This window comes from Plecotus auritus, assembly GCF_963455305.1.
Source record: "Plecotus auritus genome assembly, chromosome: 1".
NCBI lineage: Eukaryota > Metazoa > Chordata > Mammalia > Chiroptera > Vespertilionidae > Plecotus > Plecotus auritus.
In genome coordinates, this window is record NC_137770.1 from 214718456 (window position 1) to 214862634 (window position 144179).

Genomic DNA, 144179 nt, shown 5'->3' on the forward strand with positions numbered 1-144179 from the left:
GAGTGTTTGTGTGAACTAATATAAATTCAAAGTAAAGGAGCGGAGGGGAGAGCAAGAGAACCGGATAGAACAGCCGGATCCGGCCTGTGGGCCGTAGTTTGCCCACGGCTGTGCCCCTGCCTCACCCCAGGCCTTCACCACACTATTGTCTGTGTCCATTGGTTATGCATATCCTATCTAATAAAAGAGAAACATGCAAATTGACTGTACCTCCACTACACCCACAAGCCACGCCCACCAGCCAATCAGGAACGAGTATGCAAATTAACCCAACAAATATGGTGGTGGCCTCAGAGCTGGAGCAAGCAGGAGGCTTGGGTTGCCCCCAGCGATGGAGGAAGCCAAGCTTCCCGCCTCCCCTGGCTGGCCCGGGCCTCCGCTCAAGGCTACAAAGTTTCAATTATAGAAGATAAATAAATCCCAGTTACCAGGGCCTCCGCTTGGGTCGACGGGGGGTGTGGCAGCCTGCAAACCACCACAGGCCCCTCTCCCAGGCTGCCCCATGCCCCAAGGGAACCCCCACCCTGATCCGGGACACCCTTCAGGGCAAACCAACCGGCCCCCACCCGTGCACCAGGCCTCTATCCTATCTAATAAGAGTAATATACAAATTGACCATCACTCCAACACACAAGATGGCTGCCCCCATGTGGTCAAAGATGGCTGCCCCCATATGGACACAAGATGGCCAGCAGGGGGCGGGGGGAGTTGGGAGGGACCAGGCCTGCAGGGGAGGGCAGTTGGGAGGGACCAGGCCTGCAGGGGAGAGCAGTTGGGGGGGACCAGGCCTGCAGGGGAGGGCAGTTAGGGTTGACCAGGCCTGCAGGGGAGGGCAGTTAGGGGCAATCAGGCTGGCAGGGGAGCAGTTAGGCATCAATCAGGCTGGCAGGAGAGTGGTTAGGGGGTGATCAGGCTGGCAGGCAGAAGTGGTTATGGGTAATCAGGAAGGCAGGCAGGCGAGCAGTTGGGAGCCAGCAGTCCTGGATTATGAGAGGGATGTCCGACTGCCCGTTTAGGCCCGATTCAGGTAGGATCAGGCCTAAACGGGCAGTCGGACATCCCTTGAGGGGTCCCAGATTGGAGAGGGTGCAGGCTGGGCTAAGGGACACCCTCCCCGCCACACCCGTGCACGAATTTCGTGCACTGGGCCTCTAGTATGTATATAAATTCTTTGGTTAATCCCTCTGTCTTTTCTTTAACTTAGTCTCAGGAATTCAGGTCTTTTCTTTTTTTATTCCCTCATTCCATAAGTGTGTGCCCAAGGCAGAACGCTTCATGTGTCCTCTTGAGATGAATCACTATATATATATTTAATCACAGTTGGAGTCCGCAGTATGTTCCAGGGACAATCATGAACATGACTCAGGCTTTCTTCTGCCTGCTGGCCAATATGTTGTCAGTCTCTATTTTATTTCCTGGCTATTCTGGGTCCACCAGCACCCTCTCTTGGCAACTATGTATACAAAAGAGCCAAGGACCTTCCTGGCAAGTTTTCCAAGCGTAATCCCTAGGCCAGTGGTTGGCAAACTGATTAGTAAACAGAGCCAAATATCAACAGTACAACGATTGAAATTTCTTTTGAGAGCCAAATTTTTTAAACTTAAACTTCTTCTAACACCACTTCTTCAAAATAGACTTGCCCAGGCCATGGTATTTTGTGGAAGAGGCACACTCAAGGGGCCAAAGAGCTGCATGTGGTTCGCGAGCCGCAGTTTGCCGACCACGGCCCTAGGCCAATACACACTGTAACCTAGGCACTCATGCTTCCCTTCAGATCCCCCATCCTCACGCTCTGAAGCCTGTACCCGTTCTTCCCTTGCCTTTGCCATCCTCGGTTACTTAAAACTACCACAGTATGCCTCTTGCTGGAACTGTCCTCGTTCCTCTTGTTTCCATTTCTGTTTCTTTAAAGCTTTGCTCACTCTACATCCCTAGAACCCCAAAGTCAATTAGCTTTCATTTAGTTTTTTTAATAAACCTCACTGGGCTACTACTTATGAATATTTTAATGAATGTTCAACTTTGAAAAGTAACATGCAGCAAAAATGGGTACCTGCGATAATGAATATATCTGGGGAAGAAAACCATGCTTGCAGTCTCATTGGGCCCTGGCTGCACACCTGTTCTTCCTACAGTCCATCACTGTCATTTCAACCTTTGTTAATTCCTTGAGGGAAGAAGTATGCCTTTAATCTCTACTCCTTGTACCAAGCACCTGAGTGTGGTAGGTACTCAGAGCCTGTTTAAAGAAGGATGGAAGGACGAGAGACGGACAAGAGAAAGGGGAGGGATGGTCTTAAATTTATACAGAATTCTATTTCCTTAGTACATGGTCTAGAAGCTAAGTTGTCTGACATGGTAGCTACTAGTCACGTGGCTATTAAAATTAAATGAAACTTAAAATTCAGTTTATCACCACTACTCATATTTCAAGTACCCAAAAGCCACATATGGCTTGTGGCTACCATATTATCCAAAGCAGATCTAGAACATCTCCATCATCGCAAAAAAATTCTATTGAACAGATTCTAGAAACCTGCTAAATGTCCATAAGTGTTTTGTTTGGGGGAATAGGGACATAGTTGGTGGTTGTTTTGCTAAAGAATGTGATAAAAAAGTGAAGACTCCAATTCTTAGACCCTGAATATAGTGTAGGCAATTCTACTGGTATGTCTTTGAGATCAGATGAAAAAGCAAAATGAGAGATGCTTCGTTTATCAGAATTTAAGAAGGTAAAATAATCTTATGATTTCATGGACCTGTAACAAATCTGAAAGAAATGTAACAAAAAAAATCCCTTGCTGATTAATTATTTCTACGATTCTTAACCTTAATTTATATTTAAGCATCACGACCCTGCCTTGGGGATCACATCAATTAGGTAAGTGAAGTGGGCAAGTCCTGTGACACCAAGGGACATCTTCATCATTGACTGTAATCCACTAACACAGACTTCGTGAAATTACATTTTTTTGAATGTACCAATTTCGTTAGTAATGTGGAAACTCTTAAGGGAAGTCTCTTTTCAGGCTATTCTTTAAAAGTATTTTAGCAATTACGTGCACACTTTATATTTTTTTTACACTGATTAAAGTGTATTCCAGAAGGACTCTGCTTAAAGAATTTTTATTAACTTGGTTCTTGCTGTTGTATTTTCTTAAAAGAAATAAGTACAAATTCTTTAACTCAGAATTTTTATTAATTTAAAATCAGGGCTTCTCCTCTCTTTCTGGACTCCTCTCCCTTGTCACCTCCACTCTAAAACAGATTTTACTGTCTTCCCAGACGCTGAGAGATCTGCTCACTCAATTAGAAAACAGTAAAGAGGACCTTCCATGAAAGTTTAGGAAGAGAGGGACAAATATAAAGCAACAAACACATCCCCTGCAGAATGGCAAGAATCTCTGTGACGAGGAAATCAAGAGAACAGTCTGAGCAACATATTCCAAACTTCCTGAGGTTGTTTATATCTTCAGACAGACGAGAAGTTTCTATATATAGCGGTGCTTTAGCAAAATACTTTTCAGCTCGGGTTACAGCCAAGAATTATAGGTAAAGCACAATGGTATGTTTGCAACCACAGAGAATTTTTTTTTTAGTTTTATATATCAGATATGCAAGATATTCAAGTGCCAAGTTCTTCTCCAAACAATGCCATCTCTTTGCAGGGGGTAAAACCAAACATTGAATAATTAAAGCCAATGTACAATAGTAAATTATTCAAGATTGAATCAAAGCTGTGAAGATCAGAGGCTCAACTTTAGCCCATTGCTTTGGTTCTAACAATTCAGAGATAGCCTGGTGACCTCACCTAACAGAAAGAATACCAAGTAACCACTAACCCTCATTGACATAAGGTACCATTAACCCTAAGTCTCAAACCTAAGAACACATGACTTCCTAGAATAAATCTATGACCTCAAGGTCCTCTGACCCCTTGACAATGCTTCCTTTCCCTGTCGTCACTATAACACCATTAATACCTTAATGATCTTAATCATTAACACCTTTCTGCCTTTTCTAGAATTAAATAAGCAATTAGTGACACATATACTTCACTCCAGTCCAGACCTCTCATGTGAACCCCCGATGGCCCTGCCCTCAAACTTGTTTCACCAATGTTCTTCCCCATCTCAGTCAACAGCAGCTCCATCCTTCCTGTTGCTCAGTTCAAACACCTTTGGGGTCATAATGGACTACATCAAACTAAAATTTTTTGTACAGTGAAAGAAACCATCAATAAAATGAAAAGACAACTTATTGAATAGGAAAAGATATTCACAAATGATTTATCATAAGGAGTTAATATATAAAATATATAAGGAACTTATACAACTTAACACTCAAAAACCAAACAACCAATTTAAACATGGGCAAAGGCCACAATTTACTCCTATATAAGAATTTCATGATCAGATTGGGAACCTTAGAAAATGTACAAAATCCTGCCCCCATTTGACAAAAGAAAGAAAGCCAGTTAAAGCCAGGTAAGCCTTTGGTTTTTATATTGCTTGCATCTTCTTGCCCTCAATTAAAATACATATATATATATGTATTTTATATATATATATGTATTTTATATATATATGTATTTTATATATATATATATATATATATATATATATATATATATGTATGTATTTTTTATATATATTTTAGTTCCCAAAAATATAAAATAAAAATGGCAAAGGACTTGAATAGGCATTTCTCTAAAGGACATACAAGTGGCCAACAGATATATAAAAAGGTGGTCAACATCACTAATCATCAGGGAAATGCAAATTAAAACCACAATGAGATACCACCTCACACCTGTCAGAATGGCTCTCAGCAATAAAGCAACAGCCCGGCCAGTGTTGCTTAGTGGTTGAGCGTCCTCCTATGAACCAGGAAGTCACAGTTCAATTCCCGGTCAAGGCACATGCTCTGGTTGTGGGCTCGAGCCCCAGTGGGGAGTATGCAGGAGACAGCCAATCAATGATTCTCTCTCATCATTGGTGTTTCTGTCTCTCTCTTCCTCTTCCTTCCTCTCTGAACTCAATAAAAATTTATTAAAGAGGGCATGTACGGGAGTGGGGTGGGGGGGGCAATAGGGGATATGGACACATATGTAATACCTTAATCAACAAAAAAATCCATTAAAAATAAGTAAATAAATAAATAAATAAAGCAGCAAACAACAAGTGCTGGCGAGGTTTCAGAGAAAAGGGAACCCTCGTGCACTCTTGGTGGGAAGGCAGACTGGTGCAGCCACTGTGGAAAACTGTATGGAGTTACCTCAAAAAATTAAAAATGGAACTGCCTTATGACCCAGCAATTCCATTTCTGGGAATATATCCAAAGAAACCCAAAGCACTAACTGTAAAGAATATATGCACCCCTATGTTCACTGCAGTGTTACTTACCATAGCCAAGCTCCGGAAGCAGCAACTGCTCAGAGATTGGCAGGAGTCAATGAGGAAGGGAACTTACCTTTGCGGCCGCGGGCTTCAAGAGGAGTAGAGCTCCGCACCTGCCTTCCAAAATCTTAAAAGTTTGTGTAGAGGCCTTAGCGGGGTTCAGTCACGCATTCAGTCCAGAGGGTCTCCACAGCACCTGTTCTCGCAGGGCTGTGTCCTTGGCTATGGCTCAGGCTGTGATTGTGCCGACGTTTATTCCAAGGGCAGGAGGAGGTGGGGAACCTCATATTGCCCCAACCAGCTCTCGGTCAACCAGGGGTCACGTCCTCTTAATGAGATCCTCTGACAACTCTCCCCACCTGTCTGCATGGCCAACTTCACTTCTCCAGTGTTTGCTGAAATGTTACATTCTCAGGGAGGCCAACACTGACCCACCCACTGCAATATCACAGCCACAACCCCTCCTGGCACTCCCTGTGTTCCTTCCTGTTTTCTTGTTCCCATTACATTTATCACATTCTAATTTGCTTTTTACTTTACTAATTTATTTGGTTAATTGTCTGCCTCCCTCTATTAGTATGTAAGCTCTGTGAGAGCAAGGGTTTTTGTTTGTTTTGCTCCCACTCTATTCCCAGGACTAGAACAGTCCCTGGAATGCAGAAAGCTTTCCATAAAGATTTGTTGAATCAATAAATAAAGGACAGAAAGAGAAAAAGAGAGAAAGGAGGGCCCACTTCTTTCCCCCCAGGTCCCACTTCTTCCCTTGTCCAAAATATTGACATACATACTTAATAGTATTATTTTTTTTTCTCAAACAGGTGCAGTGAGGAATTAGGTTACTGTTAATTAGGAAGATCCCTTCCACTGTTGCATTAAATAACCGGAAGGAAGGAAGGAAGGAAGGAAGGAAGGAAGGAAGGAAGGAAGGAAGGAAGGAAGGAAGGAAGGGAGGGGAAGGGGAAGCGAAAGGGGAAGGGAAGGGAAGGAGGAGGGAGGGAGGGAGGGAATACCTGTTCACTAGAATAAATTAGAATATACAAATAGGCAAAATAAGAAAATTAAAATCATCTGTGATCCCACCATCTTGAATTTAACTACCATGAACATGGTGTTGTGTATCTTTTCAGATGTCCCTCTGTCTCTTTGAGCACATGTGCATTTTAAGCCAAAAACCACGGACTGTGGGAATCAGAGCTTGAATCCCAGGTTTGCAGTGACCGTGAGCAAGCAACTTAGTCCATTCAGGCTTTGCTAGCAGAACACCACAGACTGGGAGGCTTGAACAACAGGCATTTATTTCTCATAGTTCTTAGGCGGGAAAGCCCAAGACCAAGGCTCTGGTGAGAGACCCCTTCTTGGTTCCTAGATGTCTTTTGCTATGTTCTCACCTGGTAGGAGGGTCGAGGGAGTTCTCTGGGGTCTTATAAGGACACAAGATGCTCTCTTTTAGAAGGGCTCTGCCCTCATGATCTAATTGCCTCCCCCCCGCCCCCGCCTGCCGCCCGCCCCCGCAAAAGCCCTATCTCCAAATACCATCACATTGAGGATTAGGTTTCAACATGTGAATTTGGGGGGACACAAATATTCAGTCTGTAGCAGCAAGTAACTTAATTTCCTCAAGCCTCAACGTTCTCATCTCAAAAGTGAGAAATATAGCTCACTGGTGTACTATAAGGATTCTTTAGGGTAATGCCAGAAAAGCACCTAGCATGTTGCCTGGCACACAGGGAGCCCTTGATAGATGGTGGCTTTCATTATTATTATACTGTGAGTGCTGTTCTGCGTCTTCCTTTTTTTTCATTTAGTATTTCTGAGCATATCTCTATGTCCTAAAGATAATCCTATGATTTTTTTAAAATATATTTTTATTGATTTTAGAGAGGAAAGGAGAGGGGGAGAGAGAAATAGAAACATCAATGATGAGAGAGGATCATTGATTGGCCGCCTCCTACACACCCCCCACTGGGGATTGAGCTCACAACCCAGCATGTGCCCTTGACTGGAATTGAACCTGGGACCTGGGACCCTTTAGTCCGCAGGCCAACACTTTATCCACCGAGCCAAACCAGCTAGGACCTATGATGTTTTTAATAGCTCCACAATATTCCACCATACAGATCCATCATAACTTATTTAGCTAACTCCCTATTGATGGATAACTAGCTTGATTCTGATTTTTTTTCTCTATCAATATTGAGATAAATACTCTAGCTATAATCTTTTCCCAGATCCTTACTTATGTCCTCGGGGTAGAAATACTGGTTCAAATATTTAAGGCTTTTGCTATTCACTTATGATGATATTTTTATGATGCCCGAATGGAAAGCAGTTAAGAAATGACATGAGCTTTAAAGTCTTGGCATTTGAGAATGTAAACCTCCACTCGGAGTAAATCATCTCATGAAAGACACCAATAGTGACCAACTGAGAGCTTCATTATAATAGAAGAGGCTAATTTAGGTCAGCGGCAGAAATCCTCACCAATGACACAGTGCTGAGGTGCTCAGGGTTCAATGTTACACACTATCAGACTTGTTAGTCTTCCCCATCCAACCCACCCCACCATACTCCTAGATCCCTAGTTCCCAGACCCCAGTCATTTGGCTGTTGGAGTCACCACTCACCCTGCCTCAACCATCTTGCACAGGAGAGATAAAAGTCAAATGGTGAGAGAAACAAAGGGGAATGGAGAAGGGACCCCCTTTAATACGCTTCTTCCATTATAGATCACTAGAGACCATGTGTGAAGCTGGATGCCCTGGAAATGGACAACTACAGGGGCAGGGGTACCCACTCCCCCCTTCACCCACTGCTCTTGGCTCAGACACGTTTAAGACACTCCCAAAGGTGTGTGTGCTGCCAGCATGGCTCTTTAGCTGTCTCCATCAATAATGTAAAATGAAACATTTACATTTTCATAAACCTATCTCTCCACCATTTGCATCCCCTCTTAGGATCATTACATTTCTTTGAGTTCCTTCAAAATGGCACTAAAGGTCCTAGTGTGCATGTGTGGAGCTGCTGGGAAATTAGGGAGATCCCTATAAATGTGGCCATCCTCGGGCAAGTTGTATGGAACACCCGATAATAACTTTAAATGCTTGATAACCCTCCCTCCCGCTGTTGCATTAGATAACTAGGAAGAAAAGGATCCCATATACGCTGCTAGGCAGTTATTGACATCTTCCTCAGAGATATTCCCTGGACTAGTTAACAACCAAATAAAACAGAGTGAGCTGAGGTAGATACACAGTAGCATTTCAAGCAATCATTTAATTATAAATAATGAGACTAGATTAACCTGCTCATCAGCGGGAGTTTGAGTGAACAAATGAAGAAGGCATCTGCATTGCTGGCCCTCCCCTCAGACTCAGGCAGCCTGAATTCTCCTCCAGGAGCAAGAAATGGAAAAAGGGCAAGAAACTGAACTCCTCCCTGCCTCTGGTTTTTCAGACCACAGTGGTAGAATGCTTCTTCTCAGGATTTGCTACCTGAAGGGCAACCAACCAGTTTTCTGAGGCCGCTTAGGACACCCCTAAACCCTAGGGCCTAGGGGGCCAGTTCTGAGCCTTCTCTCAGGGAAGCTGTCTGGGTCTCTCTAGATTTTGGGGTGACGGATCCCAGAGGGCCCACTTCTTTCCTCCCAGGTCCCACTTCTTCCCTTGTCCAAAATATTGACATACATACTTAATAGTATTATTTTTTTTCTCAAACAGGTGTAGTGAGGAATCAGGTTACTGTCACTATTAATATTATTGCTCATAATAACAATAGCTAACATCTTTGAGCTCTCACTAAGGGCCAGGCCTTACCCTAAAAATAAAGATTCACTTAATCCTTACACCAGCCCTATGAGATTGGAACTCTGTGGTGAATTTTGAGGAGGCCCAATAACCAACATCCCAGCTTCCCATTGGAGTTGAGAACTAATTGATAGATTCATGGGTATCTGGAAAATGGAGATCAAAATGTTCTCTGTTATAATATAGCTGACAAGGGAGAACAAGGCTTAGGGCTCAGGTTTCCTAATGCTGCATTGGAATTAAACTCACCACCCTGCCCCAAGCAGCACCAACCATTACAGAATCACATCAGGAGGCCTGGCCCCATCAAACTCAGAGCAGCATTGACTGTGAGCAACCAGATATGAAAAATGTCTGTGTGGGCGGGGAGGGGAAGAAGCAATCGGGGGCAGAAAGAGGCCGGATTACCTCCTTCTTGGAAACTAGAAGCCAGAGCAAAAAAGACCTCAACATTATTATTATCCCTAGGATCATGTATCGGATACACTAAATACAATGCACTCTCTTCTTCCTGAGCCATGAGGGGAGTCTCACCCTGAGCTGAGTGAGAGAGGAACTAGAGTTGCTGCACCCCCACTCCCACCCACCTAGTTGTCAGAAGCCCAGTGAGACACACTGTGTGCCTGTCCCCAAACTGTGCAATCCACAAACACTAAATACCTACTGTGAGCCTGGAATTGTGCTGCTAGACATTTCAGGATCATGTGAGTAAATTTGTGAATGAACAGATGAATAAATCTAATGGAATGCATCATTTCCATCCCCTCAGTTTTTTCTCATTTATTTCAGCACATTCTGTGACAAATCTGGTTATAATCCAGACAGTCTTGGTCACAGAATGTGTTGAGAATTCCAGGGCCTGCTCAAGATGGAAATGAGAAAAGAGCAGCTGAGACAGTAGAGGGCAAACCTTTCCAGAGAAGGCTCAGCAGCCCAGCTCCAGGGCCAGGGCCATGGTGAACTCCAGTCCAGAGCAGTGCTAGGACTCCAGGGTCTGAGCCAAGCATGTGGGGCATGGAGTGGGCTTCTTCATAGACATTTGAGTGTGTCACATCTGGCGTAGGTCAGAGAAGGATAGAAAGAGAAGGATAAAGATGGGAAAGACAAGGTCCCAGCTGATTGGGGATCTGGGGAAGCTTCTAGTCCCAGAGAAACTTGGAATGGGACCTAGGAAGTGAAGGTAGGCTGAAGGCTAGATACGTGGACAAACCAAATACACTTCAAGGACAGGGAAGGAGACAAGCTGCAGGCTATTGAGTAGGAGAGGCTGTCCCTCCCCAGCCCCCCAACTGCCCATCTCTCCTGTGCTAATGGGAAGGAGGAGCTCCCAACATTCCACATCCTGGACATTGGCTCAGGACAGAGGCAGACACAGAACCCACGTGTTCTTAATGTTAGTGTGGGGGTGGGGGTGGTCACAGCTATTTTCTAAGGGTAGTATGACCAATCAATTCATTATCCAAAGTAGAACTCTTTTTAAAGTAAACGTGTCATTAACATTTACTTAAACTAATAACTAAAAATACGGACCCTTCTTATAATCTAAAAATATTTGCCAAGCCTGCCTCAAAGAATCAGACTGACCCCAGGAACAGATGTTTATAAATGGAAAACAATATTTCGTGCCACCTTTCTCTCCCAATCCAGGAAGCTGGATGTAGCAGCCCCCCCAACACTGGCCCAGCCCTACTTCCCACACCTGCAGCTGGGTAGATAGCTTCTTACCTCGGGTGCCTGCCACTCTCTGCTATTCTACCTGTGGGCTTTCTCACACTATGCAGCTTGAAATTATGCCAGAATCAACCCAAGAGTGTGGGTAAATGAACTCCCCTGGAAGGCAGCCTTCACCCAACAGGAAACAGGAGTTGGTGGATTTGTCCCAGTCTCCCTGTGATGGCTCCATGTGCTGATCAGGGGCCCTCAGCTGCACTGAGCTGACTTGCCCACAGCAGTAACTCATGCCTTTTGCTCTTGCTTCTCTTACTTTCTCTACACCCTCACTTCCGCTTCTTAGAATCACCGCCCAAATAAAATACCTGTACCCAAGTCTTGTCTCAAGGTCTGCTTTGAGAAGAATCCAATTTCCTGCGTAGCAAAGGACACCTCATTCAAATATATCTTTACTGAGGCTCTATTTGTGCTGGACCCTGGGGATAAAAAGGTAAGTAAACCAAAGTCCTTGCTTTTAAGAGAAAAAGGAGGTGGTTGAATCAACATAGGCACTGAGACCAAGTCACCAATGCAAGGTCTTATAGATTATAGATATAGATATAGATGTAGATATAGATATAGATATAGATATAGATATAGATTTATTTATTCAGAGAAATTGGCTTACATGATTATGGAGACTGAGAAGTTGCACAATCTGCCAACAGCAAGCTGCAGACCCAAGGAAGTCAGTGGTATAATTCCAGTCCAAGTCAGAGGGCTGAGAACCAGGAAACCCACGGTGTAAATCCCAGTCCCAGGGCAGGCGAAGACCAATCTGGCTTGTGAATGAGTTTGCCCAATGGGAGATATAGCAAAAGATTGAAGGCTTTGAACTGTGCCTTCACACAGTTCTAACTTACCCTCATGAGCTGTCCTTACCCTCATGAGGATCAAATAACACTTATCCATAGAAGTTCAGAAGGCACCTACTGTGTGCAAGACACTGCAGTGACCAGGAAGGGAAATAAGAATCAGGCCCCATCCTTGGTCAGCTTACAGGCCTATTGATATGTGTGAACTTGCTTTATAAACTAGAGTGGCCAGCAAATGTGAGAAGTTACCCAAAGAACACTGTTCTGTAGTGCCATTGCTAACTGCCTCTTCTATTGTATCTCCTGCATTGCCTAGAGCAGTCGTCGGCAAACTCATTAGTCAACAGAGCCAAATATCAACAGTACAACGATTGAAATTTCTTTTGAGAGCCAAATTTTTAAAACTTAAACTTCTTCTAACGCCACTACTTCAAAATAAACTTACCCAGGCCATGGTATTTTGTGGAAGAGCCACACTCAAGGGGCCAAAGAGCCACATGTGGCTCGCGAGCTGCAGTTTGCCGACCATGGGCCTAGAGTCATTGTGGTGCACAAAGGCATTCCAATAACATTTCATCACTGATTCCATACACTGTAATTACCAATCAGAATCAGTTAGAAGATACCATTCTTCTGGCGAGCATGTTGTTTCTGATTCCTGCTGAACATCTCAGACTTTCTCTGCCTGGCTCAGGTCAAGGCAAGCTTTGAACAAGTATACATTAACTTATCCCATGAATATTTAATTTAATCTATTATGAGCCCAGATCACAGCAGTGAACAGGACAGCAAAATCTTTGCCCTCAGAAAGGTTTCATTTTAGCGGTGGAGCCAGCTAACGAGAAGAGTCAGCCACTCTGGGAAATTCCCAGCATGAAGTGACTCTGGGAAGTTGCAGAGGCAAAATCATCCATATTGTTTGTCGACACCACCCACCTGCACCTGGCTAGTTGCTCTGCTCTCTACTTCGTTTATTTTAGCTGTGAAGCTTTACCTAAATGCTCTGGGTTTCCTCTGTCTTGAATATCCCTTTAATCAGATCCCAGCTCCTCCTCACCTCCTTGATCTTGCTTCTCAAACATAGTCACTAATGATGTGTGCATGTGCCAGACTTGAACAAATGTTGAGGGGTAAACTGTTCAGTGTCTGTTAATTTCATCCTCAACCCAAGCGGGGATCCTTGAGTTAGAGCAGATGCTCCATCCCCGGGGCTTTCGCGCCCATCGATCAGGTTTGCTGATGAGGGAAGAAAGGAAAGTTTCCTCTGTGACTGCCATTTGAATATAATTTATCGCCTTCTGAAAGAAAAATGGGAAGAAGAAAAGGTACTGAGAGGTGATAACACAAATGAATGGTGACAGATGACAGTCAGATTTCAGTTTCAAAGGAGCATGCTTTTAAGCCAATAAATGCTTGCAAGGGTGAAGTGAAATTCTCCACAGCTGTGCCAAGAGGGCTCCTTCTAAATGGCCAAGGTACCTGTTGAAGTCCTGTGGGGACCCCGATGAATAATTATAATAAATGAAATAATAAATTGATCACATAGTGTTTAAGAGCAATGACACCATAAACAGAGGGCATGAATCTGAATCCCAGCTCCATCTTTGGGCAAGTTACTTAGCATTTCTTTCTGTGCAAATGAGGATAATAGTAACACCTTACTCTCAGAGTTATTGGGAAGTTTAAATGAGTTAATATAGAGAAAGTGATTAGAATAGTGCTTGGCACTTATGAAGTTCTAGATTGATGTCTGCCCTGTGTATTGTGATTAATAATGAATTTTTCTCTCTGCCTAAGTCTGTCTCTCTCCTCTCACCACCACCCATGCAATGACACCAAGATTGCCCTAAATTCTTTAGAGGAGGGAATGTCCATGCACTTATCTTCTAAATGCACTTGAATTTCTGACTTTGCCCTTCTCATTTAGGTTTTATATAAGTGTCTTATATTTGTTTATTCATTTGCATTTCCAATTGTTTTACCTAGAAATAAATACTCCAAACTGTTCAGAGTGGTTATCTTTATGTGATAGGATGATGAGGATCTGCTTTTCTTCCTTCTATTTATCTGTATTTTGCAATTAAAAAAATAATGGTGTGCATTTTTACAATGGACCATATAAAATGAATGGGTAAAAATGGAGGAAAAGTAGATTTAGTCCATTCTCCCTCTTCCTCAAATAACTTAATCCATCTTTGTGTCAGCTCATATTAGTAATAAGAAATCGGAACTTGAGGCCATAGAGGACAGGATGGCTGATGGTATTCTTGCTGTTTGCTGAAGGGCTGTATGCTTTACTGAGAAATACTACATCTAAAGTAAAGGTGTGTATATATATCCTAAATCATTTAAAATTCAAATGAAAATAAGTAACAGCAGCATCTCCCCCCTACACAAGACAATGAATTGCTTAAATTTCCGGTGGTTTTGTTTCTTGTGAATTGCGCACTTCCATTATCAGGGTGCTGGCTGGATTCTGAGGTTAATTACATGTTACCTTGCAGTTATAGAAACAATTTCTCCTTTAACAATACCACTTGAACTTTCATTTATTTTTTTTCCAGTCTCTGCATACTTGAAAATCTGTTGAGAAGAGATTATAGAATTGATAGATTGGATTAAAAAGGGAAAAATTAAATAAAGGCAGTCCCAGCTCACATTCATCCCATTAAAGAAAGCAGCATGAAAGCCCTAAGGTAGATTGTCTGAGCTCAAGCATGAATGGGGATCCGAAGTACTCCTCAGTCAAGTCTATAGTCTCCACAAGTCTTTGGCCTTTCATGAAGGATGGGTAATGATCCTGGAACAATGCATATGTCCCCATATACACACACACACACTCCAGATGTGCAATTTATTATTATTACAGAAAACCCAAGGGCAAAAAATTAGAATTATCCAAAATGTCAAAATGTGATAAAACTTTATATCAGTTAAAAACTACCAAAATAATGCTGTATAAGAAATCCCCACAATTTAGTGGCTGCAAATAGCAGCCATGTAGGATTTCTCAGCTAGGTGGTTTTGCTCACCAGGGCTGGCTCAGCTCATTTTGACTGGACTACCATATTTTTCCGTGTATAAATTATCCCCATGTATAAGACACCCCCCACTTTTCCAACCCAAGATTAAGAAATCAACATTTTAAACATTTTCCTGGTTTTCCTCTTAAGGCCTTCTTTTTTGGCATCTTAAGGAGTTGTTCTTCCTGTTTTCTCCACTGTCTGGTCATATGCTCAGTGGGAGGAGGTCCAAATTGTCTATCCGCAGCTCTATTTCCATGCTCTTTTGCATAGCTGATTACATCCAGTTTGAATTTTGCACAGTAAGGCAATCACTTACCGGTATTTATCTTTTTATTTTTTGATATCTTTATGGGCTCAGAACACTCTGGTCCCTGTTGCATCTGTGCACTCTCCACCTCCACCTCTAATTACAGCATCAGCTAACGTCAGGGACAATAAGGCTTGTGATTGGAGGAAGCCTGTTTGACAAGGTATGGGCAGCTCCACACCTGCGCAGCTCCCACTCGGCTGACTTCCTGACTTCCGTGTATGACATGCCCCTCGATTTTCAGTCTAACAATTTTAGAAAAAAAATAGTGTCTTATACATGGAAAAATATGGTAACTTGTGGACCTGTGGTCAACTCGTGTTTGACTCAGAGCTGGGCCTCTGTTTGGCTCATTTAGCATCCTCCAGCAGGCTAGCCCAGGCTAGTGCGGATGTGCACACAATCTCTGAGTCCCGAACTCAGAACTAACACACCATCAAATCTGCTGCATTCCATTGGCCAAAGCATAACAGGAGTCCAGCCCAGACCCTGGAGATGAGAGATAGATCCATTGATGGGAATACCTGCAGTCATGTCCCAAAGGGTATGGATACAGGTATGAAAAATTGGGACCACATTTGCAATTCATCTACAACAACCTTGAAACATGATGACATGTGAAATAAGTGAGACCAATTGTGAGTGACATTTCATTGTCGAAATTGCCCTGAGACAGTCATAAATCAAGGTTTTCATCAGAATAGAAGCCAAAAGATACTCAAAATTTTAATCAAGGACTATCTGAGAAGACATCAGCCACCACCACATCAGATCTTGCTCCTGACCCCCACCCCATGAAAAGGGCTCCCCCTGACCCCAAAAATATCTTCCAATTTCGGGGGTTTTCTAACACAATCAAGTTTTAGCAAAATGTAGAAATATAACTGGGGCAATTATTATGTATCTTAAAAACACTCTCTGTTAAATGCATTTCAAAAATCCATATTCAAAATTGTATACATATTATAATTACAACCATGCAAAGGACAAAGATGAATCGAGAATTTACAGGAAGGAAAGTGGTTATACTCAGATAATATGTTTGTGTTTTCTCACTTTTCAAAATGTTCTTTAATGCTGGGGTTATGCTGTCATACAATAAAAAAGGGAAGAGATGTAAATAAGTTGAAAACAAAGATTAATGAGCATTTATCTTCAATAGTATATATATATTGTCCAACAGCAAACACTCAGTATTGTCTTTTCATTGTATAATCTTCAAGGCTGATAATGAAATATTCAAATGCCAAGAAACACAAAAGCAGTTCAGAATCATACTTGAGGAAGAGTTATGCGATTCCACTATCATTACTTAATTCATACAAAGTGCATTAAGTGGTTTTATCTTTATCTTGTGATTTCTTTTATTTAGTAGATTTCTATGTATGTATCTAATGATGATGAGCCAGCAGGGCCCATGTGCTGAAGCATATCTAACAATACAATCACAGTAACTGGAAAAAATAACAAAAGAATAATTATGGCTATATATTCTCTGAGTGGTTTTAAATACAAATTTAAAATTTGGGGTAAATGTCACAATTAATATATATGAAGCCAAAAAAACTGGCTCGTAGGAAACATTTTTTTAAAATATATTTTATTGATTTTTTACAGAGAGGAAGGGAGAGGGATAGAGAGTTAGAAACATCGATGAGAGAGAAACATCGACCAGCTGCCTCCTGCACACCCCTTACTGGGGATGTGCCCACAACCAAGGTACGTGCCCTTAACCGGAATCGAACCTGGGACCTTTCAGTCCGCAGGCCGACGCTCTATCCACTGAGCCAAACCGGTTTCGGCAGGAAACATTTTAACTTAGATTATTAATAGTAAAGTTAACTTCATATAACAGCAAAGGAAATGTGTTTCATACCTTGTTTTCCAGAGTTGAGCACAATGCTTGTAATCTTAATCAGAAGCTTGATAAAAGGACGCAGTACTATTTGAATCAGAAAAGTAGTTTTTGCTCTTAAGACTATTTAGTAGCTTATGAGAGATGAATTGATGATTTTAGCCTATTCTTAGATCCCACCTCTGCCTCATACTTCCCTACTAAAAAAACAAAAACAAAAACAAAAAAACACAAAACAAAATTTAAAAAACACAATCTAAGAATTTTATATCTATGCCATGCTGATTCTTTTCAAATTATTTTTGCACACATTTTCTCATTTAATACTTTTCCAACCCAATGCACTAATTAGCACAGACATTATCATCCCCATCTATATATATAAAAGCCCAGCAACCAGAACGGCAGAATGACCAGAATGACCAGTGACTATGATGTGCACTGGGACAGCCAACCAGCCTGATCTGGACCCTGATCAGCCTAACCCCCTGGTCGGCCCAACCCCTGATCAACCCCCAACACCCTGATCGAGGGTGGAGCTGGTGGCCAACCACCCATGGCCCCTCCCCCGTGTTGGCCTGGCCCGATGGGTCTCCCCCTGGGGTGGGCCAGATGGACCCCACCTGCACACAGATTTGTGCACTGGGCCTCTAGTTTTACTAATAAAGAAACCAAGGCACAAAGAAATGTAAGTATCTAGAGGAGAAACCAATATGGCGGCATAGGTAAATACCTAAACTGCTGCCTCACACAACAATTTCAAAATTACAACTAAAAGACAAAACGGACATCATCCAGAACCACAGGAAGGCTGGCTGAGTGGAAATTCTACAACTAGAAGGAAAGAGAAAAGCACACTGAGACTCAGAGGAGCTGCAGGAGGTACTGAGACACACGCGCGGAAGGACTGGCAACTGAGTGTGCAGCTGGCTTTCTCAAGCGAGAGGGAGACCAAAGCTCCCGACTGCGCTGAACTCCAGTTCTGGGTGAGACTCTGGGGACCCAGACTCATACGGGGTGAAACTGGACTGTCAGGAAAGAGAAAAGCACACTGAGACTCAGAGGAACTGTGGAAGGCAGAGGTACCAAGGCACGTGCGCAGAGAGGGCAGGCAACTTAGTATGCGGCGGGCTTTCTCAAGCGGGAGGGAGACAAAAGCTCCTGACTGCACTGAACTCCAGTTCCAGGCGAGACTCTGGAGACCCAGACTCATTCGGGGAGAAACTGGACTGTCTGGCAGCAGGCGGAACTCGAGGGCGGCTTTCTCTCAGAGGTGCTCGCAGCGATTACTGCAGGACACTGAGACCCAGGGGCCTATTAGGGCAGGGCTGACGGGAAACCAATGCTGTCTGCTCTGCCCTGAGACTCCACCCCATTCAAGCTGAGCACAGAGGTTTTTTCAAGTCTTCTCCCATAAGGGTGTCTCCAGCACTGAAGTTCTCCCAGCGTAGACACAGCTGATCCTCACAGCCAATTGGCCTGGAGGTCAATTCCTCCCAGTGATACTAACAACAATCAAGGCTTAACTACAACAAGACTGTGCACACAGCCCACAAAGGGGTGCATCAAGAGTGTCCACCTCAGGTAACTGGGGAGGCTGAGCCACTGGGCCCTACAGGACACCTAGCACACAAAGCCACTCTATCAACTCAGGAAAGCAGCCAAAATGTGGAGACAAAGAAACAGATCACAAATGAAAGAAATGGAGGAAAGCAAATGACTGGATATAGAGTTCAAAACCACGGTTATGAGGTTTTTCAAGAATTTCCTAGAAAAGGCCGATAAATTTAGCGAGACCCTCGAGGATATGAAAAAGGACCAACTAGAGATTAAGCATACACTGACTGAAATAAAAAATATTATACAGAGATCTAACAGCAGACTAGAGGATCGCAAGAATCAAGTCAAAGATTTTAAATACAAAGAAGCAAAATTATTCAACCGGAAAAACAAAAAGAAAAAAGAATCCAAAAATATGAAGATAGTGTAAGGAGCCTCTGGGACAACTTCAAGCATACCAACATCAGAATTATGGGGGTACCAGAAGAAGAGAGAGAGCAAGATACTGAAAACCTATTGGAAGAAATAATGACAGAAAACTTTCCCCACCTGGTGAAAGAAATAGACTTACAAGTCCCAGGAAGTGCAGAGAACCCCAAACAAAAGGAACCCAAAGAGGACCACACCAAGACACATCATAATTAAAATGCCAAGAGCAAAAGACAAAGAGAGAATATTAAAAGCAGCAAGAGAAAAACAGTTAGTTACCTACAAAGGAGCACCCATATGACTGTCAGCTGATTTCTCAACAGAAACTATGCAGGCCAGACGGGAGTGGCAAGAAATATTCAAAGTGATGAAGAGCAAGAACCTACAACCAAGATTACTCTACCCAGCAAAGCTATCATTCAGAATTGAAGGGCAGATAAAGAGCTTCACAGATAAGAAAAAGCTAAAGGAGTTCATCACCACCAAACCAGTATTATATGAAATGCTGAAAGGTACTCTTTAAGAAGAGGAAGAAGAAAAATAAGGTAAAGATAAAAATATGAACAATAAATACATATCTATCAACAAGTGAATCTAAAAATCAAGTGAATAAAAAAATCTGATGAACAGAATAAACTGGTGAATAAAATAGAATCAGGGGCATAGAAAGGGAGTGGACTGACAATTCTCGGGGGAAAAGGGGTGTGGGGGGTGCGGGAAGAGACTGGACAAAAATCGTACACCTATGGATGAGGACAGTGGCGGGGGGCGGGGTAAGGGCAGAGGATGGGGTGGGAATCAGGTGGAGGGGAGCCATTGGGGATAAAAGAGGAACACTTGTAATAATCTGAACAATAAAGATTTATTAAATTTAAAAAAAACTACAGTAAAATATTTCAAAGAAAAAAAAAGAAATGTAAGTATCTAGTTCAAGGACATACAACTGATAAGTGTATGTCCTTTATACAGAGCAGAAAAGGAGGGCACTTGGAGATGACATCTATTACTAAGAAAAAAATATATTATTACACATTTGTTAGAGAGAAATGAAAACTGCAAAAGCAAGAGAAAAGAAAAGAAAAGAAATTTAATGCCCATATCAAAGAGCAACCCTTGTAGCATCTTGGAGTAGCTCCTCCCAAATATAATGATCTTCCTTTATATTTCACTAAGCAAGTTGAAATTTCTGCATTTCTACATTGAATTCCTACATTCTCTCCCACCAAGTCCACCAACCCCACACCTGTGCTCTCATGGTCTGCTTTCTCTGGTGCAAATGACGACCATCTGTGTCCCTGCCACCAGAGCCTTCATCCTGCACTCCATCCAACATTCTTTCACCTGCGCAAAGATTTGCCCTGCAATTAGCTTCTTATCAAGTGTTTCCCCCAAGCCAGATCACATCCACCAATAAGTAAACATACTATAATTTCTCCCACCCAGAACAAAAAGGCAAATAATGAACAAACCTGTGCAGCTTCCTGCCACATTTTCTCCCCTTCCAGCTCCATTTCTGTGCTCCCCTTTATATCACACTGTCTTAAAGGAGTTGTTTAGACTCTTTGCTGTCTTTTCAATACATTCCAAAGAGGCTTACATCACTTCCACTCCACTAAAACTGTTCTTGTCAAGACCAATGACCTTTACATTTCTAATCCAAAGGTCAGTCCTCATGGTTCTCTTTAACCCTGCAGCACTTGACACCATCGACTGCTCCTTGAAATACTTTCTTTCTTGGCTTCTAGGACACACTCTTGGTTTTACTCCTACTTCAATGGCCTCTTCTCACCTTTGCAGGTTCTTCATCTCCCCAACCTTAATGTTAATCTCTACACACTCTCACTTAGTAATCACATCAAGCCCACAACTCGAAATTACTATCTGTATGTGGGTAATTCCCACATCCTAATGCTAGCCCTGATCCACTCCTGAACTCCAGAATCATGTATTTCCTCTTGGACATCTAGTAGACGCTCACTAGCATGCTCTAATATGGTCTTACCATCTATATAGTAAAAGCCCAGCGACCATTACGGTGGAACGACCACAATGACATCATTATGATGCACACGGACCACTAAGGGGCAGACACTCAACGCAGGAGCTTCCCCCTCGTAGTCAGTGTGCTCCCACAGCTGGAGCACCGCTCAGCCAGAAGCTGGGCTCACTGCTGGTGAGCACAGCGACCGTGGCGGGAGCCTCTCCAACCTCTGTGACAGTGCTATGGAGTGGTGAGCCAAGCCATAAGGAGCGAGCAGGTGGGCAGTTAGAAGTGAGGGGTCCCAGATTGCAATTGGGATGTCCGGCAGGTGGACATCCCCCGAGGGGTCCCGGATTGCAAGAGGGTGCGGGCCGGCTGAGGGACACCCCTCACCCCCCACAAGAATTTTGTGCATTGGGCCTTTAGTTTGTTTACAAATGACATCAGATATGAATAGTTGAGAAACCTTTCTAATTGGCCAGTGTCTTTGGATACCAGTTGACACCTTTTAATATTATGCCTACTATGTAGGCATCTCAACTCTCAAATGGCCAATCTGAACTCATGATTCCTGCCTCCTAGTACTTGGTTCTCTCAAGTACTTCTCCATTTTAGTAAATGTCGCTGTGTTTGCTGTTTCCTCTGCCTGGAATTCTCTTCCCTCAGATACCTGTGTGGCTTGTTCCTTCATTCAAATCTCTGTTCAAGCATCAGCAGTGACCTCCTTCCTCAACACCATACTTAAACAGGAGACTCCACCTCTCTCCTATTGTTCTCTCTTCCCTTACCTATTCTGCTTTTTTGCATTGATTGCTTTTCTCATAAATGATTTTTGAGATGGTAGAATATGGAAGGATGTGATATATAATATGTCAAATCTGCTCATTCGTTAGTTTATGTTTAGTTTCTCTCCAGTGAAAATTAAGCCTCAGGCAAGCAGGGACATATATTAAACTTTGGGAGAAACCAAGATGGCAGCATAGGTAAGCACCTAAACTGCTGCCTTGCACAACAATTTCAAAACTACAACTAAAAGACAGAACGGACACCATCCAGAACCACAGGAAAGCTGGCTGAGTGAAAATTCTACAACTAGAAGGAAAGAGAAAAGCTCACAGAGAATTGGAGGTACGGCAAAGGGTCTTTGTGCGTGTAGAGAGGAAGGGTGGCTGAGAGCCCGGCTGACTTTCTCTGGCGGAAGGGGGAAGGAAGCCCCCGACCGCACTGAACCCCAGTTCTGACTGCACTGAACCCCAGTCCCGGGCGAAACCCAGTGGACCCAGGCTCATACAGGGGGAGTCTGGACTGTCAGGTAGAGAGAAAAGCACCCGGAGACTCGGAGACCCGGGGGAGACCAGGGGGAGCCCCGGCAGGCAGGGTTCTGGAGGCATGCGTGCCAGTGTGCAAAAAGGCTGCGGAGGTTGCCACAGGCTTTCCCTAGCAGAAGGGAGTCCGAAGCTCCTGACTGCACTGAACCCCAATTCTGACTGCACTGAACCCCAGTTCCAGGCAAGCCCCTGGGGACCCGCACTCTTACGGGGGGGAATCTGGACTCTCAGGCAGAGACTTGGGAGCCGGGGAAGGCAGAGGTCTGAAGGCGCGCAAGGGCAAGGCTGACAGGAAGCCAAGACTGTCTGCTCCGCCCTGAGACTCCACCCCATCCAAGCTGAGCACAGAGGCTATTGCAATTTGGCAAGTCTAATCCTATAAGGCTGTCTCCAGCACCCAACTTCTCCCAGCACAGACACAGCTGATCCTTACAGCCAACTGGCCTGGAGGTCAATTCCTCCCAGTGATACCAACAACAATCAAGACTTAACTACAACAAGGCTGTACACACAGTCCACAAAGGGGTGCACCAAGAGTGTCCACCTCAGGTTAACTGGGGAGGCCGACCCACTGGGCCATATAGGAAACCTAGCACACAAATCTACCCTACCAACTCAGGGAAGCAGTGGAAATGTGGCGTCAAAGAAACAGATCACAAAAAGAAGAAGTAAAGCTGTCCTTATTTGCAGATGACATGATATTGTACATAAAAAACCCGAAAGACTCTATCAAAAAACTAACAGACTTAATAAATGAATTCGGCAAGGTAGCAGGATACAAAATTAAGGCCAAGAAATCTATGGCATTTCTATACACCAACAGTGAACTTACAGAAAGAGAGACTAAAAAAGCAATCCCATTTTCCATCGCACCAAAAAAATTAAGATACTTAGGAATAAACCTAACCAAGGAGGTAAAAGACCTATATGCGGAAAACTACAGGACACTGAAAAAAGAGATAGAGGAAGATGTAAACAGATGGAAGAACATACCATGTTCATGGATTGGTAGAATCAACATCATCAAAATGTCCATACTACCCAAAGCAATCTATAGATTCAATGCACTCCCCATTAAAATACCAACAGCATATTTCACAGACCTAGAAAGAACTCTCCAAAAATTCATCTGGAATAAAAAAAGACCCCGAATAGCCACAGCAATCCTGAGAAAGAAGAATAAAGTAGGAGGGATCTCAATACCAGATTTCAAGCTGTATTACAAAGCCACTGTCCTCAAAACAGCCTGGTACTGGCACAAGAACAGACATATAGATCAATGGAATAGAATAGAGAATCCAGATATCGACCCAAACCAATATGCGCAATTAATATTTGACAAAGGAGGCATGAGCATACAATGGAGTCAAGACAGTCTCTTCAATAAATGGTGTTGGGAAAATTGGACAGATACATGCAAAAAAATGAAACTAGATCACCAACTTACACCATACACAAAAATAAACTCAAAATGGATACAGGACTTAAATATAAGACGGGAAACCATAAAAATACTAGAGGAATCCACAGGCAGCAAAATCTCAGACATATGCCAAAAGAACTTTTTCAGTGATACTGCCCCTAGGGCAATGGAAGCCAAAGAGAAAATAAACAAATGGGACTACATCAAAATAAAAAGCTTTTGCACAGCAAAAGAAACCATCAACAAAACAACAAGAAACCCCACTGTATGGGAGAACATATTTGCAAATGGTATCACTGATAAAGGTTTAATTTCCAACATCTACAGGCAGCTTATACAACTTAATAAAAGGAAGATAAATGATCCAATAAAAAAATGGGCAACGGACCTAAATAGAATCTTTTCGAAAGAAGACAGAAGGAAGGCCAAGAGACACATGAAAACATGCTCAAAGTCACTTATTATCCGAGAGATGCAAATCAAAACGACAATGCGATACCATCTCACACCTGTCAGAATGGCTATCATCAACAAATCAACAAACGACAAATGTTGGCAAGGATGCGGAGAAAAAGGAACCCTCGTGCACTGCTGGTGGGAATGCAGACTGGTGCAGCCACTGTGGAGAACAGTATGGAGTTTCCTCAAAAAACTGAAAACGGAACTCCCATTTGACCCAGTAATCCCACTCCTAGGAATATATCCTAAGAAACCAGAAACACCAATCAGAAAGGATATATGCACCCCTATGTTCATAGCAGCACAATTTACAATAGCTAAGATTTGGAAACAGCCTAGGTGCCCGTCAGCAGATGACTGGATCAGAAAACTATGGTACATCTACACAATGGAATACTATGCTGCCATAAAAAAGAAGGAATTACTACCATTTGTAGACACCTGGATGGAATTAGAGAACATTATGCTAAGTGAAATAAGCCAGTCAATGAAAGAAAAATACCACATGATCTCACTCATTTAGGGATAATGAAAAACATTATAAACTGATGAACCAAAAGATAGTTACAGAGGCAGTAAAGCATCAGAGTGTCTAATTACAGCGGTAAGGTTAGGGAGAGGTGGGGGAAATAAGAGATCAACTGAAGGACTTGTATGCATGCATATAAGAGTAACCAACGGATGCAAAACATTGGGGGGTGAGGGCAGGTATGGGAGTGGGGTGGGGGTGGAGGGCAATGGTAAGATATGTACATATATAATACCTTAATAAAAATTTGGAAAAAAAAAAAAAAGAAACAGATCACAAATGAAAGAAATGGAGGAAAATAAACGACTGGATATAGAATTCAAAACCACAGTTATAAGGCTCTTCAAGAATATCCTAGAAAAGGCCGATAAATATAACGAGACCCTCGAAGATATGAAAAAGGACCAACTAGAAATTAAACATACACTGACTGAAATAAAAAATATTATACAGAGACCCAACAGCAGACTAGAGGAACGCAAGAATCAAGTCAAAGATTTGAAATACAAAGAAGCAAAAAACACTCAACCGGAAAAGAAAAAAAAAAGAAAAAAAATCCAAAAAGTTGAAGATAGTGTAAGAAGCCTCTGGGACAACTTCAAGCATACCAACATCAGAATTATGGGGGTGCCAGAAGAAGAGAGCGAGCAAGATACTGAAAACCTATTTGAAGAAATAATGACAGAAAACTTCCCCGACCTGGTGAAAGAAATAGACTTACAAGTCCAGGAAGCACACAGAACCCCAAACAAAAGGAATCCAAAGAGGACCACACCAAGACACATCATAATTAAAATGCCAAGAGCAAAAGACAAAGAGAGAATATTAAAAGCAGCAAGAGAAAAACAGTTAATTACCTACAAGGGAGCACCCATACGATTGTCAGCTGATTTCTCAACAGAAACTATGCAGGCCAGACGGGAGTGGCAAGAAATTTTCAAAGTGATGAATAGCAAGAACCTACAACCAAGATTACTCTACCCAGCAAAGCTATTATTCAGAATTGAAGGGCAGATAAAGAGCTTCACAGATAAGAAAAAGCTAAAGGAGTTCATCACCACCAAACCAGTATTATATGAAATGCTGAAAGGTATTCTTAAAGAAGAGGAAGAAGAAAAAAGTAAAGATAAAAATTATGAACAACAAATACATATCTATCAACAAGTGAACCTAAAAATCAAGTGAATTAAAAACCTGAGGAGCCGAAACCGGTTTGGCTCAGTGGATAGAGCGTCAGCCTGCGGACTGAAAGGTCCCAGGTTCGATTCCGGTCAAGGGCACATACCTTGGTTGTGGGCACATCCCCAATAGGAGGTGTGCAGGAGGCAGCTGATCAATGTTTCTCTCTCATCGATGTTTCTAACTCTCTATCCCTCTCCCTTCCTCTCTGTAAAATATCAATAAAATATATTAAAAAAAAAAAAACCTGAGGAACAGAATAATCTGGTGAATATAATAGAATCAGGGGCATAGAAAGGGAGTGGACTGATAATTCTCAGGGGGAAAGGGGTATGGGGGGTTCAGGAAGAGACTGGACAAAAATCATACACCCATGGATGAGGACAGTGGGGGGGGGGAGGTAAGGGCAGAAGGTGGGGTGGGAACCGGGTGGAGGGGAGCTATGGGGGGGGAAAGGAGAAACAATTGTAATAATCTGAATAAAGATTTATTTAAAAAAAAAAAAAAAAAAAAAAAACTTTGGGTCAGTACTTTTTTATACCTAGGGCCTAGAATTATGTTTTACATGCAATAGATTTTCTGTCTTCTGGGGTTGGCATAAATTAAACAAATGGATGGTGAAATTAATCATGTCATAATCATGTAACTGAGTAATTTCTCTCCCTCCCTCTTTTTTTCCTTCCTTCCTTCCTTCCTTCCTTCCTTCCTTCCTTCTTTCCTTCCTTCCTTTCTTTTCTTGTGGACAACACTACAATGATCCTCCTCATGCATAATTATGGTCGTCTCTGTTTCCTTACAGAATTGTACAGTCATAGGAGAAGAATATTATTGAGGTTTTTGCTATACTTTGGAAAATTGACATTCATAAATACCAATTTATTCAGCCACTGTTATCCCTAGATTCCATTAATTTCAAGATTTGGGCCCATATCACATCTATATCAACAAGTGAAGGAAGAATGTGTGGTCCCTGTTGGACCACCATTGGCTCAGTGCTTAGTGTAAATGAGACCACACAATAAAAGCTCATTGAGCTCTCCTGATTGACCTGCACGCCTGTACAGGAGAAAATGTGCAGGCTTGGGAAGTACTGCAAGTGGGGAAGGAATCCTAGCAATTCCACTCATGAGCTGCATCACCTTGGTAAAGGAATTGAACTTCTTGGTCTCCTCATCTTTCATGGGGATGCCACCACCTACGTCACAGTTCTGTGGTAAGGTTTAGCTGAAATAATGTGTGTAAAGCACCTGACAAGAAGCTTGTCCTTAATCAATGCTAGTCCACCACCAACGACCCCACCAGATTCCCCTTCTCCAGGCTCCCCATGCCCCAGTGCCTTCATCTCATTCCCACCCCCCCTCCAAAAAAAAAAAACTGCACCAGTTGGTTCTCTAACAGTTTAGGATTCAGAGTTTAGGTGAATTACTTATACTAGTTTTGTTTGATTTAATGTCTAAAGTCTCTGGTTGCAGGTGAGCAGTTTTTAAAAACCAGGAAGAGTTCTTTCTGTGGTATTATTGCCAGCTCCTCTCTGGCTGACTGTGACTACACTAGTCCTCTGAGCGATAACCAAGCCGTTTGAGCCAACAGCCTCGCAAATGAAACTTCCCTCTGGTTTAAAAAGAACATCCCTTGGAAAAATGCCTACCTGACTCTGGTTTTCTGTGGTGAATATCTCTCAACAACAGTAGAATCAGTGCCAGGAAGGTTTTAGCCATTTACAAAGTCATCACTGTGGTGTATGTTCTATTCCTTTCCATTTGCAGCCATTTAATGTAAACATTCAAGATAAACTCATGACCAACACCATTTGAATTCATGGGTTATTTGGGGAGGGGAGGCAGATTTTATTCAGAATTAGATTATCCATTTGACAAGTGTTCCTTTATACTTACTGCACATCAGGTACTGAGAAAGGTGCTGCAAACCAGAGGTGAATAAGAAGAACATTGTCCCGTCCTCAAGAAGCTTACAGTCTATGCCAGGCACAGGCAATGCACAGTAGATGGTGAACAAAAACGCCACAGAAATCATTGTGTAATGTAAAATTATGATAAGAGCCACTTAGGAGGAGAGGTGGTACCTTGAGTGTTATCAGGGCACCCAATCTAGGGAGGTGGGTGAAATTTAAACCAGGCCCTAAATGATGACTAGTAAAAAAAAAAGAACAAGTAAATTGCTGTAGATTTTATTTTCCTAAAATGGTCAGGATGGTATGTCTATGCCAAATGCTCTTCCAGAACCTGCCATTCGTCTGTCAAGCAGTGGAGACCCTGCCCCCTCCCTTTGCCTGGGCAGGGCTTTGTGACCGCCTTCAACAATCCAGCACATTAGACACATGCTGTGTAACCTCTGAGGTAGGTCATAAAAGGCAATGCAGCTCCAGTTACTCTTCTCTTGGGACCTGGCCTTGGAAGGTAGACACAGGGGCGAGGCCCACACCTATGGGGGAGCCCCCCCGTGGAGAACTGAGGCCCCCAGCCCTGGCAGAGTGGACAGCAGCAGGTTGCCAGCGTGTGAGGGAAGTGCGGGTGCAGGGAGGGGATGTGGATTTGCTGGAGGGAGGAGGCTGGCATTCTCTTGGGTAGTATCTGTTTTCTCTGAGAAGTTTAAAGCTAGATTATTAGCCCAGAGGTAGGGGTTGGGGGGTGGGGGGAGGGTTGGAGGAATGGGGAGGTAAGATATTTGTGGAGCTGGGGAGAGTAAGCTGATTAAAAGGACACAATAAGATTACTGGGCAGCATTGAGATTATTGAATATTATCAAAGTGAACATATTTGAAGTGATACCAATCTGTGAGATTTTCTCCTGAGTCCCTCAGCAGTTAGGAAGCAGGCACAGAGAAGGCAGGTGGTGGGGGCTGGGTTTTTCCAGAATTGTGAGACAGGAAGGACAGAGGGGTGACGGAAGGAGTTGGCCGTATTTGCAAGAGAAGAGCTGGAAAGATGGATTAAGGGAAAGATAGGGGAAGTCTGATGGGATGGGAGGGTGTTGATGGATTGGAGGTGCAGCTGGGGTCAAGAACAGCTTCAATGCACCATACATGAGGCTAAAGAAAGCGGCAGAAAGACAGGAGGTTGTGGCGGGAGAGTGGGATTTGAAATAGAGAATCTAAGGGGGGAGGAATCGCTGCAATATCCACTAGCTCAGGTTTACAGCCTCATTTCAGCCTTAATCCATACATTTCCAGGGATTCTAAAGGTTGACATGTAGAAAACATGGAGCAGTGGAGAGGACTCTTCAGAGTCAGACAGCCCTGAGCTGGGAGTAGGGCCCCACTGCCCGCCACTGTGTGCCCTAGATGAGCTTTTTCACGTACCCACTTTCAGCCTCCAATTCCTTTTCTCCCCGTGAGAATTAAAACAACGTCATCAAAATAAAATAAAGTTGTATATATAGATAGAGGTATAGTCATATATTTTGATACATATTGGTGTACATTCAAATATATATCTGAAATATATATAGTTATATATCAAATATATTTGGTATATATTAAATGGATATATAAAATTGATATGCATCTTTATATAGATATGTTTATATTTATAGTATATTGATATATCTATATAGATATATATTTATATCTATATATTGATATTTATATATATTCACTTATATATCAATACATATCAATTTGTATATATCCATCTTATATATACTAAACAAAAGTAAATACCAGATATAACTAATACCTATATACAAATATATATTAATTTTTATATATTACAGACAGAAAGATCTCACCACATAGCAGACACTCCACAAATGTTAGGCCATCGTACTCTCATCACCAGCCTTTCACACTTAAGAAAATAAGAACCAGCTGATTCCGTTATAATCCACCCATGCTCACGCCTTAAGAATTGACACTTTCAGTCGCTGGGAAGCCCTCTCAGCCCCTTGGGGACAGAACCAGCAGTGTGAGGCTTTCCCAAGCAGATGCCCACAAACCTTTCATTCATGAAGCGCCTGAGCCCTGGGCTGGGGTAGCAGAGCAGACTGGAAATAACCAGGTCTTTCATGCACTTAAACACTGAATAGGATTTCTGTTGGTTTTCCCTCCCTCTGGGAAGGCTGCTGTTGACGTTGCAGCAATGAACAAACTTTTTTTAAAGGTAGTTTTCAATTTAGAAAATATCGGGGTACCCAGGTTTTACCGATGGATACAAAATTGGCCTCTGTCATTTACAAAAGACACCACTCCTGCGGCATGTGGGCAGGGCAGCTAGGAGGCCCGGTTTTCTGGGACCGGCACCTCCATTTCTGATACTCTTTCCCATCAGCCCCCCTATTTCAAATATCCTGTCAGGCCATGTATCAGGGTATGTGTCCTGGTTTGGTGCTTTGAAATTATGATTACCAGTTGGAGAAAGTAGGACATCCTTTTCTTCTCAAACTTAAAAGAAAATTATTTATAACAAAAACAACATCGTAGCAAGCAACATGACCAGAAATTTTACTGAAAGAAAAATTCACCCCTGAACCAAACATACCAGGAAATCAAAATGCTTTCTTTTTTGATGTGCCCTTCGCCATTCCTAATTTGTGAAATATTTGTGATCTAACATTAAAAAAAAAAAAAAAAAAAACAAGCAATGCCAAGGCTGTGTGAGCTCCCAGACCTGCACTCTCCCACCCTCTTGCCTGGCTCTTCTACTCAAATATATAGAAGCAAACCATGGGACGCCTTCTCCTCTGCCCAGCCCACCTGCAGATGGCCCAAATGAAACCCCCAAACTCTCAATCAATCAATGTTTCAAAGCATCACCTACTGCGTGTTCGATGCTCTTCTAGACAAAAAGGGGGATGGGAAGGAGGGGTGTAGGAAAGAAATAGAAGACCTGGCCCTAACTCCCAAGGGGCATTGCCATGGCAACAGGAAGGGGGGTAACAGAGGGGGTGGAAAAAGGGCACAATTACAGTGAGAGGCCAGGGCCCAACTGGGGTTCTTGCCCCATTTGGTGTGTGCAGGATGCAGCTGCCTTCTTTGTCCTTTGTGAATGAAGCCACTGATTGTAGTTTCTGGGGCAGTTTCCCAAAAGTGTGTCATGAGAAAGAGGCAAGATGTTAATATGCTAAGCAGAAAGAAACAATTCCATGGCCAGATGAGTTGGGACATGAAGGTTACAAAAAAACAAACAAGTTTCTGTGGGAGATCTCAGAGCGTTTTCTATAAGGGGCGGTGTGGAATTCAACAAGGGTGCTGAGCTCGCTGCATTTCCCAAGCTTGCGTGGACACAGAGAAGAACATCTTGAGGAACGAGCATCTAAGAAGCACACTTTGAAAAATGCAGCTCCAGCATATTCACGCTCCTGCCTACCCAGAGACTATATACCAGATTCTCCCAGATATTTCTGGGTCAGAGAAAGCCACCCCCTTGCCTTCCTTCCCATGCCTAGAAAAGAAGGAAAATGGATGGTAGACTGAAGTACTAGTGGATAAACAAGCTTTGTGCAGAGAGGCAAGAGGAGAGTGAGAAGGAAAAGAATACAGCAAGTGATATCATCTGCAGAGCACCTTCTCGGCTTCACTATACTTGCAAAGGGGTTACTGAGTCAAAGCTACTGTTGTAACCAAGATGATGGGAGCCCAAACAGAAGGTTCTACAATGCAGATCCCTGGCCACCTTCCTGAGCTGCTATAGAAATCCCAGCCTTTTCCCATTCCCTTCTCTTTCTGAATATTCTCTTCACGGTGTCTGTGGTAGCCTGGTGAATGACATCATCGGAGGTCCTGCAGTTCAACCTTCTATAACTACTTAGGCTATTCCAGGTCCCTCCTCCTTCCTCTAATGCTCCTCCTGAAACTCCTTGGGTCACTCCATTCTTCTATCCTCTAGTCCAAAAGGTCCCAACTTTGGCTGCACATTACAATCATCTGAAGTTTTATATATATATATATATATATATATATATATATATATATATATATATACACATACATATATATACACACACACATATATATATACATACATATATACACACACACGTATATATATATATATGTGTGTGTGTATATATATATATATGTATATGTGTGTGTGTGTATATATATATATATATATATATAGCCACTCCTCAGCCCAGACAAATGAAATCAGAATGTCTGGGAGGTGAAACTCAGGCATCAGTCATTTTAACAGCTCCTTGGTGATTCCACTTTGCACACAATGTTAAGAACCACTGACATAGTTCTAGGACAGAATCCTCTCTTTTAGCAAGCCTGGTCTGTGTGGAAGCAGGTTCCTTTCCATCTGAAGCCCAACCCATCCTTTTTTTGAGCTTAAAGTGTTCTCTCTAGGATACTAAAACTCTAATTTACTGGTGTCTCTCAATTAGGGCCAAAGAATTTTCTGGAACCATCATGTTCTCTGCTCTGGGGATTGAGCTTCACTTCAGTTCCTCTGAGCAGCTCTACAGCCCAATCAATACATCAGGGAGCACAGTTAGGCAGGCAAAGCAAAGTGCCCACTTCCAAAAGGCTAATCATTGCCTCTCAGTGATTCTCACCAATTCCCAAGTTCTATTACCAAGCCCAATTTCACCATCTTGGTGCCATTAATCCACATTCCTGCTAGGAGTGACTCCCCCAGACACTCATCTCCCACCATTTGTCTTCTCAGAGAAGCCTAAGTGCAGAACATTAGCTCCCCTGCAAGATTTTAGTCTATACTTAAAAGGCTGCAGTGAGCTGCCCCCTGGAATCTTGGGAAATGAACAGAAGATATCACCTTAGCTAAAATGGAAAGTAATAGAATCAATATAAAACAGATGAAGTAGCCCTTCTCTTGTCATCTAAATAACTTACATTAAGAAATGGGTTTGTAAAGGAAAAAAAAAAAGAAATGGGTTTGTAAGGCTGGTAAACCCAAATTGGTGTAAATCCAACTAAAAGATTAGATGATTAAAGTATAACTTTAGAACTGGGATGGAATTAATGTAAAAAAAAATAAAATTCTAAAACAATATTCTTTGGGGGAGAAACTAAGATGGCGGCATAGGTAAGCACCAAAAACTGCTGCCTCGCACAACAATTTCAAAACTACAACTAAAAGACAGAACGGACACCATCCAGAACCACAGGAAAGCTGGCTGAGTGAAAATTCTACAACTAGAAGGAAAGAGAAAAGTTCACAGAGAATTGGAGGTATGGCAAAGGGTCTTTGTGCGTGCAGAGAGGAAGGGCGGCTGAGAGCCTGGCTGACTTTCTCTGGCGGAAGGGGGAAGGAAGCCCCTGACCGCACTGAACCCCAGTTCTGACTGCACTGAACCCCAGTTCCGGGCGAGCCCCTGGGGACCCAGGCTCTTACGGGGGGAGTCTGGACTCTCAGGCGGAGACTCGGGAGCCGGGAAGGCAGAGGTCTGAAGGAGCGCGCGTGCCAGTGCGCACAAAGGCTGTGGAAGTTGCCACAGGCTTTCCCTAGCAGAAGGGAGTCAGAGGCTCCTGACTGCACTGAGCCCCAGTTCTGACTGCACTGAACCCCAGATCCAGGCGAGCCCCTGGGGACCCACGCTCTTGTGGGGGGAGTCTGGACTCTCGGGCGGAGACTCAGGAGCCAGGGGAGGCAGAGGTCTGTGCGTGTGCACAAGGGCAAGGCTGCTGGGAAGCCAAGACTGTCTGCTCCGCCCTGAGACTCCACCCCATCCAAGCCGAGCACAGAGGCTATTGCAATTTGCCAAGTCTAATCCTATAAGGCTGTCTCCAGCACCCAACTTCTCCCAGCATAGACGCAGCTGATCCTTACAGCCAACTGGCCTGGAGGTCAATTCCTCCCAGTGATACCAACAACAATCAAGACTTAATTACAACAAGGCTGTACACACAGTCCACAAAGGGGTGCACCAAGAGTGTCCACCTCAGGTTAACTGGGGAGGCCAACCCACTGGGCCATATAGGAAACCTAGCACACAAATCTACCCTACCAACTCAGGGAAGCAGTGAAAATGCGGCTTCAAAGAAACAGATCACAAACAAAAGAAATGGAGGAAAACAAAGGACTGGATATAGAATTCAAAACCACGGTTATAAGGCTTTTCAAGAATATCCTAGAAAAGGCCAATAAATATAACGAGACCCTCGAAGATATGAAAAAGGACCAACTAGAAATTAAACATACACTGACTGAAATAAAAAATATTATACAGAGACCCAACAACAGACTAGAGGAACACAAGAATCAAGTCAAAGAATTGAAATACAAAGAAGCAAAAAACACTCAACCGAAAAAGCAAAAGGCAAAAAAAAAAATCCAAAAAGTTGAAGATAGTGTAAGAAGACTCTGGGACAACTTCAAGCGTACCAACATCAGAATTATGGGGGTGCCAGAAGGAGAGAGAGAGCAAGATACTGAAAACCTATTTGAAGAAATAATGACCGAAAACTTCCCCCACCTGGTGAAAGAAATAGACTTACAAGTCCAGGAAGCGCACAGAACCCCAAACAAAAGGAATCCAAAGAGGACCACACCAAGACACACCATAATTAAAATGCCAAGAGCAAAAGACAAAGAGAGAATATTAAAAGTAGCAAGAGAAAAACAGTTAATTACCTATAAGGGAGCACCCATACGACTGTCAGCTGATTTCTCAACAGAAACTATGCAAGCCAGACGGGAGTGGCAAGAAATTTTCAATGTGATGAATAGCAAGAACCTACAACCAAGATTACTCTACCCAGCAAAGCTATCATTCAGAATTGAAGGGCAGATAAAGAGCTTCACAGATAAGAAAAAGCTAAAGGAGTTCATCACCACCAAACCAGTATTATATGAAATGCTAAAAGGTATTCTTAAAGAAGAGGAAGAAGAAAAAAGTAAAGAGAAAAATTATGAACAACAAATACATATCTCTCAACAAGTGAGCCTAAAAATCAAGTGAATTAAAAACCTGATGAACAGAATAATCTGGTGAATATAATAGAATCAGGGGCATAGAAAGGGAGTGGACTGATAACTCTCAGCGGGAAAGGGGTATGGGGGGTTCATGAAGAGACTGGACAAAAATCATACACCTATGGATGAGGACAGTGTGGGGAGGTAAGGGCAGAAGGTGGGGTGGGAACCGGGTGGAAGGGAGCTATGGGGGGGAAAAGGAGAAACGATTGTAACAATCTGAATAAAGATTTATTTTTTAAAAAAATAATAAAAAAATAAAAATAAAACATTCTTTAAGTGGGGAGGACAAGACAATTTGAGGTATAATAAAAAATCTTAACATTTCAATTTAGATTCAATTTAATTTAGAAAAATAAGTAAATCTTAATTTTAATGTACAAATTGATAATGGTACATGTATATAATTTATAAATAGATATATGTGGGGTTAACACTCAAAAGTTTTAATCATAGAGGTGCATAATTTTAAAAAGTTTGGATATTACTGTTCTAAGTAATTACAGGGTGGAACAAAAGTAGGTTTACAATTGTGAGTACATGAAACCCAGAGTTTATTGTATTATTATTTATTAATTACTGTATTATTTTCCATACAAACAACTGTAAACCTATTTTTCTCCCACCATGTATAATGAAAATTTCAGTGTATATAGAAAGCCAGTGATCAACCTGAAATGAAGAAGAAATGGTGAAAACAGCAAGAGTTGGTCAGTGTTTATCCAGAACTATATATTGAAATAACAGGTGTCCTGACTGGGAGAATGCTTATCCAACACATATCAAAGTTTGTTCAGCTATTATGGCTTAAATGTGAATTCCTTAAAGCTATCCAGCCCCACTCCCCATGCCTTCAGAAGGCCTCACGAGGCAACCTTCTGATGTAGATTCTCCTACATGAGATCATGTCTAAACCAACCAACTCCTGACCCCAGGTCTGTTTAGAGACATTTTAAAATCATAAATTAACTTCCTGACTTCTCAGGCAGTTTGGTGGTCTTGGTTAGGAATTCTAACAAGTTGGGTAAATGTGAGTCAGGTCTCCTGAGCCTGATCACCTCTGGGAGAATGTGAGACGTCTCTGAAGTTCTGTCCCAGACACCATCTTGACCCACCACTAAAGGACCTCTCCAAACCACTGGCCTCTCTCTCCGGCATCACCTCAACACATCTAGAACTTAACTTGTCTGAATCGCAGAATGACCAGGTCTGCTTAGTCCACCTACGTTTTCAGGAAAGGGAAGTAGGTCTCGTTGTTAGGTGCCTAGTAGAACTCCACACACTACAGAACACACAAAAGGAAGTATATGGGTAAACAGTTAAAATGTCCTTCGCCTGACAAATGGATAAACAAGATGTGGCATGTCAATAAAATGGAATACTATTTGATCATAAAAAGAAATGAAATTCTAATACATGCTACAACATAGATGAACCTTGAAAACATTATGACAAGTGAAAAAAGCCAGTCATAAAAGACCACATATTATAAGATTCCATAAATATAAAATATCCAGAACAGGGAAATCAATAGAGACAGAAAGGGGATCAGTGGTAACCAGGGATGAGGAAGAAAGGTTCTGGAAGGAAGAGGGATGATAGCTGAAGCATATGGGGCTTCTTTTTTGGGTGATGAAAAATGTTCTAAAATTAACTGTGGTGATGGCTGCACATAACTGTGAATATATTGATAACTATTGAATTGTACACTTGAAATGGGTGAGTTATATGGCATATCTCAGCTCTTTTTAAAAAACGAAGTTATCATATGAGAAGTTTATCAACAATTCCTGTGAGTCTCCTCATTGTGATCCCCCCCCCTCAACACACACACACACACACACACACACACACACACACACACACACACTGGTCACTGTTTTTCTTCCTTTAATTACTCTCTATGTACAAAGAAGAAAATCTGAAAGCTCATGAGACTCAGAGTTCTCATAGATGTCCACAGAAGTTATCTGCTGAGGCTGACAACCCATACCTCCATTCATGATAGAGAAGGGAGTTTGAGCAGAGGAATCCTGATCCCTACCTCACACCTCTCTGTAGTTCCTATAACTTCAATATGACAAATATTTTACAATCAGGAGAAAGTCAGAAAATCCCAGCAAAGGTGATAATCTGCATTTTTAAAATATCTATCCAATGTGCATAAGAAGATTTACAATTATAGAATTTCAGACCTGGAATAGCTCACACAATTTAAAGATTTAATTTTTATTGTATAGACAATGGATATTTGATGAGCTCCCTTCCCACAGAATAGGGGCTAGAAACTTTCTTTGTCCTCTCACCCCCAAAACTGCCTATAGAGTGTTCATTGCCCACCATCCCCTGGGCTCCTTTGCTTTGTCTTGCTCTCTTCTCTCCTTTCCTCCAAATTCCTCCACTTAGTTTAGAAAGTCTGCAGTTGCCTTCCTGTGTGGAGGAAATTGAATTTGTTACAGCCTACGTTCTTCTTTAGTTTATAAAAAAAATTTATGCTCAGTCCTCCAAGCTCTGGTACTGAATATTTAAAGAAAAGCTTTTGGAATTTGGAAAGATGTGAATTTTGTTTTTTTTCTCTTGACTGCCTGGCTCTTACAGTTCAATGGGTGGTTTTCCCAACTACTACTGCTGAAACAAGTACTGAGAGTCCATTTGGGCTGTCAAACGCTGAACTTGGACTCCTTACTTCTCTTTACATTCCAACTATAAAAATCCAGATTCTCCCTGAGGGAGCTGTGTGTCTGGCTGAATATTTGAAATAATGTAACCCCACCACAAAAAAAAAATAAAAATAAAATTTAAAAAAAGCATAGTACCATTTACATATCTAAAAACTAGCTGATAAGCAGAGCTTTCTATTTAAATGTTCTATGATTCTTTAACTTTAACCGAAGCAGCCCTGGCTCTTCAGTTCTCTCCCCATGGCAGTGGACCCCACCATCACCAATCATTCTTCCCATAAGCACCGCCTCCTCCTTTCTCCTTCCCCTTTTCATTAACTCCATGTGGTTGGGCAGTGGTCTTTTAAAACTATCTCTCAATATGTTGCCATTGGTAGGAGAAAATGGTCACATGGCCCCTGGGTTCTGCCTCACAGACTAAATCAAGCCTATAAATTATTTGAAATCACTTGTTTTATCTTGAAGATTCATGCATATGTTCCATTATCACCCAAAACTGAGCACTGCTTCTTTAAAAATACAAATAAGTTTTAAATTACATATCAAAAGCACTTAGCTTATTCTCTCAATCTCTGAATAAAATTGACCCTCCAGTATAAAGCACTATTTTAATCCTGTGACTGCCAATAAACCTTAACACATTGCTGAGTGCCTCTAGTGATAGGCACAACTTTCAAAAATGTGGGTAGGTGATTTGTCAATACCAAATCCATGTTGTCACCAGGTATTTTAAGGCACAGCACTGACCATAGCAAGGAGTTGAAACAATACCTGTGAAATAAATTAATTTGGAAGAGAAAATAAAGAACCAGCCAATTTAAGCATGGTTGAATACCCATTCAGAAAATGTTAAGACCTATTTAAAATAGTTTTTCTTGGAGAGGATCCAAGATGGTGGCGTAGGTAAACACCTAAACTGTTGCCTCACACAACAATTTCAAAACTACAACTAAAAGACAAAACGTCTATCACCCAGAACCATGGGAGAGCTGGCTGAGTGGAAGTTCTACAACTAGAAGGAAAGAGAAAACAGCATTGAGAAGTGCACAAGCGCTGAAAAGCTGAGGTACGGAGGCATCGGGCTGGCAACGGGCAACTGGGAGAGCTGCTTTTTTTCAACCCGAAGGGAGACAAGCTCCAATTACTCCAAACTCCAGTTTCTGGGGAGACTCGGGGGACCCAAACTCCTACGGGGAGAAGCTGGACTGTCTGCCGTGGGGTCGGAAAGTGAGGGAGGCTTGCTTGCAGGGCTGCGCGCAGGAATAATTGCTTACTGTGCTGGGGCAGGGGACTCAGAGATGCGGTCAGAGACACAGAACCAGTTTACTGGCAGCCATCGCTGTTTGCCACGCCCTAGCCTAGTGATGCCCTGAGACCCCGCCCTGCGCAACCTACAAACCCACCCAAGCTCCAAGCAGTGGCTTTAGCATATGAATGGCCTGCCCTATCACAGCTTAACCTAGCAAACTTGCAGCCCAGGTCAGACAGCTCCAAAACCTCCAAACCCCAAGCAAAGAGGAGAAAACTGTAGTTCTCACTGTAGCTCCTGCTAGGTGGCCTCAGACAGTAGCTGACCTGCACCCCATTGGAGATCCAAAAGCCAGTGTACCTAGTGGTCAGTGTGAGACACCAGATTTCAACTCCTCACATCCATAAGTGACACATTCAAGAGGCAGACTCAGTGAGCACCAAAGCCCCACTGAAACAAGTCCTGCACCATAAGCGTGTCTCCAGCGCAGCAGTTCTTCCATTATAGACACAGCGGGTCCTCACAGCCAATTGGCCTGGAAGTAAATTCCTTCCAGTGTACCAACAGCAATCAAGGCTTAACTACACCAAAACTTTGCACTCAGCCCACAAAGTGGTGTACCAAGAGCGTCCACCTCAGGTGATTGGGGAGGCTGAGCTACTGGCCCCTATAGGTCACCTACCACACAAAGCCACTCCATCAACACAGGGAAGCAGCAAAATGCCGAGACAAAGAAACATGTCATGAATGAAAGAAGTGGAGGAAAGCAAACTACTGGACAACATAGAGTTCAGAACCACATTTATAAGGTTACTCAAGAATCTTCTAAAAACCGCCGAGAAACTTGATGAGACTTTCAAGGACCTTAATGAGAATGCCAAAAAAATGGAAAAGGACCAGTCAGAAATTAAGCATACACTGTCTGAAATAAAGAATATACAGAAACTCAACTGTAGATCAACGTACCCCAAGAATCAAACCAAAGATCTGAAATATGAGAAAACAAAAAACACCCAACCAGAAAAACAAAAAGAAAAAAGAATCCAAAAATATGAAGATAGTGTAAAGGAGCCTCTGGGACAACTTTAAGTCTACCAACATCCGAATTTTTGGGGTGCCAGAAGAAGACAGAGAGCAAAATATTGAAAACCTATTAGAAGAAATAATGACTGAAAATTTTCCCTACCTGGTGAAAGAAATAGACTTACAAGTTCAGGAAGCGCACAGAACCCCGTACAAGAGGAATCCAAAGAGGACCACACCAAGACACATCATAATTAAAATGCCAAGGGTAAAAGACAAAGAGAGAATCTTGAAAGCAGCAAGAGAAAAATGGTTAGTTACCTTCAAGGGAGTACCCATATGACTGTCAGCGGATTTCTCAACAGAAACTATGCAGGCCAGACAGGGGTGGCAAGAAATATTCAAAGTGATGAACAGCAAGAACCTACAACCAAGATTACTCTACCCAGCAAAGCTATCATTCAGAGTTGAAGGTCAAAGAGCTTCACAGACAAGAAAAAGCTAAAGGAGTTCATCACCACCAAACTAGGATTACATGAAATGCTGAAGGGTACTCTTTAAGAAGAGGAAGAAGAAGAAAAAGGTAAAGATAAAAATTATGAACAACAAAATGACATCAAATACATACCTACCAACAAGTGAATCTAAAAATCAAGGGAATAAAAAAAATCTGAAGAACAGAATGGACTGGTGAATATAATAGAATCAGGGACATAGAAAGGGAGTGGACTGACAATTCTCAGGGGGAAGGGAGTGAGGGGTTCAGGAAGAGATTGGACAAAAATCTTACACCTATGGATGAAGACAGTGGCAGGGGGTAAGGGCATGGGGTGGGGTGGGGAATCAGGTGGAGGGGAGCTATGTGGGGAAAAAAAAAAGAGGAACACCTGTAATAATCTGAACAATAAAGATTTATTTAAAAAATAAATAAAATAGTTTTTCTCATTGTTCAGAAAAACCACCAGCATTTCAGCATTTACTGTAGTCATATATAATATTTGTATTTTTGCAGCATATAATGAGGATAATATTTGGGGAATGGTAAACCACCATATTAATCCTTGGTTATCTGCAGTTCCAAATTGGTTTTGAACATCCAGAGCAGGAGTCATTTCATATGTGGAGGTTTCAGATCACAGATTTCCTCAGAACTGTAGAGAAGAAAGTCCTTCCCAAGCAAAGTAAGGCCACAGGTCTGGCCGGGGGAGGACAAGCCTGCCTCCTCCTACGGAAGGATTGTAGAGAGGAGAACGGAGGAAGGCTTGAGAAGGACGGGAGATTAAAGGTGCTTTCCCTCCCTATCTTAGGGCCCTTCCTCTAAGGAAAGGCAATGTAATTGTGTTCTATACTGTGTAACAAACTACCACAAACTCTGTGGCTTAAAACAACATAAATTTATTATCTTACAATTTTTGTGTGTTAGCTGGGTCCTCAGCTCTGCCCCTCACAAGGCAGAAGCCAAGACTGATGGTATTTCTATCTGGATGATCAACTAGGAAAAGATCTGCTTCTTATTGTTAACAGAATTTTTTCCCTTGCAATTGTAGAACTGGGTTACCATTGTCTTGCTAGCTGTTACACAGATGACTCTCAGCAACTAACAGCTGCCCTCAGCTCCTTTTCTTGTGTCTCCTCCACAGGCTCAGGCTTCAGTCTCTGACTTCTCTGACTGACCTCCAGACCTGATTGAAGGGCTCGTGTGATTAAGTCTGGCTCGCTTGGGTAATCTCCCTTCTCCTGTTTTTAAAAAATAATTTTCAATTACAGTTGACATATACGTTTCAGATGTATAACATATCAATTAGATATTTATATAACTTGTAAAGAGATTACCCTGATAAGTCTAGTAGCCATCCAACACCATGCATCATTATTATAATAGGCATTCTCCCTCTCTTAAGGTCAACTGATCTGCAAAACCCCTCTCCAGCAGCACCTGGATTCGTGTTTCATTTAATACCAAGAAAAGGTGTGAGTACACAAGAGCTGGGAATCCTAGGATCATCTTAGAGTTCTGCCTACCACAGGCAGTCATAGTCAGATGTGAATGAAAAAGACTGGAAATGCCTGGGCTGGTACACACTTCCCCGGGCATATCCTGGGCGGGTGGCGGGGGCGGGGGGGAGTCCCATACCTGATGCTGCCACTTGTAAAATAACAAGTGCAGTGATAGATGTTGTGGTAGAGGTGGATAATCCAATGAGTCCAAGGCAGCACTGCCCATTCCCCAAGTCCTTCTCATGGGGAGCAGGAGACTCAGATGTGCCCAAGCCTGGAGAGAGGTCCTGAGGGCAAAGCTAAAGGGATGGAGTAGGTAGAGACTCTAAGATCAAAGGTGTTAAACAAGAGCCAGAGGGTCCAGCCATAGGTCCCAGTCTCTGAAGCTACCCTGTCCTCCTTGCCCAGTCTCCAAAGCTACCCTTAAGGGGGGCAGATAGGATCCAGAGAATTCCACAGGGATTTGAAGACCAGAGTTTCTTTTCACTGCTGAGTCAGGTGAGCACACCTTTCCTCCATTCACAAGGGTCTTTGTGGAGAACAGAGGAGAGCAGGGGAAAGCCTGAACAATGACCCCAAAGAGACTGAGGGGCATTCTGGGCATATGACCTTCAGTTTTAAAACTGGAAAAGTCCTAGCTAACCGAGATAGTTGACACCTAGCCTGAAGAGATGACGGTTTAAATCGTTAAAGTGAACTAGGGTTTAAATTAAGTAGCACTACATACACACACACACATACACACCTACACACTGCTCACCTCAGAAAGATCCCATTAGTACAGAGAAATACCAGCTGCATCTCCTTTGCTCGCACAGTTGCAGTGCCAGTAAATCTCCAATCCTACTTGATCATTTTTCTAAGAACTTTTGCCCAGATTCCATGGTTTCATGCTCCTACCAGCCCTGTCATATTGACAGGAGAGCTTATGGGGACCTTATAAAAGATGAGGCTGGCCAAAAAGCACATGACTAATGAGTGTGTGGCAAGACCAGCCTTGGAACCAGATTTTTTAACTCGGTGTTCAGCATATGACTATTCTTCTGAATCTAAGAATTTGCTACCTATACTTATCTTTTATTTTTTGCTTAATTTCACTAGTAAATTAAATGCTAAGTAGTCATCCGTGTCAATTACTATTCACTGAGTGTCCCTTGACTGCATGGTCATGTTAAAACCACAGGCAGGCATGGTCACAGCTGAACAACAGCTGCCTGCACTGGGTCTCACCTATCTTCCTTTTGTGGATGACAATAGAAAAGCCAGAACAAAGAGCAGGTTGGGCCAGAGCACTAGCTCTGTATGATGCTTCCCCCTTGTGGCCAACTTGCTGCTTTGGACAGGAAGTAAAGAATTCTCAAAGGTCTTCCTTGCTTAGGGATTAACCCACCTACTCAGGTAAAAAGCCTGGGCCTGGGTCTGAATGGACTCCCCCAGACCCCTGGCCAAAGATTTCACATGAAATCCTTACCTTGTGGATAAGTGAGGTGGAGGTTTGCCCTCAAGAAATCTGGGCGTCCAAAGATTAAGGACGACAAAATGAATCTCTGACTTCCGAATTGCAGCTGGAAACGTTATCGTTGTTCATGGGCTCTCTAAGACACTGAAGTGCCTGGCTGCCAGCAAATGCTCAGTCTTGAAGATGCCAGTAGGTGGTAAGCAATAGCTGAGGTCAAATGATGGCTGGTGGGGAGGAGAGTTAGGTGGTGGTTAACCACCCCATCATTTTCATCAGAGCTGTTCTGAAGCCCTCCTTGGTGTTCTTATTCTTTCATTATATACAGTCCTTCAATTTTATATAAACTTGAATCAAAGCACTTTTAGAAATTGCTTTTGTTATTTATCTTAGCAAGCAAAGAGAGCTTTAAGAGTAGTCCCCTAGAAGCCTCTGCCAGCTCCCTTGCCATCTCTAAGTCCCTCTTATTCATTATCCTAGGGCCATCACAGGCTACTAGCTCAACAGTGTTAAACAAGAGCCAGAGGGTCCAGCCATGGACCCTCAAGCTCAGAAGGACCACAACCTCACTCATCCATGTTGACCCAATTTTGGAGCCATGGGGATGGTGAATAGGGGGCAGGTTTCACTTGGTATATGGTGCCTTGTTCGACCCAGGTTTCAACAAGAGCAGAACAAGACTAAGGTGGCAGAGAGTCTGAGGGTAGAAAAATAGGCAGGAAAAAAAATGGTGGAGGGAGAGGCAGAGGAACTGGCAGCAGACAAATTCCTGGATCGCATTTCCACAATCAGAAGCTCCAAGAAGGCAGCATTATGCTAACTATTGGGTTAAAAATGTTTCAACTGAACTTGTCTCACACTAGGTTTATATTTGTTGGTCCAGTGTAAGGCTAGGGGTGGGGGTGCAGAGGAGGGTTAGAGTTGAGATGGCAAAAACATTCTTACTTGTGTCCTTGATAGAAAACTCACTTTCCATTCTTCTCCTCATCTTTTCAACACAAGGTCAGATCCCTCTTGTGCATACATTTGAAATGCCCTATCTTTTTACTTATAGCCTTGATCAAAACTCTTATGGAGTAAGTTTTGGGGTACTTATTTTACTAAGTCCTCACCATTGAACCACAAATGAAGACAGAGATGTGAACAAATGTTTTAAGTTAATGAGTAAATGAATGAAGGATTGAGTATATGAATATGTGCTGAGCTCTGTGCCAGGCAGAGGGGATACAGAAAGGAAAAAGACAGAGGGGGGGTTTCCTTCAAGGAACTTACAAATGAACAAATAATTCGAAGACTGATGAACACTTCAAAGGACAAATACAGTGAGCTTTGGGCGCCGACATGAATCTGGCATGGTTTGGGGTGCATGGATCTGATACCTCAAAGAATGCATGGAGAGTCACTCAATGAAGAGGTAGGATCTGAGTAAAGAGCATTCCTGGCAGCAAGAACTGCATGTGCCAAGGCCTGAAAAGAAAAAGAACTTAGTTCATTAGCGAGACCAGTGTGGCTGGGTCAGAGTGAAAGGGAGAGCGATCACTCGGGGCCTTTTAGTCCTTGTTATGGAGTTGGACTTTTTTCTAAGGGCAGTAAGAAGCCATAGGTTAGTAGAAAGTTATGGAGTGCCCTAACCTGGTTTATATTTTTTTAAATAATCATTTCTCTGGCTGCTGTGTGAAGCATGTGTTGGAAGGAGGTGAAAATGGAGAAAGCTGTCTAGGTGAGAGGTAATACAAAGTGCCAGGAGAAGGAGTCAGGGATGACATCCAGGTCTGGGGCTTCAGCAGCTGGAGCATGGACACTGAGGAGGAACAGGTTTCTGGGCTCAGTGGGGGGCCTCTTGAATTTGACGTCCTATATATACTCCACGAGGAGCTTTCAAGTCAATAATTGGCTATGTGAGTCTGGAGCCCAGGAGAGAGGACAGCACTGGACATAGACAGCATATAGATGGTAAATGAAGCTAGATGAGTTCAAGATAAGAGAGGCAGAGGGACTCCACCTTGCAACCACTGAGTAGATGGGCATTCAGGGACTGTAAGAAGACAATGCAGCAACTCTCTGTGCGACAGCTCCTTCTGCATTTTGTTTTTTACTCTCTGTATTCTCCTGGACATTAGACAATTGGATTATCTTATATGGTAGAAGCGGATAGGTGTCTACCCCATTTCATCCTCCCTTCTGCCTTAACAACAGACTCCTATATTGTTAAGAGTCTCAGTGTGTCCAGCTTTAAAAAAAACTACATTTCCCGGCATTCTTTGTAGATAAGGATGGCTAATGGGATACAAATGGAAGTTGTTGACTGAGACATCTAAATAAAAACACTCCTAAAGGGGCTGACTCGGCAAGGCATCACGTACCATTTTGCTTTTCTTTTTCTTTTTTTAATTTCAAAAGACAACTTTATCCAGATAGGAACCTCTCAAGCAACACAAGAAAAGTTAGGCAGTGATTATTAAAATACACTCTTAGCCAGATCACATCAGAATGACATGAACTGGGAGCACATGGGCACAGGACCTCCGCCAGCCACACCCCGCTTCCCAAATCCACCTACGCCCAGGTCCTCCCCATCATCCATGACCCTATTGTCCTAAGTGGGGTCACAGCCACTTCAGGCCCCATGAATAGGATGGGCCTGCGCCCCAAGGCGGGGTCCAGCAGGAGGAGTCACACAGGCAGGCAGCTACCTTAGGGAGGCCAGCAATGCCCAGGAAAAAAGCAGCCGGCAGGTGAACCTGTTGGGGCAGGTGCTCAGAAGCTACACAGATCCCATTCTCTGGCCCAAGCGAGATTTGGGGCTGCTGGCACTTCCTGCTGGGTGAGTGGGACCTTCGGGCTGGGCAAGAACCAGCACCCAAGGAAGGACCCCCGGGTGAGACCACACTGGTTGACGCCACCCCAGCAAGGGCACCTCGTCCGCAGGTGGCATGCAGAGCAAGGAGGCAGTGTGGACAGGGCAGCACGACCCAGGACCAGGCAGGCCGAGGGGCCGGGACCTACTGGGCCATCACCTGGGCTGCTATGCGGCCTGGTTTCCTGCTGCTGAGGGTCAGGAGGGATGGGAAAGGGGGGGGGCTAAGGGTCAGGAGGGATGGGGGGACTGAGGGTCAGGAGGGATGGGGGAGGGGGAGCCTAAGGGTCAGGAGGGATGGGGGGGCTGAGGGTCAGGAGGGATGGGGGGCTGCCACATTCAGAAAAGTGGGGTGCTGGGTCCTTGGTTGGCTGGCACCTGCTCTTGATGCCCCATAACAGTGGCCATGGGAAGGCCACTTGCTAAGACACACAGGCCCAGGTGGTTGCCAAAACAGTTTTGCTGCCAGAGGCACATGTCTGGGATCCAGGTTCAAGGCCAAACTGCAGGTCAGGCAGGTGCCCCGCCCCCTCCAACACCTCCAAGGCATCTTAGTGGAAGTCATTTTCAGCAGAAATGCAAACCGTGTCTCAGAACTTGTGGATCCCAGGGGCTGTCTCCTCATGGCCCTGCTTGCCCCTCATCCCGAGACACTGGGCGGCTTTCCCAGGAGAACCCAGTGTGCGCTCCGCCACCCCTTGGCCTGTGGATTGAGAACCCCCGTCACTGAAGCATTAACACAGTTAATGTACAAGTAAAACCCAAAGGCTGCTGAGGACCAACACAGAGCTGGCTCTAACCCGGGGCATCTCGGGTTAGACAAGAGCCGTTTGGCATCTGCAGGAGTCATGGAGTGTTTCCGGTGTCATTTGGCCCAAAAATACCTCTGAGGGCCTCAAATTATCTTTTCAAAAATGACCAGAAACATGAATTTGGACATTCCCCACCCCAGGTCCCTCCCGCTGCCTCGGTGCTTCCAGGAGCTCCAGTGATCCGTGACGATGCTCTGGTCTGGCCGGGGCCCAGGCGTCTCTGGAAGCCGCGGTTCTGATGGAACGACCGGGACCGCAGCAAGGGCGCCTCTGCGGACCACGGTCACATGGCTGCACAGCACGAATCTTGCTTCCGGGCTGTTTTGCAGAAGGCTTTAGAGAGAATTCCCAGCACTTCGGATTTGGACCCCAGGTCGTCTATCTTCTCGCCTCGTCCTAACAGGGACTCCACGGTGCTGTGCCGAATGATCTTGGTCTCATCAAGTCCAGCCTGCACTTTCCTCACCGGGTCAGCTTCTCGGGGATTCTGGTAGGTACTAAGGTAGCCATCCAGGGCTGTGTCGTGGACGGTAGCAGGGGATCCGACTGGCCCGCCGATCCTGTCCACCTGCTTGGAGAAGTCGTCCAGCACCTTCTCCGGCAGGTGAAAGCCACCCGGGACGCGTACTCGCTGTCAGCAATGACCACTCGGGCAAGACTGTTGTTCCGTGTCTTGTTCCTTGACGGAAGCTCTACTGCCTTTGGCCGAGAGCTCCACAATCACTGGCTGGGGAAGGTCATGAATTCCGGAACACTGGTCCTCCGGAAGAAGCTGCAGGACGACACGTCGTAGGCAGCGCTGAGCAGCACCGCCTTGGGGTCACCTTTGCAGAGGACGCTCAGGCTGAACAGCTTCATGGCACCACCAGGGCCGCCCACCCCTCAAGACCGCGGGCTGCTGACGGGTCCGACGCCGCCTGCTTTTCTATCTTCCTTTATTGTCTCCCTGGAACTTGGGCCTGACAGCTTGGGCTCCAGTGGCCATCTCTGACCACAAGGTAATCTTGAACATAGAAGCAAGATAGTTTCTGGGTCTCTGCTGATTGTGGAGCTACTGCCCAGGTAACTTGTAGGCTTCTTTAAAGTGAAATAAAAATGAACCTCAATATTGTAAAACTACTGATATTTGGATTTTGTGATTTATGCTGTCAAACTTAATCTAACTGATAGATCATTTGTGTGGTAATCAGACATGACAGTGAATCCAAGAAAGAGACTATAGGGGGGCACAGAATGAAGAAAGCAAGTTAGGCTGATGCATAAAGGAGCAAAATATTCTTTCATATATCACCAGGGAAAATGTCCATGTTTCTTGCAATGTCTTGAACTAGCAGTGCAGCAGCCAAAGTACATCATCTCAAGTGCCTCCCCTTGGGACTCTGTTAGCAATTGAGCATCTTTGAATCACAAGGGAACGTTAATCTCATGTACAAAAATAGTACTCATTGTGATTAAGATCTAACAACTGTAATTGAATAATTGCAAAGTTTAAAATAGTTCAGGCAATTAAGAAAGCACAAGTGTCTCAGCTACATGAGGTGCACACCCATTCTCTACAAAGTTCCCAGAAAAATAATTAAATATATATATATGAGCCTCATGTTATTCTCAGCTGCTACTAATTCTAGAATTCTGTCTCCAGGTTGCCTGACCACGGGCATAAATGAGGGCTGAGATCCAGCCTGAGTTTAGCTCCCAAACCCTACCCCAAACCAGGCCGGGTCAGCTTGGAAGCAGTGGCACATTTTGCAATTTGTTCACCTATAACATCCTTCAGCACTTGACACAGAGATGCTTGATCTGCTAGCTGGTTCCCTGGTAGGTCCCACCTTTTTCTTTTCCTTTGAAAACCATATTGATTTATATTGCGTTCAAGAAGTTGAGGAATAAGAAAGCATATTGGGAATCCCTCCAATCAGCAGAGAAGACAGATGAAGCACTTTGAGGGATTAGTATACAGAAAGTTATTACAAGCCGACAAATATGGGGTAACCCACAGCAAAGCCATAGCCACTAAGTAACTATAACCTCAAACGACAAAAAACACCTTACTTCCTACCAAACCTAAGAAAATGATGTATCCAAAAGCAGAAATTTTAAGAAGTTTCTTTAGTGCTTCTGTTGCTCTCTAGCAACCCCTTGTGGTACTTGAAACAATCTGCAGTCTGGTGCTGCTATTCCAGGCCCCCTCTTAGTTGCAACAGATTAGAACTATAAAAAACTGATACCTTGAATCTATTAGAAACCCTGTGCTAAACACAAGACTCTTATAGACCTTGCAAAAACTTTTTACCAAAATAAATATAGCAATGAGTTCATTTCCTGCACACCAGTGAAACTCAATTCTTTAAGACAACCAATTTGGTTAAAAAAAATTATATATATATATATATATATATATATATATATATATATATATATATATTATAAAAAATATATATATAATATAAAATATATATATAATCTCTCTCTCTCTCTCTCTCTCTCTCTCTCTCTCTCTCTCTCTCTCTCTTCATCCATCATTTAATAAGATTATGCTATGTGCCAGCCCTATGATTGTGGCTCAGGTAAATAGATGGACATAGTTTTGTAGGACAGACAACTAGAAGATAGGCAGGGGTCAAATCATTAAATATCTTTATATTCTGTTGAAAAATTTGAAGGAGGTAGGGAGGCATGAAACATATAAACAAGGAAGTGGTTTAATCAAATCTGTGTCATTTACCAAAAGTGATTCTGGAAACAGGGTGAAGGTGGGATGGGTGTGGGCATATGGCAGAATGATGGATTAGGAGACTGAGAATTCAGGTTAAGACAGGCTGACCCAAAGCAAGCAGGCATAAACGAAAAAGGTGCAAACTGAAGAGAAATTTGGGAGTAGATTTGAAAGACATAGTGCATGGGTCAGGTTTCTCCCTAAAGCAGCCAAGTGGCTGGTAGTGTCAATAGCTGGTGTGGCAAACACAGAAGGCTTGGAGTAAGTAAGCTGAGGGGTGTGAGGACTGGAAGAGGGTGGATTTGATTAGAAATTTAAATGGTCTTGTGGAAAGAGCTTTTCATCTGGAGTCAGGCTCATGCCCTGTTGCCACTTTGTTCTAACTGAATTTTATTAGACTACTAGAGGCCCGGTGCATGAAAATTCATGCACTGGAGGGGGGGTCCCTCAGCCTGGCCTGCCCCCTCTCACATTCTGGGAGACCTCAGGGGCGGGAGGCAACCCGGAGATCAGGGGAAGGCAACACCCCCATCACACCTCTGCTGCTGCCCCTGCTGGCAGTGCAAGCCTCGGCCGGCCCTGGTTACCTGGTTACCATCCGAGGCTTGCCTGCGCCTCGGGCCAGCCCTAGGCGGCTGGGCAGCTGCCATCCAAGGCTTGCCTATGTCTCTGGCCGACCCTGGGCGGCTGGGGGTGCTGGGGGTGCTGAGGGGACTGGGGGACTCCAGAGGCAGGTGTGGAGTGGCCAGATCCGCCTGGGGGCGGGCCCGGCTGTGCTGCACACCTGTTGCCCCAGCAGGGCTGAGGGGGCTCGGCACCACCATCTTGTGGCTGTGGACGCTGCCATCTTTTGTGAGGGTGTGATGGTCAATTAGCATATTCCCTTTTTATTAGATAGGATATTCATCTATTTGTATTCATTAATCACAGGGTCCAACTAATGTCCAAAGTTGTTTGCATCTTCCCTGCAATCAGCTTTCTCAGGTGTGCAAAAATCATATTACAAACTCCCCATGTGACCCTGAATGCCATGCCATGGTGTGCCCCCCTCTTCTCAGGAAATGTAAGTAACAAAAATCTCCTTTCATTGGCATTGACCTCTTCATGCTGTCACTCAGTCACCTTTATAAATTAAGAGCACCAGTCATACCTCCTCCTTTATAATTCTGAACATGTTACTGCTTTATGTTGCTCATCTAAATTATAAGAAAAAAAGAATAATAATAGGAGTTACTTCATGTGATTGTATGAGGCTTATTTAATATAACAGCCTTTGCACATTATAAGCATGTTTGTTATTATCATTAGCCCTGAAGAATCTAATCTGCCAACAAAATCAACTTCTAATTTTTTTTTGACAATATGGTCAATGAATCATATACATTGAGCATCATCCCTGTTCATAGTGCAGGTAAATTCATGTGATCTGACCAAAGCAAGAGATATAGAGCTACAAGGAGCTAGGTTAGTTGGTCTTATCTAATGCAATACCATATTTTTAAAAATCTGCATTTGAAAAAGAAAAATCAGTAAAAAGAACTCTCCTACAGTATCCTATCTAATAAAAGAGTAATATGCAAATTGACCATACCTCTGCTACACCCACAAGCCACACCCACCAGCCAATAAGGAGCAAGTATGCAAATTAACCCAACCAAGATGGCTGTGGCCATGGAGAGAGGAGGAGGCTTGGGTTTCCCCGGCAATGGAGGAAGCCAAGCTTTCCGCACACCCTGGCCTGCCTTGGCCTCCACTCAAGGCTACAATGTCTCAATTATAGAAGATAAATAAATCCCAACAAAAATGGTTGCGGCCATGGAGCGAGCAGGAGGCTTGGCTCCACTCAAGGCTACAAATTTTCAATTATAGAAGATAAATAAATCCCAGATACCAGGGCCTCTGCTTGGGTCGATGGGGGGCGTGGCCAGCCTGCAAACCACCACAGGCCCCTCACCCAGGCTGCCCCACACCCCAAGAGAACCCCCACCCTGATCCGGGACACCCTGCAGGGCAAGCCAGCTGGCCCCCCGTGCACCAGGCCTCTATCCTATCTAATCCTCCTATCTAATAAAAGAATAATATGCAAATTGACCATCACTCCAACACACAAGATGGCTGCCCCCATGTGGTCAAAGATGACTGACCCCATGTGGACACAAGATGGCCACCACAAGATGGCCATCAGAGAAGGGCAGTTGTGGGCGATCAGGCCAGCAGGGGAGGGCAGTTGGGAGGGACCAGGCCGGCAGAGGAGGGAAGTTGGGGGTGACCAGGCCTGCAGGGAAGGGCAGTTGGGGGGGACCCAGGCCTGCAGGGGAGAGCAGTTAAGGGTGACCAGGCCTGCAGGGGAGGGCAGTTAGGGGTGACCAGGCTGGCAGGGGAGCAGTTAGGCATCAATCAGGCTGTCAGGGTAGTGGTTAGGGGGTGATTGGGCTGGCAGGCAGAAGTGGTTAGGGGCAATCAGGAGGGCAGGCAGGCAAGCAGTTGGGAGTCAGCAATCCTGGATTGTGAGAGGGATGTCCGACTGCCCATTTAGGCCCGATCCTGGATCAGTCGGACATCCCTCGAGGGGTCCCAGATTGCAGAGGGTGCAGGCTGGGCTGAGGGACACACCCCTCTGTGCACGAATTTCATGCACCGGGTCTCTAGTTTAAAAATAACCTGCATTTATGATCATTCTAGCCAGAACTTTTCAGGAGTTCAACTAAACAAAACTTGATCATTAAGTTTTTTTGTGCGTTTTTGTGTTTTTGTTAGCCCTCACCAGAGGATATTTTCCCATTGATTTTTAGAGAGAGTGGAAAGAGGGGGTGAGACAGAGAAACATTGATTGGCTGCCTCTTGCATGTGTACTGACCAGGGCTGGGGATCAAGCCGCAATCATTATGTGCCCTTGACCAGAAATGAACCCGAGACCCTTCGGTCCGTGGTCTGATGCTCTATCCACTGAGCCAAACTGGCTAGGGCTTGACCATTAAGTTAAGTCCAGTTGCTAGTTTATAAAAATTTCCCACCAGATTCTTGTTTATTGTTCTAAACACAATGTTCTGGCAATAAAAATGGAATAAATGATGTTTTGGGAAGGAAAAGAAGACAATCTGGGGTGGGAGGGGATAGAAGACAAATGGCTTTTTCCAGCAGCAAAATGGTATTATTGTTATTCCAAGAAATAACAGTTTCCACAGAGAGCCCTCCATAGAGTCAAGATGCTAACAAGAAAAGGCTTGTCCAAAGCCAGTCAGAGTGTCAGAATCAAGATGGTGACTCTTTAAAGGAACTCCTGTGGAAAGAGCCTAGATTTCCTGGAGCATTTAATGCTAACTTCACTTGGTTCAGAGTAAGAGCAGGTGACAGCAGGACCATGATCAGGGTGAGGCAAGTGAGGTGCCTAGGGTATAAAATTTAAGGTGACAGAGACAGAGAAGCATAGATCAGACCATCAAACCTCAGAGGGAAGCTAGGGGAGGGTGGGGTAAGGGGGACAGATCAACCAAAGGACTTGTATGCATGCATATAAGCCTAACCAATGGACACAGACACCAGGGGGGTGAGGGCATGGGGGGGGGGGTGGAGGGGCAATGGGGAGATAAGGACACATATGTAATACCTTAATCAATAAAGAAAAAATTTAATAAAAAAATAAAAGAATAAAAATAAAATTTAAGGTGACATTCAGGATTCTCAACTCTATGCATATCCCCTGGTCCCCACCCTACAGTACAGCTACAGGGATAAAGAATGGGTAGTTACAGAGTAATCACAGGTATGTAAAATACAGCATAGGGAATACAGTCAGTAATATCGTCGTAATGATGTATGTGGCCAGGTGGGTACTTGAAATATTGAGGGGCGCACTCTGTAAAGTACATGATGGTCTAACCTATATGTTGTTCACCTCAAACTAATACAGAATAATTTTGAATGTAAACTGTGATTGAAAAATAAATACAAATTTAAAATAAAACATCACAACAATGATTTTTTTAAAAGAGCATTTCCATTCTAGCATCATTAACATAGAGAAGCGCTGTCAAGTGGCTCGCCCTCAGCTGCAGCATAATCATAATGCAGACTATTGTGAGCTGTTCTCCGCTCTGAAGCATGCCTCTGTGGATGGACTGGGTTCTTTGCCAAGTAGCCTCCATCCAAACCTAACCAGAGTTCTGAATTTGAAGAGGAATTGAGACTAAACAATGTTTGCTTATTCATACCAGAAGTGGAACAAATGCTCACTCTTAGTGAGGTAAAAGTATTTCTGAGAAGTTCACCTCAAGTTCGACAATTACACACGTGTATTTCACACAAAAATAGCCGCCACACAGGACCACCCATATTCTTAATTCCAATAGCGCTCAGGATCAGAAATTCCTTTTCCTCTGGCTCTTCCTCACTTTGCCTCATGCCAGGCTTGGACAGTTTGCTAGCAAAACTCTGTATTTTATTTAAAATAAGGAGTGAAATGCTTCCCATAAGTCTAAAAGAGATGTTATGATGGCAAATGAGTACATTCAACAGTGTTTGATTTTTCTAGATTCATGCGAGCTCTATTAAAACACTTTTCAGCAGTTTTCATACATGTCTCTGCTTAAAAAAAATAAATACAAATAAAAACTCCTGTAAATTCACTATTATGATAGTTGTCCCTTTTTTCACTAGAGAAGAGCATAGCTTTTATGTCATAGGCATTTTGGATTGACACACATAGGCAGGAGCTTGGGGTCAACATTGAGTCTGGCCTCAGATGTTGCTTTCTCAATTAGTCTGCTGTCCCCAAACCTCCCCCGCCCCCGCCAACTCCTTCTGTGTATGGGTAATTCATACAATTCTACAACAAATATTTACTGAGAACTTACTCTTATCCAGCCACTGTTCTAGGCACTAGGGATATATCATTGTCCAGAAATGGCAATGAGGCCAATGAAATAGGAATAGAATGAGCGAAGGGGAGAATGGAAGAAGGAGAAGTGACAGAGGCTGCATCTTGAAGGGCCATGAACGTTATTTTAAACACTTTATGTTTTACTCTAAGTAAATGGAGAGCCATTGCAGGATTTTAAGCAAAGGGGTGATCACGATCTGATTGCGTTTTCAAAGAATCACTCTGACTGCTGTATTGAAAATAGTCTGTTGTGGAGAAGGAAAGGAGCAAAACAAGGTAGACTTTTAGGAAGGTACTGAAGTAATTCAGGTAAAAGGTGATGATGGCTTGGTCCAGGGTGAGAGCAATGTAGGTACAGAGAAGTGGTCAGATTCTGAATATATTTGGGATATGCTTAAGTTGGAACCAAAGTCTTGCCGTATTACCTGCAGAGTGTGAAAGAGAGGAAGAGAACTGTCAAGGAGGACTCCAAGATATGTGGCATAAGCAATTGAAAGATTAGACTTACCATCAGCTGAGATGAGGAAGACTGAAGGTGGATTAAGTTAGAGTGGAAAAGTAGGAGTCAAGTCTTAAAGTTAAAAGGTCACAATTTGACATCCAAGTGAAGATATTGAGTCAGCATTTGGACATATCAATCTATAGTTCAGGAAAGAGGACTTGGATGGAAATACACATTTAGGAGTTGGCAGCATATAGATTGCATTTAAAGCCATCAGGTTAAATGAGAACAATCAAAAAATGAGGTTCAAAGACTTAGCCTTGGGCAACTCCAACAGAAATAGAAGTCAAAAGAAGAGAAGGATCCGCAAAGAGAGTGAGAAGAAGGAATCAGCAGTATCACTTAATGAATGCATTTGCAACAGCTGACACATACAAAAACATGAAACTAGTCAGTTAGATGCAGAGAGAGAGAGAGGAAATAAGTAGATAAGGGCTACTGCACATATGCAAGAATGTCATTAAGGAACTTGACTTTTTCTCCTCGACTATCATTTTTAGTTTGTGGTTTTTAATGCCATGGTCAAATATGGCTACTATGACTCCAGACAATGGCTTCAAGTTCCAGGTAGGAAGAAATGAGATGAACTAAGTAAGGAAGACAAAAACTTTCCCTCAAAGCTTTCCCTCTTTAATGCAATAGGGAAGCCCTTACCAGAAATTGCACCAATATCTCATTGGCCAGAATCATGTCACATGGCCAAATTCTAGCTGCAAGAGATTTTGAGTGTTTTGCTTTCCAACATTTGTACTAGAAAAAAAGTAATAAAATGATATTGAGAGAGGATGTTGAGTGGGCCAATCTATAATACCTGCTACAGAGAGTGAGGAATTATGCAGAGATAAAGATCTCATGGCTGTAGAAGTAGATGAGAAGTTGGAGCTCCTAAGGCAATTTCTCTCTGTTAAATGAATGTATCTTAATTAATGACCTTGTACCCATATCTAAGAATTATAACCAGACCACTGCCCCATTGCTTCTATTTGAACCTCATTTTACCTTTATTCCAGTCAATATCCAAGAAATTCACACATGGCCATCCTTTTTTTGATTCTCTATTGAACAAATACCATTCTCCTTTGAAATGGAATCAGCCAAGAGGTAGACTTCAAGAGCCAAACAACCTTTCAGCCCCGTCATCACATTTGGTTTATGGGAATGACTGGCTCTCCATAGGCTTTCAAAGAGATGTCCTATCTGTAGACTATAGTTATTAAATATTTATTAGCACACTTTATAAGGGAAAGGTCAATTCATGAATCCCGGCTTCTTGTTCTTTTGGCTTAGAATGCTCCTACCTTCTTCTCTGGCTGGAAAAAAAAATCCTTCAAATCCAGTTCAGATGCTCCTCTCCAATATCCCCTAGCTTGATTAAAAGATCTTTTCTCTGCACTCTGATAATACTTTGAATTATATAGCATACATTTATAGTATACAGCTAAAATTATGCTTAGAGGAAAACTTACAGCATTAAATTCTTATGTTAAAAAGTATTAAGGTCTCAAATAAATAATCTATGCTTCTACCTTAAGAAACTAGAAAAAAAGAATTAAACCTAAAGTAATCAGAAAAAAAGTAATAAAGATAAGAGTAGAAATCAACAAAATATATATGGGACAAACAATAGAGAATAGAAAAATAATAAAACCAAGAGCTGATCCTTTGAAACTATCACTAAAATTGATAGATCTGTGGTTAAAATCATCAGTAAAAAAGAGAAAACATACAAATTATCAATATCATGAATGAATGAGGAGACAACACTATAGATCTTACAATATTAAAAATAAGGAATGTTATCAACAACTATATTAATAAAGCCAATAAATTTTTTACTGATAAATTTATAACTCATATGTATAAATTCCTTCAAAAACACAAATTACCCAACTTACTCAGAAATAAATAGATAACCTGAAAAGACTTATTTCTATTGAGGACATTGAATTCATAATTTATAACTTTCCAACAAAGAAATTTCCAGGTTCAGGTGGCTTCAATTAGGTGAATTATATCAAACATTTAAGAAATAAATAATACTAATTCTATACAAACTCCTACAGAAAAGAGAAGAGGAGAAAACAAGCCCCAACTACTTCTACGAGGCCATTATACCCTGATACCAAACCAAGGGAAAGTCATGACAAGAATAGAAAATTATACAGGTGAATATTCATCATGAACATAGCTTTCAAAATCCTTTAAAAAAATTAGCTAGTTAAATCCACCAATATATAAAAAAGGATAATAAATCATAACTAAGATGATTTTAAGCTAGGCAATTACCTAGTTTTTTTAAATAAGTCAGTATATTTCACCATATTAACAAAAAAGCTATCTGATAATTTCAATAGATGTAGGAAAAGCTTTTTACAAAACCTAACATCTATTTCAGGTAAAAACTCTCACCAAAGTAGGAATAGAAGGAAACTTGCCTAATCTGTTAAAGGGTATCCATGAAAAACCTACAGCTAACATCATACTTCATGATGAAAGATTGAATATGTCCCTAAGATCAGGAACAAAGCAAAGATGTGACTTATACCATTTATATTTAGCTTTGTACTAGAATTCCTAGTCAGTGCAATAAGGTAACTTAAAAAAATAAAAGGCAACCTAATTGGGAAGGGAAAAGTAAAATTGCCTTTCATGTTCAGATAACATCATTGTCTATGTAAAAAAAAATCCTAAGCAATCAACAGGGTTGCAAAATATAAGGCCAATTGCATTTCCATATACTAACAACAAATATAAATGAAAGGATGCCATTTACAATAGCATAAAAAGTGAAATATTTAGAAATAAATTTTAAAAATATATGTAAGTACACTAAAATCTACAAAATATTACTGAGATAAAATAAAGAAGACCTAAGTAAATGAAGAGACATACCATGTCCATGGATTGAAAGACTCAATATTGTTAAGGTGTCCAGAGCATAAGTTCTGCAACATAAGAAAATTTCAAGTATCTACTGTATCACGTCTTATTAACATCCATTAGTCAAAGGGAATCACATGGCCAAATCCAATATCAATGGGTGAGAATGTCTGCTTACCATATAAAAATGAGGGAGAGGAATATGCTTCTGAAATATAATTCAATTTCTCACAAGGTTCATTGAACATTAGTTATATTAGTATCCCTAGAACTTAACATAATGCATGCAAATGGTTGTTGAATGATGACTAAATAAAAGTATTTTTTTAAAGTATGTCCAGTCCTAGCCTGTTTGGCTCAGACCTGCAGACTGAAGGGTCCCAGGTTTGATTCTGGTCAAGGGCATGTACCTCAGTTGCAGGCTCCTCCCTAGCCTGGGCCCTGTTCAGGGCTCACACAGAAGGCAGCCAATCAATGTGTTTCTCTCACATTGATATTTCTCTCTGTTTCCCTCTCTCTTCTACTCTCTAAAAGTCAATGGAAAAATATCCTCGGGTGAGGGTTTTTTAAAAAAAGTATGTCCAAACATCTCCTCATGTTTCAATTTGGAAAGATCTTTGTTTCAAAAATAACTGAAGTGTCACAATCTTACCCTATGATGATGATGTTACCTCAGTATCCACATCCCTGAGATTCTACAATAATTACAGTCTCGTGCTAGGAACAAAAGGAGTTATGATAGGAGTTCAAGGACAGCACCAAAATACTTACCAGTACATCATTCTTGCTAGAAGTGGAAAATTGCCATTTTTTTCTTTCTATTTCGTTGTAGAGTTGAGGTGTAATGTTAGATTGAACATATAAACAGTAGGAAATAACCTTAATTAATTATTGTCTCATAACTTCCGTTATATACCTACTCTGTAGAGTTCATTCTTCCTGACCTTTTTGATGAAATTTAGAATATACTCACTCACATTTCTTGCTTTGCATCAATAATAAAATGTTCACTATTTCCTCCAATATAGTAACTATAAACTCTGAACTTCATGTGAAATTTTAATTTCTATTTCCCCACCTTTGACCTATTGAAGAAGAAAAGGCTGCAGTTGTAAATATGGTCAATTTCTTCCCTATTTTCCACAACTATAGCTTTTTTCCCCTACTACTTTCCACTTAGTTTGTTGCCATTGGTCCCTCCAGGGTTAAGGGGGTGTGATATGGGGAAGAAGTAAAAAGATAAAAGACTTGACTGGTACTCTCTTGAGTTAATGTCAAGAACTGTTAAGGAACTGAGGATTTTTCCTACTTGTAAGGTAATGAGTTAGCCTGCCATAGGTTCATGGATGCTGTCAGAAGACACAATCTCCTGAGTCAGGAAGAAAGGACTTTACTACTCATGATACAGTGAAAGCATGATTTTATATTTATGTCAGTTCTCTCTGTCCCCTAAGCTCTGTGTGGGCCATGCAAAGTGGCCTGGGTGGAAGCTACACATACTCTGGGTCTGTGTCACAGCTGAAGAAACCTAAGTAAGGAGCCCCCATCTATCTATATATATAAAAGCCTAATATGCAAAGTATCCCCTGGGAAGTTTGACAGACCGGGAGTTCGATTGCTCACTATGACATGCGCTGACCACCAGGGGGTGGCATGGAATGAAGGAAGGCCCTGCCGGCAGCCAGCAGCTGCTAGGAAACCTACCCGTGCATGAATTTGGTGCACTGGGCCTCTAGTCTTCTATAATAGCCTACAAGCAAATCTGACCAACCTTTGTTTCAGAAGGAGACATTGTCTTTGTTACACTGGCCATCAACCAAATATGCCCTCTGCTCGAGAGAGAGACTGTCTCTATCCTCCATGATGTAGAGATCTTGCCTGTTGTTTTAATTTCTGAATATCAGAATCTAAAACAGTGTCTCACTAAAAAACGTTGAAATATAGAAGGATGGAAGTTGGGGAGAATGTACATGAAGGTGGCCATGGAAGTGTCTAGAATCAAGAAAGGACAGAGAGCCCAGGAAGCAGGACCACCAGGTCGGACTACCCCAGCCTTAGCTCCTCATTCTCAAACGTGTCCTCTAGTTGCAGAAAAGCATTAGTGTTATCAGGAGGCTCCCATAAGTTATACTCCATGTCCCACCCTTTTGACTTTTGTTGCTCCCAAGTCAGGACCGTGGCATCCTCCACCTACCACAATTTTTGCTCTATGCTGCTCTGCTCTGTGACGTAATGCTCCCTGCCGGTGATTAGCTGGCTGGAATCAACTCTGCCAGCTGCCTCATTTAGGCTCTAGCATTTTAGAGATCAAGTACACAAAGGAGAGGCTGTTCTCTAATAAATATTTGTTGAAGGAATTCATTAAAAAATGACTTTCTGTGGCGGGATCACTGCATCGTGTTCTCATGCATTTTCTCCATTTAGGAAACCAAACCCCAGCCTTCCAAGGGAGAAAGAGAGGATGTCTAATCATCTCAGGCTAATGAAAGATGCATCCACCCTGCAGTTGTCTTCAGGCAGCAGATATTACCTGCCGCCTCGCAGGATAGCAAGCTGAAGAAAATGAGAAATGTAATGGGATATTCAGGACGGGGAAGAAAACGGTTTTCTTCATTGCGAAGAGTTACTTAATTCCTAATCAAGTCTCCAACTTTGACCAACCAAACGTTGTGCAGCTTCAGCACCGCGCAGAGAATACTGGCTCCGGTTCTGCGTGGAGCAGTCAGCGTGAAATGTAATGCAATTCAAAATAGACAGGATACACATGCTCCAGAGGGAAGTCATTAATACCCATGAATAATGATAAAGCAAAATGCCATCTGCCAGGATAATGTGGCAAATCTTTTTAAAATTCCAATTAGCCTATAAACCACGAACAGCGAGCAACTATGCTCCCCCTGCCATGCGAGACAATGTGTCCTTGATGTCTCCATCGCTTCATATGGAGACGAAAACGTGAGTGATGGAAACATTACCCATGTGTGTATACATTTTGGAGGATGCATTCATTATTCTTCAGGACACAGGTGCTGGTTATGTAACCGGGTGGAACAGAATGTTACAATCTGCTAATTAAGGCCACATATGTATTTTCATATATATTTTAATTGCGGGGGGGTGAAAAAAATGTGTCTGTTATAAACACAGTATATTAATTTCACTGTAACAATGTGGTTCCTTTTCATTCTTTTATGTATTTGGAGTCAGAGATAATGAAGCATTTCTATCGCTCTGTTATCCCGGGGAAAATTGCCTGGCTTATGATGGATTCCAGGATTCAAGCCATTTTCCTGAACTGCATTTGACGAAGCACATAACTATTAAAATCATAATGTCCATTATTAGAACTGTTGTGGTATAGCCTGCAAAGAAATTGTCCTTATAACAAATGCATAAAATGGTTCTACAAGCCAACTAGTCCATCACTTGTCTCTTGAAATATCTCAAGAAGCAAAGCAACCTATTTCTGAGCACTGACATCTCCCACGAGCTCTTGCTTCTGCCTGGCTAAGCCTCGTACATAAAGAGCACTGTTTGGAGTTTCTGATCCCACTGCCCTCATTAGTCAGTCGCATGCTTTTCAGACATCACTTGGTTTCATCTATAAATATCTTCCCAGCTTCAAAGCGCTATTGTAAAAATCAAAATAAGTCCATGTGAAAAGTATCTTTGAAAAAGCTTTAAAACCCTCCCGTGGTAAAAGTCACTTTTTATTATCATGATGAGATAAAGGAGGCAGGATCATCCATATTATATTAAGTGGTAAAATTATACTTTAAAAAGAAGAACAAAAAGATCTCTCCCCAGGCTTGGAGCACAGATTTGATGCTAGATTAGGCCACTATTGTTTAAGCAGCAGGGCGATCTGTCTCCTTCCCAGGATAATGCGGCAAATCTTTAATAATAATAATGAGGCCAAGCCAGTACCCCGCCTTCTGCAGCTCCTTCCAGCTTTAACTCCAAGGAGATGCACTTGAATCCACAGGCTACTTGAACTTGGGTAACAGGAGTTAGGTTGGAATTGGGTGTTACATTCCAATTATTAACAACACTAGAGGCCCAATGCATGAAATCCGTGCAAGAGTAGGCCTTTGCAGCCCCAGCTTCGTCCAGAAGGTCGTCTGGAAGGTCATCCGGATGGTAGTTCTGCTGTTCGGCCGTTCAGTTGATTTGCATAATATGCTTTTATTATTATAGATAACCAATTTCCATTATCCAGATGTTGAAAAGGGTGAGTTTTTTTATTTTTTTAAAAAAAATCCTAAAGTCCTTTGATTCGGCATGCTTCAGAATGCAAAAACCCGCATGCTCCGGCACTTACCACATCACAGTGAGCAGTGTGAGGCAGGGAAGCCCAGAGCTGCCAGTGAGCTGCCGAGCAGGTGATTCCCGTGCAGACCGTCAAGAATTTACTGCACCGGTCACATCTGAAGACTTGGGCTCAGTAATTTATGTCTGCACACCCTTGGGCCTCGTGATTTTATTTCTAGGAACTATCCTAACAAAACACTACTCCAGCCCAGCAGGCATGGCTCAGTGGTTGAGTGTCAACCTATGAACCAGGATTCAGTTTGATTCCAGGTTGCAGACTTGATCCCCAGTGGGAGGCATGTAGGAGGCGACCGATCAATGATTCTCTCTCATCATTGATGTTTATCTCTCTCTCCCCCTCTCCCTTCCTCTCTAAAGTCAATAAAAATATATTTTTTAAAAGCACTACTCCATGTGCACTTTAATAGCAAAGAACTGGAAAATATAAATGCATTTAATAGAAACATGAGGGCATAAATTTACATAGTGGGATACTAAGCAGTGGGATACTATATATATATACACTATATATACTTCTCACAGAGACCTTTAAATATAGCATTAACATTACAAAGCACTGTGGACTCTGGAGATAATGATGACTTATCAATTGTAGCAAATGTGCCCCTCTGTAGGGGATAGTGAGAAGGGGGAGGCTGTGCCTGTGTGGAGGGCAGGGGCTGTGCCTTCCTCTCAATTTTGCTGTGAACCGAAAACTGCTCTAAAAAATAGTCTACAGTATCTTTAAAAAGAAAAGAAAACATATCACAAAGCGTTATCTAACGTACAATCCCATCTAGGTTAAATATAAAGCAAAAATAGCTTTATAACACTTCCCAGCTGTTGCATGTTTTACAAATTAAAGGGAAGACCTTACACCAGCAACAACAACAATAAAAAATTACAACTGACTTCATTGTGGCGGTTGGAACCGAACCCGCAGTGTCTCTGAGGAATGTGTGGGTGTGTGTATCAGCAGATGCACAAAAAGGGGGCTGCAAGGATACAAAAACACTCAGCAAGTGACACGGTCCTGGCTCTGGGAAACGGGACAGGGAAGATGTGGTGGAAAAAAACTTTAACTCTGTACTTTATGCATTTGTCATGTTTGAAGGCTGTCCACAGTGAATGCAGTCCTGTACTCTTTACATTGCACAGGAAAACATCACACACTCATGTGCTATAATACACACAGAACAGACTGGTGATTGCCAGAGGGGAGGGGACGGGGGGACTGGGTGAAAGAGGTGAGGGGATGGAGAAGTACAAATTGGTAGTCACAAAACAGTCATAGGATGTAAAACATAGCATGGAAAATATAGTCAATAATATCGTAATAAGTATGCATGGTGCCAGATGGGTACTGGAAATATCAGGGGGGGGACACTTTTAAAGTAATGATTGTCACCTGGCCGCCGTGGCTCAGTGATTGGGTGTCAATCTATGAACCTGGAGGTCACGGTTTGATTCCCCATCAGGGCACATGCCCAGGTTACGGGCTTGATCCCAGTGGGGGGCATGAGGAGGCAGTAGATCAATGATTCCCTCTTATCACTGATGTTTCTATCTTTCTCTCCCTCTCCCTTTCTCTCTGAAATCAATAAAAATATATTTTTTAAAAAAGGTATATGATTGTCTAACTACTATGCTGTAGACCTGAAATCAATACAAAATAATATTGACAGTAAACTGTAATTGAAAAATAAAAATAAAAAAATTTAAAAACAATAATATGCTATTATAACAAATAAACAAACAAAAATAGGCTCAAAAGCCCCAGCCGGTTTGGCTCAGTGGATAAAGCCTTGGCCTGCAGACTGAAGGTTCCAAGGTTTGATTCCGGTCAAAGGCACATGCCCAGGTTGCAGACTTGATCCCTAGGAGTGGGTGTGCAGGAGGCAGCCAATCAATGATTCTCTCTCATCATTGATGGTCTCTCTCTCTTTCCCTCTCCCATCCTCTCTGAAATCAATAAAAATATATTTTAAAAAAACAGGCTCAAAGATTAGCCAAGTGCCAATCATCTTAAAGTCAAATGCTGAGCCTGAGAACTGACTAGCTTACATAGTGTTTACATCTTAAATTTCCTATTGGTTTCATCAAAACCATAATACAGAGTCCTACTGGAATGTTGCTAAGAAAATAAATTGAATAGGATTGCTTTAATTTATATGATTAAACTGAAGACAACAATGTTGGAACCTTAGCAATACTTTAAATTGTATATATATATATCTCATTTATTGAAATATAAAGATCTTCATTTACATGTTTAAAAACAAAAAACATGAACAGGGACTTGCAATACATTTTGCATCTGTAGACCCTTCCTGTCGAGTTAGTTCTTCTCACACATTCACCACACCACTGTTTCGGGAACACTTACGTATTTTTCTCTTTATTATTTCTAAAATATAAATTTTGGACATTCAAAAGTGCAACAGTTAATGTGCCTGTGGGGAATATCACAGTTAAAAAAATATAAACAAAGGCAGTGATACAGCTTGTCATAAATGTTTTGGCAGTATTCTCCAAGTCTATATAGAAATACATATATACATATTGATGTATAACATCATTGTATCTTACGTCCCTCTTCACAAAAATAGGACCATTTTGTTACAGGTTGGCAGACCACATTTTAAGGACATCATAGATCATTTTAAAAGCCACAAGTTTTGTTTCTCAGGCCAGCTTTGATTGTCTTCATAAAAACAGAAAGCAGGAATGATTGGCAAATTTTCATCTGGGGACTTTGCAGTAGGCCATAAAGGAAACAAATCTTTGATACACTGAAAATGCTGTTTTTCACAAAACAAAAAACAAACAAAAAAATTGCAATTACACACAAACTCAGGTGAGAGCATTTGTTAGGGCTGGAACCTGCTGGTCTGAAAATCTTCTCCAGCCTGATGATGTCACTCAAGACTCAAAGGAACATCAAAATGCAAAGCACCAACAAAAGAAGGCTACACACAGGAGAGCGAGTGATAAACAGAATGCTTGAGCTGTGATTCTAGAAATACAAATATATTTCAAGTCTAATTGGCTCTACAGAACCTAGTTAGGTTTGCTTTTTTAATTGGCCAATCTGGCTCAGTCTTCACGCTATGAAAAAGGTGGATGAGAAAGTTGGAGCTTGCATTGAGATTACACCAGTAGGTAGTCAAGTACCTTGTTATTGCTTTTACATCTTTCAAAGCATCACCTGTCAGGAGCGTATACAGTGATTGCAGTAATCACAGCCCATGTTTCATTCATATGGTGTCAGAGATTAAGCGGTATTGCAAAGAATGCCAATGAACCCACGCCAACCAGTTTGACAGTTTAGATTGATGTGACAATTTGTCCTCCCATCTAACCCCAAAATATCAGAAAAACTTTTTTTTTCCCACCAAAATATTGGCCTGGTTCTAGAGACTTAGCACACTAAATTGCATCATTTTTGTACACGCATTTTGGGGCCTGGGGAAGAGGGAGTTCAGCTCCCCCAGGCTGTGGGAAGCAGGGCCTTTACTTTTAGAATACCTGCCAACCAAGTTTTAGCATGCTCAGTCTCAGCAAAGAGTGAAAAGTTAAATTAAGGATAGCAATTGCCAGACATGTGGCATTAAAGTGGCATTGACCAGAAGCCAAAGATTTCAACAGTAGCCCAGTTCCTAATTTCAAATTATTTTTTTTCCCCATGGCTGTTTCCTGTAACTTACCCTGGTATTTTCCAGACCCGGCTGATCAGAACGGCCAGGGTGTTTATAAAAATACAGGTTTCTGCTCCCCGCCACCCCCAGATTTAATCATTCAGAATCTCTGGGACGAGGACTTAGCATCGGGGGATTCTGGCTGCCAGTTCCGTTTGGGAACCAAAGATCCAGGTGAAGGCACACACAGCCTTCACTGGGCAATGCCTTTACGGGCTCAGAGTTTCACACTATTTCTCAATGGGGTAAGAGAAGAGAAAAAGGGCTCACGTTCAAGATATTCTTCTGACTCTTTTAGGGTTTGTAGAATTTTAAAAACATATATGTTGGGATCCACAAAGTTATCACCAGGCATGAATAAAATCTCTCTGCAAATGCCATCTTTTTGCTGATGATTGTATTTTCCATAAGAAGTCATGTTAGTCATAGGCTTATGCCTTTATATTAAGAATATTCAGGATTCAAGGGGTTTGCTTGTTTGTTTCCAATCCCATCACTTCCGAGGGTAGTTAGTTGTTTCTAGTACAACGGGGTTGGGGAACCTATTCTGTACATAGGTAAAAACTCTGACTTCCTGGAAGACACTACTTTTACTTTGTTCTCTATGTTCAACTAAATTTAATCCACTAAAGCTATTACCATATTTTATAGAGAAACATATGTTATTTAATATAAATGTCAAAAACTGTCAACCTACTTAGTAAGGATTTTTTTTTTAAATTGTGCTTTCTTTGTAGGGAAAACGTGTTACATATTACACATTTAGCGTTACTGGTAACAGTAGTATTATTATAAACATAGATTACAATATAAAAATGAGATGTTGGGCTTCTAAATGACCCAAATCTATGAAACAAGGTTGGTTAATCATTAGCTTTTATCTCTTTAACACTAAAAAAAAAAAAAAAAAAGTAAAATGCTATAGTACCAGTACCTTTTAAGGTTCAAAAGTGGTTTTGCATGAACTTCATTAGAAAGTTCAACAGCAGCTGATACCAGGTTTCAAGCAGGAAGTACATGGATGGGTTGAGTGGTCGGTCTCTTCAGAGGTCCAGAGCAGATAGTTAATACAAAACTAAACACATCCTTGGTTAGAGTTATTTACATAATTACAATGCTGGAGTTCTGTTGCAACAAAACTTGTGTATGTTGGAATCTCACCAATGCCTTGAAACACGAAGTTCGTCTTGTGTGGTCCATTATTTCCTTGTCCAACTACCTCCAAACTTCACATGCTGAGATGCTACTGAAGCATTGCAAGAGGCAACGCTGAAAAAGTTCATTTCAAAATGTCCCATTCAGTCACATGTAGAAGGCTCCCTGAGGCCCTGGGCTGGGAACTTCTCTTCACACATCATCCAAGTCCTCCTCTCAAACTTTGCATTGCAATAAAGTGGTTTTCTCAAAAGGATCCACGGTGGCTCCAGGAGTGGAAGGTACCCCTCGAATCCGCAAGTTAAAGGAAGCTGTCTTCCACCAGGTCTGAGGAGTCTATGCCAATGTCATCCATCATGTCGATGTCCTCAATGGTCTCGTCCTCTCTCTTGATGAAGGTGGAACTGCTGGAACCTGTCTCAATGGCACTCTCTTCAGAGGTCTGTGAGCTGGGGAGGGAAAGAAGAGGGAAGGTTACGGCCACGTACAGCCCAACCTGACCATGGTAGCATGTCTAGGGTGGCCCCCAAAGGCAAAGGAGCTCTTCTGACAAGACCCTTTGCATTCAAACTTGGGCTACCCAGTTGGGCAAGATTCTACCACCAAGCCAGGCAGCTACTCATCACCCATCACACTGCAGTGGGCCACCTGGAAAACCAGGGTCCGCAGGTCATCTCCACACCTCAGCTTTCCTTCTCTTCTGCTAAATCTTTCATCAAAGTTCCTAATAAGCTGAGACAACGTCTACTTTCCTAACTCAATACTCCTGGAAGAGAAAATAAGCAATGCCTGGTCAAAAGGCACGGGGAAGGAAAAGCAGAGGGATGGAATCAGGGGCAAACAAACTACATCCAGGCCAGTCCCTTGCTCTCCCTGAAACCTCCTGAATGACCAAACTGTGTTCTCAGGCTGTCACCCCACTGACCTGAATGCCCTTCTTCCCCTCCTCTTTCTTGAAGGCCCAGGTGAAGGCTCTTTACTTATAGAGTAGTGGCATAGAGGGGACATTCTAGAGTCAGAAAGTCTTAGGTCTGGAATGGTCCCTTAGTAGCTATGGGACTTGACATTAGTCACTTAACCCCATGAACTTGTTCCCTTGCCTGTAAAATGGAATGACAATGGTGCCTGACAATATTCCTGTTTGTTATGGTGATTAAATGAGGTAATAACCATAAAACACTGAGCACAGTGCCTAGAACATAGTAGGTGCTCAATAAATGTTAGCTATTATTATTATTGCTAGTATTCAAACCCTCACCTGAATTTGAATAGGGCCTAGATATTAGATGATATCAGGAAATAGTTTAATTTTCTTATGTGTAACCATGCTATTGTGGTTATGTAGGAGAGAATCCTTATTCTGAAGGGATGTGTGCTGGGGTTTCAAATGATTTGGTTTTAAATGATTTTGCAAGAATAAAAAAGTATGAGTATGTATGCATGTGAAACACACAACACCTATTAGAGAGATGATAGATAGATGATAGATAGATAGATAGATAGATAGATAGATAGATAGATAGATAGATAGACAATGTGGCCAAAATGTTGACAACTGCTAAATCTAAGTGGGAAATGTATTCTCTCAATTTTTCTGGACATTTAAAATTTTTCACAAAAATTTTTAAAAATAACCTTCCCTAAATCAGCCTGTCACGATTCCCTGTCTGTCCTTCCTTCTCTGAACTCTTAGTATTTTGTGGTTCTCCTGCCTTGTATTGCTAAATTTTTATGTCTTTTAGCTCTAAGCAGATTACCATCTGCTGACAGGCAGGAATGGTCTCTTCTCCTCATTGTGTGGCAGCAGCACCATGCTATACACGCAGCATCTAAACCACACTATAGCTAGTCAGCCGGGAGGAGGAGGCTCTCACACACACCACAGAGGGGCTCACCGGTCAGCTGTTTCCTGCCTGTCAGCCCAGCCTGATTCCTCAGCTCTGTCCCCTCCTCTCCATATCACTTCCAGGCAGAGAACTGAGCTTCGCCCAGTAGAAACCTCTGGGGAACAGTTTGCTGCCCTCCACCCCAAGACCGCTGTGGCCTGGCGAACACTTAAAATCAATGGGGCTACTGGATTGAAGTTTCCCTTCACAGCCCCACAGATGGGGCCCTTTCCTATGGTGAGCTTTTGCCTCGGTTACTACTTTATATTCCACCCCACGCCCCCACTTACACCCTGGTCCTGGAACCTCATTGGGAACCCCAGTCCACTTGGCTGATCTTGATAACCATCTAGTCCTGACATCCCCTCTTCCCTGGCAGGCCAGAGTGTTCCTGGGACTTGCCAATGACTAGGGGCCTGAATCACCCCTTGGCTATTGACCCAACTCAGCTGGGGCGTGCATTTATGACACTTTTTTAGATGCTGTGATTTGGCCCCCTCTTTGGTGGTGGTGGGGGGAGAGGGGGCGGGAATCTATTTCCCTGGAACTGGCCCTCCTGGGCCTGGCATGCTCCCCTCTCTGACAGGCCATCTCTCAGAGAGAAGGCAGAAGTGTGGGTACAAAAGCTAACTCCCACAGAAACTCAGCACCAGACCATCCCTGCTGCTCCCCAGGCTTCATGGCGGGTCCTAGAGCTGATGACTGGGATTACAGCTGGTTCCCAAGCCATAGTGCCCGTCTTACAGCCCAGGACCTGGCTCCCCATCGGCTCTGACCAGAATTCCTAAAATCTATACAGCAAGGCCCTGTCTTCCTCCTGCCCTCTCCCCTCCCGAGGCCAAGCATCCTGAGCCCGAGGAGGAGGTTCCTCAGGACCACCACGCTGACTCTGCCTGCCTAAACCCAGGGCATCCCAGCTCGGGGATCCCCTCTCTTTTACGGGCTGAATTGTGTCCCCCCCCCCGCCCCCACAATTCATATGTTGAATTTGAAATCTTAATATGACTGTACTGGGAGAGAGAACCTTTAAAGAGGTAATTAAAGTTAAATGAGGTTATGAAAGTAAGGCCTTACTCCAATAGAACTAGTGTTCTTATAAGAAGAGGACAAGACACCAGTAGTACTTGCACCCAGAAAAAGCCACAAGAAGCCCTGGCCGGTGTTGCTCAGTGGTTGGAGTGTTGGCTCGCACTGAAGGGTCTCGGGTTCAATTTCTGGTCAAGAGCACATACCTGGGTTGTGGGTTCTCTCCCTGCCCCCGGTTAGGGTGTATGTGGGAGGCAACCTGTCCATGAGTCTCTCTCGCATCGATGTTTCTCTCTTTCTCTCTCCCTCCCCTTCCACTCTCTCTGAAAAGCAATGGCAAGAAAATATCCTCAGGTTAGGATAAAAAAAAAAAAAAAAGAGAAAAAGGAAGAAAAAGACACAAGAAGAAGGTGGCCATGTGCAATCCAAGGTGAGAGGCCTCAGGAGGAACCAAGCCTGTCAACACTTTGGTCTTAAACTTCCAGCCTCCGGAACAGCGAGAAAGTAAATTTCTGTTGTTTCAGCCCCCAGTCTGTGGTATTGTGTTATGGCCACCTGAGCTGACACCATGCTCAGCCTGCCTGTCAGGACCAGAGTCTCATCAGACCTCGTGCACTCATTTGGGACTCAATTTGAGTGATTCAAAGAAGATCAAATGTCTCACCCTAAGCAGAAGTTCTCATTATCCAATGCGACCACTACCTAGCACCTAGAATTGTTCTCTCTGTCAGATATGTGTCAAGTTCTGCAGTCTAGCCTCCTCTATTCCTAGAAAAATTCTGGGGACACCTTTCTTATGTTCTTTGTCTCAATGTGACTTTCTAACTTTATTTAGATGCAGAATCCTTTTTACAACGGAAATATTATTCAGAGTCCCCAAGCACAAAAGAACCAAATAGATGACAGAGCTGGGAGTGTGCCAAGGCCCACTGCTCAGCCTTCCCCCACACCTGAAAGTTCTACCACAGAGCCCCAAACTTGGACAAACACTGCTTGCTAAAGGAATGTAAACACATTTTGTCCTGAGCAAAGGACGATTAGAACAGTAAGTCAGACAGACCACTTTGCCCCATCTCCAAATCTCATATAAACCACACATTCCAAAAAAACAACAACAACACAAAAACGTTCTTTTAAAATTACCTGGTGCACGCAAATAAACAAGGGTTGTCTAAACCTTATACAGTTGGCTGAGAGCAGTTACAATCATAAGCCTCCCAAATAATAATGCCTGTGCTTAAATAATTGTATGTAGTCAACTGAATGAGGGAGAAGGGACAACAATATTGCGAAGAAAGAGAGGAAAAAAGGAGACTCGTCGCAACTTGGACCTTGAACAAGGGGCCACTATCACCTTCTCCTGCCTCTGCTCAAAGGCTGTGCAGAGAGAATGTGAATTGGGGCATTCCACCTGGACTGTGTCAACCAACAGTTCTAGTCCGGGCTGTGCATTTACATCATCTTGGTAGTAAAATGATGGGTCTAGGGAAGGAGCACCAATGGCTGCTAGTGTCACAAAAAGGGCCACATCTGGACAGTAGGCACCTCCCGACGGAAGGACACAGCACCTTCTCTGAAGCATACTTGCTTCAAAATCTAACCTGAGTTAGATCAAGTCTCAAAGTGAGCTACCAATTTACAACAAAAATATGAGGCAGAAGCACATGGTAAAATACACCTCAGGATGCAATCAGCAAAATTTTGAATGTGAGAACTCTACAGGCAAATAAATGCTCTGGTTTCTTCACAAATAACATGCCAGGGGCCAAAGAGAGGGAGGACAAACTTAGAGACATGTCAACAAACTTAGAGACTTATCTACTGTGTGACTCTTATTTGGGTCTTGAATAAAACAAACCAAATGTAAAATAATATTTGTGAGGGGATCAAAGAAATGGGAATACTAACTTGCTATTAATTTACTAGAGGCCCGGTGCACAAAATTTGTGCATTGGGGTGGGGGTCCCCTCAGCCCAGCCTGCACCCTCTCCAATCCGGGACCCCTCAGGGGACAGGCAGTCGGACATCCCTCTCACAATCCGGGACCCCTGACTCCTAACTGCTCACCTGCCTGCCTGCCTGCCTGATGGCCCCTAACTGACCCCCTGCTGGCCTGGTTGCCCCTCACTGTCCCCCCTGCAGGCCTGGTCGCCCCACGCAGCCTGCTGTTCAGTCATTTGGTCGCCCCTCACTAACCCCCTGTCGGCCTTGTCGCCCACGCAGCCTGCTGTTCGGTTGTTACTGTGAGGGTATCCTGACCAATTTGCCTACTATCCTTTTATTAGTATAGATTGTCAATTTGGGGGGGGGGGGGTGGTGAGATAATGATATTATAGTTATTTTAATAACTGTAGTTATTTTTAGAGATAGAGCCTTTATCATTTAGAAATCCATACTGGAATATTTGTGGATGAAATGATATGATGTTTTGATGTGCTTCAAAATACTCCAGAGGGGGCAGAGGTGGAGGAATAATTACAGGTAGGCATGCAGACTGGCCATGAGGTCGTAAACATTGAAGGGAAGTGATGGATACCTGACAGTTCACAATACGATTTGAATTGTGCATCTTAGAACTCTTCCATAATACAAAGTTAAAAAGAACACACAAACCAGCCAGAGCACGCTGGAGCCCCACTCCCAGAGATTCTAAGTTTTAGGTCTGGGTGAGGCTTGTACACCAGTATTTTTAAAATCTTCCCAGGTGATTCCAACTTGCAGCTAGAGTTATAAAGCACTGATGTGGCATCAAATAGCCCAGTCTAGCCTCTCTCTCACCTTTCTAGATGACTAATTAAGGAAACAGCAAAAGAGACTTACAGTATCTCAATAATCTCAGTTGCTGTGTAAATTTGATCAAATTACCTGAGGATTTAGGTCAAATATTCTCCACCAGAGAAGCACATCCTTCCCTGCCCTACACCTCCCCCAGCCCCAGGGGAACATATTAGGATCAAATAGAAGTGTTTTCAAAACTGGGGGTTCTACCCATTGATCCCCTAAAACAGATTCACCGCCGAGAGCCTGGTCATCTGTGCAACAGCTCCTGTCTTCAGGTGTTCTGGGGCAGGGGCAGGAGCAGGGGCTGGGGCAGGGGCAGGGGCTGGGGCAGGGCAGCGCTGCTGGAAGCTGAGGCCACACCCATATCTACCTGTGTCTGTTCCTCTTGCCCAGGTCTTCCTCCTCAGGAATGGGGTCAATGTCAGGCAGAGGGATGATGTAGCCGCTGTCAGCACTCAGCCTCTGCTCGTCCAGGCCACCCTCCCAGTCCTTCAGCTTGTCCTCCTCGTTTTTGTAGGTGACGCCAATGTAGGCGTTGTCAGCATCCACTCGCATGCGCGCCACAGCAGGATGGTCGCTCTTCAGGAAATCCAGGTGAATCTTTTCATAACTCTGCAAACATTCATTGCACATCATTACTCAAGTGTTACTGACCAAATTGCAGATATGTATTTATTCATTTTAACTGTCCGTGTTTCCAAATTAGCTTACAGATGTGGGATTTAGACAACTGAAGGAGAGTCAGATGTCAACTGTCCCCAAAGATGAGGGACATGCAAAAAGGGCCACCACCTCCCATGACCACATCAAAATGACAACTAAATTATAGAACAATCAACTGGAGAAACATCTGAAGACTAGCTGAAAAGAGGTCCTATAACTAAGGATATAAAGAAGAAGCCGTGTAGGAAGGGCACAGATATCAAACAGGCTGGCCTCACACCCATATGGGGAGGTTAAAAAGCAGGAGGGATATCTCAGCTGTGGAGGACCCCCCCTGAGAAGCAAGGGGTCCCAGCCCAACACTGGGCTCCCCAGCCCAGAGCACCAGTGCTGGGAAGAGGAGCCCCCATAACATCTAGCATAAAAATCAGCAGGGATTTCATTTATCTGGGTGAGATGGAAGGCTTCTAGAAACCCAGGTGTCCTCTTAAAGGGCCCACACACTCACACAGACTTAGTTTCAGGGCTATGGAACCAGCATTGTTTTCAATAGCCAAGGTATGGAAGCAACCTAAGTGCCCCTCAACAATTGGATAAACGTGATATATATATGGGAAGATTACTTGGCTATAAAAAAAGAATGAGCTCTAGCCAGTATGGCTCAATGGATAGAGTGTCGGCCTGTGGACTGTAGGGTCCTGGGTTCAATTCTGGTCAGGGGCACATGCCTGGGTTGCGGGCTCAATCCCCAGTAGGGGGCATGCAGGAGGCAGCCGATGGGTGGTTCTCCCTCATCATTGATGTTTCTTGTCTCTCTCTCCCTCTCCTTTCCTCTCCTCTCTGAAATCAATAAAAATATATTATAAAAAAAAAAAAGAATGAAATCTTTCCATTGTGACACATGGGTGAACCTACAGGGTATTATGTTAAGTGAAATAAGTCAAACAAAAAAAGACAAATGCCATATGATTTCACTTATATGTGGAATCTAAAGAACAAATAAATGAACAAGCAAAACAGACTCATCGATACAGAGAACAAAAGGTGAAGTACAAATTGGCAGTTACAAAATAGTCCTGGGGATGTAAAGTACAGTATAGGGAAAACAGTCAATGTAATAACTATGTATGGTGCCAGATGGGTACTAGACTTATGGAGGGATCATTTCATAAATTATATAAATGTCTAGCCACTATGATATACACCTGAAACTAATATAAAATAATACTGAATGTCAACTGTAATTGAAAAAATTTAAGGGAAAATAAAGGGCCACCAATGGCAGAAATCTCCTGCTGGCAGGTCTGAAAGCCCCTTCTCTGAGTCAGTAGCTATGACTGTGTCTGTCCCCACAAACACCCCCTCTCCGGGACTAGCATGGGCACTCTGGCCTCATCACATCCACACTCTCCACGGCTTGAGTGGGTCCAGATAAGAGGTGACAAAGACTTCCACAGGGAGCGCCATACCTGAAGCCATCGCTAATCATTGAAGAAATCTAACTCAAAACTTAGGAACTTTGATCTAAAAACACCCTTATTTCAACACTAGTCCCAGTCTATTTCCACCAACCTATCTTTACCAACCAGAGCGTCTGTTCCCCAGTGCCTCACTTAAGGGACTTGCCATGGGCAGTGAGAAAAATCAACAGACAAAAGTATTTCACTTCCAGGTCAGTATGCAGCCTCCTATCACTGCCCCTCCTTGAGAAGGAGAAAGAGAAGCAAAAATGTATGGAAAGCCAATATGGTGACTAATCTGAATCTAAGAAATCCAGTTTATTATACACGTGTGTCTGGGTTTCCTTCTCCACATCTCAGCAGAAAGTTGTTTTGTTCATTAACATATCCTGCTTGGTTCCATGAAATCACATTTGTTCCTTTGAACAATGTTTCCTATTCCACAAAAAAACCAGCTGGAGCCACAGATAACAGCTGAGGTTGTTCCTTCCAGTCAGCTGGCAAAAGCCAATTTTGCATGGATTTCAGTGCATTCAAATTAGCAATGCAATGGCTGTGGATGCCCTGAAACTAACTGCACAGTAGCTTCAGATATCCAAACATCTGGAGAATAAAGTGCTTACAGGTGTTGCACCCTCAAGATGAAAGGGGAGCCCTGCGGGAAGAGGAGTGTTTTCATTCACCATGGCAACCAGGGCCCTGGGGAGCACTCCATAAAACCCCGGCCACTGGATCACATAATCTTTCTCCTCCTTTGAAAATGTTCCTCGCCGAAACCGGTTTGGCTCAGTGGATAGAGCGTCGGCCTGCAGACTCAAGGGTCCCAGGTTCGATTCCGGTCAGGGGCATGTACCGTGGTTGCGGGCACATCCCCAGTGGGAGGTGTGCAGGAGGCAGCTGATCGATGTTTCTCTCTCATCAATATTTCTAGCTCTCTATCCCTCTCCCTTCCTCTCTGTAAAATATCAATAAAATATATATTTAAAAAAAAGAGAAAATGTTCCTCTAAAACAGTGTTGAACAGTGCTGCTCGCTCACTCACTACCAGCTTTTGTCTTTTCCCTTTGCTCATTCCTTTCCACCCATCCTAAGGGGCCCAGACAAACCTTTCATTTTTTAAATAATTTTTTCTTTTTCAATTACAGTTGACATACAATATTACATTAGCTTCAGGTATACAACATGGTGATTAGACATTTATATAACTTATAAAGTGATCAACCCAATAAGGTTAGCACCCATGTGACACCATACATCGTTATTACAATATTCCCTATCCTGTACTCAACATCCCTGTGACCGTTTTTATACCTAGTAATTTGCACATCTTAATCCCTTCCCCTTTTGTACCCAGTCCTTCAACTGGCAACCATCAAAATGTTTTCTGAACTATGAGTTTACTTCTGTTTTTGTTTGTTTGTTTATTTTGTGTGGGGGTTTTTTTAATTCCACATACAAGTGAAACATATTTTTTTCTGTTATTTGTTTTTCTCTGTCTGACTTCTTTCACTTAGCATAGTACCCTCTAGGTGCATCCATGGTGTCCCACAGACAAACCTTCTTATACTGTCCAGGCAGCAGGTTCTCCACAATCTCTCTCAGATGGTAAAAGGAGGGTCTCTTCTCCGGCTCACTGTTCCAGCACTTCACCATGATCTCGTAGCTGGATGAGCACAGAACACATCATGAGCAAAGGGAGGAGCAGCAGGTACCCCTCCCCCCACACACACACCCACACACAGGCCCACTGGGCATGAACACAAGGCCCACAGGATGGGGAAAGGCTCACATTTCACTGGTGGCATGGTCAGGCTTGGCCATCCGGTACCCACTCTTGATCTTATTGTAGAAAGTAGAATCCACCATCATGCCAGGGTAGGGTGTGCCACCTGAAAGCCAAAAAAGGAAGCAACCAGGATTAACAAGTGTGTGGTATGTTTTTGAAACACTTGGGGTGACACAGCAGCTTTAGAAAACATTTGGGGATCCCCACCGTTAAGTGCTGGTTCTATCAAGAAAATGAAGTGTTATCTCCCTGCCCAAATCTTAAATTTTAGCAAGACTTCTAGGTTGGTCAAGTCCAGAACACCTAGGCAAAAATTCTACGTCTCTAGAAAAAGCTCAAAAGTGCTTTCCAATGGTTCTGACTACTGGATCTATATATACAAAGCAAAATAGAAAAGCAAAAGAATCACTAAGGCCACAAAAAGTCGTTTTCACCAGAAATGTTAAAAAAAAATGAAAGCAAAAGTCAAAACTGGGCCTTGAAATACTGAGATAATTCTCTGCTTTTAACGGACTACGCAACTGGGATGATCCACAGTGGCATCGCATCCAAGGAGGGAGAACTAAGAAAAAGGGGGCCAGTACTATCATAGCAGAGTAACAGTAAATTCTGAAACATTCACATGATTATGGCCAAGGCCAGGTCAAGTTTAGTCTTCTCTCTAAAGCCTTCCAAAACCACTCTAGGGCTCCTTGCTCCTTTCTCTGGACTTCCCATAGGATTTGAAATCAGGACCCAACAGTTTATCACTAAGTGTGTGAGTCTTAGCTCCCTGGATGAACTGTCTTGAGGTCAAGGTCGTGAATCATCCCTCTCTTAGAGCCCTCACCTGGCAGCAGTGGGCAGCAGTGTTGTTAAGGAGCTGGTGACTGACTGACTGACCAAGCAACTAGGTTTCTCTCCTCCACAATGATGACCAGGAAGGGGAGCCACGCCCTTTTCCTTGCCACACCACCTTTCACCTGAGCATCTAGCACCATGATGTGAGGGAGACAAATCTCCACTGGTGAACCCACTTAACCCAAAGTCCAAAGTGGAAAAGCAGCTGATGAGTGGGTGTCATCAGGAGCATTTCCACTGGGAGAAAGTCACTCTGCAGTAGCCCAAAGAAGAGGAGGGGGAAAGGCCAGGGGTGAGGGCACAGCTTCCCAAGACCACCATCTCATCCTGCACAGGCACACACCAGACGTCATATGTGCACAATGTGCCATATAAATCGGCTGCAGCGCGCTTGACTCACACCAGGTGTCTTAACAGTGATTACATCCCAGAGCCTGGAGAAACACAGCGTTTCCCCTCCAGTGTTGTTCTAAACAGCCCAAGCAAATAGAGATGTCAGGCACATACCGAGGGAAAAGATCTCCCAGAGCAGAATGCCGTAAGACCAGACATCGCTCAGCGTGGTGTAGAGGTTGTCAAAGATGCTCTCAGGAGCCATCCACTTCACAGGGAGGAAGGTCTGCAGGGAAGGAGAAAGGATATTAAACCCAGCGTATGCACCGATATCTACAGCAGCAGAAATAGGAAAAGGTTCTCTTTCTATTGGGCTAAGAATAACGTTGGCCCACATGAGTGTCTTCTGGGTGTGCTATTCACTGCTGTACTCCCAGCACTCAGAAGAGTGCCTGACACCTGGTGGGTGCTCAATAAAAATTTGACGAATGATGGATGGTCAGTTTTGCCTCCTACGTCCTTCCAAAGAATAAAATCCAAAAATTATTAATCCTGAATTTTTACACCAAAAGTGTGAGCCCTGAATGGACCTGTCCCCTATTTTCAAGTGTTCCTAGGAACAAAATTAAGAACAGACCCAGGGATCTGAGAGCCAATTACATTTTTGAACTTTAAGAAACACTACGAAGAGTCTGACAGAATGATAATTTTGCAGCCTCCTTTGTGAGGTTGTCCAACCTTCTGTGTAAATACCAAACTGGGCAGATGTATCTATCAAGTAGCCACACTAGCATCCTTCAGCCCTCTAAAATCGCTGGGGAGATCATAGACTCATAACCTTCTTGAACAGACCTTGACTCCACCAAAGTCCACTGGTTTCTTTCAAGGGGCCTGAAGCTACAGGTCATGATCACAGAGCACACATACATGCAGAGCCTGGACATAGCTGTGTCCTCCAGGTGGATTCCGCAGCCCCGTGAGCCGCCTCACAACCAGTGCTGTGGGGTGACTTGGATTTGTACCTACAGGTGGCAGACATATCCCCAGCTACTCCATCCACTTAGAGGTGCAAGGGATGGGCAGAAAGGTTCAAGTGTAAGATAGATGGACTCTCTTTAAGGAAATTGTGCCTCTAAGATATATCAACTCAAATGGTTTTAATAGTTTAGGAGTCATAGATGCCACTTGAAAATTTGAGAAAAGTTAGAGATGCTCTCCTTAGAACTGCATGCATGGACACACATGTGCACAATGTACACATTAATAGCTAACACTTACTAGGTGCTTGTATGTGCCAGACACTGTCCTAAGCATTTTACATGAATTTACTCTTTCAGTCCCCCTCAGCAACCAAGGAGATAGGTATTATTGTCATTTCCCTGCTACAGACAGGGAAACCGAGGCACAGAACAGTCAAGTAACTTGTCCCAAATGCCATGATAGGAAGTGCTGGATTTGGGGCTCATACCCAGGCCATTCTGAGCCCATTCATGGGACTTGTAGACTCCATGGTGAAATTGTGGGCACCCAAATGGCTAGAAGCAACAGTTGATTTCAGAGATGCAAGTGAGGGAGGGTGAGCATGCCAAATGGGGGCAATGGGGAGACACTTACGCTGCCTTTTGATACGTAGTTCGAGTCATGCATGATGTCTCTGGCCAGGCCAAAGTCACAGATCTTCACGATTTTCCCTTGTGCCAGGAGGACGTTGCGAGCGGCCAGGTCCCGGTGGACACACTGCACAGAGAGAAATGGTATCGGTGTCAACCCATCGCCCCTAGACAGCAGCACCCCTTCAAGACTGGCCATTTCAGGGTGGCGCGCGGAGGTGCACCTCGGAGAGGCTGTTCTGGCATAAAGAGCTCACCTCCAGGCTCCCATCCCAACCACTCCCAAGAGCAAGAAAGGTCTGGAGAAAAGCAGACACCTGGTGATGTCGGACTCCACACTCTGCTCTGGGGAAGAGAAGAGAGCAGCAGCCATTGCTACTGGTCTCTCCAAGACCTATCTTCCCGCTCACCTCACTCAGATCTGTGGCCTGGGTCCAAAAAGGCCCTGTCCCATGAACACACTTACGTTCTTTGAAGCCAAAAACTCCATTCCTCGAGCAACTTGATAGGTGAAGCTCAACAAATCCAACAAAGTCAGGCCTTCCGAGTTATCATCTGAAAGGAGGTTTTTGACTTCTGAGTCTGCAGAAAGGAATTGAGAGTGTTGGTGCTGGCAGAGGGCACGAAACTCCGCCCTCTGCTGCTGCCAGGCTTGTCCAAAGGACATCTAAAATGATTTTCTTTTTCTTCTGTTTTGGTTTTTTTTAAACATGTCAATTACAGTTTACATCCAATATTATTTTGTATTAATTTCAGACGTACAGCTTAGTGGTTAGATAATCATGTACTTTACAAAGTGTTCCTCCTGATATTTCCAGTACCCATCTGACACCTTACACAGTTATTACAATATTATTGACTATATTTCCTATGCTGTCCTTTATATCCTCATAAAAGGATTTTCTTACAGAGTTTCTGACCTTCCAGGTGGGTATCTAAATTATGCAAATTCTGGACAAAATACCTTGGAATTTAGGAATGAGCTTTTCGATGGAAGTGAACATCTGTTAGTAACTTGACTAACAGGACTAAACTAAAGCTATGAATACAGTCAGACATGATTGAAATATCTGGTACATATTTAAGGCTAATGACTAAAATGATATAATTGTAGATTTAAAACTAAAAATAAATACTAGGTAAAGGCTCTATCTTTAAAATCAAATATATCAACAGCAACACATATCTGGTTAAAAATATTATATCTGAGATATATATATATTCATAAGAGAACCAATCTAATAGGTTCTCACTCATATTTTGTTGTTTGCCTCCCAAACTTTTTATAACCTCAGCCACCAATAAAACAAACACACACACTAAAATCTTCCATGATGAATATACATGTGGGCCTTTTGAAAAAGTATCTTCTAGGAATTGCTTTTTTTTTTTTTCCTTTTTAAAGCCACCTTCACAGTACTTCATTTATTTGGTGAATAAAGCCAACCAGTCTGGCTAGAGGTAGCAATCTTAAAGATCAGTGCCAATGACTTCGCATTTAATTCCCTTTGTAACTTGTCCACTTTCCCTGGTTAGTCCCATCTGGACAGGTCCCAGGATTTTCGAGGAAGGAGGCAATCTAGGCCAACAGTTCTCAGTTCTCTCTGAAAATGCTCAGGCAAGTGAAGAGTAGCTGCAGCCATTCACATTTTTCCAGCCAGCTAGGGGCAGGCCAGGAAGCAGTGGCCTGCCTGCCAACAGGGCCTGGGCTGAGCATGAATCAGGTTCCCCTGACATCTGGAGCCAGGTCCAGCCTGGGAAGCAATGTAAACTATTTTTAACAATGCAGGAGTGGAGAGGAAGCACTGATTCCGACAGCCCTCACTGGCTCATCTTTAAAAAGGGCTTGGAAGTTTACCCATTTGGCAATGGGGGAATGAATGGAACTTGGAACTGCAGCAGTGGAAAATATCATTGTGTACTGAGTGAGCTTTGCAAAATGAGCACATTCTTTTCATAATGGATTGTACCTTTCACTTAAGAACTCTGAAAGCATTCAGAGCATGTTAGTGATTTTCAAAACAATTTCCATGGCAGTTCAATGTTTTGTTTTGTTTTCGCATTGACCAATGGGAGGGCTCAGACTCAATAATACAAGATCACAGGACAAGTCAACATCAGACCCATCTCGTAGCCTCCTCTGCATTGCAGGCCTGTGATTAGACTAGAACCCTGGAGGGGCCACCCCAGCAGATGTGAGGTGGTCCATCTGGTCTGGGCATGGCTAAGCTCCCTGGAGTTTATAAATCAATTCAACCCTGCCACGTGCCCATCTGCTTTGAAACAGACAGATCTTCCTTCAAACATTTAGCAGAAATACCCAATGCCCTTGTCAGAAAAATATAACCTCAAACTGTCCACTTATCAGTTTCTATCAAAAGTTGGATATTAGCAAAGCTAAAAGCAAGGGCTATTGAACCCATGGATATCAGAGACTTATATAATTAAATTTTTAAAATAATATTGGTAACCATGATAAGATTGCTAGCTTTTAATTTTGCCAAGTAGGGGCATTGGGGAAAAAAAAAGATCCATATCACCATACTTTTGTTAAGAGAGAGAAAGAGAGATGTTAACACCAAGAAAGATCATTATATCAGAATAAACAACGTCTTTAAAATGGTTATATTTAAAGTCTAGAAAAATTCATTACATTAGGTCTGTCTATTCTTTTTCTTCTTTTCAATGTCACAGGCCTACATTTAGGGACCATGTGGCCTGGCAGTTCTACTTACCAGGCCTGCTCACCTTCTTCCAAGTAGTTTAAATATCACATTAAACCCCTGGAAGAGCACAACACCAAAGAGTCAGCACAGACACTTTTACCTAACATAGACTTCTTCTTGTATGAGGCTGGGCGGTCATACAGTGATCTCTGGATGTCCGAGTATTTAGAAACCTCTTTCCTTTCCAGCATGGGGACGTACTGTGTGGTGTCAGCTTGCTTCATGTCCATGTAGTCACCATTGTTTTCAAAAGATAAAACAACATAACTGTCAAAACAGAAAAAAAAACTTTATCCAGATGGCACTCAAGAGTGAACATTCAACATTCAGTCATCGAAGTGCAGGTGCCTACAGTCTGCAAGGCAGTGTGGTGGGCATGGGAGCAGCAGGGGTGGGTAAAAGCAAACCCATCTGCACCCTCCACGTGGGGTAGTCTGGTCACGACAGGAGCATTAATCAATAATCACACAAATACACAAACCATCTCAACTCAGGTGTGCCTGTCTTTATGCTGTTTTTCACTCCACAGGTCATAGGCCTATGCTACATGACCATGTGGCTTGGGCAGACAATTCCCACTACTCAATAAATTTAGCACCAATTTGGTGTCAGTCGAGTAATTTAATATGAAGTGAACTCATTGTACCTCCTGATGTTACAAAACTTCGTATCTACAGAGACATTTATAGCCACTTATGGGTTTCTGCAGTGAGAATCACTGTCATTGGTTTGATTTATAGGCCCAGGTTCAGCAAGGACCAGTATCTTAAGCTTTGAAATCCTTGGTTTCTCTCAAAATGCGAGCCCTGAGGCATCCTTGGCAAGTGCTGCATCTGATAGGTGTTCAGTGGACCACATACAAACAGGAAAATGGCTCCCAGAACAATTCCAACTCCTGCTTTCATTCAAACCTATCAGCAAGGCTCCCCATATGACATCCTGATCCGAAACACCTGCAGATATCCTGTATCTATCCGCACTGTGTCTCGGGATGATGGGGCAGGGTGGCTGGGCTCTAAGTCTTGCTACCTCCTGGCACAGAGCCTGCAGACATGGAGTCTGTCAGGACATGGGTTCTCTCCATGGGTGAGGCTTCTAAAACAATGATTCACAGCAACTCACCTCCGTGTGCTTTCATCAGTAGGATTTAACCCAAAGATGTCCAGCTCTTTCTTTGGCTTCTCTGGGTGGTGGCTCAGGAAGCTGTCCCTATTCTTATGCAAGTAGTTGACCAAATCCCCATAGAAGCAGTACTCAGTGATGATGTAAATGGGGCCTGTGGGGACCAAAAATGGTTAGGAGATAGGTATAAAAATGAAGAACAGATAAGCCATGAATGGCTATGCTTGCACTGGCAAGAGATGCTTCTCAAAAACAATGAGCTTTCATCAATTCAGTGGAACCCACTCCACTCCATTCAAGGGATTTATACTCGCTGGCATGGTTGGAGATACAGAGTGTGGGTTTAGAAAGCTGGGTAGTTTTCACAACCAGAGGTGTTCTATGAAAACCCTCCCTCCCAGGCCAGGAAGCCTACCTGACTTGGTACAGGCGCCCAGCAGGTTGACAATGTTTAAATGCGGCCCTAGGTGGGTCATTATCTTCAGTTCAGACATGAGAGCTTGTTTTTCACTGGATCTGGCTGTGGCTGTTGAAGAGAAAAAAATCACATATCAGATCTGAGGAGCCTAATTCCCTGAAAAAGCCAAAAATGTGGCTCATCCTGTGCTTGGATATTACTTTGTTGACCAAGAGTCTAAGAGAGAGAGAGAGAGAGAGTGCCTTGGTCTAGATTCTAATACATGATCCCCATTCTTTGGGGTGGGGGGGGGGGGGTGCGGGGAACCGTTTTTCTGCCAAGGGCCATTTGGATATTTATAAACATCATTTTCAGGCCATACAAAAAACTATCAACTTAAAAATTAGCCTGCTATATTTGATCAAACATTTAATTAATTCAGCCTCATGCCTTGGCAGGGCCAAATCAAATGATTTTGCGGGCCTTATACAGCCAGAGAGCCGGACATTCCCCACCCCTGCTTTAGGGTAAAAAGAAGTCATTAAAAGTAACAACTCTTGATTTTCCCACACACAGACAAAAAAATAATGCACATAAATCTAATTGACAAAAGAGTCTACATACACATAAAGCCTAGAGTCCAAAGAACCAAGATCTAGTCCTAAATTTGGCATTTACTAGTTCTGTGATTTGGAGCAGGTCACTTAATATCTCCATGTTCAAAACAATCCCCAGGAAGGGACACTTACGTTTAAGCATCTTCACCGCTACTTTCATGACTGGTTGGGACCGGCTTAATCCGTAGGCAGTTCCTTCAACCACCTTCCCAAATGCACCAGATCCCAGTATACGACCTGTGGGCAACCAGAACCATTAACACACACAGATGTCAGGCGGCTCATCAGCTTTGTTTACCACACCCAGCGCCCGTGGGTGCAGAGCTGGGTGGTGTTTTCCCTGCAAAGAGTAAGCATAATGATTCCTCCAAGTCTTCATGTCAAGGCCAGAATTCAGCCCACAGGGAAGGAAATTAGTATAATTGCTTTTGTCAAATAACGTTTGCAAGGGAAAGGAAAACACAGATGGGAGAAAGGGGGGTGCAGCGCTCCCAGGTGGGAGCACTCTGTCTACCAGCTCCTGTGCTGAGCGAGACCGTGGGCTCCATTGCACTTGCTTTCTGTGGCTCTTACCCAAACCCCCGGGTCCTCTGCCCTTCTATTTTCCACATGCAAACCGAGGCATCTTTTGCATCAATAAGTCCTTACCCACTGGAAATACTTCCGTATTAAAGATGCCCCTGACTACTTGAGTAGCGAAGTGAACTATAGGCTGTCCGCTTGGCTGCCTGTTTGTCAGGAGGACCAGGAACCACACAGGTAAACCTGCGTGGGAGCCCAACACGTTGCTGCACGTTGGGAGACACGAAAAGAAATGCAAACTGTCACCCCCACTTTTAAAGAGCTCACAGTCTGAAAAGGATGCTTCCCAGAGTGGGTGGTCTCCGCACATACAGCCAAGCCTGGTTAAGACTCAGCTCTGGAAGGACACTGGCAGCCGACACTGCCTGTGACTGTGGGTCTGCGCTGCTGGAGACCTTGGGAGAGCACTGCGCACCAGCAGTGTGGGGACCCACAGGAGCAGAGGGGTACAGAAGTGCCCCTTGGCGCCTTAGCGGTGTTGCCTTCTACCCTATTATGTTATTGCTCTTTAAATTCCCTCAACTCCTTGTCTCTTTTTATAAAACAAGGGGAAATGTAAGTTTAAAAAGCTTAGTTCCAAGTGAAGTGCTTGGATTGGGAGTAGCTAGGATGTCTCGTTTGATTTCAAGCTGAATAATTCTCTAAGAAGACCTAACCTTGCCGTATTTTGGGATCAGACAAGTGGATAATTAAAACTACCTTTGACATCCTCCAAAGTACATTAGAATATTCCTGGTGACACAACTCTAGGTCTAACTTTCATTTATATGTCCTGTTTTCATTCATTCAGAATGCAACTTTTTTTTAATCCCCTGGAGTAGAGCTTCATGTATTTAGACCCACAGGGAAGGAAATTAGTATAACATTTGCAAGGGAAAGAAAAACACAGATGGGAGAAGGGAGGGTGCAACCCTCCCGGGTGAGAGCACAAAATGTGAATTAGAATATAAGGACAGGTAACTGGTGAATTACCAAAGTCTGAGTGCACCAAAGCTTAACTGTATTTAGTCACAGCCCAAGATTAAAATATGTGAAAAGCCAGTGATAAGTTAGCTTGATTTTTCTTACATGTTTCCCTTTAAGATGTACCAATAGTTTTATATTCTACTAGAGGCCCGGTGCTTGAAATTTGTGCATGGAAGGGGGTCCCTCAGCCCAGCCTGCACTCTCTTGCAATTCAGGACCCCTTGGGAGATGTCCGACTGCCGTCTCATAATCTGGGATTGCTGGCTCCTAACCGCTCGCCTACTTGCCTGCCTGATCGCCCCTAACCACTCCGCCTGCCTGCCTCATTGCCCCTAACCACTCTGCCTGCCTGCCTCATTGCCCCTAACCACTCTGCCTGCCTGCCTGATCACCCTAACCATTCTGCCTGCCTGCCTGATCGCCCCTAACTGCTCGCCTGCCTGCCAGATTGCCCCTTACCACTCTGCCTGCCTGCCTGATCGCCCCTAACTATTCTGCCTGCCTGCCTGATCACCCCTAACTGCTTGCCTATCTGCCTGATTGCCCCTAACTGCTCACCTGCCTGCCTTATCACCACTAACCACCTCTGCCTCAGCCCCGCTGCCGTGGCTTCGTCCAGAAAAACATCCGGAATGATGTCTGGAAGATTGTTCGGTTGTTTGGTCTAATTAGCATATTACACTTTTATTATTATAGATACTCTAAATATATATTCTAAGGGACTATCTAATACATCCTCAGAATGTAATGGATCAAAATATATTTTGTGGTTGTCCTCATTCATTTTTCATCTGTTCCTTTTTAGTCACAGAAACTCATCTGATCAGCAATTTGTGTCATTTCTAAAGAAAAACCATTTTGATGGGTATCTTTGGCAGATCTCCTCATATTCATTTATTTTTATAAAATGTTATTTAACCCTAGACAGTTTGGCTCAGTGGATACAGCGTCGGCACAGGTTCCATTCACGTCAAGGGCACATGCTTGGGTTGTAGGCTCAATCCCCAGTAGGGGCAATGCAGGAGGCAGCCACTCAATGATTCTCTCTCATCATTGATATTTCTATCTCTCTCTCTCCTTCTCCCTTCCTCTCTGAAATCAATAAAAAAATATATTTTTAAAAATGTTCTTTAACCATAATTTGCTATAAAATTAGCTTTTTTAAAAAATCACTGTAGTGACCCAAGTAACTCATTTTTAAGACAAAAAGTACTTCTGAAAGCCAATTTCTATTGCCTCACTGTTATTAAGCACAGCTCATATCCCTCATTCCTCATGGGCCTGTAAAGAACAAAACTATGGACAAATCAAAAGGGAGACTTGGGAGATCACCCCGGTGGGAGCTTACCCAGCACAAGTCCGTCTCTTGGAAACTCCCATCTCGAGTCATAAGGCAGCTGCATTGGGTCCACATAAATATATTCGTGTCCATCGGGGCTGATTGATTCAATGACCCTCCAGCGAATTTCATACCTTGGTTTCTATAAACGACCAGGACAGGTAACTGTTGAATTACCAAAGTCCAAATGCACCAAAGCTTAACAACAGCAGTAAAGTGGCTGGAAACAGTAACTCAACACACAACTACTGAGCTCCTTCTCTGTGCCACGTGCTAAAGTGGGTTGCTCTTCTTATTATTCTTACTGACTTCAAAGACATTCAGTTCATTGAGAAAAATACCTACCTGTTTCCAAATGACAACCAGGACAATCAGTGAGATGATCACAATCACCAATAGCACCAGGACTGCGGCTGCCACCGTGAGCTCAGAACGCAGAGCTAGAGGAGAAAGGGAGAGGCATGATGGGAAATGTGCACGAACACACAGGACGGCAGAAAGGCGGTGCAGTTGTGACTGGGACAGAATCCCTGACTCTGGTGGAGAAGCATGAGGGCTGCCAGCTCCTTTTCAGGATGGCCAATAGGACACTACTCCAACTCTTCCCTTAGAAAAAAAAGGGGCAAAATTCAATCAGGGGAATGCAATACTTTCTCTAAAGGTGCTTCAACATTAGCCTTCTGGACAGAATGTGAACTGGAATCTAAGGACTGATAAACGAACTTGAGAGCTACTATAAGCTCAGAAACTTAGGTTCAGTTTGTTTGGAAAGATTGCATTTTGTTTATATTGCTTTTGGCTTCATTAATTTTTTTCTTAAGGAATTCAACCTGTCTCAACTGTTGTAAGGAGCACAGGGCAGAGCTCCTTCTTGCCCCCTCCATTCCCACACTCCGACTAGACAGACTGGGTAGCTACACTGTTAGACAAGCAAGGGGCCTCTGCAAGGTGAAGTTTTGGAAGAAAGGACTCCCTACAGATGCCAGGAGAAGGCCCTGCATAAGCAATCAGAGCTGACTTTCTGCCTGGGGACCCCATCTTGGACTCAAAGTTCTGCCTCAGGGAGAAAGGGCTTGGCTGATGACTTAGACTTGTCCCCACTGATGAGCAACTCACTGGGAGCCACCAGCTTCAGTTCTCGGTTCTCAATGCCAAGGAGATTCTTAGCCAGACATCGAACCGCAATGGTCTCCTCCACTTTGGCGAACGTTACCCGGCCCTCCACTGTGCTCCTGTCCTGGCGGTAGACCTCCGTGATGATGTTTGAGATGTTGTTAGCCAAAATGGCCCATGAAGTCTCATTATTACATCTGGAAAGAAAAAGGACACAAATATAGAGACAAATACAATCAAATACAACTACCAATCCCAAGCCTTGAACAGGAGCAACAGAACAGTTTTTTACTTCAAGAATGTTTAACTATCCCACTTTCCTACCCCTTCAAAAACGCCCAGGGCCCTTCCTTCTCTCTATCTACACCGTGAAGAGCCTCCAAGGTGTCTAGGGTTGGAGCATCACCTGCCTGAGTTTTGAGACCTCGATTATAGCTCCAGTCAAGATCCAAATCTGGTCCCTTAGCCCTTAGAAGGGGGTAGGTCTCAGCCTTTAGGAGAAGGAATCGAGGCTTCTACACACAGCCAGTTGCCACAGGTGGAAATGTGAACATGTTGTTCATGTGCCCATTGGAGAAGGTTGATGAAGGAAGAACTGGTGAGTTAAATCCCATCAAATAGCAGGTAGGCAAATGAGGTAGTGAGCAGTTACACGGGCAGTATTTTCATTTATGTTCACATGCCAGTCTAGCTGCCAAATAAAGTTCACCATATAAGAAATGTGAGGTGAAAATGTGGCCCAGGGTAGCTAAAATCCTCTTGTAAGAGGAGCTCTTTAAATTAGTTTTCTTTTTAAATGAGAGATCCTTGGAGAATGTGATGAAAGCCATAGACTGTCTCTCACATAGTCATGAGCACACAGGTGTGCGCACACCCACACACACTCGTACATGCACACATAAGGACCACATTTAGAATCTTGTAGTTTATGAGACTTGGGCCAAATAAGAATCTCAAATACAAAAGAAATAAAATGCACTTGAGGTCCTTTGCATTAAGGAAGAAACATTCAGCCCACAAATGAAAAAGGAACATCTGGTCTCCATACTTCTTAATATCCTTGCAAACCATCCACTCGATTTCAGGCAGAGGTGTCCCTGCAGCTGTGCATCTCACGGTCTGTCCCCCCGTGGAGCCATGGTGGTCGTCAATCAAGTCCAGAATAGATGCGGGAACTGCAAGTGGTGGAAAGCAATCAGAATTGAATGATTCCTGACCCAAAACTTCTGGAAAATTACCACATGGAATATGAGCTCAGAACTTGCTCATGGGGCATTCGAACCTACAAATCAGGAAACCACCCCAGAGGAGGTTGTGTGCATAATAATACTCCAGTTTGCACAGACCCACTTGGTTAAGAGCACTTCCATAGTTTCTGTGTTTTGGGATTTGTGCCCCATCGTGTTTTAAATCTAAGACTGAAGAAAGCAAAAAGCCCTGTGGTTATTTGGCTTGAAAGGCAAAGAGGCTCTTACAATTAATGTAGCTTGGGATTCAACCAACGGATTCAGCTCAAGTGGAATCTAAGGCAGCATTTACCAAAGTACATTAGCAGAATATTATTAGGTTTTAAAGGTTTTTAAATCTGTGATCAAACAATTGAAAAATAAATATGCCACTGCTTGTACCATAGCTGTACTGTGAGGGTAAAATGAACCCACCTACGACAGTACATGGCACATGGTAGGAACTCAATGAACAGGTGCTAACCCTGAATATAGAAGGACTCGGGCACCCCTTTCTGGTAAGGGCCACTGGACCAGGTCTACAGGGAAGCTAAGTAAAAATGCCCAAAGGCTTTGGAACAATCTAAGGTCATCTAGACCAAAAAGTATCATTTCACTCTTCCCAGAACTGTAGGTGCCAGATTGAGAAGCCGGTGGTAAGGAAGCTGCTGGAGCTTAGGAATTTCCAATCAGACTGTCCCAGAGCAGTCTGAACCCTCCCAGAATTCCTGAATCCTTAAGTCCAACAAAGCTATGTGACATCTACAGCCTCTGCTTCTCCCCTAAATGAGCTTTTCCCTCCCCGACCTGGGAGAAAAGTACCAGGCTCTCCTCACAAGCAGTATCTCCAGACTGCCCTCAACATACCTTGAGTTAAGAGTTCAAAGGTGTAGCTCTTCATGTCATCTTCATTTTGAACTACAATAGTATAATGGCCACTGTCTTCTTCCTTAGCACGGATCAGCTTTAATCTACTTCGGTACCTTAAAAAGAAAGGACTTGGTTTGAGCAAGTGGCAGCCAAATACATCCCGATTGCTTTAGCAATTACCATGTTCAATTGAAATAACTTTCTTTTTCTTATCTGAATCATTTGGATTTCCAACACACTTTGTACCTATTAAAGGTCTGAGTTCTAGGTGCTTAATCCTTAAGCAGAAGATCAAACATTTTGAGATGAGCAATGGCTTGTGTGGCTCCAAGAGTAAATTAGTCCTGGCAAGGCCTGACTTCTGAGTGGGAATAAACATGTCCTACCAACTTTCCTTTAAAAAAAACACCCCTTGATTTTTACCTTTTTGTAGCCATTTAGGTGGTTTAGCCAAACAATGAAACACCAATGAAAAAAAGAATGAGGCTCTCTACATATTGATATGGAGAGCTTGTCAGGATATAATGTTCTTCTTGCTTGTATCTGCTTAAAAAACAAACAAACAAAAAACTCTGGAAGGTTTCATAAGAATCTAGCAAAAGTGTTTCCTGTGGGTGGGTGGAGGGGTACTGGGCAGGTGGGGACAGGAGTGGAAGGAGACTTCTTACAATGCACCCTCTTTATGTGCATGGCTTTAAAGCACAGGTCTCCATCACCTATTCAAAAAAGTCAACTAGAAAAATATATTTCTTCATACTTTATTAAAGCGAAGTTTCCTCAAAAGATTCTTACACATGTATATTATTAAATTTGGCCATGCACGTGTGTGTGTGTGTGTGTGTGTGTGTGTGCGCGCGCGCATCAACATAGCATTTGCCCATTTCTCCTTCTTTATAAAACATCACAGGATGGAAAAGCAAGTAGAGTGGAGAAGAGCACTGGCCAAGGTGAGCAGTTTAGGCTCCTCTTGACATTCTCATGGTGAGCAGACCTTGGGCATTATTGAAATTCTCATTATTGAAATGGCTGTTTCCATATGTATAGCATAGAAATATTGTATGCATAGCATGCAGTCCCTTAGAGAATTAATTAAATACAATTATATGCATAGAAGCATTTCATAGACTCAAAAGTGCCCTGCAAATTAGAGTCTTCTAACCCAAGATGCCGGGCACTAGGACCTTGATGAGAGCATATGGGGTTGGCTTTTCCTCAGCTGCACCCTACTGGACACGCTCCAAGACTGGATTTCCTTAGAGAGAATCCTTAGGCACTTCTGGCTGCTGATTACCAAAGGATCTTCTGTCCTTCATTTTCTATACTGTTCAGCCAAGAAGGCTAGTGGACCCACTAGTTCTGAGCTCCAGGAAGCCAGACACTCCATCCATCGTGTTCAACTCTGGCCCGTACTGGGAACCAGAAGAATATGTGCTGAAGGAACTCCGCATCAATTTCACCGGCAGTTTTGCTGAACCACTCAGTTGTCATTACTGTTGATTGTCGCTTAAAGATAGGGCCCAGACACGTGTCTGAAGTGCTGGCTGTGCTGGGGGGGTGGGGGGGAGGGTCTGTTCCTCCTGGCCTCACAGCCTCGTGCAAGGCGCAGCACCTCCCACCTCTTTGTACACTTTCATTTTGTGTCATCGGAAAGCCTCCCAGATTCAGTTTTCCACTTCTTTTTCCGTCATCATCTATACCAAGGTCATAAAATTTCATTTTCTCAGACACTGCTTCTCAATTACACGTGGAATTTAGTTCAGAAAGAAAAAAGCAAATCCTGAGGTTAAGTGAACTGATGAGGGAGGTTTTGTCTCCTCCTCCCTGGTGGCTTCAGGCTTTTGTCTCTGTGGATGGTTACTGACAAGGGCCTAGGGCTGGATTAGCTGGGTACCTTCTGCTCCTGGATTCTAATCAGAGCTTAAAACTGCAAGAGACCTCAAATATCATGATCCAGTTTCTTGCCTTGATGGACAGAAGGTATTATTAACCCTACATTATAGATAAGGAAACTGAGGCTGAGGTGTGACTCACCCAAAACTCCACCACCAGTTAGGAGATGGGAGCATTCTACCACTCTAATCAGAGGACAGGGATCCAAACTCTTCATTTTACCTGTTCTCCTAACCAAACGTAACCAGACTCCACTCTTACTCCCCATGGAGGTCTCCATGGGGCAAATGTGTCTCAAACTAAGTCAATGATGACTTGTTTAATGTCAGTTTATATGATAATTGCCTAGCAACTATAACCACCATACATATTACTTGCAATATGAATGACACACATCAAGGAATATATTCAGTCCAAGTTGGTCCAATTTTACTTTCTTTCTTCCAACCCTCACTGGATCCTGGAAACTGTTTTTCACTGGGGGACAGAGCTTTTCAGTTCTTCTTTCTTCTTATTTTGTCATTAAATACTTACCAACATCCTATTACCACAATGCAATGTTATCATCAAAGGTACTTGATTTCCAGTACCTCCTAACTCAGATTGCTAAATTGTCTTCTAGACCGACTCCTGGTGTGGGTTGTAGGACACACACAGGCCCCTGTCTACCTGGTGACACACAATAAAAGGAAAAGGCATTCGTGGGGGAGGGTATTTCTCTACCTTATCTCCTGGATCTTTTCTATGTCGGTGGTGATCTCGGTGAGGTTTTCGATCAGAGTCAGGTTGTCCTTCAGCCAGGATATCCTGGGTGGGGGGTAGGCCTGCACGTCCACCACAAAATGTTTGACTTCATGCAGGTTGACAGCTTCCAACTGGCTGAAGCCGGGTTGGATTTCAACGAACCCTTTCTCTGTACAGGGAAGAGTTTCCGTTAAACAACGATTACCGCACAGTGGATCCCGAGCAGCATGGACGCTGACAGTTTAGAAAGTAGAATGTACCGTGGACAGCAATGGTGACTTTCTTCATCTCTTTGACCTCCCTGGTGGCCAGGCGGGCAATACATTCGTAATCTCCACTGTCTTTCACCGTGGCCTTGGGGACCATCAGGGTGTGCACCAATTTGATGGATGGGTCCTTGATTTCCTCCAGCATTACGACGCCTTTGTTTTTCTGCAGCAGCAGAAGGAAAACCGACTTTAAGAAGCTAGCTCCCAGGAATGACCCCTCTTGTAAACTATGGACGGTGATGACAAGGACATGACAATGTAGGTTCAAACAAATGTACCACCCTGTGGGGATGGTGGTAAGAGGGGAGGTTGTACATGTGGATGTAGGGGGAGGGGAGATCTCTGTAACTTTCACTCCATTTTGCTGTGAACCTTAAACTGCTCTGAAACATAAAGCCTGATTTTAGAAAATTGTTTTTAAGCTAGCTCCTTAGAAAATCATGTTTTAAAAGGATAGTTAATGACATGGTAAGGTGTTTGTGCTATATTGCCAAAGGGAAAAGGATATAATGAAGTACTAAAGTATAATGTATATTGCCGAAACCGGTTTGGCTCCGTGGATAGAGCGTCAGCCTGCGGACTGAAGGGTCCCGGGTTCGATTCCAGTCAAGGGCATGTACCTTGGTTGCGGGCACATCCCCAGTGGGAGGTGTGCAGGAGGCAGCTGATCGATGTTTCTCTCTCATCGATGTTTCTAGCTCTCTATCCCTCTCCCTTCCTCTCTGTAAAATATCAATAAAATATATAAAAATATATAATGTATATTAATTATTAAACAGTTCACATATATACAAAGTATTTAAAGGATTTATCTCCCTAAAATATTAATGGTGATGCTCTGGGAAGTCATTTTTCCTGTTTCTCTATATTTTATGAAGTTTCAACAATAAACCTACATTACTTTTATTATCGGACAAAAAAATTAATTATATACTTGCATATTTGGGAGCCAAATAGCATCTACTTTGGTTTGGGGGGTGGGATATCTATCTCTAATAATTTTTCAATTATGTTTTAAGGATTAAAGGCAATCAAATCTAAACAGAAAAATTGAATAACTTCATATTTCAAGAAAGATGTATAAAATCAGAAATTTGCATATCAGGAATGAAGAGGAAAATATACATATATGTGACTTTTGTTCTCTGAGGCGGCTGTATTAAGCAGCTAATCATTTCTGCATTGGACTGTCACTGCCTTTTGCACTGAGTTCTCTCATGCGTGTACCACAATGCATTAGACCCTGTGTGTAAGTCCACGGTGACCCGAGATGGCACAGTGGCCCCCCTTCCCCACTTGCATCTCTACTCCTCCCTTCTTCCTCCTTCTCTGCATGGGCTGGCTTCTAGCAGACTGATTGGGGTTTAGCAAACATCACTGAATCTTCGCTGCGTGACGCAAGTGATGCCTGCTCACTAAAGGTGAGCCATGTGAAGAAAGGCCAGGCAGGTAGGAGACAGAACAGTATCCTGGGTGGCAGACAACAAGGCAGAAATGGAAGGGGTTCAGAAAACCAACATTTAGTAAACCCCAAGTCATGGGAGCCAAGGAAGAAAGAACTAATGACTGTTTCAACAATTAGCGAATTTTAAAATCCATTCTTTTTGTGCTTTTTCTAGTATGTTTGGTTGTTATATTGAACCTTCCTGTTTCTTTCTGACTTAAGAATAAGAAGGCTCGGTGTACAACCTTGCTACATACTGAATGGCCTTTCAAACTCTCCCACTGCTCAAAGCACCATAGAGTCATCCAGCCAAAGGTGCCCACTGCAGAGATGGGGAAGCTGAGGTCTAGAGAAGCTGAGCGGCGTGCCCGATCAGTGAGCCCTGCTCCTCGCCATGCCACCAGGAGCCTCGGGGGTACCTACCACTTCTCCAGGGTAAGTCCACTGAAAGTCAACCACCTCGTTGTTAAAGACGATGCAGGTGAGCACAATGGTTTCCCCTGCCATGTAGACAGTTTTCGGAGCTTCCAATTCTAGATCAAGTTCCGATGTGGCTTTTTTTAAAAAAGAACAAACAAAAGGACCTAAATATCCATAATATAGTTAGGATCTTAAGAAGGCTTGGGGAGTATTTTGTTTTTTAAGGAAACTATGAAAAATAGTTTGCAAACCCATTTGTTCTAGATAAAATGTTAAAAACCTCAGAAGCCTTGATTTTGAGTTGGCATACATAACTTGGCATGCAGTTATAATACAAAATAATAACACACATAAATAATAACAACAGTAAAAACAAATTCCAACTAAACAGAACATCACATTCCCAAGCATTTGGGTTAACCGTGGCCGTACTTGTTTGCAGTCCCCTTTACTGGCATATGTATTCATTTAACCAACCAACCTTTACTAACCAGCACTGCTCTAGGCACTTAGCTCCTATCCCACCAATCACTCTCCTCTTCTCTCCTCCTCTGCTCCCAGTTATTCCCAGCACTTTTCCAGAGACTGGCAGAGTGCCTGGCATAGAACAAGCCTGTAGTAAGAGTAAAATGGCATACTCTCGCTGCTGCCATACCTACATGGAAGAGTTCAACCCATCGCTGACACAAACATGTATTGCACTTTCCCAATCTCATTAAACCTCACATCAAAGGGATGAAGTCTACAACTACAAGCTTTCCTCAAAATAAAAAATCTCTTTTCTTTAGTTACTGAAGTTAATCTAGGCACCCAAAGCCCCTCAGTGTGTGTTTGTTTTTAGGGCCTCTGTAGTCAGGAATGTGAATAAAACAGTAAGAGGCTTATACAATAAACGAATTCCTTATAGTATTTTGAAGTCAGCTTATGAAACATGAAATCTTACAGGGGTAAGAAAGCTTTTACCTTCAGGAAGGCTAAGCTTCATATGACTATAGCTACAGAGGTCAGCCTAACATTGTATAAAAAAGGTAAGGTCCCAAATGCTCAAGTCAGAATTCAGGATCTCCATCACCAGGCACTATAAATTTTTTAATACTATAAGCGTGCGATTATTTTGCCTGTAATCTTTTTTTTTTAATTTAAAAGTTGATGTACAATATTATATTAGTTTCAGGTGTACAACATAGGCCCGTAACTCTCACTTAAAGGAGGGAGAGAGCACAATTACCTTTGACAGAATAAATGTTAAATGGAATGGAGTGGAACTTCTTCCCCCTGACGATGGCCTCACAGATATAGGGCCCACCGGAGAAGGTCCCGTTGAAGCCCTGCCGGCTGTCATAGTCAGCGAGGACCACCCCGTCACTGCTGAGCAAGGTCACTGGAGTCTGAGGATCAGTCGTGCGACAAGGTATGATGGCAAAATCGTCGTTCTCCACAATGACTAAATAGTCTGTCATTCCCAGAGGTACGAAGACTACATCTGGGTCTGTGGTTAAAAAAACAAAAAAAAAAAGCACATTAGGTATTAAATTCACCTTTACATATATATGCAAGAAAAATGAATCCCACTGGCAGTAATCTTATTAATTTACCTTCACACATATGTCCAGGAGCTGTCACTGCACTAATATTAGTCATCATAATAGCTAGAAGATGATTTTAAAGTATGAACAATGCCAAATTGCATGTACCTTAATAAAAAATATGGATGATACATATAGTAGCCAGGAATTGAAATCAAAACTTAAACTACAAAAAACCAACAACAAAAATGGACAATAAAATAATTAACTCTGTTGAAAAGCTAAAGAAAATAGTCATGATTGTTAAATTAGGAAATGCTTCTTTTAAATCTCATGGCTAAGCCTAGCCAATCAGAGTGGTGCTGTGAGAAGCACCACACCCCTTCCTCCAACCACAGGATCCAGGTCTGAAATCCATCACAACCCAAGGCCACGCCCTCTGGGGCTGCTTTCAGCCAATGACCGTGTGGAACTGGGGTTCCTTAGGCTGGGGGACTCCAGGGCCTTCCTTAGAGGTCTAGGACTCATCTACCCCATCTTCCCTTCACTCAGGGTCACACTTACCATTCAGTCAAACAACTCTCCCAGCCTCTGTGGGATTCTCTTCCCCCCGCCATCCCATTTTCTCACATAAGCCTCTCCCCTGATAAAACCCTGACATGCTTAATCCCACCTTACTCCTACCTTGGCATCTGCTTCTCAAAGGACAGGAGATAAGATCATACTATGCGATATGCCCCTAAATTGTATTGTATTTTTTTTTTAATGTTTTTATTGCTTTTAGAGAGAGGAAGGGAGAGGGAAAGAGAGAAACATCCATCAGCTGCCTCCTGCACGCCCCCCACTGGTGATCAGCCTGTAACCTGGGCATGTGCCCTGACCGAGAATTGAACTGGTGACCTCTCAGGTGCATGGGATGTGGCTCAACCAACTGAGCCCCACCGGCCAGGCCTTGCCCCTAAATTTTAATTAAAAACAAAAAAAAAATATCTCTTCCAATTCATCAAGAGTAGATACATGCTTTAGTGAATTTGAGAATAAGTTTGTTTATTTGTAAACTATAATAATGAATGATGAGCAACTCCCAGATAGGGCCTGCCTAATTAATTTGTGTCCCCAACACGTAGCAAGATGTCTGACACACAGGAAATGCATAGTAAGTATTTGCGGGACTTGATTGAACTGAATAGGAATGAGGACATTTCAGATTCTTTGTGTATAAGACCAATAAAGGTTATGCCACAATAAAAATGATTTTTAAAACTTACTACAGTTTCAGTTTCAAAATGTTAACAATGAATTATTTCTTGATAATGACATGATAATGATCAACTTAATATTGTATGTTTGCCTGTTTTTTTTTTTCCTAATTTTCTCCAATAAATATTTATTACTTTTATATTTTTTAAAATCTTGTATACAGCTCTAGCCTGTTTAGCTGACTGGCTAGATCATCAGCCCATGAACTGAAGGGTCCCAGGTTTGATTCCGGTCAAGGGCACATACCTCGGTTACAAGCTCGATCCCTGGCCCTGGTCAGGTTGCAAGTGAGAGGCAAACAATCGATGTGTCTCTCTCATATCGATGTTTCTCTCTCTGTGTCCCTCCCCCACCCTTCCACTCTCTCTAAAAGTCAATGGGAAAATATCCTCCAGGGAGAACAAAACAAAACAAAACAAAACTTCTTATACAGAACACAGGAGAGACAGGACCACAAGGTTGGTCCAGGGAACCCGTCCAGCTCACCTGGCACGTAGATGTAAATGTGACTGCCTTCAATCTCGTTTTCTTCCGTCTGCGTGTGGTTGTAATAGCAAGTGTACAGTCCCGTGTGAGCCGCCGAGGCGTTGGCCACTTCCAGCACCGTCACAAAAAGGCCACTGTTGTTCTCCTCGTTTCTGATTTTCACATTGGGGTCCTCGTCAGACATGGGGTACTGCCAGCTCACTTCACTCTCCCCAAAGCATCTCAGAGAAAAGGATGAATTCAGCTGCACAACCTTTTCATTTTCATTTGGGAGGATAGAGGGTAATGAAAGCTGGCAGAGGATTAGGCTCGGCCCTGTAAAAGGAAACAGGCTCTGAATAGGATGCACCCAGAAGCAACAGTAGCCGCTTACATGAACAATGACCATTTCTACACAAAATCCGTCAGCCTGGATGCCCATGAAAGGCCCCCCATTATAACGGCCACCGCATCTGCTGAGAGCAGCAATTGCTCCAAAGGCCTCAATAGCTGCACCAAGCCCCTCAGATTCACCCCCCAAACACTCAAATGGATAAAGGACATCTGATTCCAATTCCATATTTCAGACTCTTATGTGTGGCCATAAAATATCCCAAGATGGCATAGGCTCTAGCACATATGGTTCTTTATTGCCTACATTCTCTGCAGAGGTTTCCCTGAGTAAGAAAGGGTATGAGGACAGGGGCAAGGGCACTGAACCAAGCACAAAGCAGATTTGTGCAGAAGAATTACACATCTTCTGTTTCGTACAACACTCAGACATGCCTTCACTCTAATGGCTTCCAGAAACCATAGCGGAACCGTGTGAATTTTCATTCAAAAATAAGAGTAAGGCCCGGCTAGTGTGGCTCAGTGGTTGAGGCTCGACCTATGAACCAGGAGGTCATGGTTCAATTCCGGGTCAGGGCATATGCTGGGGTTGCGGGTTCAATCCCCATTGTGGAGTGTGCAGGAAGCAGCTGATCAACATTTCTCTCTCACCATTGATGTTTCTATCTCTCGCTCCCTCTCCCTTCCTCTCTGAAATCAATACAAATATATTTTTTAAAAAATAGGAGTAAGTAAAGCCCAAGAGTGAAAAGTCTATCTTAGAACCTGAAATTTAAGTCTAGCTTCTCCTCTCCATAAAAGTGACAGAAGAGATACTATGCGTTAATTATTAATTAATGGCCTCTCATCTCCCTCCGAGCCTAATGTGGGGAATCCCACCCACCTTTAATATGTACCCACTATGACTCCTGCAGCTGGTTAAGATGGAAGTTGTAAGCACATGTGAGTCACCTAAGACCCTATAGATGGCATTTAATTAGTAGAGTTTAGAACTAAATCACTGATCTTGCTCAATTCTATTGTATCCATATAGATTAGACCTAAAGACATTAATAGGCTTACACTAACTCTTCAGACTAGAAAAAACATTGATTTCATGGTGAACATCTGCAATACACAAACATCTAGATGACAGCTAAGAAACATCCAATAAATATGTCAACAAGTGGCTCCAGTGGCATCTTACTTTGAAAGAGTTGGTAAGAATCCCAAGAGTCAAATATTCCATTAGATTCTTTAGAAAGAAATGGCTGGGAAAGGTGGTTTTAAGACTTTCCAACAATTTAAGCCTCTTCCAGTTAAGACAGGTATGATTTAAGACAGGTAATTTCCTGGACAAGAACTTTTCTTTTATGAAGAAAAAATATTTTTTAATTTCCCTGATCCGCCTCGACTGGAAACCCATGTCCCAGGAAAAGGAAGAGGCCAGTGGGTGAATTTAGACTATTGTTCCTAACAATATTTCAACGCTAGGGTTGACGTATACTAAAACTGCCCCTGGAGAACATTCTTTCTGAAATAGGGAACTGAAGGTTTGCGGTCACTGTCTTGTAATTTTCTACCTCTCTTCATTCCTTTGGGCTGTACAGGTAATATGCCCTAGAGCACAGAACTTAGAAAGCAAGCTTCCCCAGGGTGACAAACGGAGAAGACCAGGATCCATACCTGCAAGGAGACAGCCTAGGACCAGGAGTGCCCGATGGGAAGTCCCCATAGCTCCGGAAAACTGAAAAAGTGCCAAGTCAAACAGAAACAGTGTTAGCCAATAGAAATAGCCTGGGATCCCCGTGCTCTTTGTGCTCTGAGCTACAGGAAATGTCAACAGCATCATTTTAGTAAAACACATCCCAGAGTAAGATTCACGGTTAAAAATAATAAGATGCCTAAGAAGAAAGACTCAAATAGCCTGGTGGGGCCCCCGGATCACGACAGGAGCCGTCTGACGCTGGAACCCTTTCTGATTGCATGCAGTTTTCTCATTCTGGCAATGTCTCGTTTTATGGTCTTGGAATGTGTTTAAGAGTACAGGAGCACTGTTCCTTTCACGTCATTTCAATTAAGAACATGAAAAACAAAGGTGTAAACACGTATTTGTTAGATCTGATCAAATAATTGAATCGATACCCCTCTCCTGGCCACTTCACAATGGACATTCCCTTTCACTTAGACCCCACTCCACTTGCTAAGACCATTATCCTTCCCCTCCAGACCTTCCCTGGATCCGACCTGCACAGAGAATTCTCTGCCCAGGAATAAGCCCAACTAGAGTCCTTTAAAAACCTCTGACTCCCTGTCTTTGGGTGCTGGCACCATTTTGGGGCTCAGCCCATCTGGTATCCAGATGACCTAATAAATTTATTATTCCTACTACTTTTGGCCTCGTGTGTTCCTCCTTCGGTGACCCTAACAGTACTTACTCAACTTTCCAAACTTGAGCTGTTTTCACTCAAAATGGATCGTGAGTTGCTGTTTCACTACAGAAAGTACATGAAGGTCACATCCTCTATCAACTTTGGGAAAAAATACTTGGCTGGAAAAATATCTCATTCTCTAAGAGCCATTCAGATCTAGAGGTTTTGAAGTCCCACTAATCAATGTCACTTACAGGATGATGTCACTTTGGGATACAGAGGCCAGTACCAGGCTCAGACCTGGACTCCCAGCCCAAGTTCTCCTAGGACCTGCTGCCCTCACAGTCTAGCTAAACAGAGGGCCGGCAGCCCAGGGCACAGGCATGGAAGGAGGGTCAGTAAAGAAAGTGAAGAAGGGAGAGGAAATGGGAGAGGGGAGTGTGACTAAATCGCTGTGTCTCAGTGGATGCAGTAGAGCACTGGGTACAATTTGATGGAGACTGGTGATTCATTTTCATGTGAAGGTTATAATAGTAGCTACAGAAACCAAATTCTGGACTCTGATTCTTGCAACAAAATCTGGGAAATGGAAGAGAAATGAAGAGAGATATTGAACTTAAATGTCCACAAAATGCAAACAGGGAAAGCATTGGGCAAGAAGGAAGGAAAGCATAAATAAATAAAATTAAGGAACAGAAAAAATAAAGAGAGGCCCATGTTGCCTTTCCATAAAAGGCCCCTTTTCTTGATCTTTGTCTTCTCATGCTCACTCCCACTCTATTTTATCTCCCCCTGCACTTCCCACATGATAAAGGGGACTTATGGAAGGCAATGAAAAGAAACTCTAAATGGGCTTGGTTTAGAGTGGCAAGAAATCAGATTTCTGCTTCATTGAATTCTACCATGAAAATGAAGGAAGGAGGAAGGAAGATGAAATGTTGGTAATACGGAAGGGGATGGGGTTGGACTGGAAAAATGATCACTCTTTTTTCCCAAGGCAGGAATGAGAAACCAATATTCACTAAGCCAAAGTTTTCATGTATATGCTGTGTTTGTTAATAATGGCCCTGTGACCTATTTGATTTTAAGAAGTAACAGTTGAGGCTCAGAGAGGGTTAGCAAATGACCAGAAGTCACACAGCTAGCTGGTGAGAAAGCCAGGTTTCTAACACAAAGTCTGCGTGATGCAAAAGCCATGCTCTCTCTGATCCACCATATGGTCTCTCTCAGGGGAAGGTCAGTGTCTCAGCCAGTGTGTTCCCCTCCTCCGCTTCCAACTACTTCCTAATGCAGATTGGGGCCCTGCTTTCCCTCTCTGCTCACCACAGTGAGAGAAGCAGTGCTGTGAACCCTAATGCAATTTGCACAACGCTGGCTGGCTGAGGGCGTCCGAGGATGCTGGCATGTGCCCCGGGTACAGGGTTTCCACACTGCTGCTGTGATGGGCGCAGCGGGCCCAACCCCAGGATGGCCAGCCTGATTTACCTCCAATTAGCAGTAAGGGCTTGTGTGTTTGTTCATATACATATCAGCCTCCCACTGATAATCCACTTAGCCAACTTCAAAGGAGCTCTCCAGAGCCAGTTTGCTGTCTTGGGTTTTATCACATTTATATCCTGCATTTCTTTAGCAGGGCTTGCCAACAACGCATCTTTAAAGCATTCCCTGGCTTAGGAGAGGGGTTTGCCGCTTTTACAGGGCAGGCTCCGAGCACCGTTTTGCCCTGGCCAGGCCCCACCACATTTCCTTCTGTGCATCCAGATACAGTGGACCCTCTGCCAGGTGGGATACTTACTGACTTACAAAGTGGGCAATGAAATGAAAACAAGGCCTGGGAGCGAGCGATAATGATGCCAATACTGAAAATCAACATGTGTTTGCTTAAGATTTCTAACTCCCTTCTCTGATAAGAGTGGTTGCCTGGCTGGAAATCAAAGCGGATTTGTGAAGTTTCATGTCATTACTCATCAATTTACTGGTGAAAATAGCAGTATTTGCCCCACCGGGAGGTAATGAAACACAAGCAGGGAGTACAGAAAGGCTCCCCTGCCTGGTGGCCCTGTAACGACAATCTCTAGGAGTCTTGCTCTATTGGGCACTTTTCTGCTCTGGGAGTAGAAGTTCATCCTTAATCAGCAATCCCTCTCCTGAAGCTCATCCAAAAGCCAGTTGCGCAAATATAAGTAATTGACATTACAGATTCAGAGAAACACGGCACGTTATGAGTCAGCAAGAACAACTCACTTTGCGAGGAGGAACGATAAATTTCACCCAGCCCAGCCAGTGTGGTTCAGTGGTTGAGTGTCAACCTTCGAACCAGGTAGTTCGATTCCTGGTCAAGGCACATGCCCGGGTTGCAGGCTCAATCCCCAGTAGGGGGCGTGCAGGAGGCAGCTGATCAGTGATTCTCGCTTATCGTTGATGTTTCTATCTCTCTCTCCCTCTCCTCTGAAATCAATAAAAATGTATTTAAAAAATAAAATAAAATTTGACCCAAAGCTTTTTTAAAAAAAATCATAATCATTTCTCTCATGCCAACTGTATGTTGGACCTTAATCTCAAACTTCTAGAATCACAACTCAAAAACATTTGCCACAAGTGAGAGAAACACTGATAAAAGAGATCCTGACGCATTCAATTTCAAGCAAGGACTTGGGATCCTCCCACAATGCCCCCCACCCCCCACCCCCCACACACACCATTTTCTTATCTTTCTCATTCCTTCTCTTAGAAGATATGATGGAAATCATATTGGACTAGGCTCTGATCCCGTATCTTACACTTAGTTCATCTCTAAGTCTCCTCTTCTGTAACCCAGGGATAATCAGTCACACCTGACTTGCTAGCTGGCCTTACTACCTGATTGTAAAGATTAAATTACATCGTTTAATTGCTTTGGAAAATACAGCGATTGGTTTTCATATTGACTCTTTTTTCTGCAGAGTCTTCAGATGTTTTAGATGAGAGGAATGTCAAGAGTGGGTACTTCAATGTCTCCTTCCTGAGAAAGTCAGTCCCCAGACGCCAAGTCACTTGCCCTGCGTCACTGCCTAGTGGAGGAGCTGATCTGAACTCAGAGTCTGCCAAGGCCTGGTGTGGCCCTCCAGACTATTTTAAGTTGAGCCAATATACTGTCACATAAGCAGAGAAACAAATCTGTTTGCAGTCATGAGTCTTTCTCTTTAACAGGTTGGCATCTCATCCTGCAAACAGAAGTGCAGAGCCATTGAGTGTGACTCCATAACCAAAGGCAACATGCTAAGCTACAGAATAAACAGAGCAAGCAATGCACGGACCCTATTTCCAGAAGTGAGAGTGCACTGTTATTCCCATGAAGCCACAGAGCTGGCTTCCCGGTCACCAACTGCACCAGGCACCCACTGCAGAGCCCATGAGTATTGAATGTCACCCCACCCTGGCATGATTAAAGACCACGGGAGACGCTCTCACAGTCCCAAAAGCCACTGACGACTTCAAGATTCAGATTTTCGAGGTTTAGTTAATGTCAGCTCTCCTAAGTTAATTCTAACTGTGAAAATTGTATATCCTGTTTTTTTTTTTTCACATGACAAATGTTCTACCCAGTCTCATAACTTCAGTCCAGGCAATCTGAGTGCCTGTCTACATTGGTGGTAACTTCAGGGAGGGTATGTTGACCAGGCTCTATACCCCGAGAGTGTAGTTTTGTTGTTTTGATTTCCCTGTGCTCCAGTAGACATTCCAGTGATGGGTGGAAGCTCGAGTATTTTTGCATGGAAGAATTTTATGGGACAACATGAATTCATAAATCTTTCTGCTCTCGCTGCACAAGATATTTAACCATGGAAGCTAACATGATACTTCCTTTCGATTTCACCAAACTGGTGTGCCTCTGAATGGGATGACCCTTGAGCTGGAGATTACCAAGCCCAACACACTAGGGCTTCACCCACAAAGGGAAATGCAAATTCTGCTCTGATACGCCAAGAAATAACAACTAACGCAAAATAACGTCACAAAGATCTCCGCCCATTGATTCTTGAAGCTTTATAGGAAAAGATCATCAGTCATCTTTCACTTGGTCCTACCGGGCAAAAAAAGTATATATGTGCATCTTCCTGATGCCAGGACTTGCTTAGAATCTCGGCGAAGCCCATTCCTGCCGAGGGTCACTGCAGTTCTCTAGTGCGGCAGCAGATGGCAGTGTTGGTCCAAGGACGTGCGTCCAGGAGTTCCCTGGCGAAGCAGACGCCTCTGCAAATTCTGTGCTAAAATGTCCCAAATCTTAATTTCCAATCTTTTCCTTTCATAAAGTGTACTTTTAGCTTTCGTAGTGACGGTAGTTCAAAGCCCGCAGAACGGAAGCAGGAATTGGGAAACTGCTTCTGAAACTCTCCGCGGGGGCCTGGGAGAATTCAGGGGACAGGCACCATCACCATCATCGCTGGGAGGAGGGGCAGCAGCCAGGGCCTCGGGACCCAGGAAACGACACCGCCATCCTGGGCCGCAAAAGTTCAGCAGGAAAAGCCACTCGAGAGAAGGCTGAGTGGTTCAGGATTTTGTTTAGCCAACCTTCTCCCCACCTCGAGGAGGGAGGACACCTGGGTGGGGGGCCGCGACGCCTGAGCCGGCCATGAGCTGCCCAATCTGTTCTCAGGCCAGTGTCACCCTCGTAAACCCTCCTGTCGGGGGGCCGCCACGGCGCAGTCGGGAATCGCCGGCTGATTGGACACGACTGTTCCCGTTACACAATAACCCGGGGCCGTAAAACAAACAGCAACAGGCCGCCTCTTTGGCCGGGGAACTTGCGAGGGGTTGTAGTTGGAAAACAGAAGTCGGAGACTAGCTCCCCTTCCTCGCTGCCCCCCATGAGCGCCCGGAACCCTCCAACCTCCGCGGTCCTCCACTTCTCCCACATTTAATTATTATGACGCCCCATTCACATCCCCGAACTCGAGGACCTCCTCTTCCCACCGTCCACCCAATGCCTGCGAAGCATCTATTCGAAGCCCCCAGAAGGAGGGAAGGTAACCAGAATTATTTTTTGAGGGGCCCCCTTGGTCTCGGCGGGGCGTTGGGACACAGCTGCGACAGCGCCTGCGGCTGGCGGAAAGCAGGACCGCGCTCCGGGGGACCGCTAGAGGGCGCAGCAGCCCCGCAAATCTTACCCGCTGGCTGGCCGTTCCCCGTCGGCTGCTCAGGCTGAGGGTTTCGACAGCGCTGCCCAGACCGCGGCTCGCTCACCTTCGCCCGGGAGATTCCGTCTTAATAACACCGTCCGGCCCCTACTCCACCACATCCACAAGAACAGGGAGCGGGCCGCTCCCCCTCCCGCCGTCTCCACGCCCCCCGCGGCTCGGTCACCTGGGGGGATGGTGGCCACGACCGCCAGCTCTGGGGTTCTGCGCCCCGGCCCGCCGCGCTCCCAGCCTCAGAGCGGCTGCAGCCGCTGGGCTCCAGGCAAGATGCTGGGCGTTTGCATTGTTTTCGCTTGAGACCTGAGAAGGGGCCGGGCTGGGTGGAGGGAGTGGGGCCGGGAGGGGTGGAAGTGGAGGAACCGGGGGTTTAGGGTTACAGCCGGGCGTCAGCGCCTCCTATGGGCCCGAAAGCGACACTGCCACGGGCTGCTGCTCGCCGAGAAGGCCCGGGCGATCGGTCTACACTGCGCCCCCTCGGCTTTTAGGAACTGAACGTCCCCTGGTAACCTCCTCGCCCGACGCTCGCCTTGGCCGCGGCCGTCCAGCCACACTCACGCCCGCCTGCGCCTCTCGCTACGGTTTCGTGGGGAAGGGAGATGGTACTAAGAAGAGAAGGAAGCTCCCCCAAGGAGGAGGTCTTCTTTATCCCCTCCATCCTACTTCTAACCGATCTCTGGCTCACTGTTCAGTTTTAAACAAAAGGAAATGCCGCCGAGCAAATCAGCAAAAGACTAGCTCTGGCTGAGCCCGGACTGGAACGCAGTGGGCAAAAGCAATTTGCCCCCTACCCTGCGTCCCGCGCGGGGCCAGAGCCCGCAAGACCTGTTAGCGTCACCCCCGACAGCTGATGCTGCTCACGGACCCCGCGAAACCGGTCCCGAGAGACGCTGAGATCCGCACCTTTTCGATCACCGAGCAGGCTTTTAACTCTTCAGAATTGCTACTTTTCCATCAGCAACATGTAACCGTCTCGCAGGTCCACGGAGGCCAGATGAGTCCCACACCGCGGGAGTCTGCGGGAAGGCGCAGTACCAGGTCCCCAGGACGCGTCCCAGCGCTGCGCGCCGCCCACGGCTGGTCCCCAGGAGGCACAAAACCGGCCCGCCTCGGCGCCAGACGCGTTTGCAGCTGGAAAGCCAAGCCCGAAGCCCCTCCCCTTCCACCCTTCCCCAGTCCGCGCCCTGGGAGGACAGCGGACCTGGGGCCGAGAGCAGGGAGCTGGGGCTCTGCTTAGGATCCTTCTCGGTCTAGAGAAGGCTGGCGCAAGAGCAGAGGGTCAGCTACGGGTTCCTTCCTGGTGTCTCCTGCCCCCACCCCACCTCCTTCTTCTGCTTCCCTCCTCGATCTCAGGATTCTAATCATACACTTGGGTCAAACCAAGAGCCCGAAGCAGGGACTGACCAGGGCGTCAATGAGAGGCTGGTCGGGCCCTCGCCTGTAGGGGAGCGTTGGAAGGGCCCCCTTTATCGTGAGGATTGTGGAAAAGAGGAAGCAGAATAGGGGAGGGAGGAGAGGGAAGAGATGCAAAGCAGCAGCACCACAAACCGAAGGGTCAGATTCGGGAGGGGGGTGGGGGAGGCGTGTAAAAACCAGAGCCTAGGAGGCAGCAGACGGCTGCGCTCGCCCGGGGCGCCACCCCCTCCCCTCTAGCGGCCCGTGGGCTCGCCGGGCTCGAGGGTGTTAGTCCCAGGAGCTGTGCGGCTGATTGTCGCGCCCATTTGCCCTGAATGTCTCTTCCTGTTCTAAAAAGCTGCCTAGTTCTTTCTGGTCTGGAGCGACCGCGGCGAGGCGAGGCGAGGCGAGGCGGTCCAAAACGTTGAGCAATTAGGCTGTGGAGCCAAAAAAAACCATTTCCCACACCGCCCAGCCCCAAGCTTTTCCAGGCAGCCCGGCCAGGCGCGGGGCAGCCCGGACCTGATAAGGGCCATTCATGTTCCCTCTCCAGCCGGGTTTGCCTCTCACTCTCAGAGATGAGTGGCAAGTTCTTCCAGACACTCTTTATGTGCAGCCTACTGCCTTAGTGGGGCTGGGGGAAGCAAAGCGCTCGACGGGCGCTGTGGCTGCGGGAGGACGGACAGGCGACAGACAGCCCAGAACTTCCCTCCCGGCCGAGACGTTCGGCTAGGCGACGGGCGCTCCTGCACACCTGGCCAGGCAGCCGGGGCTCCCGGCCCCTCGAGCAGCCCTACGCGGGTCGGGCCACACTCCCTCTCGCTCTGAACTGGCCGCGACCACCCTTTTCTCACAGAACCGGGAGCCAAATGGACGTCACCCGCTCCCCTTGCGCTGCAGGGAAAACTTAATCTCTCGTGTAAAAGCCGATTTCCATGGGGATAGGCGGCAGAGGAAGAAGGGGAGCAAGGAGACCTCCGCAGACGAGAAGGAGGCAGAAGGCCCGCGCAGAGAGCGCAATACAGACGGGACACTGGAGAGGACGCAGCAGCGCAGGGGCTAGTGCAGGCGGCGAGTGCCACGCATCCCCGCGCGGGAAGGGGCAGGCGAGGGAGGTCCAGGGCTTCGGCGCCCAGAGATGGGTGGTGAAGACGGCTTGCCTTCCTCTGTCTGTCTTACCTGGAACCAAGCTTCTCCATTCCGAGTCATCCCTAACTTTCATACAAAAAGTTGGGCGCTTTTCCGGCGACCTACTTCTTTCCTTCCTGTGGCCGGGACTGGGCAGCAGCAGAGCTCGGAGCTTTGCAGAAGCGGGTCCACAGAGGAAGGGGGCGTGCAGAGGCCGATAGCGGCGGGGAGCACAGCGCAAACGAGGGCCCCTTGGAGCGCAGTCGAAATTCCTCAAATCCCAGTTGCTGGAATGCCAGGCGACGACTTCTTCACTCGGGGCCAAATGTGTTTGTCATTACTCCAGACCTCCCGCCCGCGCCGCCGTCGCCCCCGCGTTCAGGCGCTCCACTCCAGCGCACTGCGGGGCTGGCGCCCGCTCTCCTCGCACTTCGCGGATCCCACAAACCGCTGGGGGAGCTCCCCAAACCTTCGCCCAAGTCCGCACCCCCTCTGCTGGTCTTGCAGCCGCCACGGTTGCGCTACGTCTGGCCCCAGCTCGCGGCCCGCGCGCTGCACCGTCCAGTAATTATGCGCCCTGGGACGGCGCCGATTGCACCAGGCGGGCACTCAAGGTCCGGCCTCCTCCAGCCGAGCCCTTCACTCCTATCCTCCCCGCAACTCCTCCCGCGCCTCCCTCGACACTCTACTCTCCCCACCTCCCCCGGTGTCCAGCCGTGCTCTGTGTCACCGGCTGCAACGTTGTCCCGCCAAACCGCGAGCAAAGAATGAAAATACTCATTAAAAACCTGTCGCCTTCCAGAACCCACTGCCAAAAAGAGGGCAAACACCTCTGCCCCCACTCCCAGCATTACTTGGTGCTCGTCCCAGCATACACTAATTCCACCCCAACCCCAAAAGAAACCTCAAAAATGTAAGCCTAAACAATTTCTTTGGGAGGCCATAGAGTTGTCAGAAAAACACTGCTTTTAAAAATAGGTCTGCAAAATGTGTTTTTTTTTTAATCCCTAGACTTTCTAACTCTATGGTTATCTTCCCTCCAAGTGCAGTTTATTCAAAATAAATTACTGTCTGGACACTCCACTGGAATTCCACTCCAATTTTGTTTTTGGGGTTTTTCCTCATTGCCCAAAGCTTGAGTGAAATTACTTCACTTCTAGCCCAGAAGGCCTGACAGGGACTTCTTTTAGAAACAAAAATCATTTTTTTTTTTTTCCTTCTCCCTTACCTTCTCCTCTTATGTCAATTCGCAATGAATATCCTACATCTGCAGTAAAAAGTGTGTCCGCGGCCTCCAGGCCTCCCGTGTAGTCCCCTCCTCTGTTTCTCTCCCTCTAGCTCCAACTGTAATGGGCTCAGAAATCGCGTTTTGTAATTGATTCAATGTTATAGTCCATCCTTCTAAAACTAATCATTTGCTCTAAGTAAATAGCTGTCAGGAAATGAAGCCCCACCCCCCTTGGCTTCTTCAAAATAAAAGTTTCCTCCAATCTCCCAACCTTCAGATTGTGTTCGCCCTTAGCTCTTACGCGACCAGGGGGTCCTGCCACAACCCCCAGACTTCGACAACAACTGGGGGGGGGGGGGGGGGCGGGGAGAAGCAGACCAGATGGGGTGGGGGTGGTGGAAGGGAGGAGGTGTTGATGCTCTGCCGGGAAAGATGTTCGTGAAAATACAAACTGCCCATCATTTCCAGAATGAGTTTGCCTCCTGGTTTGGGGGGCATCACCCTACGCTTAGTATTAGACAAACGATAAGTAAAACGCACTTAATGCCCAGAGAGAATATAAATCTGGAATGGAGAAGTGACCCTTCCGTGGACGTTCCCGGCCCGTCTAGAAATAGGGCGGTTTTGGAGAGGTCTCCGAGCGGTTGCGCATCTTGAACTCGGTCTTTGAGGGAAAGTGCCCTGTAGTTGCTAATCTTTTAATGGGATTAGACAAACTGTTGAGTCCAATATGAAGATGGTGGGGTTTTTGTTTGTTGTCTTTTGTTGTTGTTTTGGAAACTGGTTTGAAAGAGGGTACAAAGAACCCAGAGACTGCGTGGGTTTGGATCGTTCTCCGAAAGAATGACCTTTACCCCACTGGAGCCACTTATCTTGTCGCGCCTTTGTTTTCGGGGTTATCTGTGCGAGGTGGCCCTGGCTTCCATCATGCACATTAAAAGGCCCAGGCTTGGCGCTGCGGAGTCGTCCTCGACGGCCCGCCACCTCCGAGTTCAGGGGGCGGGTGCACTTTTACCCTCCCCGAACTCCCTCCCGCGGTGTTGGTTCCGACCCTTCCAAAGCCAGGGCGTTAAGAGAGGAGCCCCAAACCCGATTCCCAATGCGCTAGGCAAGAGGACGATCCTGCTCGCGAAGGAAAGGGGGCGCTGACGCTCCAGGAACTAGACCTGGGTGGAGTGGGGCTCCCAAGTGACGGCGGGGGAGGGGAGCGCATTCATCTCCCCGCCTACTCCAATTTTGAATTCTCTGGTTCGGTGGAGGGGGAGGCACCCGTTACCCCCATCCCACCACACACTCTCCGAATTCCCCGGGCCAGTTTGACACTGGAACGCTGGCCAGCCATCCCCTTCTCTCTCGTCAGGAGGGTGGGCCCGGGACACAGGCAGAGAGGAGGGTCACAAAGAAGTACTCCCAGGGGTGCTGTTGAAGTGGGGTGGGCTCCCAGGGTGTCAGGCTCGGGAAGCGCCTGGGGCTGGGCCAGGGCCCCGCTCTACAGCCCTCCTGCGCGCCAGCCTCTCGTGCATCTTCAGTTCGGGTGACTGCACTGCTCACTATTACTTCCACATGTTCCTTCAGGAAATCATTGAAGGCAAATATATGAACAGCCCCTTGTTCGGAATGCTAACAGGATACCGTAATGTTTGTAGATTACGAACGGGCATGAACGGCCCGCATAGAAATCAGAGTGCGGAATCCTAGGGGAAAGCGGGTGCTAGCTTTCATGCTCTAAAGACAAGTTGAGATGTAGGTTTTATAGCAAGTACTCAAGAGGGGAGAAGACGAAGCTAGGAGCCACCCAGGAAGGCCTGCTCTGCTACCGAGAGCACCAGCCCTGTCGCACCAGAGTCACCTGAACTCAGGACCCCAAGGCTCCCGCCTACAAATAGTAACTTCACAGTTCATTGCGGAGTCGCCCAAAGGGGGCCCAAAAAGGGGGCTCGCCCAGGGTGTCTTGGGGCCCTAACTCCTCGCGAGTTGAAAGCAGAGAGCCTGGATGAGCAAGTGAGCACCCAGTTGCCCTTCTGGTAGTAATTACCTGCCTAATTTGAATGATGCCTTTGTGAAGATCATTAACAAACATTTGCTAAAGGTTTCCATGTGTGACATTCCAGAAGGTTGAAAGGCCTGGGGAGCTGGCTCCTGGGATGGCGCACCGGTGGGGGGTGGCGCAGGGCAACAAATGGTTGGGGGACGCTGTGGCCGAGTCTCGGCCGAGGAAAGAAGGAGAGAGGTCAACATCTGCAGTCCCTGCAAAATCAAAATAAACCCGGTGGTCAGGAGCAACCTCCGGGCTGGAGGGAGGCGGTCTGTTCCTTACAACTAGTCCAGCCCGCAGCCCCCGCTCGCCCGCCCCTCCTACTGCTCATAGGCGGGTTTGAATCCCGCCGTCTGCGCTCCGCAGCGGCTCCCCAGCTTCGGGTGTGCGCGGGGCAGGGGCCCGGGCGGGGTGGGGGTTGTTTTCAGATCCTTCCAGATTGTGTCCCCGACACCGGGGGTCCCGGACCCCAGGGGGCAAGCCGCGGCGCCTGGCCAGCGCGGACTGCGAGGTCTGTTCTCCCCTCCGTCGCTGCTGCCCGGGCCACCGCTGGGTACGAGGCCGCCCTGTGCACCTTTGCCGGCCCGTGCAGCTGTTCGGAGGTCCCAGCCCGCATTCTTGTGTTTTTTCCTTGAGAAATCATCATGGGGTTAAGAAGGAAGGTTTCCTCCCCAAACCGGGAGTCTGGCTGCTGCGACCCTCTGGGAAGGAGGCCCAGCTCCGGGGCTGAGCTGGGCCGGGAAGTTCGGGGAGCGCGGCGGTGCTGGCGCGGCCTCGCACGTCTAGGCCCGCAGGCGATGTGAAATTGGATGCGAGGGTATAAAGAGATGTCGTGGAGCCAGTCATCTAAAAGAGAGGCCCCCGCAAAATTTTTACAACCAAATTAAAATGGTCACTGAAAACAAAAACCAAATCTCCCCGGCCCCGCCTCCCAGACTCCCTCTTTGTCCCCCGCCCGGCGGTAACCGCGGCTGCAGCTCCGGGCGTCCCACCTTCGGCGTTCGTGGGCGTTCCCCGCTGCGTTGGCTTTTTATTTCTACCCCCCTTCTCCCCGGCCGTCAGCTCCACTCCCAATTCCACTTTCCTCGTAGAATTCCGAAGGTCCTTTTGCCTTAGAAGACCCAGGAGTGTAGCAGTTATCAAAGCTGTTCGCTGTGAAAATCACATGGAAACAAACTTGTGATTTTTGGTGGGGTGGGGGCACATGTCTAGCTTCCTGACTTGAAAATAAAGGGCCCTTTGGTGATTTGTCAAAGAAAACGGCGCCAACTGCCCACTCCCCCACCCCCTTCCATTCCTGAGTGGGAGCTGCCCCCCTGTGTCCCACGAAGGGATTCTTCGTGGGAAAGACTCCGAGGAGGCTTGTGGATGTGGCACCCAGATGTGGGGTCCCCCCTGGCAGACCTGTGGGCACCCAGCCCTTGCCTCGGATCTGAACCCGGGGGAGGCTTGGAAGTTGTTCCAAGCCTCTTTACACACTCAGAATTCAGAGAAGCCCCCGTCTTGGAAAAGGCGGAGGAAGAGTTAGTTCTCCCAAAAGATCCCCACTGGCCTGTGTAACTTGAGGTGACAGTTCTCTCTCCAGACTTCCTCGCACACCTCCTCTTCTTCCTCAAGCTGGCTGGACCCAAGGGTGCAGCGTCTCTTCTGGGTTCCTTAGGTCTCTCTCTCTCTCTCTCTCTCTCTCTCTCTCTCTCTCTCTCTCTCTCTCTCTCTCATCTCCAGGGGAAAGGAGAAAGCATTTTCACCGGGCAGGTGAGCAGCTGCACCCTCTCCTAGGGTTCCTAACACCACAGGTGCCTAGGGACCTCAATGAGGACCAGAGATTGCAAGTGCTGTTTGTGGCCCACCCAGCTCAGGAGGGCCTGCACTCCTCAGAGGTGGGAAAGATGTGGCTCTGGTTCCAGCTTTTTAATATTTAATACCCTTTTCCTAGGGAGAGAGCCCCATTTCCTTAACATCTTTGTGTCTCCTCCTCCCCTCTCCTCTGTAGCTCTTAGTTACTTTTAATTTGAAAACCACTGTGAGGGGAGGGGGGAAATGAGGAGATTGGGAGGTCTGCTCTCTATTAGGAGCCTCAGCCTCCAGCTTTCCAAGACACAGCTGTGGCTGGGGAGGGGAAGGAGGGCTGGCTCTGTTTCGGTCAGCCTCACTGAAGAAAGGGCTTTGTCCTCTAGAAGTCCCCGGAGTACAAGTGCAGCAGGCTCTGTGGGGTTAAAAAAAAAAAAAAAAGCTTCCCCCAGAGAGGCCTCGTGAAGTGGAAAGTCAGCCAGTGGAACCTGGGTTCCACAACTGCATTAATTATAGTACCTAAGTTTGAATATGAGCCACATTATTTAATCAGTGTATTATTTTATTTAATCCCCCCAAACAACCCTCTGGATTGTACATGATTATCCCCATTTAAAGGAAGAGCAAACTGTTAGGTCTGATCAAATCAATACCCCCTCCCCTGGGAACTGATCTTTGGGCCACTTCACAACCCACAATCCCTTTCCTCAGACCAGTGGTCACCAACTGGTGGTCCATGGGGTCCGAAAGGTTGGCAACCGCTGCCTTAGACCACATTCCATTTGCTAAGACCATTATCTTTCCCTTCCAGACTTACCCTGGATCTGGACCACCCAGAAAGTTTCCAGCCAGGAAAAGCCCGCTTAGAGTCCTTTAAAATCACTGACTCCCCATCCTTGACACCATTTGGGGGCTCAGCCCATCTGGTTTGCAGATGATCTCATAAATTTATAATCCCTTACTGCTTTTGGCCTCGTGCGTTCCTCCTTCTGTGACCCTAACATTTGGTGCTGACACCCAGGAGGGTTCCATGGGGAAGGGGAGCCATCGCCCTGGCTTTAGTCACCCCGGGTTTGATACTTGGAGAGCAGTAGGCAGTGGCAGCTCATCCTGGGCTTACCTCTGAATCCTACTCAGGTGACATGACCCCCGGTCTTGATTAGGCCTCCCTCCCTTATGGGCCCTCCCAAGCCAGCCAAGGAGGACCTCTCCTTCTCCATTGCTGACCCTCCATCCAACATCTCAAGTCCTCTGCCCACTTACTCTCACTGACTTCAAGCAAGTCCTCTTGTCTCAAACGTCCTAGGACAAGGTCAGAAGATTCCTCAGCCATTCGTCTTCCGGCCTTTCTGGACTGGGGACACCAGTCTGGAGGTTTACCCCTTGTTTCTCGTGGTGCTTTGTTTAGCAGTGGGGAGCTCGCCCTAAACAGCCACTTTGTGGTCTGTCACTCACCCTTCCCCTCACTGGCTACACTTATTCTCCTTACCATGGGGAACACGCCCTCCACACCCCCTTAAATGACCCCTCTTGGCTATCTCCTTAAAAATCCCTACCACTTTGGACTCAGGGGGGAGATCAGGCCCAAGTGCCTCATTTTCTTTTGTAACACTGTTTGACCACAATATAAACTAGATAATAAGTCTCAATGGCCTGAAAACAGCACTTTGGATTTTAACACATTGCACGATTTAGATAATTGCTGTCACCACAATGGCAAATGGTCGGAGATTCCCTACATCCAGGCCTTTTTCACCCTTAGGTCTTGACCCTCTCTCTGTCAGTCCTGCTCTACCTATCAGGTCCTTCTCCTTCACACAAAACATCATACCCCTAACACTTCTGATTCTGAATCTACTTTTGAACCAGCAACCACCTTCTTCCCTCAGCCCCTGAGAGCCCAAATCCCCAGAACACAAGCTCCAACAGAGCCTTTTCCCCACCTAACACTCACTCTCAGGCCACCCAAAGATCGCCTTCCTCAACAGCTACTTCTATTCCCACACACATTCTACCCCTGAGGGAGACAGCAGGAACTGAGGGCATAGTCTGAGTAAATTTATAATTCCTTACCCCTTTTGGCCTCCTGTGTTCCTCCTTCTCCTTTGGAGACTCTAACACAAACAAAATCAGGGGGTTAAGCAATTTGAATATAGCAGTACAGGATCTGCCTAACCTTGTCCTGGTTCCAGTTACTGTGTGATCTGGTCAAGACAGCTCATTTCTCTGAGCTTAAATTTTCTCATCTATGTAAATGAGCATAATGTCTGGATTGTTGTGAAGATTAAATGAGATGATATATATGAAGCCAAGAAGGAAGCTAATAAATTTTCTTGCTCTTTCTTCTCCAGGTTTTTCCACAGACATAGTCACTGTCACATTTATCTCTAGTTCTCTTGGATTGGCCTCAAGAGCTGAGTGAAGGTCTGTCTAATTTTCTATTTCATATCCTATTTCATTTTCTACCTCATAAGGGTGAGGTGGGGACCACCTTACTTCCCAGTTATTACCCCCAATATCTCAAGCCCTCTCAAAAAAATGGGCCCCACATCCTGGCTGGTGTGACTCAGTTGGTTGAATGTCCTCCCACTCACTGAGAGGTCACCGGTTCCACAAGGTCACATGCCCATGTTTCAGGCTAGATCCCTGGTTGGGGGTGTGCAGGAGGCAACTGATCAGTGGTTCTCTCTAAATGCTATTTCTCTCTCTCCCTCCCTCTCTCTCTCTCTCTCTCTCTCTCTCTCTCTCTCTCTTTCTCTCAAATCAAAAATATATATATACATATATATATTTTTAAATGGACCCCAGGAAAAATGGCAGAAAGAAGGACATGATGCCAGGAAGGATCAGAAAAGCAACTGAAAATGAGAAGACAGGCCTGGAAATATCACCCAGAGACTCTGTAAGGAAACCAGGAAGAAGGAAAGCTGAGGCCTCAACCTGGGGGAACTTGAGGTGAGGATCAATCAGAGAACCCACTAGGTGTCTTGCAGGTTTGTGTGCCAGACACACTGACTTTTAGAGAATTCACTTGGTAGAGCAAGGTGTCCCATGCATGCATCTCACACACAGTCACTCTTCCCAACCTGACTTCTCCCTAATCTTGCTTTGGAAGAGTTTCTTTTTCCACATTTTAATTCATCAAAAACATATGGTGAGGAGAGAGAAGATGGCAGCTGGGAGGATGACAGTGAGGGAGAGTGTGAGTGAGTAAGGGAGCGAAAGGGGAGTGTGTGGATGTGTGGTGTGTGTGTCTGAGGGAGAGACAGCTAGAACTCGCAGGACCTTCAGGGGCTGGCAAACTGGGCTTGCATAGCCAGGAAGCCTCTGCTACTGCTGTAATCTCTCCCGGAGCACTGGCTCTGCCACAGAGGTTGCACCATCCTGAAGGGGAGAGCCAGCAGCCACTGCCCAAGACTGTGTGCATGAGGGGAGTCATCAGCCACTACCCGAGACTACATGGGGAGCTAGCAGCAGCCCTGCAACCCCAGGGATCAGCTGGCGATGCCTGGAGAGCAGCCACCTCCCATGATCACCCGAGGAGCAGCCGCTGCCCTGACTGCAAGAGGAGCAGCTGCCACTGGCGACCACGTGACCTGCCACCAGGCTCTCTGCTACAGGCTCAGGCCCTTCACGATTCAACACCTAGATCCTTCAGTGAGAGCAAAAATGGGGAGACAGAAAAACAACCCCCAAAGGAAAGAAAAGGAGGAATCACCAGAAAATGAACTAAATGAAATGGAGGCATGCAATTTGTCAGAAAAAGAATTGAGAATAAGGTCCATACAGTTCATAAACCAGATGGATGAGAAAATCAACAACCATGTAAGAACCAAGAAGAAATAAAGAGTGATATAGCTACAATAAAAAAAACACTATGGAAGCTTTCAACAGTAGACTAGGAGAAGCAGAGGACTGAATAAGCGAATTAGAAGATAGGGAAGCAAAACATACCCAATCTGAACTGCAATTAGAGAAAAAAATCAAAAGACAGGAGGAGAGCCTTGAGGGAGCTTTGGGACAACATGAAACGAAGCAACATACATATAATAGGGGTGCCAGAACAACAAGAAGATGAGCAAGGGCTAGACAACTTATTCAAAGAAAAAATGACAGAAAACTTGCCTGATTTGGGGAAGAAAAAGTCACACAAGCACAGAGAGTCCCAAAAAAGATAAACCAAAAATGATCCACACCAAGACATGTTGTAATTACAATGGCAAACGTTAACATCAAAGAGGGAATCTTAAAGGCTGCAAGAGAGACACAGAAAGTTACCTACAAGGGATCTCCCATTAGATTATCAAATGATTTCTCAACAGAAACACACCAGGCCAGAAAGGAATGGAAGGAAGTATACAAAGTGATGCAAAGTAAGGGATTGAATTCAAGAATACTCTATCCAGCAAGGTTATCATTCAAAATTGAAGGCAAAATCAGGAGCTTCATAGACAAAGAAAAGCTAAGGGAGTTTATCACTACCAAGCCAGCAATGCAAGAAATGCTAAAGGAACTGGTGTAAAAAGAAGAAAAATAAATAAAAAGGAGAGAAGAAGGAACACAGGCAAAAAATATAAAAATGGCTACAAACAAGTACCTATCAATAATAACTTTAAATGTAATGTAAATGAACTAAATGCTCCAATCAAAAGACAGCAAGTGGCTAAATGGATAAGAAAATATGACTCATATATATGGTGTCTACAAGAGACCCATCTCAGAAAAAGAGACTCACACGGACTGAAAGTGAAGGGATGGAAAAATATCTTTCAGGCAAATGGAAATGAAAAAAAAAAGCTTGGGTAGCAATACTTATATCTGACAAAATAGACCTCAAAGTGAAGGCCATAATAAGCGAAGAGGAAGGCCACCTCATAATACTAAAGGGATTGATACAATAAGAGGATGTAACTCTGGTAAACATATACATACCCAATGCAGGAGCACCCAATACATTAAAAAACTTCTGGAAGATATCAAGGGAGAGATTGACAGTAATATGATCATAGTAGGGGACTTTAATACCCCACTGACATCACTGGATAAATCCTCTAGACAAAAAATCAGCAAAGAAACAGCTATCCTAAATGACTCACTAGATCAAATGGACTTAATTGACATCTTCAGAACATTTCATCCCAAAGCTATAAAATATACATTCTTTTCAAGTGCACATGGGACATTTTCAAAGATAGATCAAATATTAGGTCACAGATAAAGTCTCTCCAAATTCAAGAAGATTGAAATCATATCAAGCATCTTCTCAGATCACAATGGTATAATATTAGAACTCAGCTACAATAAAAAATACTCAAACACTTGGAGGCTGAATAGCATGCTATAAAACAATGATTGGGTTACCGAAGAGATCAAAGGAGAAATTAAAAACAGCCTGGAAATGAATGACAATGATAACACAACAATCCAAAACCTTTGGGACACAGTGAAAGCAGCCCTGAGAGGGGAGTTCATAGCATTACAGGCTTACCTCAGAAAACAAGAAAAAATGGCAATAAATTATCTAACTCTACAACTTAAAGAATTAGAAAGAGAACAACAAGAAAAGCCTAGAATGAGCAGAAGAAAGGAGATAATAAAGATCAGTGCAGAAATAAATGACATAGAGACCAGAAAAACAATACAAAAGATCAATGAAACCAAGAGCTGCTTCTTTGAAAGGATAAACAAGATTGATGAACCTCTAGCCAGGCTCACCAAGAAGCAAAGAGAGAGGACCCAAATAAACAAAATGAGACATGAAAGAGGCAAAATAACAACAAACCCTACAGAAATACAAAGGATTGTAAAAAAATATTATGAACAACTCTATTCCAACAAACTTAACAACCTAGAGGAAATGGACATATTTCTAGAAAAATACAACCTTCCAAAACTCAATCAAGAAGAATAAAAAAATCTCAACAGGTGATAACTAAGGAGGAAATTGAAGCAGTCATCAAAAAACTTCTAGCAAACAAAAGCCCAGGGCCAGCCAGCTTCACAGGGGAGTTTTACCAAACATTCAAAGAATAACTAAAACCTATCCTTCTCAGACTATTCCAAAAAATTCAAGAGGAAGGACCACTTCCTAGCTCTTTCTATGAAGCCAGCATTATCCTAATCTGAAAACCAGATAAAGACACTACAAAGAAAGAGAATTACAGGCCAATATCCCTGATGAACATAGATGCTAAAATCCTCAACAAAATCCTAGCAAATCTGATCCAGCAGTACATTAGAAAGATCATACACCATGACCAAGTGGGATTTATTCCAGGGATGCAAGGCTGTTACAATATCTGCAAATCAACAAACATGATACATCACATAAACAAATTGAAAGACAAAAATCACATAATCATATCAATTGATGCAGACAAGGCATTTGACAAAACCCAACACCCTTTCCTGATAAAAACTCTCAGCAAAGTGGGAATAGAGGGATCATACCTCAACATAATAAACGCCTTATATGACAGACCTACAGCCAACATCATACTCAATGGGCAAAAACTAAAACCATTTCCCCTAAGAACAGGAATGAGATAGGGATGCCCACTTTCACCCCTCTTGTTTGACATAGTACTGGAAGTAGTAGCCATAGCAATCAGACAAGAAGAAGAAATAAAAGGCATCCAAATTGGAGAAGAAGAAGTAAAATTGTCATTATTCGCAGATGACGTGATATTGTACTTAGAAAACCCTAAAGACTCCATCATAAAACTACTAAACTTAATAAATGAATTCGGCAATGTAGCAGGATACAAAATTAACACCCAGAAATCTACAGCTTTTTTATACACCAATAATGAACTCATAGAAAGAGAAATGGAAAAAAAAAATCCCATTTACCATTGTAACACAAAAATTAAGGTACCTAGGAATAAATTTAACGAAGGAGGTAAAGGAAATTACAGAACACTGAAAAAAGGGGATAGAGGAAGACATAAACAAATGGAATAATATTCCACGTTCATGGATTGCTAGAATCAACATCATTAAAATGTCAATCCTACCCAAAGCAATCTATAGATTCAATGCAATCCCCATTAAAATACCAATGACATACTTCAAAGATCTAGAACAAACTCTCCAAAAATTCATCTGGACCAAAAAAAAAAAAAAAGATCCCAAATAGCTGCAGCAATCTTGAGAAAGAAGAACGAAGTTGGAAGTTGGAGGGATCACAATACCAGATATCAAGCTATATTACAAAGCCACTGTTCTCAAAACTGTCTGGCACAGGCACAAGAACAGACATATAGACCAATGGAACAGAACAGAGAACCCAGAAATCTACCCAAGCCATTATGCTCAATTAATATTTGACAAAGGAGGCAAGAGCATACAATGGAGACAAGACAGTCTTTTCAATAAATGGTGTTGGGAAAATTGGACAGATACATGCAAAAAAATGAAACTAGACCACCAACTTACACCATACACAAAAATAAACTCAAAATGGATAAAGGACGCAAACAAAAGACAAGATACCATAAAAATCTTAGAAGAAGCCATTGGCAGCAAAATAGCAGACATTTGTCGTAGCAGTATCTTTACCAATACAGCTCCTAGTCTCCATACAGCAATGGAGACTAAGGAGAAAATAAACAAATGGGACTGACTACATCAAAATAAAAAGCTTCTGCACAGCACAAGAAACCATCAACAGAACAAGAAAGCCCACTGCATGGGAGAACATATTTGCCAATGTTATCTCTGATAAGGGTTTAATCTCCAAAATTTATAAGAAACTCCTACAACTTAACAAAAGGAAGATAAAAATTCAATCAAAAAATGGGCAAAGGACCTAAATAGACACTTTTCGAAAGAGGATATACAGAAGGCCAAGAGACATATGAAAACTTGCTCAAAGTCACTAATCATCCAAGAGATGCAAATCAAAACAACAATCAGGTACCATCTCACACCTGTCAGAATGGCTATCATCAACAAATCAACAAATGACAAGTGCTGGCGAGGATGCAGAGAAAAAGGAACCCTCCTGCCCTGCTGGTGGGAATGCAGACTGGTGCAGCCACTGTGGAAAACAGTATGGCGTTTCCTCAAAAAAGTAAAAATGGAACTTTCAGCCCTAACCGGTTTGGCTCAGTGGATAGAGCATCGGCCTGTGGACTGAAGGGTCCCAGGTTCGATTCCTCTCAAGGGCATGTACCTTGGTTGCGGACACATCCCCAGTAGTGGGTGTGCAGGAAGCAGCTGATCAATGTTTCTCTCATCATAGATGTTTCTAACTCTCTATCCCTTTCCCTTCCTCTCTGTAAAAAATCAATAAAACATATATATATTGTTAAAATGGAACTTCCATTTGACCCAGTAATCCCATTTCTAGGAATATATCCCAAGAAAACAGAAACACCAATCAGAAAGGATATATGCACCCCTATGTTCATAGCAGCACAATTTACAATAGCTAAGATTTGAAAACAGCCTAAATGCCCATCAGCAGATGAGTGGATTTAAAAAAGGAGGTACATCTACACAATGGAATACTACCCTGCTGTAAAAAAGAAGGAATTCTTACCATTTTCAACAGCATGAAAGGAACTGAAGAGCATTGTGCTAGGTGAAATAAGCCAGGCAGAGAAAGATAAATATCACACGATCTCACTCATTTGTGGAATATAATGAACAACATAAACTGATGAACAAAAACAGAACAAGAGTCATAGAAGCATTGAATAGACTGTACAACCTATGAGGGAAAGCAGGGGGTGAGTTAGTAAGAGATCAACCAAAGGACTTGTATGCATGCTTATGAGCATAACCAATGGACACAGATAGATGGGTGCGGGGTGGGGGTGAGGGCATGTGCTAGGGGTTGGGAATGGCTGGGGAGAGGTCAATGGGGGGAAAAGGAGACTTATGTAATACATTAAACAATAAAGAATTTAAATAAATAAATAAATAAACATGGCATGTGCCAATCAGAATTTCTTCTCAGCTTTAGAGAGTTGCCTCATTGATTCAAGAAATGTTCGTGAAGCATCTGCCTTGTGTCTGGTTCTATATTAGGCATTAGGGATATAGGAGTAAGCAGAATGGCTATGGTCTTACCTTCAAGGAATTTTCTAGCCACTGGGGTTTCCCCCATTGCAGTGTCATTGCTAAGTATTGAGAGAGGGTCCAAAGGAACAACACTCATTTCTTTGTGAGACTCTTATGAAAAAGATGGCTAGAGAAGGTAGACCAGGCAAAGTCTTGAATCACGGGCCAAAGAACCTCCCCACACTCTGCAGAATGTGTACAACAGGGATCTCCAGTGTGGGCTGAGAGGAGCTTGTCTTAATCCAATGGAATACAATACATACTTCCTGAGCCAAAGATGCCCAAGACTCCGTGCCAAGTGCTAAGGATACAGCCCTGCCTGCATAGGGTTTATAGACTAGCTGAGCAAGTCATCAGTTAAACATGAAGTTGCAATATAGTGCTGTGAGCAAGTGTTAGAGGAGGAGCCTAACTCCACCTTGTGGGGCAGAGAGGACATCTTAGAGGGAAGAGCCATCTCTGTGAACCCAAGAGAAATACGAATCTGGTTGGGGAGGAATCTCATGTGCATGGGCTTGAGGGTGTAAGAGAACACGAGGTCAGCAGTCGTAAAAGAAGTGTGGAATGGCTGGAATTTGGAATTTGTAAAGGTCCAGATGAGGAGGGGCAAGAGAGAGGCCAGGTCATGGAGCCTTTCAGGCCATGTTGAGTTTAGATTTCATTCTTTGAAAATACCAGAGTTTATTTAAGGAGGGAAAGTACTGGGGCAGAGTTGAATTTTAGGCAAGGTCAGTATGGATGATGCCAGGAGGCATGGAGGTTCCCACTGCAATCCAGCAAGGTAGGGTGATTCCCTGGCCCTGGGGCTGATGGCGGGGGGGGGGGGGGGGTTTAGAGAAAATGAAACAGAGAGAAGGAAGTAGAATGCATGTCACTCTTGATTGAATTCGAGCTGTGAGGAAGTAGAATGCATGTCACTCTTGATTGAATGCGAGCTGTGAGGAGGGGTCTCTAGTTTAGGGCAAAGTTGGTGCTTTTAACTCAGTTGGGGGACAAAAGGAACACAAATTTGGGAAAGCAAAGGAAGAGTCTACTCTTAAACATAATACATTTGGAAAAGCTCAGGAAAGAAGAATTACAACGAGGAGAAAATCCAGAACAGAATCTAAGTAACCCCAGCATTTTCTGGTGGTCAGAAAAGATGTTGAGAAGAAACCAAGAATCTTTACCTCCCAAATCCTCAGCTATTGTCTCTGAATTCATACAGTGGGAGTTAGTTACATTTAAAGAGCTGTCTACAGTAAACTTCTAAGTTCAACATTATAAATCTCGGCCAGACATATCTGGCGATTTTGTATGTGTGAGTGATTACAAACATTCTATGAAAACATGAGAGCTTTAATTATTATGTGACTGGTAATACTAGATTATTTTTCCCTCATTTATACTCTTAAGTATACATTTGTATCCACATTTGGATTTCAGATCACCCCAAGACCCAAGCGGGGTGGAAGCCAGATCCTTGTCCTGAGGATACTTTACTAGGTCACTATCCCCAACCTTCACCTTGCACTGGAGAGATTGAGGCAGGTCTCACTTTTAGGGAATGAATATATATAATTGCAGTGACAAAGATTGCACATTATCCTCCAGCAATCATTCTCCTTTCTTTCTTAGTAATTGAGCTTCTGGTTTTGGGAGGTTTGTTTGTTTGTTTGTTTTTGTTCCTGGAACAAAATATTTCACAGTCTCTCTTGCAACTAGATGCAGTGATGAAGAAAACTTCTGGCCACTGGGATATAAGCAGAAATTGTGGGTGCAACTGCCAAGAAGCATCCTTAATAGTAAAGGGCACATCCTTCTCAATCAGTCTTTTTGTTGCATGGAAAGCAGATGTCTGACTGGATCTTCAGCAGCCATCTTATACTATGAGGCAACCTTTAAAAAAGAAAATTGTGTAGACCAGTGGTTGGCAAACTCATTAGTCAACAGGGCCAAATATCAACAGTACAACGATTGAAATTTCTTTTGAGAGCCAAATTTTTTAAACTTAAACTTCTTCTAACGCTACTTCTTCAAAATAGACTCGTCCAGGCCGAAAACCGACTTCTGCCCATGGGCCACGAAGTTTCAATTGCACTGTACATGCGCGCCCGCACGTGGTATTTTGTGGAAGAGCCACACTCAAGGGGCCAAAGAGCCGCATGTGGCTCGTGAGCCGCGGTTTGCTGACCACTGGTGTAGACCTAGCTGGTTTGGCTCAGTGGAGAGAGCTTCAGCCTCCTGACTGAAGAGTTCCAGGTTTGATTCCGGTCATGGGCACATACTTGGGTTGCAGGCTTGATTCCGGGCCTTGGTCAGGGCACATGCAGGAGGCAATCAATCAATGTGTTTCTCTCACATCAGTGTTTCTCTCTCTCTCTCTCTCTCTCTCCCTCCCTCTCTTCCAATCTCTCTAAAAATCAATGGAAAAATATCCTTGGATGAGGATTAACAAACAAACAAAAAAGGAAATTGTGCACAATCCTATATAATAAAAGGCTAACATGCAAACTGACCGAACAGCAGAATGACTGGTCGCTATGACACCAGAGGGCAGATGCTCAATGCAGGCCGTAGTGGGAGCCTCTCCTGCCTCCATGGCAGCACTAAAGATATCTGATTGACAGCTTAGGCCCGCTCCCCCTGGGACATCCCCCAAGGGCTCCCAGAGAAGGCGCAGGCCAAATTTCATGCACCAGGCCTCTAGTGGTGTAATAAAATGGAAAGTCCCTGACCCGTGAACCTCCAAACAAACCCTGATAACCAACTGTCTTCTTGAAATAAAGGATAAATAAAATTATATCTCATTAATCCTTTTTTAAAAATATATTTTATTAATTTTAGAGAGGAAGGCAGGGAGAGAGAGAGAGAGAAACATCAGTGATGAGAGAGCATCATTGATTGGCTGCCTCTTGCACGCCCCCTTCTGGGGATTGAGCCGGAAACCCAGGCATGTGCCCCTGACTGGAATTGAACCCAGGACCCTTCAGTCCACAGGCTGACACTCTATCCACTGAGCCAAACCAGCCAGGGCTTAATCCTTTTATTTTGAATTTTTCTGTTAGATTTAACCAAGCTTGATCCTGTTGGACAAAAAAGGTGCCACATACTACACACTTGACTAGCTCAGGGGAGGCCTGCATGATGGGTCTAACAAACTCAGACACCAAAATAACCACACAGGATGGTCTGAACATAAAAATGCCTAACTAAAAATGGATAATAGTGATAGACATGCTCTAGGCCTGTAGCTTCTTTGACAAAGGTCAACCGTTACCTTTTTGCATCTAAGGTAACATACCCTTGGTATGTCAGCGTGATCTGCTTTTCCAGACCATACAGGTCACACCTACCCCACCAGAGCAAGAGACCACAGAACCCTCAGGTTATCTTGTTCCCTGAAGACCGTCTCTGTGTGCTCTAAAAGTTAACTTTTAACTAAACTATACCCACCAATATAAAAGAAGTCTCTCCATTTTTATCCAATCCCAGAGATTTCCCCACTTTGCTATCTCCTACCCCCTTAATTTACTAGCAATGGATTTTGTGGGGTGCGGGGGTTCAGAAGGAGTCACCCCAAGATATGTCTCTGTGGTAGGCAGATTGTTTTGCACTAAAGGCAACTGTCAGCCAGATCAAGAGAAACTTCTTCCCTTCCCTTGACTACTGGGAAGAACTTGAATTAGGGGCCTTGCCCATAATGGGAGATTATCAGAGATTACCTCTTTCTTCTATCTATAGGGTGGGGCAAACCTAGCTGCATTTCTTATCTCCTACAATGAGTCTTTGAAGCTCCTAAGGCACCTTACTTCATCTCTAACTCAGAATGTCTTATATATCTGAGCCCCCATTCTAACTCTGAACCTTTCATTCCTGTGGGGTCTCTGACTCTCATGTATACAGGGTTCCCATAGATATGTATGTATTAAATTTGATTATGTTCTCTTACTAATCTGTCTTGTGTCTATTTGATTATTGGACCAGCCAGAGGAACCTTGAAGATAGAGGAAAGTTTGTTCCTGCCCCACAGTTTCCTGTGACTCTGCTTAGGTTTCTCCTCCTTTTATTCTAATGCATAAAATAAACTGCAAAACTGTCATTCTCCCAAGCATTTTCTCAATCCATTGAGATTTTTTCTTTAAAAACATAGTTTTATTGGCTTCAGAGAGGAAGAGATAGAGAGATTGAGAGAGAGAGATACAGAAACATCAATGATAAGAGAAAATCATTTATCAGCTGTCTCCTGCATGCCCCACACCGGGATCAAACTGCAATCCACTAAGATGTTGCTTCCTGGCAATTGTTGTCATTTTGGCTCACATAAACTCTTTATTACTTTTTCTTAGGCTGGATGTTCTTTCGTGGACATTTACTTGGCATAGTGGGCAGGTTCCAAAGAAGCCCACCAAGAACCACCCTGCAGGCCTGGACCCAGCGTTAGGTACCAGCAGGGGCCCATTGTGCCCAGCTCCCCACTTTGTATGGGGTGAACTTGGGTGAGTGTTTCTTGGAATTCTGGGCCACCCTGTATTAAAGTAAGAGGCTCTGACATTATTTGAGCTGTTCTTTAAAAAAAAAAATCTCGAGGTGGTGTTGTAGGTGGCGGAACAGCACCAGGTGTTAGACCCGTGGGGTCAGACTGGACCTGTGTTCAGCAACCTCAGTGCTTGAATTCTGGCTAAGAAAGAATTCAAAGCCAAGATTCAACCTGTAAGAGAACATTTATTTATAAAATCACAGAGGTAGAGGAGTAATTAGTAAAAAAAAAAAAAAAAGGGGGGGGTGCTTAGAAAAATGGGCTTAGGACACAAGTGTCCTTGGAGCTTGTAAGTGAGGAAAGTAATGATAACTCACCTGGGGGAAGATGGGGAGAGAGAGGGAAAGGTGCAGGCATGCTTCCTGGAGAGAAAGGGAGACTTGCTGGGTCCTCCATCCTAAGGGTTTTAAGGGTCAGTATGGTCTCTATGGATAAGCTTTCTCTTTACCCCTAGTAAAATTCCTAGGTTGTCGAATATCTATACTAATAAAAGGGTAATATGCAAATTAGTCAGGACACCCTCACAGTAATGACTGAACAGCAGGCTGCATGGGGCAACAAGACCGGCATGGGGGTTAGTGTGGGATGACCAAACAACTGAACAGCAGGTTGCATGGGGTGATCAGGCCAGCAGGGGGGGCAGTGAGAGGTGACCAGACCAGCAGGGGGGGCAGTTGGGGGCAACCAGGCTGGCAGGGGGGGCTATGAGGGGCGGCCAGGCCAGCAGGGGGGGGGGGGTGACCAGGCTGGCGGGGGGGGGGGGGAGTTGGGGGCGACCAGGCCGGCAGTGGGGGCAGTTAGGGGTGATCAGGCAGGCAGGCAAAGGCAGTTAGGGGTGATCAGGCTGGCAGGGGGAGCAGTTAGGGGTGATCAGGCAGGCAGGCAAGTGAGCAGTTATGAGCCAGCGGTCCCGATTGTGAGAGGGATGTCTGAAAACCAGCAGTCAGACATCCCCTGAGAGGTCCCTGATTGGAGAGGGTGCAGGCTGGGCTGAGGGGACCACCCCCCCATGCACGAATTTCATGCACCCAGCCTCTAGTCTAAATATAGGCTACTAATTAACCATGAAAGACTCAATATCCTTTCCGTTTCTAAAAACAAATAAACAAAAAACAGTTCAAAGTGTTCCTAGGTCTGACTGGATATTGTCACAATTTGATTCCAATTTTTTCATTAATGGCCCATCCTCTATATGTCTTATTAAAATCTGATCCAATTCAGTGGGACCCAGAAGGAAAACAAGCTATAAAAGCTCTAAAGAAAGAATTATTTAAAGCTCTTTCTTGGGACACCTTACATATAAACATTTTTCATTTTTATACATGAAGATAAAGAAAATACTTTAGGATTTTTTAACTCAAAACCATAGAAATCATCATAGGATATTATAGTTAGCAATTAGACTTAGTAGCTAAAGGCCCCTTCCCTGAATGACAGCCATCTCTGCTACAGCCATGTTATACAAACAAACAAGAGAAATAATTATGGGCTCTCCATTAGTTATGTTCCTCATTCTGTTGAATCTCTACTGAACTTTCATCACCCTCAACACTTCTGTCAGTTGATTGGCTTCTAATGGCCTATTCTTGCTTTCTTCACCTAATATTCCTTTCACTTGATGGAACCATATTAAAAAAAACCCAACAGACTTAATTCATTTTATTTTATAAAATGAGGCCCGGTGCACAAATTCATGCCCAGCCTGCACCCTCTCCAATCTGGGACCCTTCAGGGGATATCTGATTGCCGTATATTCGGCATTCGGACATCCCTCTCATAATCCGGGACTGCTGGCTCCTAATCACTCGCCTGCCTGCCTGCCTGATTGCCCCTAACCACTCTGGCTGCCAGCCTGATAGCCCCCTAACTGCTCCCCTGCTGGCCTGATTGACGCCTAACTGCTCTTCTGCCAGCATGATTGTCCTCAACTGCCCTCCCCTGCCGGCCCAATTGCCTCCAACTGCCCTCCCCTGCCGACCCAAACGCCCCCAACTGCCTTCCCCTGCAGGGCTGAGAGAACTGGGGGACTCCGGCTGGATGAGGAGGGGCTGAGGGGACTGGGCGCTGCCATCTTGTGGCTGTGGGTGCTGCCATCTTGTGAGGGCGTGGTGGTCAATTAGCATATTCCCTCTTTATTAGATAGGCTGTGGTGGCCACAGCTGGAGCCTGAGTCCTCTGCACAAAAACTCTGGGGAGGGTCTTACACATGGTTAGTGAATTCCTGATAGGGAGACTTGGTGAATACAGTCTGTTTCCAGAGGTTGGAGTGAGGTAGTTGTAGGTCTTGGAGAAGGCAACAAAGGTGACCTTGGAGAAGTTTCCCAGGGTGGCAGTGCAATCTGTGGCTAAGGTGTAGCAGTTGTCAATACCGCCATCAGCAGCAGCTTCTTGGGCACAGGGCTGAGATGATGCCAGTGTCCCCGGAGGGCAGGGATGAGGCACACCAGCACAGAGCCTTAGGGGTTGGTCACCTTTCAAGGCACGGTGTGGGGCTTGCTAATCTTGTTTCTTCTGTAGCCTTGCCACACAAGGACACTAGAGAGCTTGGCCAAAATAATGACCACCCCCCCGCAAGATGGCAGTGGCTACCTCCTAGAGCACTTAACAGCCAGACCAACATGTCCGGTATAGTCTCCAATGATGATAAATGCCTTGAACCAGGCCCTCTGGCCAGTATGTGTCTGCTTTTGTGTAGACATAATCTTTAAGACCTCTTCTTGTCCTTGACCACGTGGCCCAGCTTGGTGATGGAAATCCCCTCCTTGTCCTTGGCCTTACCTCTGTGAACTCCACATTCTTGGCCGTAACCTGACCCGGCCACAACCTTTTCCTAGATGCCACTGACAAATCCTCCAAGGAAGCTGCTGTAGCATCTCATTCCAGGGTCCTGGGGCCTTCAGGCCTTCCTGCAGTCATCTGTCATTTGGTGTTTTCTCTAAGAAGAAGGATATAACAATCTTAACCCAGCAACTTTGCTACCTTCTTTGCAGGATGGAGACATCCAACAAGTGTGTTTTACTTACTGACCACTTTCTTGTTCCTAGGAATGATTTATAGGAAACTCTTATTGACTAGAGGCCCAGTGCATGAAATTCGTACACTGGTAGGGTCCCTAGCAGCTGCTGGGTGCCGGCTGGAACCTCCCTCCCTTTCCCCAGTCACCTGCCACCACCACCGCCGCCACCACCAGCCAGGGCCTCACTCACATCCCGCGACCGGCCCCGCTCTCTGGTTGAACTCCCAGACGAACTACCGGTTGAGGGAACAATTTGCATACTACACTTTTATTATATAGGATAATGCTGCTTAATTTGGTTTACAGATGGATCATATCTGAAAGATGAACAGGAACATTGCCCAGCTGGATATGTAATAACTTCCACGATGGACATAATTGAAGGTTGTTCTTTACCTGACTAAGATTGGCCTAACAGGCTACATTAATTGCTCTAACTGTAACTTGAACTTGTCAATCGGCCAAAGGACAAAATCCAGTATTTACATTGATAGTTAAATTTGGAATTTAAATTAGAATTCTGGCTAAGAAAGAATTCTTATTAATTACTAATTACTTATTACTAATTACTTATTAATTCTACTAATTACTCCTTCTACCTCTGTGATTTTATAAGTAAATGTTTTCTTACAGGTTTCCTATGCCTTTGGTGTAGCTCACAACTTTGGAATGTTATGGAAGCAGTGAGGCTTCTTAACATCCTCAGGGCAGCCCATAAAGAATGAAAAACAGGTTGCGAAAGTGTTAGATGCCAAACAGCAACTGAGACAGTTGGCAATTACCAACATTTCAGGACATTCTAATGCTGCCATCATGGAAGCAAAAGGAAATCATTTAACTGATGCTACAGCTAGACAGGTAGCATTAAATAGCCAAATTATCCAGACCTAAGAATTCTCCTTGCTTCCTACTAAATCCATAAAAGATTGTCTTTTACAGTTCCAACTGATAGCTACAGAAGAAGAAAGAAGGATATGGCAACAAAAGGGGGAACTTTGGCCCAGACAAGCAGATATGGTTTGGACCCAATGGGAAACCAATCTTACCTATAGGGGCTCAATTACCTAAACTTCAACAGATACATGAGCTAACACATTGAGGACCTTAGAAGATGATTTCATGGAGTAAACAATATAGGGTAGGAAATAATACAATAATTAGTAAATAATAATACAAGATAAATTCTGTTTATCGTCCAACTGTAAACTTAATTTTGCCCACCCCTGTATTACTGGAAACTCCTACTGTAGCTTATAAAGTGTATAGTAGATGTTCTGTGTCCCAAATGTAACCCTAGAAAATTACTCCATGGGTCCCAAGAGCATTTCCTATTTCCTTTAGGTTAATCTGAAGTATGGTAATTGGATTTTATTCAAATGCCACCATCTCAAGGATACAAACAGTTGTTAGTTATGATCTGTATGTTTTCTCACTGGGATCAGGCATTACCTTGCAGAATAGCAACAGCCTTAATGGTAGGTAAATTTTTATTGGGGGGAAATTCCCCAAAAAACTCAGAGTTTTCTCTGAGTTACATAGTGACCAAGGAATTCATTTCACTGGGCAAATAATGCAATCCATCTGTAACATTTGGCCTATGCTACAGCATTTTTATTGGACTCATTACCCCAGTCCTCTGGATTAGTGGAATGTACAAATGGTACAATTAAAACTCAACCAGGTAAAATTTTAAAAGCTTTTAATCTCTCTTGGCCAAAAGCTCTCCCTATAGTGATTGTCAACCTGAGAACTACTCCTTTTTGTAAACACAGTCTTTCTCCTTGTTAAATAGTCACTTGTCACCTTATGCATCTGGATAAAGGGGCATATGACCAACCTTACTAAAAGGAGACATCCTGCATTATTATCAAGGACTTATTAACCAGCTTAAAGAAAATGATAAACTAGTAACTGATTCATTTCACAGTGTGACCTGGGAGATGAAGACTTCAAAGACCATGACTTACAACCAGGAAATATTGTCCATTGGAAAATACATCAATTAAAAATTCTCTCCAGCCCTAGCTAGGGTTGCTCAGTTGGTTGAGCATTGTCCCATGCTACAAAAGGTCATTGGTTCAATTCCCAGTCAAGGCATTTACCCAGGTTGCAAGTTCAATCCCTGGTTGGAGTACATACCGGAGGCAACCAATCGATATCTCTCACATCAGTGTTTCTCTCTCTCCCTCTCTTTCCCCTCTCTCTAAAATCAATCAAAATATTAAAAATAAATAAATAAAGACTCTCTCCAACCTTGTTGAAAGGGACCTTATAGGGTATTACTAACTAATCCATGTGCAGCTAAACTTAAAGGTGTTAATTCAAAGATTTATGTTTCTCATTTAAAAAAATGTTTAAGGTGCCTCACTGCAAATGGACATCTGCCCCTGTCTCTGACACTCACCTCTGCCTACAGCGGACATCAAAGGCTCCTGGAAGACAAGAAGCCACCGACATCAGAGGTAGATAGATATCCCAAGACCTCAAGAGGGCCTGTATACCTACAAATTGATGTTGAACTTTGTTTGATCATCTTTACCCATCTACTAATAATATTATTCATTATAATACTTGTTCTTTGGACTTTTCTCAAACCTTGTTCTTATATAGCCCAACTATTTATAATTGCTAAAGGTATATAAGATAATTTTTATATTAATAATAATACTCTTTATGGTTTCTCTTTTGAAATTTAGAAGGACTATTATTACAGAAGAAGGGAAAGAGAGGAATGTGTTTTTGAGAGAAGTTAAAAGGAAGTAGTTTATCCTAATAAGTTGGTTATTTCTGAATGAGTAAAAAGAGACAAACTAAGAAGGACAAGGGGTATTGTAGAAGGTTAGTAGAAAAGAAATCTTGAGAAAGGAATTTTATATTAAGTGCTAGAACCCAATTATGGGAACATGCTTACCCCTTAACCCAACAACTACTAACTATGTTCATTCAGATGGAAGCTGAAGTGGCTATTTTTTAAAAAACGGCCCTCTGTCACTGCTGCTGAGACACAAGCCATTTATTTATGAAACCCTTACTGTCCTCTGACCTCTGGAAATTTTTTGATGGTAGTTGTAATTTGTGCCATTGCATCCTCACAGCCTTGGCCCCAATTAAACCTTAAAGTTAGTTTCTAATTGCACAACTAGCAGGAATCAGATTAATAATAAATGGTACTTGAGGGTTTCCAATGTGAAGTAGATGAGTCATATTAAAATAATGATGATGATGATGATGATGGTGATGATAATACCACCAGTAAATGGGAACCCATCTCATGGTCGCATTATGAAAACTGAAGAAGTATATGGGGTGCCCTCAAACTGTAAGTAAATGTTATACTGTGGTAGACGGACAAGAGCAGAGCAAGGACGATGGGTCAGGTATAGAAGGCCACCAGGGTGGAAAGCTCCCCCGGGTGCCTACCAAAGGACAATTGTAGGGTGGGACCTTGCCCCCAGAGTGACCTTTCCCCCCCTAGCATATCACTGGTCATGGTTTGGACCCCCTGACCTTTCCTTCCTAGAGATAACATTTAGACCTCAGTTGTATTTTAGCTCCAGGCCCAGAAAAGCAACAAAACCAGACAAGTGACACCAAGGCTGCCCTCAGGACTAGCTGCATTGAATAATGACTCCCCTGCCCTGGCATCAGCTAATCAATCAGTGGAGACGATAATCCTGAATATTCTATTAAGAAGTTCTCCTGGGACCCACCCTTAAAACCCTTAGGACCGAGGACCCAAAGTGTTCTCCCTCCCAGGAGTATAGCAATACCTTTCCCATCCCCCTCCCCCCCCCAGGCACATTACCATTAGCTTCCTCACTCCCAATGTACTCCCAACTAGAGGCCAGATGCACAAAATTTGTGCAAGAGGCTCAGCCCTCAAAGCCCCAGCTGCCTCGTGGCCCTGCCCACTAGTAGTTATGGAAGGTTGTTCCACCGCCCATCCAGTCTAATTAGCATACTAGCTCTTTATTATATAGGATGCTTACAGTTTGAGTCTTGGCTCTGAATTGTTTCTTAGCCACAACTCAAGTACTGAGGTTGCTGAACACAGGTCCAGTCTGACCCCACCAGTCTAACACCTGGTGCTGTTCCTGCCATCTACGACAATTCTAGATTCAAAACACAGAAAAGTGAGCAGACAGCAAAACTTGGATCATGATAGCTTGCAGGTTAGAAATAATCCAGATTTTTTTTTCTTAATGAAGGCCCATAAGACCTGACTGCCTCCCATTTATCTGCCTTTCCTTCTTGAGAAAAAAAAATTGGCCTTGACTTGCTTCCAAGGTTAGAGTCTTGGTGCATCCCCAATAGTTCATCATTTCACAAGACAAACACTGATACTAAGACATCCTAGGAATGAGCCTTCTTAGCACCATGGGACCACATTATTCTCCCAAGCAGTTGGCCATCAATGCATTCTTCCTATTGGTGTATGACCAAAAGGAGGAATTGTGGACCAAAAAGGGGCCACATACTAAACCTCACAAGCTCAGGGGAGGCCTGCATAGTGGGCCCTACAAACTCAGAGGCCAAAAGAAATAACATAGGATGGTCTGGACAGAAAAATCCCTAACTGAAAGTGGGCCATGACAGGTAGTGGTATCCTAGGCCTGTAGCTTCCTTGACAAAGATGAACCTTTACCTTATCTGAGTCTGTCTACTGTCTTTTTGGATCTAAGATAACATACCTTTGAAATGTCAAAATGATCTTCTTTTCCAGGTGCTCAGGCCACAACCACTGCAACAGAGCACGAGACCACAGAGCCCCTTACAGTTATCTTGTGGCCAGCATACCACCTCTATGTGCTCTAAATGTTAATTATTAACTATACCGTACCCACCAATGTGTCTTCCCCTTTTACTTTTTATTGAACTGAGATTTTCCTGCTTTGCTTTCTCCTGCCCCCTTAATTTACCACCAATGGGTTTTGTATAACCCTCCTTAAATAAGCTGCAAAACTGCCATTCTCCAGAACATTTTCTCAATCCATTGAGATTTTGTGTCCTGGCAATTGTTGTCATTTTAGCTCAAATAAACTCTTATAAGACTTTTTCTTGCCCTGGCAGGGAAGTTCAGTTGATTCGAGCACCGTACCGATACACCAAGGTTTCGGGTTTGATCCCTGTTCAGGGCACATACAAGAAATAACCAATGAATGCAAAAATAAGTAGAACAACAAATCTTTCTCTCTCCTTAAAAAATGTGTGTGTGTGTGTGTGTGTGTGTTAAAAAAGACTTTTCTTAGGCTGGGCATTCTTTTGTTGACAATCTTAACTAATAAAGTTAGAAAGGGTTTGCTCATTCTAACTACAAACACAACCACCCTCACTCAAAAATGAAGTGTCTGGGGATAGAAGAGCTGAAAACACATACACAGCTGCGTGATATCTCCGTTAAGCCTACCAAAACTTGGATGTCTCCCTGCTGACGTGCTCACATTTACAGGGTTCCTGTGGGATTCTCAGTGTGTGTGTGTTTACAACACTCTATTCAGACATGCTGCTTGTTCAACTCGATCTGGCTCTGTATAGTCAGTGACATAAACAGAAATCTGAAGCAGACAAAAAAAGAACATGTTAGTTCTCTTCTCCTGGTCTCATGTTTACATCCTTCATTATATTCTTGTTCTTACCCATTATTTTATTTTTATTGTCTATACACTTTGGGCCTTCTCTCTTTGTCACTTCCAACTCTTCAATGTATCTACATTCTCACCTGATTTTTCAGTGCTTTAAAAATATACCTTCAGCCCTGGCCCGAGTGGCTCAGTTGGTTGGATTTTGTCCCATGCACGAGGAGGTTGCTGGCTCAATTCTGGGTCAGGGTACATGCCTGGGTTTGGGGGCATGTGCAGGAGAAGGCAGTCAATCCATGTTTTTCTCACATCTCTCTCTCTCTCTCTCTCTCTCTCTCTCTCTCTCTCTCTCTCTTTCTCCTCTTACCTCTCTCTCTAAAAAATCAATTGAAAGTTTTTTTTAAATGCCTTCAGAAAGGTAAACTGTGTGCCCACATTTTGAGGTAATAAAATGATCTGTAGGTCAACCGTCCATAGAGTAGGCCAACTTCCACCAGGCCCTTAGCAGAGAAATGCAGCCCCATGAGGCATGGAGACGATGATTTATGCTGGAGTCAGGAATTTAAGCAGAGAACTCTGAGTTTCTCCTTTCCCTGCGCTAACGTGGCTACAGATGCACATTGTCCCTGGGTGCTAATCTCAACCTTCCCACCCAGCTACCACTGAGTCTTTAATCATATGTTTTTTCTGCTCATTTTGAGTGAAGGGGTCCCTCATACCCCGAAAGAATCAAAATCAGCTCTCCTCGTGACCTCACGTTACCTGTCTCCTCAGCATGTGACCTGCTGGATTGCTGGGTTTTATCAGGCAGCTGACAAATGTTTATTCAGCATCTCTGGTGCCAGGCACTGTGCTAGACTCTGGGGTGCTGTGGCAGAGAAACAAACAAGAACTCTGCACTGTGGGGCTCAGCTTCTGGTGGGGAAAACAGACAGAAAACAAACCGGGCCCTGATCACATGGCAGGCGTGACAAGTGTTCTGATATTATCGGGTGCTGTGGGAGGCTCTGTGGGAAGCCAGAGCTGGTCTCATACCTCAAGGAATATTCCCCAAGGAAGTGATATTTACAACTGTGAGCCATTCTGAAGAAAGTAGTTCTATTCTGCTGTTGTTTTTAAGTGATTCAGAAGGTTAGGTCCCATAAAAAGTGTATGGTTGGGATAGTTTCAGAGTGTCCTCCCCTGGTTTTGAAATGATGGTTTTTATTGTCCCAAATGAACTGTAATTTTCTGACTATTGAATTGCAAAATGATTGAACACACTCAACTAAGAAACTGTCCTGTTCAAAAGAGACATTTGTGTTCCCCTGAGATTGAAATTTGATTGCAACCGAGACTCCAGACATCCCCAAATCTGTTCCTTTGTCATCCGGGGGTGACATTGTCTTGGGGAGATAAGAGAAACGCGTGCTGTCACCCAACTTCCTGAGCTAATGTTTCACAAGTTGACAATGACAGAGTGATTGCCTTTGATTAACCACATTTTCAATTATCCACTGGGTACATACAGACTATACGAGTATGCACTGAAAAATAAAGAACCCAAGACCCTTCAAGGATTTCATATTGTGTGTGCCTTCAGTTAATTATTTTATTGCTCCCTGAGTGTGTTTATGAAATGACTTCACTGCTTAGTAGATGTCTCAGTAGTTAATGCGGATTCCTCCTGGGAGAAAACCCGACCTGTTGAGTTCCAGCTCTGATTTAAAACCACTAGAGGGCGTGCCAGCTCAGGTTCCAGCTAGGTTCATTCTAGGAAAGTCCGCAATTAGTACCTGAAAGGAAGCCACCAAGTGTTCCCCCAAAATTCTGGAGAGAAACCAGGTCAGGGCCTCTCCCTTCCCTCAGATTCCCCAGTCACCCCTAAAAACTGGTTCCGTTCCAGAAGCCTGAAATTGCACTTCTCCGGAGTCATCTCAGAACAATAAGGTGTGTGTGGGGGGGGGGGGGGGGAGCTAGGGGGGACGGGGGTTAGAGGGGGGTGTCAGTGTCAGTGCAAGGGGGAGGGGAGGAGGGCATTTGATGTATTGAAACTAAAGCCAGTTTCCATCCCCTACCAAATACCAGGCTCTGTGCTAGGTCGACAGGTAATTTCAACATAAAAAGGTTGGTGATAACAGAGGTACAAATAGAAAGCCATGAACACACAGAATTGGGTGCTTTACCGAGCTTCAGAGGTTGGGGAAGGCTTCCTAGAGCAGTGTCTAAACCAAGACTTAAAGAATAAGTAGAAATAACTAGGGAAGAAAGGTAAGAAAGGTCTTCCTTTAGAGGGAACAGCTTGAGCCAAGGCACAGAGGCCTGAGTGGGGAGAGGAGAGGCAGGGACTGGCAGTCTGTATGCAACTCTAGAGCAGATCTGAAATCCAACAGGCCCGCAGGGACTTCAAGAGATAACTCAGGACCTGAACTTAAGTTCAACTCAAATTAAAATGTCCAAAATTGGCTCCTGACTCAGTCCTCATAATGTTCAATCTGCATTGGTTGCTGGAATTCTCAAACATTAAAACAAAAATCTTAGCTGCTGGTAAAGAATGTTGTACTAAGTTTTGCATTTATTACACACACAACAACAACAACAACCATATGTTGACAGTCTGTCCTGCATTGTGGCGCTAAAAGAGTTAGCTTTCTGAGGCTCCCCCATGGAAATAGCTGTCTTAAGTCAGCAGGCATTATTGAAGATTGGCCTTATTAAATAATTTTCCATGGCCCTATGAAAAACCTGATATAAGTACTGCGGGTTATCCCCATTATGTCTACTTGGGAACATTAAGGCCAAGTGAATCATTGTGATTTATTCAACTAAAAGACATGTTTTATGGTTAAGTCATCTTACAGAAACAAATATCACTTGATGGATACATGCATACATCTTTAAGAAGAATCTTGATTGTTCAGATCCAATACCTATTTCCATTCTGGTTGATTTCAGGCTTGACAGTGATGACTTCCAATCTTTGCATTTAATTCTCTACCACTAACCCATCTTCTACAAAGTAAGGTGCAATGGCATGATTTTATCTGTAAAAACACATACATGAATGTAAATGTTATTTAATACTCCTTAGATCATTAGAAACACACCAGACTATCATGTATGCAAAAAGTAAGAAGTGACTAAATTCTATCAAAGATTTCTGTGGGTCACCTGAATTTCCCAGTGACAGAATCTGAATGACATTTGACAACTCTGGCATATGTAGCTGCTGTTTCTGTAAGTCCAAATCCAGCTGAACATTAGCACTTCATAGGGTTTAACATAATACCTAACATATTAACTAGTCTATTATTGCAGGTAGAAATTCACATTACATACTTCATACATGAATTGTCTATAGCTATGTGCTTGAATACTTAATTTTGGCCTGACATGTAAATGAGACTGGATATATTTCTAATAAAAAACAACTGAAAACTCCAGCTCACACTTCAGATAGTGGTTATCTTATCTGCCTGTCTGAGCACTGTTTGCTTTCCCTCAAGCCACCCATAAAACCTGAGAAAGTGGAATTGGCCACTCAAGAGTTCCCTGCCCCCACCCCACCTGGATGACAGAGGAAGAGTGGGTCTGATGGGTGCTACTTAAAACAGTGGCTTGCCAAAATGGCTGGTGAAAATGCACAACCCTCTCCAGGAGTGTTAGAAGTTTCATTCTAAAGCTGTGTGACAATCACATCCTTATATCGCAATTGCACATACTAGTACCTTCCAGAGCTTAAATGCCAGCAGTGTGTACATATTTCAATTACCCTGATACTTTCAAATTCAGACAGACTACTGGAAGTACAGGTTACTTCTTTGATTTCAGTTTTTCTATTTCATTTTAGATGACCCCATATTCCCATGCCATTTTCCAAAAGTGTTTCTGAATAGCTAGCTTGTTCAATGCCCCTCACAGCCAAGGGCTGAAAGGGCCACAATTCTCTGCCACTTGCCCAAGCAAACTGAGGGGGAGAGGTTGGTGACTCATCCAAGCTGTTATTATTGGGTAAGATAAGAATGGGGGAGGGGGGGCTCTCCTGGCTTCCAGCAGTGGTCTCCCACAGCCATCTTCATACTGTTTGCAGTTAGAAATAATTTATGTAAACAGAATGAGAATACAGTTGCTAATCAAGAAGATCGAAGGTAAAATGCTTTTCCTCCTTTAATTTGAGCAGGGTAGGTTTTCCTGTTCCTGTGTCTTCTTCTAGTGTTATGATTCACACCATATAAGTGCCACGAAAGTCAAAAGCTTATGGAATACCTTTCTGAGCAAGGCTGGGAGCTTGCTAGGTGACCAGGAAGGGACACCATAGAACTTACAAGAAATAGAAAGCTATTTCCCCAAAGTTTACAATCTAGTCTTTAAGAAACAGCTCATTAGCATATGAACAAAATCAGACAGTAAGTGCCTGCCTGTAGGGTAGGGATGTGGCTTGAACAATGAGGATTTTCCTGGAAGCAGGATTTAGGCTCTGACCAGGTCAGGATTCAACTGGTCCAATTCAAATGACTCCTCTAAACTTGCTTCTTCCCCTAAATTCTCTCAATTGTTGCTATCACAACTCCAAGGGCCCCTCCAAGCTGGGCATTATCTTTGACTCATTCTTTTTCCTCCCCATCTGAATCTGTTCAATCTCTAAGGCCTCAATATTTATCTCCCAAATCTTTCTTTGCACCATATTTTCCTTTCCTCCCCTCTTGCCTCCAGGGCCCTATTTCAAGTCCTCAGCATCTCTCCTCCAGACTGATCACAGCCCCCTAACTGCTTTCCCACTCTAATCTTCACATTACCGACAGAGGGATCCATCCAGAATGCAAATCTGACTGTGGTCCCCCAATGACTATATGACCAAGTTGCAGAATCCTTGGCACACAGCCTCCAAAGCCCACCATAAAGGGACCCTGGCCACCTCTCCAGCTGTGCCCTGGACACCTCCACCAGCCCCAGCATGGCAGCTTTGTAGACATGCTGTTGTTTGGATCAGAACTGAGACAACTCAGAAAACACTCCACTTTCCCTTCCCCCTGTGTCGCTGGTGGTATTTGGGTTCCTTTTCTTTTTTTCGTAGTAAAAGTTGTGGAGTTTTTTTGCTTACAACTATCTCTGATCTAAGGGGAAGAGATAGGAATTTTCTACTTTCTGGCCAAGAGAGAGGAATGTAAGGATATCCTTGGTGCCTTCCTGGTAGTGGGAATTTGCTTGTTAGATACAGAGGTAAGGGAGTGGGGAGGAAATGGAGGAGAGACTGTGGAATTCTGGGAGGGGAATATCTCATTTTGAATGGTAATGTTCCCCCTTTTTCTGTCTGGAGTCCATTTCAGGACTGGCAAGGTTATGGATGTTGAGTCATTTCAACCTTCTCTATTTCCCCTGGGATCAGCCTCACACCAACAGAGGTGGTGAGAAGTCCTGATTCACAAGCCATAGATTTTCACCCAAGGTTCTTCCCTAATGTTTCCCATCTCAGGTAATGACATCACCACCATCCTCTCAGTTGCCCAAGTTCCAAATGTAGGAGTTCACTTTGTTCTTCCTTCTCTTCCTACCGCTCATTATTCAAGCCATTAGTGAGTTTTATTGATTTTACCTTCTACTAATCTCAAATCTGTCCCTTCTTCTCTATCTCCAGTGCATCCACCTAGTCCCAAGAGACTCCTCTCACCAGGAATTATCTTTTGCTTTTCTACACCTTTTGCCTATAGTCAATCCATTCTCCATGCAACAGCCAGTGTGTTCTTTTTAAATGTAAACTCTTGTCGTTTATGTGTAAGTTAAATATGTTGTTAAAATATCACATATATACAAAGAGAACACAAGTCATAATGTATAACTTAGTGATTTTATGTAAAATATATAACTCAGTGATTTTACATAAAATGAACACTCTCATGCCCACTATCTCAGAAATCCTCTCATGCCCCTCCCATACTGCTCCCTTCCTGGGATACCCAACTATCTTTTTAAAAATATATATATTTTATTGATTTCAAAGAGGGAGAGGGAGAGAGAGATAGAAACATCAATGATGAGAGAAAATCATTGATCGGCTGCCTACTGCACACCCACTACTGGGAATCGAGCCCACAACCCAGGCATGTGCCCTTGACTGGAATCGAGCCAGGGACCCTTCAGTCCGCAGGCTGACGCTCTATCCACTGAGCCAAACTGGCAAGGGCCCCAACTATCTTAACATCCAACACCATAGACTGGTTTTGCCTGCTTTAAAGCTTTTTGGAAATAGAATCATACAGTGTGCATGCTTCTGTATCCGGCTCCTTTTACTCAACACTTAGTTATTGAAATTCATTCATGTTCTTGCTTGTAAGTTGTAGTTTGTTTATTCTCATTTCTGAGAAGTATTCCATTGCATGAATTCCCCTCAATTTACTTACCCACCCTACTGTTGATAGCTACTGAGTATCCAGTTCTTAGCTATCAAGCGTAATACTGTTGTGAACATTCTCATGCCTGACATTCACAATCTCATTTGGTGAGCCTATGCATGCATTTCTGTTGGGAATATAGCTAAAAGTGGAATTGCTGGGTCATGGGGGTGCATACTCCAAGTAGTTGTACCCATCTATGCTCTCACTAGCAGTGTGTGAGTGTTCCACTTGCTTTGTGCCCTTGCCAACTCTTGATGTTTATCTGTCTTTTTAATTTCAGCCATTCTCATGGTCAGTATGCTTGTTCATAATCTGGCCAATGTCACTTCCTACTTAACATCCTTCAATGGTTTCTCATTTAATTTAAAACAAAACCCAAACTCCTATATGTGGCCTTGCATACCCCTCCAATGTCACCCATAATACTTTCTTTTCTTACACTCATTCTACACTGGTCTTTTCCTTCTTAAAACCTATCATGATCTTTCCCACCTCTGGACATGCACACAGTTCCCTCACCTGGAAAACGTCACTCCATCCCATCCTCTCTCCACCCCCTACACAAGCCTTCCTTCCTACCCTTCATATCTCAGATTTAAAGTTTGTTCTTTGTGAGTGCTCCCTCCTATTCTTCCTTTCATAGAAATAATCACACAGTTCTGCGATAAGTTACTTCTCCTCTCCTAGTTCTTGTCCTTGTCCTCCTTCTCCTCATCCTTGTCCTTGTCCTTGTCCTTGTCCTCCTTCTTCATCTTTGTCTTTGTCTTCTTCTTCATCTTCTTTTCGTCTCTCCTATTAGACTGTTAAGTCCTTGCAAACTGGGAGCCTGTCTGCTTCATAAACCACTCTGTGTCTGTGCCTGGCAGATAGAGCTTGGTATATACCAGGTAATCATCAAATGTGTATTGAAGGAAAAAGTGAATGAATCCAATCTATTTCAAATTATGAGTAAAATAATTTTTAATATCATCTTTGAAAGTGGAGTTTTGACATTCACTGAAGGAAGGAATCTCTGCTTGGGTGCATGGAAAAAAAACATGACCAGACCCTAACTGGTTAGTTCAGTTGGTTACAGCATTGCCCCAATTCACCAATGTTGTGGGTTTGATCCCCAGTCAGGGCACATACAGGAATCAAACAATGAATGCATGGAAAAATAAAACAGTAAGTTGATGTTTCTCTCTCCCTTCCTCTCTCAAAGATCAAGAAATAAAATTTTTAAAAAAAGAAAAAGCATGGTCAGAAGTGGACATGGAGAGGGCCTCAGGGATGAACTAGCAACACATAACAAGCAGCACAGAGCTTGTCCATGAGTGACTGAAAAAGGACAGAGTCAGGGTTAATCCTGAAGAAAGGGAAAATGACTTAGTCCCTAGAGGGAGAGGTTTGGGTACTCCAGGAATGAATCTTTTAAAAAATCCAATAGTCCTCCATATCTCCAGGAAGCACATTAGTCTTCTAAGAAGGAATGGCCTTTTCTAAGGGCTCAAGTTATTCCTAGGGAGTGGTGTAGGCAATAGGGATCAGCTGGCTCAGCTCCTAAGGCCAGTAACATTTGTATAAAAAAAATATATGCTTCAAATATTTTACCATTCCAATAACAATAGGGACAGAATTTGATAACATGAAAAACAGTGTTCCTGGCAAGAATTTGGGGAATCCATTTATTACTATAAGTTGGTAATTTTGTGAATTTCTTAAATTTGTTCAGCCTCTCTTTATGCCCTCAAATAGCACCCCTCCAGCAACCACTGCTATAGATTTCCTTCCAGACTAGAGTAAGCATCCTCATTGTGTGAGTAGAGTAGAAAAATACAGCATATTCAAATGAGAACAAGAGCAGGAGTTATTGTCATTTTCATTTAAAATGCCATATTAACTTCTCAGATAATCG

The 144179-nt window shown here is 44.0% G+C and overlaps 1 protein-coding gene and 1 pseudogene across 2 annotated transcripts; both read right to left on the reverse strand.

Annotated features, from left to right (window-relative positions):
• Positions 1-47059: 47059 nt before the first annotated feature.
• Positions 47060-47634, reverse strand: LOC308253383 (synaptobrevin homolog YKT6-like; annotated as a pseudogene). The gene has a single exon. The product of its transcript is annotated as a synaptobrevin homolog YKT6-like (transcript).
• Positions 47635-64437: 16803 nt separating this feature from the next.
• On the reverse strand, positions 64438-110065 carry PDGFRA (platelet derived growth factor receptor alpha). The gene is made up of 23 exons (XM_080688009.1): positions 109906-110065; positions 100295-100355; positions 98300-98614; positions 96256-96516; positions 95031-95161; positions 93155-93326; positions 92874-93063; positions 90258-90373; positions 89213-89339; positions 88168-88361; positions 87397-87491; positions 87061-87193; positions 84297-84401; positions 83566-83676; positions 83151-83304; positions 82129-82295; positions 79769-79884; positions 79307-79429; positions 77867-77978; positions 76523-76622; positions 76291-76396; positions 72981-73222; positions 64438-67366 (listed from the first exon to the last, which is right to left on the reverse strand). Exons 2-23 carry the CDS (start codon positions 100341-100343, stop codon positions 67219-67221), a joined length of 3267 nt encoding a protein of 1088 aa, XP_080544135.1. The 5' UTR covers positions 100344-100355; positions 109906-110065; the 3' UTR covers positions 64438-67218.
• Positions 110066-144179: the final 34114 nt, after the last annotated feature.

Excerpts from the sequence above, each read along its gene's own strand:
- PDGFRA (XM_080688009.1), bottom strand. The coding sequence starts at position 100,343 with ATGGGGACTTCCCATCGGGCACTCCTGGTCCTAGGCTGTCTCCTTGCA. Across the intron at positions 87,194-87,396 it reads TGGTTGTCATTTGGAAACAG|AAACCAAGGTATGAAATTCG; the intron begins GTAGGTATTTTT and ends GGTCGTTTATAG. Across the intron at positions 83,677-84,296 it reads AGCGGTGAAGATGCTTAAAC|CCACAGCCAGATCCAGTGAA; the intron begins GTAAGTGTCCCT and ends TCTCTTCAACAG.